This window comes from Athene noctua, chromosome 1 (genome assembly GCF_965140245.1).
Source record: "Athene noctua chromosome 1, bAthNoc1.hap1.1, whole genome shotgun sequence".
Classification (NCBI taxonomy): Eukaryota; Metazoa; Chordata; class Aves; order Strigiformes; family Strigidae; genus Athene; species Athene noctua.
The window spans coordinates 136,709,555-136,853,733 of NC_134037.1; the positions used below are offsets into that span (position 1 = coordinate 136,709,555).

The window sequence follows — 144,179 nt, forward strand, 5'->3', positions numbered from 1 at the left end:
AAATCAGAATTTAAAAATAATAATAATAATAATAATAATAATTAAAAAAAACCAACAACACAACAACAACAACAACACACAAAACAAAACGCGTTATACAGGAGACAGAGCGAAGAGAGGGGAGAGAGAAAAAAGAGAGGGGGGGGAGAGAGAGAGAGAGGACTGTTTCTTTCACAACTTTTGTGTGTTCAGGAGTGAAGAGGGGGGAGAGGAAAAATTACAGCAAAGAAGACTCAGCAACATTTAATCTGAAACCTGACAAGCCGCCTGTCAAGTCACCGACCGTCTAGGAGGCAACACAAAGTGAGGAAGAGAATGGGGCACCAGCAAGGATCGTGTCACTGGAGGATGCTGCAATGTAAACAATCCAACAAAACATGCAAAGCCAATCGAACAGAAGATCCCTTTTCTTTTCTCTCCTCCTTCCTCTTTTCCATACTCCCTCACCTTCCTTCCTTCCTCCTCTTTCTTTCTTTTGCAGAAAGAGGTCTTTGCTTCGATGTCTGTAGCCACTTAACTTTTTGGATGCCCTGGGTCATTTTTGTGAGCCAATGCTCAACCAGTTCATACTTTTGAAAGCAAAAAAAAAAAAAAGAAAAAAAAGAAAAAAAAGAAAAAAGCCACAAACCAGAGCAAGTCACCTGAAGCTCTCTGCACACTGGTGTCCTGTGAAGAACCCCTTCCTCTCTTCACTTCACCCTGTGCCCCTGTGCCCCCAGCCCTTGCTGAACACCTTATTTCCTGTCCCCTCCTTCATGCAACATCATGCTCGCTGGCCTGAACTAAAGCTGTGTCAACTCTACTGAAAACATACTTTCTTTTCTTTTAATCCTCTTCCTCTCCCCCCTCAATTCAGGTGTCACCCCTCAGACCAAGTGTTTTTCTCCCGTGTATGCCTGCGTGCGTGCGTGCATGCATGTATGTGCAGCTCTCGTCTCCGCCTTCTCTCTCTTTCTCTCTTTCTCTCAAAGCATGCAAAAGGAACAGTCCATGTGTACATATGCTCATCCTGCTGTAGATAATGTCCTGCCTTGTAAGTATGAGACAAGATGCTGAGAGATCACTCAGGCAGAGAAGAGGGGCGAGGAGAGAGGGGCAGATGCAACACAGGTTCCCATGGTGTCCCCTCTCCAGCGTCCTGGATTTTTGACTCCTGGCCACCTTGCTTGCAAGAGTCAGTCTGCACCCGTGTTTAGCCTTTTTTTCTCTCCCACCTGCAATCCGTCTCCGCCTTCAAGTACCGGCATAGCAGCCCTTGCTCTGCATGAGTGCTTGCACACACGCATGGGGGTGTGCACACGTGTGCATTTGTCCAAATAAGCAGAAGAAACTGGGACTGGCCTGCAGCACAACACAGTGGAGAATGCAGCTGCCCGCTCCTCCTGGGGAAAGGTGGAATGCAAGGGATGAGACCTTAAACATCACCGAGCAGCCATGCCTGTAGATATAGTGCTTGTGTAGGAACAGCGCCTCAGCGTGAAAAAAAAACACAGTCTGGTCATTCCTAACCATTTTGGTAGTCATGCAAAAAATAAGAGCCAATACCCTTTTTTGTTGTTGTTCTTACTGTCCTCCCTGTTACAAAAGGAAACATACGCTACGTAAGGGTGAGTGTAAGTGTGTGTGTGTGTGTGTGTGTGTATTCTAACACCACTGCTGCTGCAAAGCTCACTTTGCAGATTCCACATTTGAAACAAACTGGGTCAGAAAATGTCCAGGATCTGTGAACATAAGAAATAAAACAAATGTCAGGTCCAAAATCCTGGACTTGTAAAGAAGGAGGCTAAAGTGGTGCAGCAAAGAAGTAGGCAGCACAATTCCCCTTGCTCTTTTCTCATCTGAAAAGTGCTGATGTTGCTGGAGAGGGCGAGCGCTTGCCATCAGCCTTTCCATGGCAGAATCCCATGCAGAGGTGCCAACAGGAGACACTCCAGTGGCTCTGGAGTGAGGAGAAAGAGAGGGAGAGAACAGGCTGTGAGAAACCGGGTTAAGAAGATGCTGGGTGGTGGCTGGAAATTGCCACACCAGCAGGAGCCAGAGCAAGCAGTGGGGGAGGGGAAGCCAACGGTCCCATGCTTCAGTGGCCCCAGTGTGTGTGTGAGCAGGGGCAGCAGGGAGAAGACTCCTGTGTTTCCTGACCCATCACAAGCCCTAGCATCCACAGCAGCAAAGATGATAAAACACAGGGTTTATCAGGTAGCCACGTGGGTTTTTTAGGCGGGAGGGATGTGCAGGAAGGAACATGAGTTAGCCCACACAAGTCGAGTGACCATCCCATGACAGTACGGTGTGTTTTACAGGTGCTTCGCACCACTGAGCTTTCAAGAACCAGCAAGCTTGTGTTTCTGTCTTTGCCCTGTGAATTGGTGCGGTAGCAGCACCCTTGACAGCCGTGCTTGTGTGCTCTTGAAGGCAAGGGGGAAACAGCTTGGGCTTGCAGCCCTGCAGTGTGTGGGAGGGGATACCCACCCGGTGGTCCCCTGCTGGGAAGAAAAGTGGGAATTGCTGTCTGTGAGCCTGTCTGGCTGGGACATGCTCCACCAAGGCCTGTCGCTGCCGTTCAGCATGGCGCTTTCACCTTTCCCTGCAGCGCTGCTGGCGCCTGCCTCCTCTGCTCTTCACTGAGCTCAGCTCTTCCAGGCAGCAGCAGGCAGGGAAGGGCTGCCTGCAGGCAGCCGGAATGAGCAAGGAGATACTAGAGAGACAGAAGAGGCTGAAGTTTGGGTGATGGCAGACTTGCTATAGATCCGCAGTGGATTTGGATGGTGGTAAATTATGCTCTCCCTGCTCCCCCAGGCACAAAGCCATACTTGGGGGTGTTTGTCTAAGTGCAAGAGGGGACAGATGGGAAACTGATGCTTGAAATCCACCCAAGGCATGCAGGACAGCTCCCCATTTCCAGTTGTTGAAGGGACTTGTGTCTCTGCTTTGGAGACAGGTCTGCTGTGGCCCAGAAAAAAAATGCACTATATCCTTCAGGGCAGTCAGACACCCCCAGTCCTCATACCTACCTCTTGGGATGGTCATGTCATTCCGTGTCTTAGTAACAACTCCAGATTTTCTGCTGCAACAGAGCTTCTCACCCCCCTGGTACAGCTGCGAGCTGATGCTGGTCCCAGAAGCTGGGGCTGGGAGCTGCACCCTCTTCAGCACACTGGCACGAGGGAAAACACCTCATCTCTGGCATTTCTTGTTCTCAGGGCTGTCCCTACAACTGGGTTTATTGTCACAGTCTTGTCATGAGAAGGTGAGCAGCCTGCAGTGACTTGCTGTTACCGGCTGTTCCTAAGGGCTGGGTCAAGCCCACCATTTTCTTTAGATTGGGGCTTCTCTTTGATGTCAACCTGGCTGCTATTGTAAGGTCCGTCCCGTGTGTTGTCCTCTGCATGGGGTTTTGTCGCTGTGGGGTCAATCCTAGGCACTGGGTTCACACACATCAGAGCTCTATGGTGTGGTGGTGGTCACAAGTCCCAGCACCTCGTTGTCTCACATCTTTTTTTGCTTTGGAAGAGTTTTGAGGGGATATTTTTTAGATAAGTCACCAGAGGCTTATAGTTAAAGGGAAATATATTACTAAAAACAGGACACCTGTTTTTTTTTTAAGCCATCTGCCTATGAGCTGGAGGAAATGGCCACAACCCTGGTGCTGGGATCTGGTCTTGCCTGCACGACCTGGGCAGGTTTGTGCCTCTGTCACATGGCTGTGAAACGGGGTTAAAGCCAGTTATTTGCAGACCTTTCTGAGAAAAGCCACAAATACCAAGTAGGCCTTTTACCTGCAGGATAGCTGGCAGCCCCACTCCTGGCAATGTCTGGTCCTAGCAGGGCTGGGGGAGTCATGGGTAGGCTGGAGCTTGATTTACTCCAAGAAGTTAATCCTGCGAGCTGTCGTAGGATGCTGTGAACATCCCCCCCTGTTTCTCGTTAGCTTGAGCAGGCATCGCTCAAAGCCTCTGTCGAGAGGAGAGCCCAGGTGAACCCAGGAAACACAGGCAAGGTCAAACGCTTCTCCCCATTCTCTTTCTCCCCTCCGCCCTTTGACAGAGATGTTGCAAAGGGTGTTTTTCATGTCTCAGGCTCACTTTCTCTGAAACTGTTTCTCCTCCTCACCTCTCCTCCACATTCATGTTGCTGTCTTCCCCATCCCCTCCCGAAAAGCTGCGCTCTTGCTTCCTGCTGCCTCTCAGCTGGTTGGGGACTGAGGGAGATGGGAGTTTGGAATGGGACACCAGTTCCTTGAGCTTGTTAGTGTAATTGTGTTTGATTGATGGCAATTTAACATTTAGTGTTATAAAAAGAAACGAACAAAATGGAAAAAAAAAAAAGAAAAAGAAAAAAATTGTATTTCTTCTACTGGTTTGTAAATATTACAAGATGTCTGGTAATGTCCAAGCAGAGGAACAAAGACTTAGATTTAATATATGGCCCCATACTTGCTAGCAGATTTCTAACCCTTTTCAGATGACGGAGAGGAGGGGTGAAGGCAAGTCTTTCTGAAAGGAACTGGACAGGGGAAATGCGGCCACCCCGAGCCACATGAACTCCATGCGTGACTGTAGCATGTTGCTTGGAGCGTGTGTCTGGTCAGATGGAAAACAAAGCAGATGCCTGTCTCTGAACGGCTGGGAAGGGCGACGTGGGACGCTCCAGCCGACACCTGTATCTTGGCAGTTGTGTTCATTTTTGTTTGTTTGCAGCCCCGCAGCTTGCGGGTATGTTGCTCAGTGATGCACTCCCCTCCTCCCCTCTTCCCACTTTCTTCACCAGTGAAGTTGTGTCGCCCCATGCTAGCACCAAGTGCATGTTAACGTGCCATTCATGAAGATTTCATTGGTGACATACATTGTGTCGAGAGTTAGTCTTTGTCTGCACACCTTTCTCACGCCACTGACTGTTCACCACTTGGGCAGATCTTTCATGTACTGCTGCTTGCCCCACTTTTGGTCAAAGTATATCCAAGCCCCAACAGCTCTTCTTAGCTCCAGGTGCATCCAGACCATGCCCCCAAGCCACCTGTCTGAGCAACCCCCATTTTGAAAGTCCAAACTCACAGCATGGATAAAGTTGCCATCAATAGCCACATGGTCTCCAGGCTGAGTGGAGGCTGCACACCTGGAAGGAATTTGGGGGAGCAACAGCGAGTCCTGATGATTCAAGAGCATTTGGGGAAGAGGATCGGGAAGTTGGAAGAGCTACTTTAGAGTCCTTCACACCCCCGCCACCGGGTGATGTTTCAGCTCGATCTTTGTGCAGTGCTCTACCACTTCATCCCCTCCCCGATGGGGGAGTCTGTGGGCACAGGGAAACAGCTGTTTTCCTCCCAACCCCTCTCACACCTCTGCTTCCTCTCCTCCAAGCACACTGACCCACGGCCCAAATCATCATGGTGCTTGATGTGATGTAGCAACTGACACCAAGGACAGCTAACCAAGACAGTCCTACAGAGGAGATACTAGTGGGCTGAGCAGTTCTCTCTCTCTTTTCTGATGGTGAACAATCTTACTGCTACTCTGAATCAAGTACACAAAACTTCTTGAGTTAGGGATGCTGGGAGCAAACTGTCCCATGGAAGGAGCAGAACCTCAGGCAGGGAAGTGATGGAAAAAATGGATGGTGATTTCCAAGATGTGATGCCAGCGGAAAAGAGCTGTCCATCATCCATGCGCAGAACACCCAGATTCACCAGCGAGGAGACCATGGCCTCTCAACACTAATCTTAGAGTGGTTTCATTTCCAGTGGGATGCCCAGAGGATTTTTTTTTTTTTTTTTAAACTGCATGACTCCTGCTGACTAAAGAGCTGTGTCACACCATTAAAACCTCTTTCTCTTTTCCTTCTTGTAACTTGCTAGAACAATGTTCAGGCAGCTCCTACAGCCCCCCAAATTTTACTTGATGGTTGGCTTCCATTTGGGCAATATGTGGTGTTTGCTTGTTGATTAACTCACCGTAACAGGAAAGCAGAAGTCAGCTTGGTGAGGATATGTTGGTATGGTCCTCTGTATCTCCGTGACTTGGGATGATGTGTATGAGGCAAGGAAACCAGACAAGGAAGGGCTTGGGAAAGAGAAGCAGCTCTTCTAATTAGCCCAGGCCGGTGGCAAGCAAAGGGTCCTTCACTTGGTGCAGGCTCAGGTTAGTTGGTGCCACAGCAGCTCAGCGTCTGCCGCTAGCTTTGTAGAAGTGCCCAGGCAGCAGAGGAGGAAGGGGCAGTGCAAGTCAGGAGGAGATGACTGCAGCACGGGCAGGGGGGGCTGCATGCGCAGCAGGGCTTCTTGGGCAGCACGGCTGGGGAAGGGGCAGAAATCACATCCAAAAAGGGCCGTTCCCAGGTAGGGCAGGACCTTCTTCCCTGCCTGTGCTCCTGATACATCAGGCGCTCATCTCCTGGCCCCCCCAGGGCGTGCACACCCCACTGTGACAATGGTGAGGCACAGAGTGAGACCGCAGTGGCTCCGGCCCTGCCTTAGGAACAGGTGTGTGGATGTTTCTGTACATAACATGTGGGCCACGGGTGGACATGAGGAGCAAGACCACCCAGGAGCCAGCCAGTGAGGAGAGCACCTCCCAACTGGGTCTGTCCTTCTCCGAAATTCTGAATTTTTGCTCCTCATTTTGGCCACGCACAGGCACAGACGCACACCCCCCGCAACTGCTACCGCACACATGCTACAGTAGTCCTCGTGGCTACCAACCACACAGACGCCCTCCTTTCTCATGCACTCCCTCACACACTCAGCCAGATACGTGCTCCTCCGCTTGCTCCGGGGGATGGCTCTGCCTGCCTGCCCAGCGACATGGTGACCTTCCGAGGAGACCAGGAGAAAGCACGCGTGTGCAGGAGCACACATGTGTGCCAGGAAAGGGACGAAGGGGCAAAGAGCAGGAACCTGCCTCCGCGGTGCCACTGTCACCTCCCAAAATCTTTCAACTTTCCCAGCTGGAGCCAAGTTTCATCCTCTAGACCTTGAGAATGAAGGCCAGTCCCTTCTTCTTGCTACATGGTGGGGTGGTTAGAACTCTCCTCATTAACAGTGTTATATACATATAAATATATATATATATCTATATCTTTATATATATTTTTCCCCAGCACTGTAGACATGAGCTGAACTTCTCTTTAACGAAACGAGAAAACGGCCATTTTATTTTTGCCATTGGTTTGTTTTGGGAACTAGCTCTGTGAAAGAAAATTTTAAAAGCGCAAGTGTGTGTGTAAAACAACCGATCCAAAAAAACCAAAACAAAACAAAACAACAAATGAATGAACAAAACCCAGTGATGGAAAAAAAAAAAAAAAAAGACGCTTTTTATTTTTTCTTTTCTCAATGTATTTAACTTCTGTTATCTCGTTTCTGTTTCTTTACATGTATGAATGCTCTGCTCTTCTGTGATCTTAAAAAAATACAAAAAAATACAAAAATTAAATAAACGTGAAAAAGAGGTAATGTTTCTTCATTTCCCCTCCCATCCTTGCATGCCCTGGCTTGTCGCCTCTCTGATAGCGTCTAGTGCTGACTTCCCAGCCCACCCAGGGGACACTGGCCAGGCCGCCCCTTCCCTCCCCTCCTTTGGCGGGGCAAGGTGGTGCAAGGCTGCAAGCAGGGGAGGGGCAAGTGGCTTGGGGCTGAGGGAGCCGGGTCTCCCCTAACAGACTGGTCCCTGGGGTGCAGTGCGTGGCAGTGAAGGGAGCAGGCTGGCTGTAAATAGGTGTGAACTGGGGCTGCCATAAGGAGAGGAGGGGTGCAGAGGCTGTCCGCAGCTGGGTGGCACAGGTGAAGCTGCAGTGGCCAGCCCTGAAGCCAGAGCTTGCCTTCAGGTCTTGCAAATAATCACATTTTTTAAAAATTAAATAACATAACTGTGTGTGTGCACAGGTACAGGTTGGGATCAGGGTTGCAGTCCCAAGAAGGGAAGAGCAAGGAAGCAGATGGGCTGAGGCTGAGCAGCACAGGTAGGCACAGAAAAGGAGTACCAAAAGGCAGAGGACAATGGTGGAGAGAAGGAGAAGGAAGCCAGTGAGGAAGGCATCAGGAAATGCTGGCCAAGAAGATAGAGCAGGATGCAGCACTGGAGAAGCCATGGTTTATGTCAAGGAGGGAGAGGGGAGACAAGGGAATGGAGAGGTCCAGGGGCTTGGAGTAAAGGCAGCCAGGACAAGGTGGAGAGGGGCAGGACCCTTGTACCATGGGCACAAGCAGGCATGAAAAAGGTAGGTGAGAGGAAAGAGAGCAGAAGGGGGCAGCAGAGAAGCCAGGGCATGTTTTCAGGAAAACAGCTGAAGGGGTGAAGAAACAAACAAGTGGGATCCAGGGAGTCTGGTGAAAGGAGAAAGCAGCACCTGGGTTATCTCAGCATGGTAATTGAGGGGTATGGAGAGCCCAGGACATATACAGCCAAATCACTCCAGTGGAGGGATCAGTCCAGCACGTAAGTGCCATCTGGATGTCATGGCCTTGTGGCACCTTCCTTGTGCCGCTGGGAGAATCTGTATTTCCTGGTGGGCCCTGGGGACTCAGCTAAATGGGATGCAGACCCCGGCTGTGCAGCAGGGCTGGGGCAGCCCAGGGCTGCAGTTCCAGGGCATGATGGAGCAGCGTGTGCCTGTACCTGGGGAAAGGCAGCCCCAGTGCTGGCATGAGCCTGCACACAGCCTGGCTCAGCTTGCACCACAGAAGAGCCTGGCTGCAGCTCTAAGAGCAAGGTGGTCTCGTCCTCCCACATTGCTTGAACGTGAAAAAACAGGACTTCATTTTAGTCTGCCCAGCCATCTTCACTGGCTCTGTTTCACCTTCCACTTTCTTCTCTACTGCCTGTTTACAGTTCTCTGGGGCACAGACTTGAGATCTAGGTACAAAACAGAAGTATATTCTATGAAAGGTTTTATCTAATTTTGTTTCTGAAACATAACACATAGTACAAGGAAAACCTGGTTTTCTCTAGAGTACAGACTTGTTTCTTAAATTGCATGAAACTAAATAAAACCTGCTGTCAGAAGCTCAGCACAAGCAGCATGCTAGGCAAGCACTAGGCGTAAGCAGGACTGTGAACGCAACTGTGGCTAGTGCTTAACCACACCTTTGCTGTTCAACACCGAGAAGCAGCGATGGATTATGAACCCTCCTCCACCACTGTCATTCTCTTCCATGGCGCTGGGAGAGCCAGGGGGGTTGCAGGGTTGTGGGGGGCCACAGGCAGAGCTGGAGGAGGGAGCCCCAGGCTGGGGTATCATTGTGCTGTATGGGTACGGCGGTCGATACTGAGCTTTATCAGCCAATTGCTGAGATGGAAACAAGTCTCGTTCTCAGTGCTGTACATGGATGTTGCCAGTGCTACGGGGGTTCCACCTCCATGTCTGCTCTGAACACACCTGGGAAAGCTGTCTGTGCCTTTTCACCTCCACCACCTTAAAGCAGAGACTAAAAAGAAGGCAAGAAAAACCCGTAGCAAGAACAACCTCTCTTTTCATTAACATTTTAAATCGTTATTTTTAATGGTACATTTAACTAACACTAACTTATCCATGGGAAGAGAATTTGGCTGTTAACACTGGCATCTGCTTACTGAAGCTTTGTGTTTGGTGAGGCGTGAGCATAACACCAATAGTATTACTTGCTAACAGCAGACTCATTAGCATTAATTGCTGCATTTACTACCACAAAGAGCTGTCTGTATCTTTAACAGCAGCTATTACATGTACCCCATTCTCACTGGAAAAGGTACATAGGAAATTATTAGTGACAAGTCCTACCATAAATGAAGATCTAAATTCTTGGCACTTACCGTAACTCAAAACTTCCAGAAGAGTAAGGAAAGCGATGAGATGTTCCAGGTACTGTGATCTTCATCTTTCCTCACTGGAGAACTATGTTCAAACCCAGCTACATTGCAATTAGAAATGAGTTTAAGGGTTATGGTGCTCAAAGGCCACAGGAAAATGTGCGCCCATAAAAATACTTTGCAATTGGCTTTTGTTATCCAAAGCAGGCATTGTCAGAATGGGAGGAGAGCTGGGTTTAGAGAGATAAGCTGATGGATAAAACACCTGATTAGAATTGCAGCAACTGTGCACTGGTTGGCACTATTAAGACTAACAGGACTTGTCACTTGTGCCCATCAGCAGCTGGAAACCCATGGCAGCGTATTTGTCTTAGAGACACTGTATTTTGATGCTTGGGATGTGAAATAAGTTTTCTCAAAACGTGACACATCAGGCTGGGTTATAACTCAGGGTGCAAATGTCACAACTGATCACAAAATCCAGACCCAAGCATCCCAGAAGCATGGGGGTATCTTTGAGTGACTATGACATGGGATACCTGTGAGAGCTGGAAATTGCAGTTACTTGCTTCCAGAGAGATACCAGTACCCAACACCTTGTTACTGGTCTCTCCGTGTTACAAACCCTGAACAGACATGGCAGGTGTGGTATCTGTGAAAACTTGGGAACACGCTGGAGAGTATGAGCTTTACATGGTGCTTTCTGATGAGTAATATTTTCATAGCATACGCTTTGTAGAGGGGTACTACTTACTCTTCAGAAGTGCTGCCTTTCCAGTTTAACTTAAAAATGATGCAATGACCAGAAAGCTAGAAGTATGAACCATTTTTCACAAAGAGGAAGGTGCTAATTGAAAAGTAGAATAACCTTGGTAATAAATCTGATTTTAGGGGTTTTTTTTAAATATTACGACTAAAATGCAAAGCACTGAACAGGAGTAACACTTCTCTGCCACACAAGAGATGCTTCAAAATTATTACAAGGCTGGAGGGAAGCAAGGCACCCTTTAGCCTTGGTTTGGAAATCACACCTCTGCATTGATCTGCCATTGCCCCTTCCTTGTGTGCTGATTTTTTTATCCAACTCTGTGCCTGGGACTTGAGGGTTGCAGTTTCCTGATGCCTGTGGTGACAGGCTGCAGTACGAGCAATGGCAGAGTTTGTGGAAAGCGTTGGTAGAAATGGATGGTCCTACCTTCTCCTGACAGCTTACTGCATGGATCTGGGTATTTCACCTCCTGGAGCCCAGACTCCAAGACTGTTTCTTTAACTTTGCAACCCACTTTGCAACCCAGTCGTCCCAGCTGGAGAAATCACTCCAGGGCCTGAGCTCCTTGAGGATGCCACCCGGACAGAGGCTTGGTGGGGATGCACAAAGGCTCTTGACACAAGTGTAGGAACCCAGCAGAGCTTCAGGCCCTCACAGGACACCTGGCTTCCAGCCCCATGTGATCACATGTAGCTCTAATAGTCGTGCAGGCTTGTTTCCTGTAGCTACCTGAATTGAGTCAGGTTTTATTTTTCCCCTATCGATCTGTTGGGTTCCCCTCCCAACACTGAAGCCATGCACATCGACATTTTCACGGGGAATAATGGTCTAATCCCCACTGTAGGCAAGTGGCAAAGTCAGGATCAAATGAGGCATGCTGTTATGAGAGAAGTTATTTTGCTTTCAGATCGAGGGATATGGCAGTGCAGAAAGCAAGGATCTTGCACCAAAGAGGTACTTATACCAAGGGCTACTTCTTGCACCTCATCCCGCCCCATTCCCTGGGCAAGTGAACATGTGGCAAGTGAGCAAGCCGAAACAGCCACAGGGAGAAGCTCTGACTCCAGCACAGCTTCCCCCATGTCCTCCCACCCAGCCGTATGCCATCTCCAAACCCTTGTTCTCTCAGTGTCATGCAGAACAGAGGAATCACCAGGGATCCCAGCAGAGAGGCAGGAGGTTCTCTTCGAGGCTGATGGCGGGGGCCCTGCCTCCACCTGGCTGTTTGGCACTTCCACTGCCATCCAGCAGGCACGAAAAGCTCCTTGGGGTGCCAGAGCCCACAGCAGTTCACAACATAAACGAGGTCATACAAGGAGGCAGCTGGGTCTCTGGACATCAGGCTGGCACAACCATCATTACTGGATGAGCTCTGACTCAGAGACATACTGCTCACTTAAAGTGGCTTCACTTGGCACAAGTTGTGGAAAACACAGGCACTGTACACTCGGCCAGAGCACCCAGGAGCTGATGGCAAGCTTGAGGTAAGACTGCACCCTCCCTGCAATGTGGTTTGGGAAGCCTGGGCAAATAAAGGTTGCGGTGCCTGCCTGTGGGTCCATCACCTGTTTGCAGAGTGGCCTGAGAACTTCTCTGGGTGTGGATCATCTTCCAGATCACCTCATTGGCTGCTGACTTTACTAGTTTGCTTAGCAGAGTCACGACAACCCCCTTCCCGGCACCAGTGGTTTTGTGTTGGTTATCTGTCTTGAGAAGGAAGGGGTAAGCTCACATCTTTCCATGAATGTTCCTTTATCCAGCCTAAGCTCTTCCTTTCACCACAGAGACTTGCATGCCTTCAGCACAGCCCCCCTGCCACTAAGCAAAGCTCTTCTCCATGGCACAAAAACTAAGATGTCCAGAGATTCATTGCTGAAGGCAGCTGCTAGCGATAGCCCCAGCTGCAATTCACAGAATCACAGAATCGCCTAGGTTGTAAAAGACCTTGAAGCTCCTCCAGTCCAACCATGAACCTCACATTGACAGTTCCCAACTCCACCAGATCCCTCAGCGCTGGGTCAACCCAACTCTTCAACCCCTCCGGGGATGGGGGCTCCCCCCCTGCCCTGGGCAGCCCATTCCAACGCCCAACAACCCCTTCTGCAAAGAAATACTTCCTGACATCTAGTCTAAACCTTCCCTGGTGCAACTTGAGGCCATTGCCTCTTGGCCTGGCGCTGGTTCCTTGGCTCAAGAGACTCATCCCCCCTCTCTTTCAGGGAGCTGTATAGGGCCATGAGGTCTCCCCTCAGCCTCCTCCAGACTAAACCCCCTCCAGTTCCCTCAGCCACTCCTTGTACGACCTGTGCTCCAGACCCTGCACCAGCTCCGTTGCCCTTCTCTGGACACGCTCGAGTCATTCAATGGCCTTTTTGGGGTGAGGGGCCCAAAACTGAACCCAATCATCGAGGTGCAGCCTCACCAGTGCTGAGCACAGGGGTCAGATCCCTTCCCTGTCCCTGCTGGCCACGCTATTGCTGACACAAGCCAGGATGCCATTGGCCTTCTTGGCCACCTGGGCACACTGCTGGCTCCTGTTCAGCCAGCTGTCAATCAACCCCCCCAGGTCCCTCTCTGACTGGCAGGTACCCCAACACTGGCAATTCTGGTACCCCAACAACGGCATGAGGCCTCTCTCGCTGCAGCTGAGGTAGAGGAGGGGGCAGTGCTGCTGTTTCCATCCACAGCACATGGTGGCGATGAGCACAGTGCCCTGCTCTTGAAGCAGATTGCTCTTGCAGCAGTTCCTCTTGCTGGTAGTGATTCGTTGCTCTCCTGCAAGGTTTTTTTCTGGCGTGGCGGTTGGCACAGTAGAGCTGCTGACAGGCATCAGGGCAAACCTCCCACGCTGCAGGATGGGGATCCAACTGACATGGTCCCGGTACCCATCAGCATAAACCGTACTGTGTGCTCTGTTAGTGGGCCAGAAATGGGATCATACGCCTGAGCCCAGTCAGGCCTTTTTACTTCCAAGTGATCTGGCAGCAAGTGGCTGCAGGAGAGATGGGTGTGTAAGCGTGGCCTTGGGCTGCTGTCTCCTCGAGGATGATGTAGGGGAGCATCTCTCTAGGGAGCTGCACACCTTGGTGTGCTTGGGGACCCAAGGGCTGTTGAGAAGATGTGGGGATTTGTGCTGCTGGCTGCTAGATGCAGAGGTTTTACTTCCCTGGTGGGGCACAACTGAGCACCTCTTTGCAAAGAGCCAGTATCTGAGAGCCAGCTCCTAACTCCAAGCAAACCCTGAATCAGGGTGAGGACAAGGACCACAAGCTCAGAGAGCATTTGCAATGCTGTCCAAAGCTCTTCCTTCTCTGCTCTTGTTACCTCCGGTAGCTAATCGAAACGGAAATAATGAAAGAGACCAAACACCTCTGGGATGGGGTTGTAACACCTGCAAATAAAAGTTTGCAACTGCTCTAAAGCACCTCCCTGTCCCCCGACCCACGCAGCTACCCCAGGTAGGGATGTGTCCTCCAGCAGTGGAGGGATGAGGCATCCTGATGCAGCCAGATCAGACTAAGAGGAGCCGATAGCAACTGAGTGACAGCAGAGTTAACAAACAAAGGGGCACTAAGGAGAGTGACTGAAGAAAGAGGAAAAAAGACAATGGAGGCACTTTGTGCCTCTAATGATGGCTTTGATGTGGCAAATGAGGGAAAATTAGTACCAGACAGACAACTGAAAACTCATTTCAAGAGGCACTGCATGAGAAAAAATTTCAATGAGAAGCTCAGGAGATTAACTTGGTAGCAAAGAAACTTTATCTCCCAAGGAATCCAGTGCTCCTGCACACTTCTGTGCTCTCTGTCTGCACCCTCGGAGCTCTCCCTCCCTGCCCTTTAATGATTCCCCTTGCTCTTATATAAATACTAGAGCTGAGAAAACATTTGTTCAGAGCAGGAGGGTGAATTTCCTTTGATGCTATCCCCCCCTCCCACCTTTTTTCATTCCTGAAACAAGCAGTTTCTGTCTGCAGTGAAGGTGAACAGGAGTAGGAAGTCATCACTACCTGGGTGGGCAAAAGCTGATATGCTCAGCTTCACGCAACAGTCTGAAAAACTGGGATGGCCTGATCACAGTTAGGGTCAGGGAGGTTTGGGCTTGGGGCACAAGGACAGCAGCTGTATCTGTTTTTGCTTGTATACCAGAGGGAACAGTCCCCTTCTTCAGCCGGCTGGGCAATTTCACTTAATGAATTGCTGAACTCCAGCCCTGTCCATCTCCAAAACACTGGCAATGCTGCTGAGTTCTCCTGCTCTGCTTCTGTGACATGTAGTTGTTTTTCAGCTTTGTACCCTTTTTCCCTAAGAGATGTAAGCTTGTCGAGGGTGGGAAGAGGCACATGTCATGGGGAGGGAGCCCATGCAGCCTTTTGCACCTGATGCCCACACCAGGGTCACCCGTGACCCCAAGACTTGACAGCCGGGCCTGGGTCTGTGTGTTGAGTCTTTTAGGAGAAACAGTATGATGGCACAATTTGTGCTCCCCCAGAAGCTCTGTCACCTGAGAAGATCACTATGATTACTGTGCAATTTTGGTTCTAGGCACAGACACCTCCTTTAAGGGCCAGATACCCACATGGTGAAAACCAGCACTGATATACTGACACCCATGAGTCGGCTGTGCTGACTAGTGAGCTACTTCCTACTTCTATGTCTGAGTTATTAGATGCAGAACCTGACAAACAGGAGGGATTCACCCATGTCATGTACTGATGGGACTCTGTGCTTGACAGGTGCCACAGAGGCAAAGGACCGGTATAATGTGTGGCATCTACTCTGGAGCCTTGAAGTCATGCTGTCCTGTAATGGCAATCTTACCCTAGAAATGTAATTTACTGGACAGCCTGTCTAGCTGAGCTGCCCTTCGTACAGGACAGGCAGGTCTTGAGAAGGGCTATGATTGCTCTGTGTGCACCCTGTGCCTGCAGCAGGACCCCTGACACAGGTCTCTCTGATGCTGGTTTCACATCTACATCCCTCCAGTGACAGCAAATGACCGTAGGTAAAAACCATCAGGGGCATAGGCAGTGGGGCCCCGCTGAGCAGGGCAGAACGTCAGAGCCTGAGCCTCACCCAGGAGTTGGGGCATGCTGGATGGTACCAGGATGCTCTAATAATTTCCTTGTAATGAGCAAATTACCTGAAATCCAAGCCAGTCTCTAGACACTTCATGAACAGATAAAAGAAGTGTGGCTATATAGGAAAGTGTTCGATGGGTGCTCAGCTCCCTTGTTTTCTACTCTTATTCTCTTGTTTCTCTATTATTCGAATCTCCTTTCCACCTTTCCTGGTGTTAGGTAGTTAATCTCCTTGCACAGTTAGTGTTTGTCTCTTCCATTTCTGTGTCTAGTGCCTGATTTTGTTGAGGAAGCATGAGCCATTTGGCCCACATCGATTATTTATGAAGGTGGAAACCTTTTATCTCAGCTGCTTAGTAACTTAACGGCGATGTAGAAAGAGGCTGTCTAGAAGTAGCTTCACATCTTGCAGGAGCTGGGAGACAGGGAAGGAGGTTGAGGTGCTGCAGTGTCTGAGAGGAAGGGAGTACAGAAGGGAGACAAATCAGGCTGAACTCAGGGTAAAGGGTGATTTATCTGTTATGCCACCAGAAAGCACAGGTAAAATGATACCCTTGGGATTTGATAGCGCTTTGCATTCACCTTGCAGGTATTTGCTAGGAAAATATCTGTAAAGAGTGAGGCCCATTATTATAATTTCCAACAAAAAGGAAGGAAATTTTCAGGAATAAGCACAACGAGAACATTGCACCTTCGCTTGTGATGGGCTGGAAGCTCATCCCTCACCGTGCGCTGGCAGGTGCTCTGCAGTTGCCTGGGTGCCGGCTGTACAGCCTGACTCTGCGAGTGAGGGCAGAGCTGAAGAGAACAAAGGATTTCTGGTTCAAGCCAGGCTTAGTGGCAGAGGCATTGCAACCCTCTGGTGAGACTGCATACTGTGATTTCTGCAAAAACAGGCAAGTCACGCACTTGGAACGGGTCACTTGGACCTGGTCAGGTGGAAACAGAAAATTAAATTTCCCTCCCGAGCCTCAGCCCTTTCCTAGCCCAGCCTTTTGTCTTTTTTCTCTTTTTGTTACGTATCTGCTCACTTTGCCCTCTAACTAGTCCAGGTTGGCCAAAGAAACACAGCTGACCAAGTGTCCATAAAGAGATTTGGAGAGGGCCACCCACATGAGATATGCACTGTTGAGATGTGAATATATTCTCATGATCCAACACACAAATACAAAGCTGGTAGCCTGGAAAGATGTCCCTCTCGTATACACACAAGTACACAGGAAGGCAAATCCATTGCCTGTTGAGCAAGACAAATAGATCAACACTAAAGGACAGGAGCTGAACTGTTTTATGAATGGGGATGCTATTAGAGTGCACTGCAACAGGATAATGGAATATCAGCTCAAATTTCACTTTGCTGTTACTACTAAATGAGAATCCTACACAGAGTTTAATATAGTTCTCCTAAAAATTTCTTGTCGCTTCTGCTCTTCCCTTCATCCAGCAACAGCTGAACCTGTCAGATTCCAATCTGTCCCACGGCTTATGAAAAAATGGTTTATGGAAAAAATATTTTATGGGAACATAAATTTAAATGCTGCTCCAGCATCGGTGCCTTTCAGATAGAAAAATGTTACAGGAGCTGCCTTTGAGGTGACCAGCCAGAATACAGTAATGTTGATGTGAGGAAAGGAGGAGGGCAGTCTGCCCCCTTCTTTAGCTACATGTCATCAGGATGTGCAGTGACATTCTCCGGCGGGACAAAAATGGGACAAGGGCAGGGCATATCGGGGAGGGATCGACGGTCAGCCAAGGAAGTACAGGCATGAATCATGGCTTTTGAGCAAAGTATGGATCCCAAGGACCTCTACCATCATTTAAAAGTATGGCTTTCTCCACCACAAGCAGGGCAGTGGGAAAGCTGCCACGGGAGGCTGATGTCTCTGTGGCGGGGACGCAGTGTCTCTACCCCAGCATGAGCTGTCAGAGCCAGCTGAGAGAGGAGAAGGTAGAACTCTGGGGGTGCCTCACAACTGAGCCAATCCCCACTACCATCAGCTGGTTCTGCTTTTCAATCAGCTGAGGCTTGCTGAACAAAAGGCAAATCTAATTTTCCCCTCTAGCAGTCGCAAGTGCAGCAGAAAGCAGCGCTGATCTGTTCTGAGCAGCACAGGGACACTTTGCTGTGGCTGCCATGCAGGCTGCCTGGCTCTCTGGCTGCTCCATCTCCAAACCCTGCAGCAATACCAGGGTGCTGCCACCCTGACCCCTCTTCCCCGGCACAGTGCAAGGGGGGCACCCCAGTCACTGATTTGGGAGTGCTTTGCCTTCCTTACACCAAGGCCTCCTAAAAACCTTCATTCTCTTTCACACCACGTGGCAAAGGCTATCCAGTTCAGGTGGCCGTTGCTGGACTGCCAGTTGAATGAATGGCATTTAAACCTGGCCACTAACAAAAGGGTAAGGGGTGGCTGACTGCTTCTTCCCAAGTGCAGCGTTCTCATGTGCAGTGGCAAGGCTCTGTGTACAGCTCAGCTGGGACAGGGTGGTTACTGGTGAGCAGCCGAGTGAGCTAAAGAGGTGTTTCTAGTTTAACATTTGATCTTATGAGCTTAATAAAGATAAACTAAATTTGCAAGCAGTGGCTGAGGGAACTGGAGGGTTTAGTCTGGAGAAGAGGAGGCTGAGGGGAGACCTCATGGCCCTCTACAGCTCCCTGACAGGATGGTGCATAGAAGTGGGGGGTGAGTCTCTTGAGCCAAGGAACCAGTGCCAGGCCAAGAGGGAATGGCCTCAAGCTGCACCAGGGCAGGGTCAGACTGGCTCTTAGGAAGTATTTCTTTGCAGAAGGGGTTGTTGGGCGTTGGAATGGGCTGCCCAGGGCAGGGGGGAGTCCCCATCCCTGGAGGGGTTGAAGAGTCGGGCTGACCCAGCACTGAGGGATCTGGTGGAGTTGGGAACGGTCAGGGTGAGGTTAGTGGTTGGACTGGAAGAGCTTCAAGGGCTTTTCCAGTTGAGATGATTCTGTGATTCTCTGAAAACCTTAGTGTACATGTGCAGCCTTTTCTGTGACTATAGCAGGCTTATTTAGAGCCGTGAGGATGGGAAGTGCTATTTGGGGAAAGACAGAGGTAGGCAGTGCACTGCGTGGGTACGTGCTCTCCTGAGGCATTTCACTTAACAGAGCATTCACCTACAGTGACGGTCCCTAGAAGCCTGTTCCCTGTTGGGTGTTTTGCTTACAGAGGCATACCCCAGAGATCATCTCTGGAGACACTTGTACCGTTGGAAGACAGCTGTCTTCATGGCATGTATTTTTAACAAGGCTTAAAGGTATGTTTTATTCCCATCCTCCTCCCTGCAGAATAAATACTTTGGAACAGAGTAGTTATTGATCTGATCTGCACGAAATCCTGAGAGATGAGCTCAGCTGTGTACTCTGCCACAGCCTCTTCCCACGCCCCCGGGCAAGCCACAGAGCCCTGCTGCATAACCAGGGGGTAGGTATCACAAAATGTCTTGAGGGTCTAAGCCTTTACAGCCCTGTGTTGTAATAATCATCCTTCGCATGGCGCTCCAGGAGTTGCGAGGATAACGTTGTCAGAGTACTGACAACTCCTGGGTACAGCATGATAGAAATATTGTGACGCTAAGGCTGGCAGGCTTCTGAGGTCTGGAGGCATCACCAATGATGTGAGACAGCCTTGGCATTGCTAACACCGAATCTGAATGGCTAGAGCTGGCCAGCCATTTGGGCACCCAGATGCTGCTGGAGCATCTTGTTTACTTGTGATGGCAACCAACAGCCAAGTGCCTGTGTGAGCAACGGCCTGTTCATATGAAGGGTCTTAAATAGCTAATAAACTGGGGCATGGAAGATTTGGCAAAATGTTTTCTGGCCATTTTCGAATTTTTCTATATGAACAGAGAGGAAAAGTCACACGTCTTGTGTAAAGATGCGAAGAAGTGAACCCGTGTTTGTGAGCTTTCCCCTTGTTTCAGACCAAAATGCTGTTTTGATCATATCCCTGTTTCAGGGCACATCTGACACCAGGATTTGTATTTTAAGTGAACTGGACTTCTTGCCATGGTGATGGCAAGCACAGCAGAGACAGAAAGGGGTTCCCTGGTTCTGGCCTCTGTGGTCCCCAAGTGCCCCAAGAAAGCAGTAAACTAGAGAAGTGTGACCTTAATGGTCTTAAATGCTTCCAGACTCTGTGATATCGTGATAGGAACATCATGTGGGTTTTGCTACTGCAATGACACGGGGAAAAAAAAAATGACACAGGGAAGGAAATGAAGACAGATACATTTGTGTGAGGAGTGCAAACCTTGACAGGTTAACAGAGGCAGATGGCAACTACAGAGCGACAAGGGGTAGCCTGAATCTTTCTTGCACTTGTGCTTTGTACCCCTGTGAAATCACCTGAGAAGTTACACGTGGTATTGTTTGCTGTGGGGCATGGACAGAAAGTCAAGGCATGACTGTGATCTTTGAAGATGCCCACAGCCTCAGCCCAGCAGATCCTCCAGGATAGGTCTGATGAGCCACGAATGGTGCTTCTTCTTACAGGAGAAGCACTTTGTTAGCTCAGAGTGCTATTCTTTTCTTACCTCAGTGTTTTCTGAGAGTCTCAGCTAAACCAAGCCATTCTTTGGTTCTTGTGCCTACCTGCTGAGCACCTATATGTGTCAGAGAACATTGCCCATGGAAATCTAAATTCTATAGTTTCACAGTTCTTGGTACTTCGATTCTTGATTTGTACCTTTTCTACAGAGAGAATTAATTGCCAGATTGTGGACTTGGCATGTTTAAACCTCTGATCTAGCTTGTTTAAAACTGGGATCATTCATGTCTCTATCCTGCATGGAGAGATTGCTGAAAAAAGGTGCACAAAAATAGCCAAGTCTCACCCTGAGGTGCTTTCTGTGTCTACTCGTGCACTGCCACTGCTTTACAAACTTCTCTCTCCCTGTCTGGAAATAAATAAATAACCAGACAACTCAACAGCTCAGATGTAAGGGCTCAAGCTCTCGATCATGAGCAGTGTTTGGCAGCAGAGGAAAAAGAATGCAGACTCATTCACAGAGATGCTGTGTGGAGCTGCCATGGAAGAGCCTGTGGGTGTATGATGAATGCTTAGTAATTAAGCTGATTCTGGGCACGTTGATTACCATTTCAGGGAGACACGGAACATCCTGCAAATACTTACAGAAACATCTGATTGCCAGGGCACAGGCACGCACGCGTGCGTGTGTGTGTATGGGAGGGAAGGGAAAGCAGCCTGACAAGTGTTTGGAGAGCAAGAATAAATAGGTGCTGTTGCATCTGTGACTTGGTTCTGGGTTTTAATTCAGCAGGGAGGAACCACAGGAATCTGTATATTTATAATCCCACTTTCTGTCTCTGTCAGCCAGAATGAACATCTCATTAGGATGAAGATTTTGCTCTTTTGGTTCATCCAAGTACTAAAGCAGAGGGAAGTCTAGTGGACTTGGGAGCCCCTTGCTGAGCACCTTTTGTACTTTTTGCTATGATAGCACTGGCACAGGAACAATCTCCTTTCTTAGGGCACTATGCAGGTTCTACTGTAGTCTGTGGAGTCCTTGATACAAACTTACTTAGGACTTAAAGCTGCAAGTTTTAGGAGTGCGGCTGCTGCAAAAGAGGTTTGAATTTGGAGCAGAGAGTTGCACCTCTCCCCACCCCCAAAATTTCAGAGATATTTTTTTCTGGGGCTTTGGTGGGGACATATCAGTTACACTATTAGAGCCCCAGTTTAGTACCTAATGGGTTTAGAAAATGGCAAACTGGAAACTACTTGAGAGGGATCTATTTTATATCATGGTGAGATGTGCCACAAGTCCAGTTGCTCTTGTTTTGTGCAAGGTGGGGATGAAGCAGATGATGCAGAGGTCCCACCTGGCCCTGATCTTTTGGGACATTTCAGACAGCAGAGTGCAATGGCACTATTTATTACACCCTTCCTCCACACTTCCCATCAGGCTCCTTGCTGTGTCGGGTACTGCAGACAGGGTTCCCAAAATCCAACACGCTCCTGCGTGGTCTCATGGAAGCTCTGGACTTTCCCTGTATCCTAGCACAGCATTAGTGCTGAGGCAAGAAGGAAACTAATTGCCTCCAGGCATTTTTCGTCAGCCTGTGCAATTCTTACAAAGCTCCTGGCCTTGCAGATTATGAAAACGGGCAGAGAGACAGACGTGGGGTGTATGCGTGTGACAGGGGCCAGCAGCTCCAGGTAGCACTCTCTGCTTAATTGGTCTCCTTCCTTTCCCACTGTATTAATCACCTCCCATGCATGCTGCCCAGGGCTCATTTCCAGTCATTTTGAGGGCCTTGTGAGAGAGACTGGGAGCAGCCCGGGAGTGGGTCACTTCCCAGCAGCTTCTAGTCAGAGCCACAGGTCCCTTTATCTGTCTCCCCGGCTCCACGGCAGTGTACTTTCCACCTAGTCCCTCTTCGATGCTCTCTAATGGAGGAGGAGGTGAGCATGAAATGGACTGCTAAAACCTATGAATATTTCAGAGGAAAAAAGCCAAGGGACTCCATTAAATCCTCTTCAGTATCTGCAAATGGAGCTGGGGGGCGGGTGCACTGGTTAATGAGAAACTCCAGCAGCATTCAGGCAATGTCAGGAATGTACCTAGCAACTTCCAGGCTGGTTGTGACCACACGATGTTTTCCAAAGCCTCCCTTTTGCACTGTCCCCATAGAGCCACCCAGAACTACTGCCATCCTCTCCCTCCCCACAGAATCCCAAACAACTCTGCTGCCAGCCATGTCTTCTGCTGCCACAGACTGCTCCTACGTACCTACCCAATATTCACCACCCAGTTTACCCCAGTTGCCCTCAGAGTCCTCCCACCATCACACTCATAGCATGCCAGGCTCCCCCTGAGCTGCCCAGCAGCCCCTTGGCTGGCTTTTAACCCAACGTCCTCCTATAGCAGCCCATCACCTACCAGCATGCTGTTCACCAGCATCCCTCCCAGCTCAACTGCCATCTTCCCCCAGCCCCTTACCAAGCCCCCATCCTCATTGCAGTCTCCTCGAGATGGCTTTTACCCACCTACCCTCCGATCAGCAAAAAGAGCAGCAGCAGCTTTCAGAGTAACAGCCAGACAGAACCTGACAGCCCCATATGTTTTGGCAGAGACAGTTCCTCCCTCTAATGGGCCCAGAGGAGCACGGCTTTCAAAGGATTCAGCGTGGAAGTGACAGGCTGGAAAGCCTTATTAATGGGCTCTCCACTGGTGCAGGGCTGGGAGGCAGAGAGAGCTCGGCAGCACGGCTGTCCCACCATGCTGAGGCACAGCCCGCCCTCCCAGCCACCTCCCCTCGGACATGAGGTGGGGTGGCCAAACCCCCGGGGTCTTTGGCTTTTCCCAAGAGACCAGGCAATGTGCGACGCCTTTTAAGTCTCTGCACCCTGCATTGCACTTTGTTCTTCCAGCTCTGACTCCCAGACATGTCCTGTGGGGTGTCTGGCACCAGGCTTGGCTGTCGTGAATGGAGAGGAGCCTGGGGGCAGCAACCCATGGCTGTAGGTCTGTTCTGTCTTTGCTACAGAAGACAAAATGTCAGTGCTCAGAAACTGCTCACCCCTTTGCCGGGTGCTGGCATTCAACCAGGAATTCTTTTGGTCTTTAAGTGGCTTCTAGAGAAGGTGACCATCATCACTCACAGGGCTGCTCCTCATGGATTTTCTTCTCTGTGGCCTCCAGGAGCATTGGTCCTCCACATCCAAAGCCACCAGTGTCTCCCCTGTTAGAAACCAGCAGCCCCTTAGGCCACCATTAAATCTGGCAGTTTCTTAGCCTTTGCTATGTTGTCCTTAAATCACAGAATCATCTGGGTTGGAAAAGCCCTTGTACCTCCTCCAGTCCAGCCATGAACCTCACCCTGACCATTCCCAACTCTACCAGATCCCTCAGCGCTGGGTCAACCCGACTCTTCAACCCCTCCAGGGATGGGGACTCCCCCCTACCCTGGGCAGCCCATTCCAACACCCAACAACCCCTTCTGCAAAGAAATACTTCCTAAGAGCCAATCTGACCCCGCCCTGGCGCAGCCTGAGGCCTTTCCCTCTTGTCCTGGTGCTGGTTTCTTGGCTCAAGAGACTCATCCCCCCTCTCTGCACCCTCCTGTCAGGGAGCTGTAGAGGGCCAGGAAGTCTCCCCTCAGCCTCCTCTTCTCCAGACTAAACACCCCCAGTTCCCTCAGCTGCTCCCCATCAGACCTGTGGTCCAGACCCTGCACCAGCTCCGTTGCCCTTCTCTGGACACGCTCGAGTCATTCAGTGGCCTTTTTGGAGTGAGGGGCCCAAAACTGAACCCAATCATTGAGGTGCGGCCTCACCAGTGCTGAGCACAGGGGTCAGATCCCTTCCCTGTCCCTGCTGCCCACGCTGTTGCTGACACAAGCCAGGATGCCGTTGGCCTTCTTGGCCACCTGGGCACACTGCTGGCTCATCACTCACGTCTGCCTCAAAATGAAAGAGACCCAAGAAGAAAAGCCTTAGGTTCTGGGAAAACACAAGGAAGAAGACTCTGCCCCACAGCACCCACAGTGCAATCCTCCCTGCACTTAAACATGAGTTGCTGCCCAGACAGGAGTTGAATGAGGCTCATTGAAACTAAAACGCAGACTGACTGACTATGCATAGATAAATGGCCAGGGTGGGCACACCTGGTTGTAGTGCTAGGGCCTGAATAATAGGCCCTGAAACAAAGTTGACCTCTAGATGAACCTCAGAACTAAACATGATCTGTTATTAGTATCTGTTTATTAGTAAAATCTGTATTACCATTAGTGTTAATTATTAGTATCTGATTATTATTGAAATATGTGTTCTCACTAGTGAAAGATGTAGCTTAGAATATAATCAATAGTGAGGATGAAATGCTGTGAGAATGTATCCAACTGCCCTTGTTTAACCTTGTTCAAGGCTGAGAATCCAAGTCCTTGGCCCTGTTAGAAACTCCCTTGGTTCTCCCCCCCAAGCCCTGTCCAGGCTTTGGGTGGAATCTAACAGGAAGATGAAACTAGATGTTTCCACTCAAAACAAAGGTGCACGTTATTCTGGCTTGATGATTTTTGGTATATAAGGCTGCACTCGCTTGTCACAACTTTGAATGCCGCACCTTTGGATGGATGCATTGTGTAGGACTTGCTACTTGCTGAGACACGTTCTCCAAATCCTTACTGCTGCTGGGGCCCCCAGCAACTGCAGATTTGGATGTTGGTAACGAACGCAAGTGGTGATGCATCTTTCTTAACAGCTATTGTCCCCATTGTGTAGTAATGATTAGGTGCATCACCTTACTTAACTGTATGTAGTAATAAGTAAGTGTACTATTCTGTATTTTTCTTACTGCTTATTTTCTGTACTACTTAGTTATATCCTTTGATTATTAACGGTAAAATCAGCCTACTCTTTTCACTCTGGTGTCTGAGTTCAGTTGGCATCCTCGATCAGCAGAACACCAGTGTAGAGGGGGAAAACTGACAATGACAGAAACTGTTTTTGCCTCCCTGGGTCAGGGTCCTGAGGATAGTCACAAAACCCTTCAGAAGGTGACTGTCTCAAGGAAAAAAAAAGCATAATCATGGGCTCAGTAGAGACCTCACCAGCAGTTTTCAGTTCACCTCAATTAATCCTTCCTTGTTATCCAGCCGGTGGTGACCTCTACCACCCTTCCTCTCTCCCACCACAGATAATGAGTCTTAGCTCTCTCTTGGCTTAGCAGCCACACATTGTCCCTAAGTGCTAATTACATTTTACTCATAACTTGCTTAACCACCTACCATAATTAAATTAAGCATGAAGCAGTGTCTTTCTACCTGTACCCAGCTTGTAGTTTGGGTTGTAGGCTGGTGCATTTACAGAGACTGAAGTACCCCAAGCCTGTTTCTTCAGCTATGGCAGTCTGTCTCATAGAAGCTACCACCTCTTGGCAAATCCTGCCTTTCAGCTACAGAGTCAGTGGTGCTCCTCTGAGAGAAATGGGCTTTTACTTTCTTGCTTCTCATTATTCATGTTCACCATTCCATGCCAAGCTAAATGAAAATTATTTCTTTTTTAATAAACAGAAGTGGCCCTACACAGAGAAAAATAATTTCATTTTTAATAAACAAAAGTTATCTTAGGCAAAGAAGTGCATAATTTCCTTTGTCTGGCTTTTTCTGCTCATCTTCAGAGAGCAGCAGCCCCTGTCAGACTGCATGCCACCTCCACATATGGTGGTTAAACAGGGTAAAGCGCAGCTTATTAGGAGACTGTAAATGTCTATTACAGGGTGCTTCATGCTGCCTGATGGGTAAAGGAGACCAGACTTAGAAATTTGAGTGATAGTATGAGAAATGCTCGTCTTTTACTGGTGACCTCAGTAGAGCAATGAAGGTGGCAAGTCCACCGTGAAGCTGTTGGCGTTGTCAAAAGCCCAGAAAACCTGAAGCTCCTTTCATGGTTTCCCCAAGGAGAGAAGGACCTGCTCAGCCCAGTGTGGGCTAAGCTGGGGAACCACCGTGGGAATGGGAAACACATCCCTCACATCTCACAGAAGGTAGGGAAGGGCTGTCGAAGTGGCAATCTGAAGGGAGCTCACCTGGGCAGAGAGGAAGTAGTGGGGACGAACACCCACAGTGGGTCATGGGTTGTTTTGTACGATTCAGGCAGAAAGTTTATTTCCAGCTCATGGTGGCAAGATTTCCAGTGACACTGGAAATCACACACAACGAGCTTTGTGTGCCTGGTTAGAAAGTCTCTGGTGGAGATTTATGTTGGGCTGAGTGTTACAGCTGACACACGTGCCATGGGACAACCATTTAGCCTCCTATCCCCTGCCTCCTCTGTGTGTAGAAGATAAGAGTGCAAGGCAGCCTTGCTACCCCAAGACAACCATTGACTTGGAGGGAGGTCCTTGGCTGCCCCTTTACAGGTGTTTTGCCCCACTGAAGCAAAGCCAGTGTGCCAGGGTTGAGCCCTGCAATCTAGCGATGTGGCTAATTGAAACCACTTGATTTTGAATGCTAAATATTTGTTTGCACACAAGCTGGAGTCCACGCCTTTTTTGGAGAAGACACGGGGCAACTGATGATTACATGCAAGATTACAGACATCTAATTGTGTCATTTTCATTTGTAAATTGGCATTTTGTCCAGAACCCATGTGAGGTGCCGAGGTCTGCTCTGTTTCCCAGGCAGCTCCTTGGAGCCTCATCAGGAATTTTCCCGGGCCCTTGCTAAACCAGCTGCTACGTTTCAGAGATGAGTTGCAAGTGATTTCTAAATAGTAGTTGCAAAGCTTCCTGGGATGAATAGATGTGATAAAAAAATGCTTGATTTCAGCTCTGCTCTTGAGCTGCTGACAGATACAGCACAGCATTAAGTCAGCAGCCTAGCACAGCTTGGGCAGCAATTGCTGCTCTGTTCATATTTCATTGCACTTGGCACAAAGTTGATACTGAGGGAAATAGCTTGGTGAGATTTCTTAGGTGCTGAAATATATATTCCTATCTCAAAAACTTCTGGAGTTTCCCAGTCAACTACTGAAGATTTAAATCCAGTGACAAATTTGATACCTCTAGATAAATTTGCACAAGGTGGCCTAATGGTCTAAAAAAAAAGTATTCCATTTTATACTCATTTTTCTTTAAGCATGGGCCAAGTCCTTTACTGAATGGTGACCCACAACACCATTTCTACACCTGGGCAGATTCCTTTACTTGGAACATCTCTGGCCCGGCATTTTGCCGTGTACATTTTGCAGATAGGTGATGCCGAAGCACAGCTTTCCTGGGTTCAGCCTGGTCTTTCCTGGGTCAAGAGCATCAGCAGCAATGTCTGTTTATTAGATAAATACCTAGTACTTTTGCACAGGGAGACCACACCTTGCATCAGGCCTTTTACTTCTATCTCAATAGATATTTAACAACAGTAAGAACAGGTCAGGCCTTTTACTTCACCCTTTCATTTTAACATAGCTTTTTACCCAGTAAAAAGTATGTCTTACCACAGTAAAAGGACTTGACTGAGTAGGTCGAGGGAGAATGGAATGAGATTATTCGTAAAAGCACTGAAATCCTATACAAGGGAGAAACTTCTATTCCAGAAGCAAATAATTGCACACAACTACACATATCTATAAGTGAGAGACTTTATTTGAACCAATTTTTCAAATACAGACATCTGTATTATTCTCACTTCTTGGGAATGTTTTCTGCTCATTTTTGAAGCTTGCAACCTTAGGACAATATTCAGGACATATGTGTACATTAGATCTCTGCAGATGGACACATTCATAATGCACAAGTACAATGAGTGAGAGACTCTTTCCAGATCCTCACACAAGAGCATCGGAAATGGGCCGCTCTAATTGTCAAGTTCTGCTCTTATTAGCTTCCAGACACTTCACAGTTCTTGATACTCTCTAGGCTGTAGCCGCCTTCTTCAGGCCCTGATTTACTACTGTGTTACTTCAGCTGTATGCCAGTGTAACTCCACAAAATAGGGCTTAGGTGATGCACAGGGATGTGTTTCGTTCATTGGGAACAGGCATGAGCAGAAAAAACAAGCTATTGGATGAACGGTTCACCTAGGATTTTCTTTTGTGAGAGTAGTCTAGGTCTCAGGCTGGGATTTTTTTTTTTGGAAGTGACCAGTGGTTCTGGGTGTGTAATACATGAATCTCGATGTTCAGAGTACACAGGGGACCTGTGGATTGGGCCCCAGTGAGGTGTCTCTCAAGTTGGGCACTCCAGATGTGAGCCACTGGGGTCACTAGCCTGTTCTGCAAATCTCAACCTTCAACTCTTCTTCCAAGTATTGCTCAACAGAGGAATGTAGTAATAAAGCATTGTAGGTAAGAATGCAGGCTCGCACATGACCTGAGATCAACACCCTGAAAAATGGATAGAGGGTAGCGCTTTCAGGACCACCTAAATGACTCATGATCTTCAGTTCCATTCTGGAAAATGACAGGAGAACTTTAGGCCTGAGACCCCAAATTCGCTGCAGAGAGGAGTCTGGACATCCTTCAGCATCTGGGCCTTAGGAGCTTGCATCTCTCTGAAAGCCAGTGAAATGTGTGCTCTCAAGTGCCCACGTCACTTAGGTTATTCTGAAAACTGTACCCTATATACATATGGGTAGATAAGGGGCAGACTTTCACAGGCACAAGTGGCAGTTAGACATGTAACTCCCATTGATTTTTTTTTCCCCCTCGGGGACCTGGAAAATCCCCCCCCCGAGGAGTTGAATCCTCCTCTCGCATTATTTTCACACCAGATTAACACCACTGGTTCCAGTGGAGCGACTCCTGAGTTACCCCGGTGTGAGCGAGAGGAGAACCAGTCCTGAGGTGCTCTAAATATCCAGTGAAAGTGCTAATGTGGCAATGCGGATAAAGCAGGGAATCTGAGCACAGGCCTGGAAGAGGACCCCCACCACTATCCTCCCCCCCCCCCCCCCCCCCCCCGCATTGCTAAGCTGCAGGTGACCATCAAGAAGACTTCTTAGCCAAGAGGGGACACAAAAACATTCATTCAGACCCTTCCCTCTACCTCTGCAAACCACAGCCACTCTGTTTCCTTCCTATGACACCTAGGACAAACACCAGCTCTCCAGTACAAAAAGCCTCACGTGCTAGTTTGCCATTTAGAGACCACAGAAAAAAAAAAAAAAAAAAAAAAGAAGTAACTCCCGTGGGGAGTTTGGTAGGAAATCCCTCTTTCTTTTTTTCTTCTTTCCTTTCTTTCTAAGCCCCTTGCTTCCAGTCATGGCCATTTCTTTCATTTAGAGTAACATGTTCCCCAAGCGAGGGTGTTTATGTTGTCACCGTAGGTGAGTTCCTTCCAGCTAAGGCCTCTCACGGGGCTGTGTTAGGGTTTGGGATTGGAAAACACTGGGTCTGAAGGGATGTCAGCAGGATGCCCTTCCCCTCCCTTTGGAATGTGGCTCACAGTGGAGCTTCTTGGCTGATGCAACTATTGCAAGGGTTGTGGGTTCTTCTATGCTGTCATTGCAGTCGGTCTGTGGATGCCCCAAGGGTTGCAAAGCAGACCAAATTAATGCAAATGATCCACTGACAGGGGGTGTTAGGTTGAGATTTTTTTTTTTTTTATACTTCTGTTATGAGGTGAAATGTCAAGAGCTGGCCTACAGCTGGTATGAGCATGCAGTATAGATGTGGGTCACTAGCATATCTTACTACAGAGGCATGGAAAAAACCCCTCTTGGACTCTGAACTTCCACAGCACTGTAGGTGAGGGCAGGCATCATATTCCCAGTGTGAGTCATTCTGACATGCCCTTCCCTCTCTGTACATAAAGTAACAACCACAGACACCTCCAGGCACAGCTATATCCTCTTCAGGGAGATAGGATTAGATATATAATCCCTGGAGAATTCATGTCAGTTGTTGCATCAGGAATAGTAGAAAAGCTCCAACTACTCTGCTGGATAATCTGCGCTCCACTCTTTACTTCTGGGACCTCCTGCCTCTTGTTCTGCTCTCAGTTCACTTGATAACCTACTAGAAAAATCGTTCCTCAAATACCCTTGTTCTCTTTCCAGTTTTCATCCCATGATACATCCTTTATACCATTTCCTTTTAGCCTTTGAAAATCTGGTTGAAGAGGCAACTCAAGGAAATCCAAATGGTTTTCTCTGCTCTCTTCCTGTACCCTGAAGACAGCCCAGCTTCCTATACGATCTTGTGTACTGCACATTAAACCACTGCCTGCTCAAGGCAGGGTTTGTCTGTGTGCTCTCTCTCACGCTCTCTTTGCCCTGACTTTCTGGCAGGATCAGGACACGCTACGATAAGAAAGATAGGGGGGTGCTTGGTTACAGCTAGTAATTTTAAACTGGAACCAAGGGAGAGGAATTAGTATTTAAATTATTTAGGTTTGCAGTTGGTAACCACATACCCCGTTCTCTTTGTGGGGGGAAAAAAACAAAACACAAAACCCAACCCCTTGTTCTCTAAGCAACATGGCAAAGTATGTTCTTACAAATGGTGACAAAACACGCGTGATGCCCCAACCATCAGCCAAGGGGGAGGCAACATGCGAAATACAAAGATAAAACATCTCCGGGGAGAGAAAAATGTTTCTGGTTTTTGAGGAGGGAGGAAGGCCTATGTCCAGGAAGACATGAGAGGCAGTTTTCTTTTCCTTACAAAGTTAAAAACAGTAATAGTAAAGTGGAGGCAAGATGAAAAGTTTGGGGCCTGAAGTCAGAAGAGCAGGGACACCACGCAGCCTTTGCAGAAACAGGCAAGACAGTCCTTAAGAAAACTCTTGTAAATGGTCATGACAGGAGATGAGGCGAAACAAAAACTGTGCTCTCTCCTTCCTGCCTCCTCCCAAACACCTCTCCCACAAATCCTGAGAGCTGAACCTCAGTTCTCTCGACTCGGTGCTAGAGACACGGGGCGTCTGCAACGTCCGAGCTGGGCTGGGCACCACGTGTGCTACAAACAGCAAACATACTCTACGCCTCTCCTGCCTACGCCTCGGCCCCCTGTGTCCGTCAGAGCACTCTCCCTCCCCAAACACCATCCACCCCCCTGCCGCTTCCACGGTGGGAACAGGCAGGGTGGTGAGACCTGACATACGGTCCAAGCAATGCCTGATGTCCGCGCTACATTTGCTGAGTTGAGGTCAGGCTGGAAGGTGTCTCAGGGTTTACCACCCATCATGACATGGGAATATTAGCATATATATCGTTTATGAAGTATGACACAATACCTATCTGTCAGTCAGCCCATCTTTCTACCTATTTAGTCTGTCTAATCTACTTTAGCTAGCTACATTTCACTATCTCTATCAATCATCTATTGCTCCATATTATCTAATTTCTTCCTGTCTCTCTCTCATCTTTTTCACTCTAATCTTTCTTACTCTAGCTATACTCCCCTCTCTCTCCCTATCATCCATCTATCCACTCGAAAATCTTTTCCCCCCTCCTCTCTCTAATCCCTGTTTTTAAAAATCTCTGTCCAATCTCTCTCCCACTCTCTCTTTCCCTCTTTCTTTTCTTTTTAAATCCTCCCACTCTCTCTCTCTCTTATTTCTACACAACACCAGGAAGCACATGGAAATGAATCCTAATGCGTTTTGATGGCACCTCCAGTGAGTGGCCTACGTTCAAACTGATCATCTCTGAGGAGACACCGTTCATCTTTTCTCCCTATTTCCAACAAAGAGATGGAGGAGAACAAAGGAGTAGGACAGGGAGGGCCAGCCAGCCCTCTGAAGGCCGCGGGGCTGCCACTCCAAGCATCAGCCACCAAGGGATGTTAGGGCTGTCAGCAGACCCATCTTTTTGGTGTTATTGCTGTAAGGCCAATCTAATTGTGGCCCTGTAGCATCGTACGACAATCCTGCAGGGTACGCTGGCTGTCATTGCCAGCGTGGCCAGGAAACCATATACAAGCTGGTGGGAAAGCACATGACAGTGAAAAGAGCAATAACTGGTCTTTTATGAAAGCCCAGTTATTACCAAATACATGTTAACTGTTCACTCTCACGGCTCATAAACAGAACAGCAGACCCCAAAGGCTGTTCAGGCTCAGGGCTGGATGTCTGTCAGTCCTCCACCAGGACAGGCTGGGTCTAGCGGGCACCAGGGAACATCCCGTGCCCCGTGAAAAGCAGCAGTGGAGGTTGATAAGGTGGTGCTCTGCCCGTGGCACCAAGCCTGCACCACACTTTTAGCTGGCTGCGGGGGAAGGCCATAAACCACCGCTAAAAGCCTTGGCCCTTGTGAGAGCTGAGTGAACCATCCCTGGTTTCTCCAAGGAGCAGGAATGAGGTATTTCTCAAAGTGCTGTTGACTGGCTCTTACACCACCAGACCTTGTCCTGCCCACATGCCTATTCATTCAATGCATTGGCCCTATTTATTTTGCCAAACAGAAAATTTTTGGAGGGCCACACTATGCTGCTCGACAACTTCTCCAACTCCAGCCCGATGGGGTGAGCATCACCCTGTTGCCAGGGGGAGCTCAGACCCCAGGACCTTGTCCCCTCATAGCACATCCCTCGGCAGGGCTTGGACCTTCATCATGGATCAAAGCTGGTCCCTCTGCTGCCTCATCCCTCCAAGGTCACCATACTTCTCCAAATCAGGGCCTAGAGGTCTTGTAGAGGGCCGCTTATTTTGTTCTTTCCTAAACCTGATTTTGCTACTTTTCATTATTTATGTTAGTCGGTGCTAATGCCTCACTCAAAATCCAAGCCTGCTTCCCTTAAAAATCCCCTCAGCAGTGCCAGGGAAAGTGGTTGGTCACTGACTGGTGGCCGAGGAGCACAGTGGGGTCGAGCAAGAAGTGGCCCATCAAAGACTGCAGGCCAGCAGGATGTACGGCAGCATAGAAATGCGACACGGTGGTATTAATGATCATTATTCTCATTTATTATAATTATTGTTCAGTTTGAAAAAGGAGCCTGGAGCCAAGCATTACGCTAATTGGCACATTTTTTTTTTTCTGTTGTTTTACTTCTGAAAACAAACTGGGGTTTAGTATTATTTTTTTCATTCTGTTTTTTTGCTGTTGGGTTTGGTCTTTTTTTTTTCTTTCGTTCATTCCATCACATTGAAAAAGGAAGAAAAGGAATTTTTTTTTTTCCTCTTTTTGTTTTAACTCACTCGGTAAGTCTGGACTCCTCAGATGAACGTAACATTGCACACACACACACTTGGAGAAGAGAGAGGAGAGAGAGAGAGAGAGAGAGAGAGCGCTCGCGGTGGGCAGACAGACACACGCACGCGCCAGGTCAAAGAACTCTGATACAGTGCAAGAATTTTCCCAAAATGATTGGATCATCATTACCAAAAAACTCGCCATAACAACACCAAGAAACAAAGAAATGTTTAAGCCACACTGTTTGACTGGGATTTTTCCTGCTTTTTTTTTTTTTTCTTTAAATGTTTGCCACACAGAGAGAAAAAGGGTTTAAGTGGGAATGGGAGAGGGACGGACAGGCTCACAGATGTGAGCAGGAAGGGGGGAGATTGAGATTGGGGTGGGAAGGAAGGATAGAGGATAGGGGGAGGGAGGGAGGGGCAATGGGGAGTCATTTCTTAATGTTCAGGCATTTTCTTGGTCCGCCTTGCTCTCTTCTTCTTTCACCTCTTCCTGCTGGGCACTTTCAGTAGGTTTGGTTTCTTCTACAGCATCTAGTGGAGAAAGAGATGGTTCAGGGTTAGTCAGCCATGATCTAGAGCATCCTGCATGTTCACACAGCTGTCGCATGATGGACTGCACAGCTTCAGGCTTCTCTCTCCCCAAAGTGACCCAGGTCTCAAAGTTCATGGCATTCCTGCAGCATGGAAAGAATGTGCCAGGGTTCAGCCCAGCAGGCAAGTGTGTGGCTCTCACAGAACACCTCCAGCCCCACCAGAAAGGATGTGCAACTGGAAGGAGCTGCCTAGATCACTGCTGATGTGGCAGGCAATTACCATTCATTTCCCCCCACTGGTTAGGCTCTTGGCTTACCAGCTAGATAAACACCCTGACTGTGCCAACCACTGTTGAATTGTTGCCCCCTAATTACTGCTATGGATCCTCCCAGCCAAGACTGAAAGAGGTCATGAAGAGAAAACTCTACACGCACTTGAAGCTTGCAAGGCCTAGAGGGAAAAAATTTATAACCTGTAACTCAGTTCTCTTATACTGAACAGGGATTTAGAGAAATGTCTCTAGCCTTCAAGAACAGAAGCTTTCATCCGGGAAGTTGTCACATCTCTCCAGTCTTCCAGGCTCTCCTTTTGAAGGCAGAGCTGCCCCAGAGGGACACAATGAGTGTAACTGGAGGCTGGGTTTGTCTGTCAATCAGTCAGACACCTTATTCCTGCACACCATTCACATGAGAAGTTAAAATGAACTCTAGGAGCAATCCCACAACAATGAACTAGACAGCGGATCAGAACGGAGGGGAAGGCAGAGGCAGCCAGGAAGGACAAAGCAAATGAAAGGAGCATCCCTCAAACTGGAGTGATGTTACTGCTGGGTTCATCCAGCCGGAGACTTGGCTCCTTTCATTGCAGCAGGATGGAATTAATTGTCTCTGAGTGCCTGCTGACCAGCTTTTGTCATCTTTAGATGTACATGTTAGTACACTAACATGTTCCCAAGACTTTCAGAAACCCCGCTAAGGCCTATGGACCATGTGGATTGCTTTTTACAGGAGAAGGTGATGCAGGGCTGTAAGGTAGAATAATGCACAAGGGTCTTAGTGGCTGGTCTGCTCCATCGCCATCTCTCCCCATTCCTCACTGACGCCCCCTCCCACACACACACATACACACAGACCGTGGAGAGACAAAGCAAGCAACATCACTCCAGACTTGGGATAAAGAACAGGGGAAAAAAACAAGCACTGAAGGGTTGGGTGGGTGGTGTGGGTCAGGCCACAAGACTGGTATGTCACATACCTCAATGCTGGAAGTCGACATACCTCCGTAGCATCACTGTATCTCCAGTGGTCATTCCACAGAGAGAGACTGTGGGGTACTTGGACAGTTCCTGGCTTCTCTGATGGACTATCAGATTAGGTTACACCAGCAAACAAAATGAGCCAGGGACTGCTTTCTGGCCCCGAGGCCAGCTGGCACCACGCAGCTCATGTCCATATAGCAAAACTCTCTTAGAACAGGGTGGCTGTGTCTGGGAGCCGGCTGGGGCAAAGCAGGTTGTTGGCATATTCAAAAATCACACCATGGCCCATGCTGTCAGCTTAACAAAATACGGATGTTCATGCGACAATGTTTAGTTTGTGAGGATTAGCACCCTCACACCCATGTTTAGCACTAGTGAGAATTTTAATTGGGATGTGAATCGTTTCTTACTGACACCGTTTGTGCATTTTGGCCTGGTCCATTTGATGCCATCAGATGGCAGACTTGTATTTGCTTCCAACACTGGCAGTAGGTGCTGCATTCCTGCTTCCCTCTCCTCCTCAGCTCTTTAGCCTGGCTTTTAAGTATGTCCCTAAGCACCGTTTCCATATGGATCACCTTTAAGATGTGTGTAATTTCCCATCCTGAATCATCTTCATTAAAGGCTCTGCTTCTGGACTTTCAAATATTTTTTGTCTTAGTAAACTCACCTGTTGATTTTCCAAAAGGAAAAAATTCTGTGGGAACATCCCCATGGCCTGAGTCCCTGTACCTGCAAACCCCCTGTCAGCAAAAACATCTGTAAACTTTCCTTCCTTGAGACTGAACAGCTAAAGAGAATGCTACTTAAGGACTCCTTCCATATATGGTACAGTTACAACATAAACCAAAGACAAACCAGGCTACTGATTAAAATAGGATGCAGGTATCATTGCAAGACGAAGCAGGCCAACTTGTCCTAGTTTTGTTAATTTTCCTGAATGACTTGATCACACTCCACGGGGAAGGGAGGGGACTTCTTTTAATCCTGCTCTTCTCCAAGGCATTCATGGCAGGAGACACATTGAATTATGGAGCCAAGAGTAGAATCCCAATGCACAACCATCTACCCCTAAATTTGAGCCAGAAAACCATTGTTAGCCAGCAGCAAAGCATGCTTTGCTACAAGGCTCTGATAGATCCTATTAAGACAGTATTTCTGGTCTTTTCCTGCACATAAATGCAAGATGAATGAAAGAGTAACAAAGGATAGGCAGGCAATGCAGCTTCAGGAACACAAGACCTGACACTATATTGGATTATGTTTAAAACTTTCTGTGTCTTCCTAGCTGGCAGTCCCCACAGCCTCCTCAGGACAGCACAACAGAGAAGGGGCCATAATGCAGCAAGCACAAGGATAGACAGTGGGAAGTGCTGCAGACCTGCTGTCATACTGAGAGCCACGACCTACAAACCACTAAGTTGCACAGATGCCCTTCTTACATCAGCAGCTGTAAGTGGGGTCCAGCTCCTACAGCAGTAGGCTCTTGACAACTGTTCCTAGCGAGATGGGCAGCAAATTTGGCTGCACTCGAAGTGGAGGAGCTGGCAACCTCGGTGACATGGGGCAGCTCACAATGTTTCCCGTGCCATTCTTACTCTTAGGATAAGCAGGCAGGTGGAATCACAATTTTCTGCCATGTTTTGTTCCTTGTTGGCTCACCACAGCGGCGAGTCTAGTTCCCAGGGAGTGTCTACTGAGCCCAGAGATCCCTGGTTGGGACAGGAATTGCATGGGGGTGCCTTGTTGCCCCTGTTGCTCTTCTCTGGAGAGTGGTCAATGGTAGGCAAGTGACTCTCTGCTGAAGCAGCCCAGGGACTGCACTGATTTCTGCCATGGCTGAAATAGTCTGGACTGATTCCGAGGTCATGGAGCAGCAGAAAGGATTTAAAGTCACTTCACCACATATTCAAGTCAACAGAGGGGAATTGTACAAACCAAGTGCTGGACACATGGTGAACTGTGGATGTCCCAAGTATAAACAAGAGATCTTCCTTTTTGGACAGGAATTACCACAGTAAATTCAGCCAGCCACTCTCCCTCTTTTTTCTTGCATGATGTTGAAGTAATAAGGGGAAATACCCTATGCACTGCTACACCCTGCTAATATGTCATATTGTCATATGACATATATGTCATTTCCATGCTTTAGCAGCACTCATTGATGTTTGGGATGAAGGAAAAGAAGCAAACAAGTGCTATTACAATGTAATGAACTTTAGCAAGAAGTAATATCACAAAGGATAAAAATTCAGCAGAAAAAAATAAAGTTTGAGCTGTGGCACTGATAAACCACAGCAGTGAAAAGAAAAAATTCTCCCTGTGCAATGGGAGCAATATGGCACAACCCTACTGACATGAGGGCCAGTTAATAGCAGTATCTGATTCACGAGGTGAGGTGAGCTGGTTTATCTGACCCACCCTTAACCAGTTTGTTCGATGCAGGCTATTTCTGCTGTATGTTCTCTGGGGTTTTCTCAGCAAAGGAAGGCAAAGCATCCCTGGGGAGATTGGTAGATAGCTATCCTGGGGATTGCATACATCAGAGACACTATTTCTTACATTGCTTTTTACTCAATACTAGTCTTGATTTCTCACTTCATTGAACTCTGGGCTATTGTACCTGTTGGCTTGTAGTGGACAGATAGTTATACAGACAAAACTACACAGCCTTGGCATTTTACATTCACTTTGCACTTTGTTGGAATAGATGTAAAAAGTGACAAAAAAGTGGGTGAGAATTCAGGGCATTTAGGCAAAATGTCCCATCACCTGCTTGAGGAACAATAGCATTTCATCCTTAGATGCTTACTTGAGGACAAGACGAGCTGCAGCCTGGGAACACCAACACCTTTAGCAAGCCAAAGTGGAGACATCCACATTTGTTCTAGAGCATTCCAGCAACAGAGCAAAGAGAAGGGCCCAAACTCACAAAAATGAGAACACAACATGTGCGTGCAGGGAGGAAGCAGAACATGAGGGGAGGCTGAGCTGTAATATGAAGCAAAAGAAGCTTGAGGAGGGTCCAAAAAGAAAATCTGTCCTGAAGGATAAAGCAGGAATGGGTAGGTTAAAAAGCTAAAAAGAAACCACCAAACAAGACCAACAACAAAAGCTAGCTAGTTTGTGCTGGCAATCATCACCATCACAGTTAATGCACATCAGTCACTGCTTGCACTGTTCTAGTTATTTCAGTCCTGTGGATCCTCCCCAGAGACAACTTTCAGATTTGAGTTTGTTTTTCAGCTTTGCCTTTTGTTTCAGTCTTTTGAAATCTATGCTGCAGTCCAAATCGTCCTATAGCATCCGATAATTTTGCCAAAGAGACAGGCATCTGTGAGCTGAGCTGCCACCAATCTCACTCCAATCTAGCACCCTGACGAGGCAGCCAAATTGAGAAAATTTCTGGGCAGCCTCAGACAAACCTTAAGCTGTGACTGCATAATTGCTTAAGCTGAGGGAGAGGCTGAAGAGAGTTTGCTTCCCAGCTGCTGAAGGCCTGTGTCAGAGACATGCTTCAGACCTACAGCTCCAACTGGTACCTGCTGGGGAACTGCCTTGCCCACAGAAGAGAAACAATATGGAATCAAACTACAGATCCTTGCTGAAATAGGATCTTAGAGAGCTCCTTCCCCTCAGCACTCCATTTATTTCCTGGAAACGGTGAAAGTCATGTCTGTGAACCCTGCTGGGGAGCAAACGCCTCAAACATATGCAGCTCTGGTTGCTGTAAAGCTGAAGCAGGCACGCAAGCAGCAGTTCTGCTGGATGGTGGCACTTCCAGCTGCCTTTGCCTACGCTCTGCTCTAATGGCTGAGCACGCAGGCTCCTCTCCAAGTCCCTCCATTGCCCTACATTAGTGAAATTAGGTTGAGTGGATTTCCGGGTAAAACGCTGTCTCTTGGGACCTGCCCAGCTCCCGTCTGACTTGCCAGGATTAATTAAATCAGAGCAGGCATCAGCTTATGACCATAGTAGCAGCAACCTCTCTGCTGATCATTTCTTTTGTGGCTGGTGGCTTGGGTTTTGTTTTCCTTTTTGTCTCTGTTCCACTGCAGATCTTTAAATTACCACAGCCAATGCCAAGAGAAGAGAAATGGCACAAACACTCTGAGATTCTAATACAGATGCAGAGATTTTGCTTTCGCTGCTTTCTCACTGTTTTCATAAATATTGTTGATATTGATTGTGCAACTAGAACTCTCCCATGCCTTCACGCTAAAGTATTGCCCAGATCTACACAGTCACTGCTCTTTCTCTAGCATTTGTCATGCTCACTCCTTTCTTCCTCTGTCCTCTGCCAACTACAGCTTGGTCAGACATGGAACTGAAAACCTGTGCCTTGTCTGGTCTCCTCTATCCTACCAAATATTAATTTGGGTTTTCCTGCCCTGTTATAAGCAGACCTCATCTGCCCCAGAGATGACTCTGTTCAGTGACATTTTTTTTGGAGGTTAAGGAGTACTGGAAGGCCCCATTTTAAATCCCTGACCTGAGCCTCTCCTAATTTTAATGACATTTGGATCCAGATTTGAATCCAGGCTTCACAGCTTGATTCATCTGTCCCAATCCATCTGTCCTTCTAGGCAGCCAGAAGCCGATTCCAGGCAGACGATGGTAGGTCTGAGACTGCTGAAACGAGACTCACTTCAGGTTCAGAGCTGTTGCTTACACTGTTCCCTTCCTGATCCAAGTTAGCCCATTGCAGTCAGCCCTACCATGCATCATATGCAGCGCTAAAATCCTACACTCTCCCCACTCACTGCTTCTCACTGCGGGTCCAGCAAAACATTGAGAAATGAAGGAATTGGGTATTTCAGGTGAGTGGCTGTGTCTGGTCCAGGTGACTTGCATGATTTCTCCCAAACCCCTGGAGATTTCCTCACTTGCTACAGAGGGACCCAGGGTACCACCTGGTTCCTGTGATTTGATACCTGGGAGATCTGGCAAACCCTGCAACAACATGGTGGGATGTCCCCACTGCAAGCAGCAGGCAGGAGGTCCAGGGAAGTTGCCCAGTAACTACTGGAAAAAAACCAGGCTGAGATGCCTGTGAAGGTTCAACCAAAAAGGTGAACACAGCCACAACACATAGTAGTTTGGGGCCTCCTATTCCTGGACCAGCTCATCTTTGTTTCAGCATCATGTATGCCAACCTCAGTTCCTCTAGCAGAGAGAATAAAAAAACAACTTCTGCCAGTCCCATGGCTGATTACTTTGGTCCAAGCTTGGATGACTGCCTCTTTTTCTGATCCTGCTAAATCCTCAGAGGACAGCCAGGCCCAGTTCTGTCGCCCCAGCTGCCTTTGCGCTTTGTCAGGCCTGAGAGCCAGTGGCTTAGGGATTTCCTCTCCCGCTCCGCCCACCCAGTGCCTTTCTTCCCCCAGTGCCACCACGGAAACCCCACCCTGCGTCGGCATCCGAGTGTGCAGTAGATGAAAGGGAGGGAGCGCTGGAGAGTTGCTCAGGGTGCGCAGCGGTGGGGAGGGGGTGCCGAGGAGACTCAGGCTCACAGCTCCATTGCAAAGCATCTTTCACAGTGTCTAGACACCAGCTGCCGGGTTGCCATGGAAACTCCCCAACTTCGGCTGACAGGAGGGAGCAGAGAGGTCTCCAGAGAAATGGGAGTGGTGGAGGAAGAGGGTGGAGAGAGAAAAGGGAGGATGCTCCTTGTGAATGTGAGGTGTTAACCCTGTTACAGCTACATTTGCAAATATTTTTGCTTCCTGGAGAATGGGAAAGAAGCATCTCCTTCCTTCTTCCACTGCCATTTCCTTCCCATACCCATGGACACAGCCAGGCCTGAAAGCTGAGACAAATGACATGCCTACTGCTGGCTGGTGGTTTATTCCTGCCCGTTACAGCCCTTTTGGCCCAAACTTCTGTGTACAGTACCTATAACTGGGCAGTTGCAATCCAGCTAGGGTTGGAAGAAGCCTACGAGAATGGTGAGGTTTTCAGACAGTGAGATCTCCTTTAACAAGGTCACTGTCACTGCTACAAGCAAATGCAGCTCCAGGGAGGACAGGGTGTTCCCACCTGGCAGCAGCATGACCTGTCACAGTGCTTTGTTGCACCAGAAAGTGGTGGGCAAGTGGAAGGCTATGTAGTACAGTGGCCGAAGGGGAGGTAAAAAAGCCCTTTTGGGATGAAGGTGCCTTCAAGGCAGATGTTTTTCAATGATAGAGTGGCTTCCTGCCATACAGCATCAAAGGTGCTGCCCTCGACAGAATCTTACCAAGGCTCCATGGTCTTTACAGCCAGGGAGCCTGAAGTGGAGAAATGGGAAGTGACTTGCACAGGGTCTCCCCAGCCATCAGCTGAGGTCAGAACTGATCTGATTCCCAAACAGTTGCTCAGCTGCTCTGCCGGAGCAGAAAGGCTCCCTTCAGGAGAGGTTCCAAGCTATCGGCCTCTCCAGCTCCCCAGAAAGGGTGAGCCAGAGTCAAAGATGCCTCTGCAGACACTCAAACCACAGTTCTTCATTATCCACTGCATGACTTTCTAGCAAGGCAGTGTACTGGTCTTTTTAGGTACTATATCTAGATTGTACCAGATATACAAGGTAAAACAAGATATAATATCCAGATCGTACATTTATGATGAACCTGGACCTTTGTGAACATCAAGAGCGACCTTCTCAAATTGCTACAGGCGGCCAGCAATGTAAGTATTCATCTGGTCTTTGACACCACAACAATGGCCTGTCTCACGATTGTGGAGGTATTTTATCCTTGTGGCATCCCAGTGAAGAAAGCAGAGGCTTTTATCTGCATTTTACAGTAAGCAAAGTATGAAGAATTGGGCTGTGGTCACACAAAAGCCTGCGGTGTACCCAGGAGGCTGAGTCACGTTGGCTCTTCATTCCACCAGCCACTCTGCACACAGCAGCACTTTCATAGGTGTGATGCCTTGATCCATCATAGGTGTGATGCCTTGATCCTGTGATTTCAGAAATTCCACAAACCCCCAATTTTCAGGCCAAAGCTGGAGGTGCAGCAATCTCAGCAATACCTCACGTCCCCAGCCATCATAGGAAGGCAGGTAGAAGAAAAGCATTCATTACTTCATCCGAGGAAAACCTAAGAAGTAACCCATGAGTTGTTCTTTACTCTTCTCCTCCCCTGCCCCTATTGATTCCACATAGGTTCTGCAGATCAGAAAGGCTACTCTTTTTAATTCCTTAAATACCTTGTGATTCGAACAGCTTGACTACAGAGGGCTTTACTTGCTTCCAGCTGTGGAATGTAACAGTTGGCAGCTGCTCTTGGCATACACGTTGGAAAACGGGATGTCCGCATCTCATGCAACAGTATTGTTTTGTGTCACCCATCTCTTTCCCCTTGCTGGGTTAAGTTCTGGGAAGATGGTTTAGAAACAGAGGACATGGAAGGGGACAGAAGAACAAGATCTTTGTAAGACATACCCATTTATTCTTTAGTTTCTAGGGTGGCTGCCCTGTGAAATCACAGGGGAGAAATCAGAGGAAAGATAAGAAGAAATGGAAATACCCTAAGTAGGTCATGGCCAAGTGAGCAAAATACAGCCTTACAGAAGTGACTGATAGCGATTACTGTACAGACGGGACATTTCTAGCAAAGTAATCAATTCAGGGAATGAAGCTTACAGCACTTTGGGGATGGAGGTTTGGGTTTGGAGAGGCCTGGCAGATGCACAGAGAATAGCACAGCAAGTGACAGAAGTTTGATAAACAGATCAGATCCTCAGAGGTCTGCCCATCTTCCAGCTCTGCTGATCAGCCTGGCAATTGTGGTAAGATCAGTAAGAGGATAAAAATGAACCCAAAACCGTGGCAGACTGCTGGCATTCACACACTGCTGATCCTGAAATAAGAGCGTTAAGGAGAGGAAGGAAGCATGCAGAATGCTAGAGCCTTTGAGTTCTCCATCTACAGCTCCCACCTCATCACAAAGGACTGGCCATGAGGCTGCTCTCCTCCCCTGCCCCAGCAAAGTTGGCCAGGTAAAAGAGGCCAGAGGAGGAAATCTTCTGTAATTGCAGCAAAAAGGTCTAGAAATTCCTTCAGAGTGCATCCAGAATTAATGCACTGCTCCTCCCCTTATACTCCTCCCCCTTCAGCTGTCGGTGGCAGGAAAACAAATTGCTGCAGCTCTTACTACAAACCACGCTCTCCCGCCTCCCTTCCCCCAGACCAAAAGACATGTGCCATTCATAAGCTGCCTGACTGCTGGTCTCCATTATTAAAGCCTAGAAGGCTGATAAATTGGGGATTCATGGAGCCTGCAAGCCTCCAACAACCAGATTGCCATGGAAACCAGAGGCAGCCTCCATCTCCAGCAGAAATGATATTGATCTAGCTGAAGGCAGAGAATTACAATCAAGGAGGGGATATAAAATGACTCTTTTTCTTCCCTTTTCCATCCTCCCATATTGTGTTTATATGAAGGAGAAATTTCATTTAGAGATCATTAGTTTGTTTCTGTCCATCACCATACACCAAGGCTCCGCAAATTGGATGCTAAAATTAATTAAGTGCCTGTTGTCAGGCCTTCCACAGCCATCTTGTTGATAACCGTCCCCAGCAGTTGCAACATCAACACCAGCTCTTTGCATCAAAGATACGACTCATATTTCCCACCTGCACAGCTGGCATGCACACACGTAGGATCCCAACGTGTGTTGTGCAGAATGGGCACTGAAACACAACCTTCTCTAGGAGGCAGGTCAGGCTTAACACGGCACCCACTGAAGCTCCTGAAAGCCTTTGCTTTTCATTTCCACAGGAGGAGGTCATCACACACGGGCATAGGAAGAGGTATTTTGAACTATGAGCACTTGTGGGGAAATCCCCACTTTGAGAAAAGGTGGAGTGGCATTGCTGGTGCAAAGCAACCCCCTCCTCTTGCCCAAAATCCCCTGTCTGAGGCTACTGAATCACAGCCTTCCAGGGATGGAAAGATCAGGAATCACAGCACCATCCTGAAAAACTGGGTGGGCAGCTGGATGCTTTCCCCAGCTCATACTGCAAAGGCCAGATCCTCCTCTGTCTGTCGCCTCATCCCTTGGCTGTGCGTGAGAAAGTGGGGAGGTGAAAAGCCACAGCTTGACTTCAGGTGGGAGGTCAGACTGCATAGTCACCTCTTCCACCCCAAGAAGTCTCTGTGACCAAAGGTGTGTGATGCTTGTGCCCAGTTAGCACTCACCCCTAGGGGAAAGTAGGAAAGGAGGGCATAGGGCAGCTGTGTTTTCAGAGAGCCAAGCTGCACAGCAGCAAGGAGGAGGGAGATGCCTGGAAAACCTTTCACGAGCTCTCTCGTTGCCAGCAGCTTCCTTTTGAAGGTGGCAGAAGCTAGCATCAGTAATTCTGATTTTAATTCAAATCTGTGATTTTTATATATATATTTTTAAAAAAAAAAATAAAACACCCTTCCAACCTTATCCCAGTTTGGGAAGGACTTTCCAGCCTCTGAACTTTCTGGGCACTGCACCAAACTAAGTGGTGCGTTTGTCCCACAGTAGCCATGTCGGTTTAACTGGCTTTTCACAACAGCAATTCAATCAGGCAGATAATGAATTTGGCTTCCACATGAGGGCATGTGGCAAATGCTGGTGAGGCAGTCCCATGTCCCATGCACAGCCACCTGTGCTGTGGCAGGATGAGGCCAGGATGCATCACCTAACACCCCAGAGCAGCAAGTATGTCTGGGCTGTCAACGGCAAAGTCAAAGCTCCTCCTCGGTACTGTCCATTATGGTGGAAAAAAGCACTGTTAAGGGGTGCTAAGACAACCCTTTGCTGAGCTAGCCCACCATGACAAGGCTTCTCTTCCTCATCAAAGGACATTTCAGCACTGCTGTGGCTGTCCCCTTGCTAACACTGCCTGCCCAAGGTGGCCCTGCCTCAGCTGTGGGGCCAAACGGTAGCTGCTTCTCCGCTATCTCATGCATAGTTAAGTCTGCTCTGAAGCCCAGCTCAGGTCCACAGAGGCTGTGAGTTATCACAGCTCCCACTTGCAGAGTTTCTAAGTTTTTGGCCAAGGTGTGGCAGCCCATAATTTTGCTTTGGGCACCATCATGTTGACAACAGCTGCCACAGAAGAGGACCTTGTCCCAGGCATGAACCCACTAGGTCTACACTGCTCTGAAATTGCTCTGAAATAGCATCGAGGCATAGGAAGTGGCACCCCACCATTTCATTCTCATGTTGTCTCCCCTGGTCCTCTGGATGATTTTATTTGCTGTAAAGGTCCTTGGCTTGGGTCTTGCTGAGGTCACAGAGCAATGTTGTGAGATATCCATGTGAATGAACACGTCTCCCTTACTCTTCCTCTCCTGCTGGAGCTGTTCCACTTCCATAAATCATTAAATATTCATTGAGCCAGAGGAAAACACTGACTCTGTAGACTGGAGGTGAGGGCACTCATCTGGAATGGGGGACACCAAACTCCACATTCTGGCTCCAGCAAATAATAAATAAATTATACAAAGTGGAACAGCTCCAGCAGGAGGGATCAGGGGAAACTTTGTCCCGCAGCCCAATGGCTTGCTTGTAAAGCACACTGGATTTCAGCTTCTTAGGGTAAGGCATGGGGCCATCCTGTCTTCTGTCCCATTCAGGGAGTACCTGACCCTCATGTGCTAGCTACTCCAAAAGCTGGCAAAGGTTTCTCTTACTGCTTTAATCTACAAATCCCATAATTTCTGGTACGTTATGTTCAGTTTTGACAAACTAAAGGGTTCTTTAATGAAAAAAAGAGTTTCACAGAAAAATTCCAGCCCAGCAGGACTCAGAAGCCCTGCATGGAGGTGGCTTGAACTGCAACTAGGCTTGACTCCTCTGCTTGGTAGAAACACGTGTATGTGTTTTGCTAGAATTGAGTACAAAAAGTAGTTTCATGCTGCATCAGTTAAGAACAGCTGGAATTTTCTCCTTGTTCCCTGATGTAAAAATCAGTGACTCCATCCATCTTTTTCACAGTCATTTGGATTCAGCCATGAAGAATGTTTCTAGCTCAAGGCACAAGAAAATGTTTTCTTTCTCATTTTGTGTCTATTGAGTGCAGTGAACAGTGCTGGGTTAGTATCTCTTGAGACCAGACGGCTGCGCATCCAGAGAAGTGGTGCTGCCCAGCAGCAGTGCCGTGCGTTTCTTCCCCCTGCCCTCCTGCTGGGCCTCAGGTGTGTTTGAGAGGGGTTCTGTCGTGGACAAGAGGTCAAGTTCAGTCCTTGGGCCTGGCACCGTGTTTGGCCACATTGATAAGTCTCCCAACACAGGCTTGGCAGTAGTGCTGGGATGGGTTTGTGCTAGGTTAACAGTTGGACTAGATGATCTTCAAGGTCATTTCCAACCTAGGTGATTCTGTGATTCTGTGAATAATACCCTTATCCTCAAAGATAAGCTTAAATGCACATGCCAAAACTGTGTGGAAGGATATCTCAAACACCCAGCAGTCCCGCGGGGTTGCAAACCTGCAGCACCCTGAATGTCGGTGCAGAACACTAGGAGCTGTGCCATGGGACAGGCGCAGGGCTGAGCGGGTGTGCTAGAGGGTTAGGAGATCTAGGTGACAGTCTGTGGCAGGTGCATCTGCCCAATGAAAGCAGAGCTTGGCTGCTGAAGTGTAGCAGCTTTGGGCTGCCTTTGTTCTCAGGGCCTCGTGACAATTGGGCCTTTTGGCCAACGGGAGCCACTATTGACTACAGGTCAGATTCGGCCTGGGTATAAATGGAGTCCCCTGGGGGGGGCTACTTGGAGCTCGTCCCCTGGAGCAGCACGTTGCAGTCGAGGACTCTTCCCTTGGGTCAGGACGCTGCCCAAGGAAACTCCTCGAGGTGCCTTGGGTCATGACACTGCCCTGAGCAGGTCCTCGAAGTTGAGAGCCCTCACTTGTCAGGTGAGTGATACAGCATTTTGGGCTGTCTTTAAACCCTAGGTAGCAGGGCTTTGTAAAGTGTTTGGGGTTGTCGTTAAACCCCAGGGAGCAGGGCTTTGTCTGCATTTTGGGTTGCCGTTAAACCCTATAGAGTTCTTTGTTATGCGCTCTGGGTTGCCGTTAAACCCTAGAAAGCTGTTCTGTTCTCCTCTCACAGATATTCAAACCTGTAATTTACGGAGAGCTAGTTACCTGTGTTAATAATAACTTTTTATTATTTTTGGTGTTTGGCTGTTTAATTGAGAGCATCCGTAACACAGTTGTGCCTTCTCACCGTTTGGCAATAAAGAAGTTACTTCCTTGCGCTGTGCTTTCACCACCTGGATGCCAGTTGAACAACAGACGGTGAATGCAAAGGGCCAGACAGAATTGCTGCTTGTATAAATTGTAGCAGCCCTACTGATGATAACCTCACAGCAGCCCTCAGATCAGACCCTGAGAATGCAGGGGATTTCTGCCCCTCCTGTACACAAGGGAGAGCAGAAGACCAACATTGCACCGAGTCCCTCCCAGGGGAAGGAACATACAGACCATTTGTGATCAGATCTAAGATTGAGGGCAATGGAGCTGGTGCAGGGTCTGGAGCACAGGTCTGATGGGGAGCGACTGAGGGAACTGGGGAGGTTTCGTCTGGAGAAGAGGAGGCTGAGGGGAGACCTCATCGCCCTCTATGACTCCCTGAAAGGAGGGTGCAGGAAGCTGGGGTTGCGCCAGGGAAAGTTTAGACTAGATGTCAGGAAGTATTTCTTTGCAGAAGGGGTTGTTGGGCGTTGGAATGGGCTGCCCAGGGAGGTGGGGGAGTCCCCAACCCTGGAGGGGTTTAAGAATAGGGTCAACTTAGCGCTTAAGGATCTGGTGTTGTTGGGAACTGTCAGTGCTAGGTTACCGGTTGGACTAGATGATCTTCAAGGTCCTTTCCAACCTAGATAATTCTGTGTGATTCTGTGTCTTGCTGAAGCACAGTGGGGCAGGTTCCAGCCCAGAGCTTGGTCTCGTGGCACATCCCCTGTTGCAGCACTGATGACTGAAGGTAACTCTGAATTGATTATGGACTGATACTGAAATCACAGGTGAAATCCTAGCCTTACATAAGTTAGTGAGGCTTAGATTTCAGTCCTGTAGCTGCAGTTACAGCTGGTGAGCATTGCCTCCAAACAGGCTGTAAAAGATGAGAGGAAGGAGGGAGGAAGAATTGGAGCTTGTAAGAGAAATTTTAGGATAGATAACACAGGGTATCTAAACTGGAATATATAGTCTTGCATTTCTAAGTCCACACCCAGTGAGGGGATGGAGTCCTGTACTCATCTAAAAACTAGGCAGTTGTGGACTTAGTCCACACCAGCTTGCATTCACCCCTCCCTCTTAGAGACTTGTATTATCTCCAAATCAATGGGTGCCCAAAGCCTTTAAGAATAGCAAAGGGGTTTTTGAAAGTACTTTTCCACTACCCCAACTTTACTTTTACTTTATTCCATCTTCCATCTCTTCGAACGGTTATCCAAGAAGATATTTGAAACATTTTTCACAGCTGCTAAGACAGTTCTGCCAAAGTCAGCAGCACTGGGGAATGCTCCTGCAGACTGGTCACAGCTCTTGCTCCTGCCCTCCCATCCCTTTCCCTGTATGTGCAACACATTGCCAGCTACCGTCCTGCAGCACTGCACACTTCAGCATCGGGATTTGGATGGTCTTCCAAATGTCAGAGAGATTTTCTTCTTCATTAGGCCCTGTAGGTTACAGGTAATTTCCGGTTATTGTTACTAGCATTCCCAGTTATTGTGTTTTGCTGAAGGAAGATGGAGAGGTTCAATAGTGTCTTCCATCTTCTGCTTTCTTTCATAATGAAAAAAGGACTCATTTGCTATTGCCTCAAGGTACAGCTGGAAAGTGTGTGGTCCTTTGAACATTGGATAATTGGCACCTTATGACTTTTATCTAAGACTTATTTACATGAAACCTTGAGTCTCACTTTTCCTATCATTAGAAGAGCATTTTCCTTTACATCTCTGGACCTTGTCCAAGTTTCCATAGCTCCTTCCCTGACTACCCTGCAGCCCTGCAAAGGGCAGGTGTCCAACATGGTCTCCTGGCTGCCAGGACCTCAGCTGAGATTTTCAACTCTGTTCCAGTGTCCCATGCTGGCAGTGATGTAGCTAAGGACACAGAAAGAAAAAAAGAAACATTTCCGCAGATCACATTCACATTTGGTGAAGATAAAGCCAAGTCTCTTTATATGATACAGACCATTAGAGCTAAAGGATATGCAAAGGGAGCCTTTAGCAGGGAAGACAGAACTAGGAAGAAAGACACATTTCTAGTAATCTGCAAAACCAGCCCAGACTCCCTTTCAGAGAACAGCTAAGCACACAATAGCAGCACTTTCCATCATTCAGTTTTCCCCCCTACATTATCGGTAAGTGTCTGCTCTATTTTCTGCCTGAAAGATATTCAGCACCAACAGAGAGGAATGCTAGGGAATGAGGAAGCTCTCCGTTAAGTCAAGCTTGCAGCATGAATGCATTCTTGCAAAATACATTGTGGCTAGAGACCTGTTCAAATTGAGCTTGTGTAAGTTGGTCTTTCATAGGTCTACTGGAGGTCCAGAACTGGAGGTGGAACCTATCCCACCATGCTGATGCCAGTGGCTTGACTTGTCAGCCTCCTGTCACTGCCTACATTTTCCTTGGTTCTCTTGGTCACTGACCAATCTCACAGACCATCATATGGCTGAATAAAATATTTGTGCAATGCCTTTACAAAGAGGAGAACTCCCAGGTCTACAATGGAGCTGGATGTCATTGCAGTCATCAGTGTTGGTATCACTGGGTAGCTGTCTTCAAAAAGCAAAGATGTTGGTGTGCAGAAGGACTGGGATGAAGAGCAAAACAGAAGGAATACTGCCTTTCTGGAAACGTATACAAGTACAGCCTTTTCTGGACTAAAGTGTGTGCTCATCCTCCCATCTCATAAAGGGCATTTGCAGATTTAAAGGAGTGCAGAGAAAAGCAGCAAAGATGCTAAAAAGCATGGGAATCATTTAATATAAAAAGCAATTGAAAGCATTGCTTCTGTTTTCTTCAGGAAAGAGAAGAACAGTGAGGACTACGGTACTATGTCCCCTGTGCAAATATGCATGCTATATACAATAATCAATGGCATAAGGTAGGGCTATCAGAAGCTTTTGCTCTTTCTGTGACATAACACAAGTATGGAAAGATATTTAAGGCAATGGCAGTCAATTCATCGCTGAACTTTCCGGCCATTGTACACTTGTTTGGAGTTCGGAAAGCTGTTGACACTTAGTCAATCCGACGTTGTGCATTTATATATATGCCACATGAAACCACAGTTATAATTAGTGTCAAAAGAGATACTACATCATGCTTTAACCATTAAACCAAATCCTGTCAGTGCTAGGTTAACAGTTGGACTGGATGATCTTCAAGGTCCTTTCCAACCTAGTTGATTCTGTGATTCTAGGCAGCAGAGGACAGGGATGAGTCCTAGCAGCAGAGAGCCAGTTTACCCCAAATCTGCCTGTAGCAGTACTTGGTGCTAGACACTGCCAGAAGTACAATAAATGGATGTTAGGTCTGACCTGGCTTGGCAATTTCTATGTTTCTCTACTGGTTATTTGCAGGACCCTTGGGAGTACAACTTCACCTTGCCAGAGTCCATGGAGTTGCCACAGAGATTGGAAGTGATGACTGCACTTAATTAATCCAGTATTAATACACCTATTATACAGCTCTTGAGGAATGTCTAACTAATCTGATCGTGCTGACCAGGTGAACTTTCCTGATCCCTTTCCCCTGTACCAAAGGGTCAATGCTGCTACCTTTATAGTACTGCTCCTTGGAGCTCTAAATCACAGCTGCTACTCTGCAAGCTTATGTCTGCCTGAAAAGTTCAGCCTACTTGATCCTAGTGTAAAGAGGTGACACTGGTGGTGGTGCAGAGCACTGCAGGCAGCTACAGCAGACAGCTGCCAATTAAATGTCATTGTCTGTCTATTCTGTCCAGTAGTTTGCTAACTGAGCCCTTCCCAGCAGAAAATTTGCTTATCATTTACGGCAGAAAGCCTTCCTCCCATGTGGGGATTCTGGAGCATTTTCTGAAGATGATCTGAGTGCATTTGTAGTGGTCCACTGTGAAAACAAGTGCCTTGATACCACTTGTATGTATGTACTGCTTGTAAGAGCTCCTTCCTATTGAGATGTGTAAGAGCATAACACTGCCAGCGAGCCCTGTATACAATCTAGAAAGTTGAGTATTGTACAGGTTCGGGACCAATAGCTTTGTTCAGTTGGAAGAACACCATAAAGATGTGAAGAAGAGTGAGGCTGGTCAGCCTCCCTGTGAACAGGGACTCTGCACAATGTGCCATGATCAATGAGAGGGGCGCAGCCAATGCTGCAACAGCTGTGGTTCCCAACTTCAGAAGTGATGAAAGACTGCTGTCACCTTTCCTATTATTTCCATCCTTCACAAAATAAACCAGTTAACTAGCCTTGAGCATCCCTGCATTTCTTACTGAGGTCCCCAAAGAACTGGTACCTCTTTGGTGCAAAACAGTGGGTAACCTGCTCTCCTCAAGAGGCCATTTCCACAGTCAAGCCACACCTTGTCATCAGTAAATATGCCCAGTGCCACCTAAGATTTCATCAGAAGAGGTCTGGTTCTGCTTCACCACCAGCCCACTAGTGCAGCTCCCAGGGCAAGCTTCACCTCATTAAAAAATAGAAGATCTGAGGCACAAATGGGACCAGAGACAGTATTTCACTGCAACACAGGAGGAAATCCTGCACCTGTAGCAGGTAGCGTGTAAGTTTCCTGTTCTCTGGAAAACTGTGACATTCCACTTTCCTCATCCTGCCCCTCACTGGTGCTATTTGCACCAGTGCAAAGCAGGCTGTGAAACACACACACAATGTTTATACTCACGTAGACACCATGTGATTAAAAATTTCAGAGCAGCAGAGGACTAGGCACATACTTTGACACCTTTCAGCATGTTACAGGTAACCTAAATTGCATTTATAGTCTTATTGCTGGACTAGTACTACAGACAAGGAAACGCTGGCACGCTTGCATAGAGTTGTTCCCTCTGGGGCAGTCATAGGAAGACTACTGTATTTGCATCACTTTCCTCAGCTGCCAGGTGAAGCAGTAGAGATAAGCTCCCTTCAAACAGAAATGGCAGTGAGGGTGTTCAGCCTCATGCCAGCTACCCATAGGCCAAGACTAAAATTCCAGTTATACAACCGCAATTCTCTTGAGTAGCTCAGGCTGTACCTTCTAGTTGCGACATGACAATAGACAGTCTCCCTTTCCAAATCTTTATATAGCCAGTGTTCCCTAGGTGTAGCAAGCATTGTCCTTCCATCTATATGCTGATTGAACTGAAAACAAAGGACCGATTCAATTCTAAATGATGAAAAAGGATCCATAGGGACTTGCTCCCTCTGAGGAAGTGAAGAGAAGATGGTGCCTCCCAGTGCTCCTTGTTTGCAGGAAACAGGGCCCTGGGGGAACTGCTGGCCTGCTTACATGCAAAGCAATTGTCATCTGGCTGATTTTTCATTTCACATGTGAAACTGCTCCATTGTAAAGCTATTCCATCAAGTGGGAGAAAGCATTCTTCATGTCCCAACAAAAGAAGATCCATTTGTTTCCTTAGGCACAATTTACTCTTTCACATTTCTGAGCTTTGTTGTATTCTTACCTGACAATCTGAGAGAGCTTTTGATGTGAGAGCTAGTCAGATTTGGAGGTGAGACTCTAAAACCTTGGAAAGTACAAAGAGAATCTAACATTGTGTGAAATTCACCTCCTCTCCTCCCCGGAAGGCACACAGTAGCCCATCTTCTTCTATAGTCTGCTGTGCTGGATGCTGATCTCACTTCAAAGCTGTGCTAATGTAGACTCTTTCCAATAACTTTGATGGAGATTCTCTGGATTAAAGCCAATACAATCTAGATTAGAATAAGTGTCACCTCCTCATCCATATGTAATGCATAAATTCCCTCCTACCACTTTTGAATTTTGTCTTCTTGAGTAGGTTGGCATCTAAGGGAGCCTCTCTAAGCATAATACCAACACCAAAGAGACAAAAGTTGGATCATAGCAAGAAAGCCTATAAACATCAGTCTTAGCAAGGATGCTCAGATAAGAGAACACTTTCTTGGCGTGCAAGTCACCCATCAAAAGATGTGAAGAGAGCTAAGAGATGTCCTTCTTACATCAATCCTTCATTGCCGCTGAACAAAGCCCACTGACTCATTTCATGCCTTACCCAGGGTGGAATCCATCTACTTTTTGATACATTGAGGATTGCTTAGAAACTGCCCTACTGTACAACTGGGAATGCCTGGGATTCCAGATCCACTAATACTGGATACAGGACGGTTGTTTGAAGCCATTTCCCAAGCTATTACCAACAGACCGATAGAGTATGTGGAACTGAATAACAAGGAGAGCTGTGGGCTGTCAGGGGAATTAGTGACTGGCATGAAGAATCACCCAGCCTCTCACCCACTCCATAAATATTAAGCATTAAAAATTATGCACTTCTCTTTATCTGGTTAGTTATTCTTTTCCTCTCTTCTTATCTTTTTTTGTCCTGCCCTTAGGTGAAGGCAAAAATATCTTCTGGATATAAATGAAATGCCTTGCCTTTTGCTTGTGTTTGCACTGGGGAAGATACCCACAGATGACATGGTACAACCATTGTACTAAATTTTAAGGCAGATGAACATCACCACACAAAAGTAGCATGGTCATGCCTCACGGTAGTAGCAGCCAAGCCTGCCACGGCAACCAGCCAACCAATGACACTGGCTAGGAGTCAATTTGATTTATTTTTGGCAGCCTGACACCAGATACTACTGTGCCAGTCTTTGATCACAGAAAGGGTAAGAGATGACCTTTGAAAGCCAAGGGGATGACTTCTGGGAGAAGGGGACTGATGAAGCTGAAAGAGGATCTGTCCCCAGGCTGGAGGAGTACTGGAGTGGCAGATGTTTGGTAGCCCTCCCTCTTTTGTGGATGACCATCGTAGCCATGCCAACAACCACCAGTGCTGTGTTTGCTAGGGGATGACTGGGAGAAAGGTCGAGACATGGCAAATGTCTTTAAATCTATGGAAAAAGTACCGAGAAACAGAGAGGTTTAAAGAGATGAGAGGGAGTAATAGGATGAAGGTAGAATAAAGAAAACAGGCTTTCTGCCAGGAAATATTTCCTGTCCATGGGAACTTTTATACTGTGATAATGTTCTTTTGTGAAATATTCTTTAAGGAGAAAGCAGCTTCTTACTATTCTGGACATTGTGCTATAGATTGTATTGCAGAACACAATCCAGGATCCTCAGAGACATGGACAAGAAGGCCTATTTAATATTTTTTGCATTTCTTTCTTGGATGGCTCTGGGGGCATTTACCCAGCTGTTCAAGTTTGTGACTGGAAGGCTGATATACTGGAATAGGAATTGAGAAAAAAAAAAAATCTATATTCATTAACATTTTAACGACACTATCAGTTTGACTGTGGCCACATACCTTCCATGTTTGCTTTCTGCAAACATTGGTAAGCTTGAGTAGTACTCCATGCATACTGAGTAAGTATAAATAGATGCAGATACTGGTCTTGGACACTCAAGCAATCACTGAAAACTCATTTTTAAATGTATATTTGATTTTAGATTTTCCAACTTTGTTGGCTAGATATTTACATAAGTAATAGTATCATGTGCAAATGCATATTAAATCATGCATGTAAATGGCCACTTCAAATGATGTGGCCAGGAATGGTTGGCCAATTCAAATTATGATAAAGCCAGTAAGAGCATGGGGAAAATATCTACAAATAATTTAGAATAGTACACAGAAATAAACCATTATCTGATGAGTGGTGACTCAAAACAGGTACAATTTAGCAAGTGAAATAGCCTGCTACTATGAATATCCTACCTCTATCCATTAGAGCAGATTAACAGGAATAAAAATAGAATGTTAATTCAAAGCAGAATCACTATTCTTGTTTAGGAATAAGGCATCCCAAGTCTTAAACAAGAGTTAATTATCACTAGTTATCCCATGTACAGAGGACCCCAAAACGCTGATTCACTCTCCTATTTTTGCCATCGAAGTTTATTCCTTTGCCCAAGTATAGAAACAATGCAAGCACAGCAGGCAACAAATTAGATTTCACAAATCACATGACAATTATTTTGCCACTCATCACACAAGTAAGAACAACGGACTGGAGACCTGGACAACAAAAAGCCAACTTGGACAATGCAATTTCAAGGCTTGTCTCTAGAAATGTTTAAACCAAAGGAGGTAAATCCAGCAACCTTTTGTTGTTGTGTACATTCAGTTTAGCCTCACACTCTTGAAGGCCACACCCCTTATCCATACCTTAAATCATAAATGTTCTGCATGAACTCCTCTCCCAGTACTTATCTGTCCTTTTGGATGTCTGTTCTTTCTATCTGTCCACTTTGTTGAGCAGAAACACAGTCATCTGAAGCCCTGAGTTAGTTATGAAGCTTGGAAGTCTAATTAGAGAGTTGGAATTGTAATTTGTGGAAGAGAAGTAGTGGGCCAAATGAAACGACGAAGAAACATCAGTAATTGCAAGACTAGATGCTGAAGCTCTGTAACAACTACATCATGCTGCTTATGAATATCAAGGTGATATGACACATTTTTGCCTAAGAAGCTAATGACTGCAGAATGCCCTGTACAACTGAATGTCTCACGAATGTGGAGGGCAGTTATGCTTGGCCCTACCTCTTGATTGAATTTCATGTGGTGCCTACCTCTGATGTTACCTTGTTTTGTTTTGTTTTGTTTACATTCTCTTTCTTTGATAACGTAAGGAAGGTAAAGAACAAGAGCAAAAGTATCCTCTGGTCTTTGATGTATTTTCTACCCACCTCAGTATCGCAATTCAGAAACAGCTCTTTATGGTTTGTAAACACTAGGCCTTTGACAAAAATGCTACTTCTGCCTCTCAAAACTTTTCATTTCTTCCCAGGGGAACTAGTTAAGCAGAGCTGCACTCGGACAAGAGCAAAGAATTGAAAACACCTCCTAGCATGACTGTTTGTGTTCAACCCTCTCTTCTGTCCTCACTCACTAGGCTGTTAGGGCCTTTAATCTTTCCTTTCCCTACCTGATCCTCCTACCATGTGGGTCTGACCCTGCTGACACATCTAAAAGCTTCAAGTATGGCTGTCATGGGCTACTCCAATATAGAAGTATTGGTGTGGATGAAACTATGAGCAATACTGATAAGATGTTTCTGCCTGGGATGTGGTTGTACCAGAAATATCATCCATTCACAAGCAGATGGAAGAAAGACCCTTGTGACTCTTTCTTGACCATCCCACCAGCAAGGCTAAATGGCCTCCTGTGGTGTGAGAGTGCTTTTGTCTTGTGAGATTTTCAGCTCAAGCTGGCAGCCTCCAGTGAGCTGGTGTCAGCTCGGGCTGGTTTGTTACCCCACTGGAGCTGCCTGTGCTAGAGTGGCTGGGAAGGTTCATCACCTTTTTAGTATATGCTGAGCTTGGGGAGCTCTTCCAGGTTTCTCCAAGCCCCCAGCTGGCTGACACTCTCCTAACACCATGGATAAAAAGGATGGATAGCACTCTCCACCTAGAGGAACAGAAGCCTCGAGAGGAGATGCAGTATTTGCAAAAAGCTGCCAGGAAGCAGGGAAGAGGGTGTTAAGCAAGAACATACAACTGCCCCCACCCCTAAAACCCAGCAAGGAGATTCCATTATTAACCATCAGTCTAACCCCTGCACCAGCTCTTGCTGGACCACCTCAGATGCATCCCCCAGAGACCAAGGGAGGTATCCATTTCTGGAGACACCCATTCCCTAGCGAGGCATTCACTCACCTGTCTTCTCTTCGGTTTGGCTGCTCTCCACTGTCTCCATTTGGGGTTGCACTGTTGCCTTGGCAGTAGCATCCTCTGCGGCAGGGGTGGTGGTGGCAGTGGTGTCAGCAGCAGGCACGTCGGCTTGTTTAGGCTCCTCTTTGTCTTGGGCTTCATCAGCCTTCAAGGACGGCGAGTTATCAGTGGAAGCTTTAGTGGCACTTTCCGTTTCGGCGGCAGCAGCGGGCTTTTCCTCCGAGGAGGCAGCAGGAGTGGCAGCCTGTGGGGCTGGCTGCTCTGAGCCCGTGTCGGCGGCTCCATCTCCTTTTTTCTCCTCCGCTGGCGCGCTGCTGTCCTTGCTGCCCTCCTCCAGCTGGGCACTGTCAGTGGCGGCTGCTTCTGTGGCAGTGGGAGCCTCGCTCTCTTTGTTCTCGGCCGCTCCGCCAGCAGGGCCTTCCTCCTTCTTGTCAGCGGCATCAGTCTCAGATGCCGGGGCATCCCCCTTCTTCTCCCCCTTGAGCTTTTTCCTTGTTATGTGTCCACGGAAGCTGGCTTGGATTTTGGTGGCTGCCTTATGAGCTTTATCTTCTGGTTTGATACCATCTTGCTCGATCTTTTGGTCCCCGTCCTCATTTTTTTCAACCTTTGAAGAAGAACAAGGGAGGAAGGCAGAGGAGAAAACAGGGAGATAAGTTAAGATTTCTCCAGGTGCAGCCCAGGCTCTGGTTTTATTGGAAATGTCCCACCTTCCACTTCTGCTAACCAGTGGCAAGTTTCAAAGCAGCCTTGCCATTTGGTATGGGTCTGAAGCCAGGCGCCTCTAATTTCATCCTACGGCTGGGCAGACACATGTGGGGGTTTGTAAAAGGAATTTAAAGCACCTCATCATCTCCATCAGCAATGCTGAGAGCACCTTGGCTATGTGGAAAGGCATGCACCAGCTGGGTTGTCTCTATTCCCATGATTTATTTTCCCATCCGTTTTGAAATACACCATTTTGTCCTCCTAACTCATTTCCAAAACACTCTCCTGAGGGGGATTTTCACAGTCCTTCCAAATCCACCTTTGCCTTCAAGTCTTTGTTTCTTTTTAATGATACCTTGTTTCACAGGTGTGTGACTCTAATGATACCAAGTGTTTTGTCCTTTATAGCTTTTTGGCTCGGGATGGCCAACAGAGAATAGGATCACTGCCCACCCCACTGCAGATGCATGCTGTTAGACATACACAGGTATTCACAGGATACACTCCTCACAAATGCCCTGCCTGCAAGCACTCCAAGCCTCTGCTCCCCACTCATGATTTCAATGAAGGAATCATAGGCAGATAGATATCAGTCTTTCCAATTTCAGCAGATTATTATTATTATTATTATTCCTCAGACTGTTGGGGGGGGATTCAGCCTTGCAACAAAGAGCAGGCATTCCCCGTGTTTTTAGACTTAGGCCATGCATTAGGGTCTTAAATGGGACTAAAACAGAGCCTGTGCCTCATGCTGGTCTGCTGCAGACAGATAATGCTCAGGGTGTAAACCCCCACTGAATCTGCAGGACATACCATGCTTCACCCCAATAATTTAGCAGCCCTTGGGCAAGTAACAGCTCAGCTGCATATTGATGAAAGGACACTGTTGTATTAATATTCCCATTGGGAAGCATTCAAAAGAGCTACTCGGAAGCAGAGCCACTGGCCTCTTTGCTGTCTGCACCTGTTTTCCAACACTGGCTCAGGTCACAAAAGAGAGAAAATGAGCTGGCTGAGAAAGCTATAGCAAGCATTTATTCCTGGGTGGGAGGAGGAAACCACTCCTTAGGCCACTGCAACTGAGAGGTGCCATCTGGGCAAAGGCCCAGGACCATAAGAGCAGAGAGGGGACAGCCTCATGCATTCAAAAAGAGTGCAGCAGGAAAAGAGGAGAAGAAGCTGCTGCAGCTTGCACACGTGGCACTGGAAACACTATGCCTGTGAAGAAGGGGAGAGAACTGGCCACACTGCCAGCGATCAACTGGGAAACGGACTGACAGTGATCACTGCCACAGCGTAAGACAGGGTCAGGCACACACGTGTAAGCATGAACGTGCCACTGAACCAAACGTTTGGCCACTGGCATGCCAGAGGTGGTACCCATGACCTCCCCCTGGCTCCCCAGTGAGCACAGGATCCCCCACCTGAGCACTGGTGCCCACCTGGAATTGTTCTCCAGGTAAAGAGGTGTGAGCTGGAGTGGGTGTGGTGGCCAAGGAATGAGCAGCCCCCAAATCACCAAGGAAAAGAGCCTCTCTATACAGCTATGGAGAGGTGAGGATGGGTCTGTATACAGCAGGAAATAACTCTGGGAGTGAGGCTACGCACCAGGATGGTTATGTTGGGGGGTGAGTGAAAAAGCCTGTGAATGAATACGCAACTGATATAATACACCAAATTCAGCACAAGGAGTTTTCATGCTCCTGACCATGCCCAGGGACAAAACAGTCGTCGTACCTACCACAGGGGCACAGCTGAGTAGTTACATTTACACCTCTCCACATGCATGAAGTGACGTGGTACAGAAAGTGGGCTTGCGTGTTCATCTCATCTTCTCAGATGATGGTTATGTGTAGAGTCAATGCAGACGTTATCAATGCAATCATTCATGTATGTCTTTTGCTTGCACAGCTAACTCTGCACTGTGTTATTTAGCATCAGGGCTTAAGCTTTTCAGCCTATTTCAGCACAAGGGGATGGAAACAAATCAGAAGTACCTTTAAACCAACTTGTTCACAGAACAGCTGTGATCCAGCCAGGGTAGTGCAGAGCTCTGCACAGGCTCATCCATCCTGCTCCTTAGGCAAGTTTTGCAGCTTGCAGTAAGTCCTGTGTTGCTGTGGCAACGTAACTACTAATACCTGGACTAGCTGGTTTAAGAAGAGCTTGGGTATGCCTGCATTACACTGTAGCCACAGCAACGTGAAGACAGACTAGGTACTCCTTTATAGCACTGTATAACAATTAGATGCTTTAGCTTTGACTCTCTCTCCCTGACTGTGGCCAATCTCAAACAGCAGCAGGACTGGGAGATTGGAAAGACAATTTAGACCCAACTACAAGACCCTAAAAGTCCAGTCCTGTATGCCTGATTCCTGCAAAACCATTAGTGAAAGTGACAAAATTGTTAATCCTTGGACAAAGATGAAAACCATTGACTGAAGGGAGATGTGTCTTGGCTTGCTGGCCTCACATCCCACGCACCTCCTGCGCCAACCAGGTCAGCTAGCGTGAAGTTAACGGTTGGACTAGATGATCTTCAAGGTCCTTTCCAACCTAGTTGATTCTGTGATTCTGTGAGGTGTTCCCCGCTACGTGCACACCTCTCTGACTCCAGACGATTTACCCTGTTACCTGGGCCATGCAGCCCTGCAAAGGCTTATCCCCTTCCCACTGCTAGCAGGAGGCCAGAGCGCAGCCAGCCGCAGGGTTGGCTCTCCGGCTATTCTGACAGATGAATTTGTGGAAAGCTGTGACTGCCAGCCAGCCCTTTACCTGGCAGGCAAGGGGAGAGCACTTTTTCTCTCCAGGGAGGTCACACTGAAACCTCTGGCCCGCACCTACCACATTACAGAGCTAAAAGGCTCCTTTCCTATTCCAATGACATCACTGTCCTCTTATCCCAGTTGAGATGACATCAGTTTGAGTCGCTGCCAGATTGCGAGGTTTGCAACTGGAAAATGTATTTCCAACAGGGTGCTTTCAGGATCATTTCAGATATAAAAGATAAGAAACAGGAGGCTGGGGCAGAGGTGGAGTTTAAGGTCACAGATGAAAGCAATGTACTAATAGTTTGTCTGTGCCAACTGTGGACCTCAGGAATCCCATTTCTATTCAGTCCTTCCCCACTGAAGCATCTCAGGCATTTGAAATGGCTTTTTTTTTCTGGCTATTGGCCTGCAGCTACTTCTGGGGCCAGAAGACACAGTATCCATAGAGTATGTGTGTCATGTTGTATAACAATGGGTTGGGTGAGAAACAGATTGTTCAGAGGGAAACTTCTGTTCACACAAAAAAAGACAAGGGCTCTTCATCTGCAGTTTATGCACACAGCAGATAAACCTTAATTAAGGAAGCTGCTCAGAAATAACCTGTATACAGTGAAGCTCCTGAAAAGCAATTTTTCTTCCTTGGAAAGCTAAAAGGGTGAGTCAGCCCTGCCAGGATGTATTCAAAAGCATCTCAGTGGAAAACAAGAAATCTGTCCGTCTTATCTATCTGCCACGCATGTATGACATCTTGGTTGTAGTATTGTGGCTGGAATAAAGTGACTATTATTACTATTGTTTGTACAGAATCTAGAGCTCACAGCCAGGAATCAGGTCTGGTAAGGACAGCTTTCATATATTAACATTCCATCATGTACACCCTTCATTTACACATTTATGTGTAAAGTAAACTCATACTAGTACTTAATATTGACATATTTATGATATTGTGCATGCAACGTACTGTCATTTTACACAGAGCAAATGTTTCATTTAGTGTGAAACAAATCTACAATGGCAGAAGGACTTGAAATCACTGAGGCTGGTGGACACATATATATATGGATGTATAAAGGGACATAGATAGTCAAACATGTCAAATTTTTTTATTCAGAACATCCCCACATACCCACTGAAGCCAGTGCGCAAAGCTTTGCCTTTATGAAACACAGTTAAGCTTTTATGTCTCTATCTACACAGGCCACAACATCTTTCCAATCCTAGAGGGATGATCCTCTCACCACCTCCATCTGCTTGTCTGCCACACCTCCAGGTTTCTAGGACATCCCTTCCCAGACAGACTGTTCCTGTAAGTGAGATTTTCTTTGCTGTCACATAGCTGAGAGAGCAGGAGATAAGAAATAAAGGTTTAAGACATAGGTAGGGCAGAGGTTAGTCCTTAGGTACCAGGAATGTGGAAACTGCATGGAGACATGACCCCAAGAAGATTTCTAATCCCTGGCCGCCTTTCAACCTTTCATCTCCAAACCCACAGCTTACAGAGCGGTTAAAATACGGCAAAGAATGAAGAAAGTGTAACTGTAACCTCCAGGCCCTTCTAAATGTCCTACATGCTGGTACATCAGGGAAGGAGTAATGGAGAAACTCTATGTTTTCCAGATGTTCCATGTGTTTGCAGCCACACATAGGCAAAGAGCAAGAAAGGAGAGGACTGCATGCTTTGGTCCTTGTTTGCTGTTTGTCCACTCTCGTCGTGTATTTCATTGCCTGGCCTTGGAAGAATAATCACGTAGTTTTGTATTTCGGGTGCTGGGATGAAGAGATCAAGACAGAACTTACTGTTCCATCGAAAGGTCTTTCAATATTATATGGTCTCCTCTGCCCGCCTCTATAGCTGTCTCTTTCCTGGTGTTTCTCTGCCCACCAATATATAGCATGTGTCAGCCTCCTTAATGTCCATCCTAGGACCAGGCTACTATACATTCAGTCATCACTCTGGTATCGTGCTCCTTTCTGTCCTTAGATAGGAGCTCCTTTTTCATGTGACAGCAAATCCCAGAGCCCTTCGATTCATGTTGCCATCTCCTGGGATTCTGAAACCCATATGCCACGGGTCCAGATTTAGGATTTACACAGCTTTCACCAGAGAAGGCATCAATGCTGGCTAGAGCCTGGACATCCATAGGACCAGTGACAGTTGTTGATAACCCACTTCACAACCCAAGGGAAATATGATACCTGATTATTAAGAAAAAAACAAAAAACAAAAAACAAACAAAAAACCCATGTTCTCCATGCAAAAATATAGGGATCCCAAGTCATTCCTTTCTCACGACACCTGTGCTAATGCACGTGGGGAAATCTTTCCTTCAGTTAGATAGGTGAAGTAGTGCTGAATCAACTAATCACCCGTGTTACTTGTGGGGTTAAGGGCATCTCAGCCCATGCTCTAATCTTGACTAGAGCACAATGTATGTTCCTACTGATGTGATTCAAGGTCGCTTGGGTCCAGACTCACAAAGAAATTTAGGCACCTGACTCCCATTGATTTAATAGTATTGAGTCATCTCAATGCTTTTGCGGGCCTAGCTCTACATGACCTGATTTGTCTCAGAGACAGCATTTAAGGAGCAGAATGCATTAAAAAAAAAAAAAAAAAGACCAGGTGTCTCCCCAGAAGGAGTGAAGCATGGACACATGAGAGAGAGAAAAGGCTTTCATTGTCTTGTGAAGTGAGGAAGCAATTTAGCACAGAGAACAGCTTTTTTTTTAACCCAGTTAAACGGTGTGAAGACACCTGGCTGGAGGATGGCACTTCTCAGCACAACCTGTCTGCAAGGTGAGGAAACAAACAAAGTTCCTTTTTTTCCCAGCATGACTATGGTGATGGCAGGTAAAACACCCTTGAGAGAGAAAAGATTAATTCATAGCTCTGAAGGCTTATTCAGGATGGTTCCCCAGGGTATAACTAGCAGGGTTTCAGCTTTCCAGTTTCAAATCCTCTAACAATGGAGTTTTCATCCTTTCCTCTACAAGATCCTCTCACATGTAGGAAATTTCCTCTCTATTTTGTGGTGCCTGGAATAGAATAAGCAAATGATAGTGAGGCAGATGGATGGATAGTATTCACTTGTGTATTCAGAAGAGAGGTAGAAAATAATCTAAGTTAGACAGATTTAGGTATTTTTAGTGCATCTTCTCAATAAATACATTATACTCTCCTCACCTGTTTTGTGACTCTGCCTTCTTGTAAGCCTGTTTCTCTTAAGCTGCTGGTCAACCATGGTGTCGTCTACTACCTTGAAGCTCCTATAGCTCCAGTGGTTAAACGGAGAAAGGCACTTAGTATTGCCTTTACAGGCTGGGTGAAAGAAAGAAGAGCCTTGCCCCTGAAACTGATGCAAAGTGACTGATGCCCAGGACTCATGGTTTCTGGAGCAGAGTGGCTCAGGGATGTCACTGGGGAAGAGCACTTGCCTTGGGGCTGATCTGAGCTCTGTGGAGCACTTACAGTGGTTGTGGGGCAGAGGATGCATTCAGTCTTTCAATTCAAACCACCCAAAGTCTCAGAGACAGGACTGGGTTGCAGCTTGTTTGGGCAGTGCTTTTGTAGTTAATGCCTAGAGCATGTGTGTATCCTGGGGCATGGCCTAAGTGTGTGAGGGCACTTGAGGGAACAAGGTCTGTGTGGCCTGTGTTGAAGGCCTTGGGTGTTTGGCACAATCAACATCTATACTTTTGCTTCAGGTTGGATCCTGGCACATCCTGTGCTGCCCTTTTTGGAGGGAAATACTTGTGTCACTCCAGAAGGAGCCAGCCAGCAGGCATTCAGATCAAGGGGCCAAAGCCTGGAAATGAAGCAGGAAGTTATCCAAGCTGACAGTGTAAATTCATTCCCAAAATAGACTGTATTAGAGAAATTCAGCAAAAGGACCAAGGGAAAAATTTCCCTTGAACTATGCTTTGATTTGAAAAGTCCATTCAAAGAATATGTGGTTTCTACTGCAGATGGGCTTAGACAGAAACACAAGCTTGGATGTCGTTGGACTAAAGAGAAATTTTATCTAGGCTCAAACTATGTAGTTTGTGTGATCCTGTTCAGGGCAGTTCAGGCAAGGATGGTTGCTGCTATGGGAATTATTTTAAAGTTACACCTTTAGACTCTGAATCCCATGGTCTCCTGACCATGAGCAGCTAATGAAACCATGAATTACTGATCTTTCCCTCCCTACCTTGTGCCTGCCCCCACGAGGGCTGGACACATTTGCTTCTGCTTCTAGCTGCAGCCAAGAGCCAGAGGCTAATTTACAGCTCAGACTTGCTTCCCTGAGATCTGGTGCTGGCAGCTGCTGAGCCTCCCCAGAGCCCAGGGTTGTGCAAGGTCTTTAGGGCCATTTCCACATCAGCTTGTGTCCTACAGTTCCTGCCCCATTCCCTCCATGGGAACACAGGGCTGCACCCAGCTCTGGTGATGGGAAGTTCCTTACTTCTCCCCAACCTAATTAAACTCTAGACAGGGATACTACAAGCCTGTCCACTGCTGGTCTCTGAGGTTACGCTGACCTTTCCTAGTTGCACCTAGAAATTGTGAGGAATTTTTTGCTGGGACCATCAGTCCATGGGCAACTAGACTGAGGCGCTGTCACTAGCTCAGCACCTGCTTGCACTCCTTGCTGGTTTGCCCAGGGTTTTTCATCCAGCAGAAGAACAATGAAAGGCTCAAGCCACAAATCCAGTCTATGAACCTTCTTTTTAACCTGCCTGTTAACTTTGAATCTCCTCTGATACCTTCTTCTGGCAGTGACCGCCAACACCATGAAATCTCTCAACCTAGTGATGAGACAGCACTAAGCATCAAGTAGTTCCCTCCCTGCTTGATGGTAAGCTCAGGGCTGTATTTGTTCTATTATTATTATTACTATTACTATTATTATTATTATTTTAGTTTATGTCACTGGAAATGGGGGCAATTATCTTCTGAGAAAGCATTTGCAAGTTCATTAAAGTCAAGCATCCCCAGCAATTAGGGAAAGCAAGGCACAGTCTAATTCCCAGAGGCTTGGGAAGCTGCTTAGAGGGTGGGCTCTGCTATTGCAGCCGCGACCTTCCTCCCCAGGACAGCCCCAGGCTTTGCCACTGTAGCAGTGAGCAGGGCAGGGGAGATTGGGGTTGAAACCTGGGGTGGGCAGAAGGGGCACTGCGAGGAGCTGGTGTGGTAAGGTGGAAGGGTGGGGGACAAGACAGGTCTTGAGGCAGAAAAGGAAAGGAATGAGAGTAGATGAGAGGGAAGAACAAAGGAACCAAATGGAGAGGAGAAAAGGAAAGGTGGGGAGAGAGGTAAAACCAGTCCAAGCCAAGCCACTGATGGAAGAAAGGCAAATAAACAAGAGGTACAATGACAGAGATATGATGCAGAGGAAGGGAGAGTTCAAGGGAGAGAGAGAATATCACTGATCCACATCCAAAGGGTGTGACAGTGGGAAATACCAAGAAAAATAGGCAGCTAAAAAGCCAAGCAGGGTCTCCTGGAGCAGAACTGCATGACTGTGCCACAGCTGAAAGGTGTTGGCAGTGCTCTCTGGCCCACGACACCTCGCTGCACAACCCTGGCTGTCATTTCCACGAGCACTGGGCTAGCAGTGGTCCCAAGGACCCTGCCATCAGCCTCCTGACTGTGGCCTGCTGGGGAGCTGGCCCTGTCAGTAAGTAGGCTGATGTGGATGTGAGTGAGTTAAGGTGTGACAGCTCCTGGGCTTGAGCTTTTCCTGCTCCTTCCCCATCCTGGACAGTGGAGGGGGAAAGTGAGATGGAGCAGCTTCTCTGAGGCAGCAGGGAGATACGAGAGAGGAAGCACAGGCGGGCAGTGAAGGTTCTTCAGTCCTTCGCTCGTAGCTGTGTCACCCTACTTATAAAATGTAAAGGACGATGCTTACTTTGCCCTTGAGGTTTTGCTGTGGTGCTGCAGGGACCACATGCTCTCATGAACATCCTATTCAATTATCACAGACCATCCCATCGGCCATGCTCATCTCAACTAAGGTTTCAATGAGGAAAATGCTTTGGCTGTGCACCAGCCTGCCTTCCCACACTGCTCTACAATGAACTTCTGCTCCACAGAGCATCTGGACAGTGCTGTTTCTACAGGCCTTTTCACCCCTCACTGCTTTTACACCTGGCACCTGCACAAAGAAGAAAAGGTCTCTCTCCTCCTGAACTGCAGCTACTGCTGAGGTGAAACCCTGTAGCTGCTGCCTGTGCCCACAGTCACGTACAGCGGTTGGACCTCAGGGGGGACAGGGCTGTGCATCCCACCTGAAATGACAGGGTGACCTGAAGAAGACAGCAACCAGGATTCTTCACCAGAATCTACAAGGACAGCAAAGTCACTACTGCCTTTCTTAGTGTCCATTTTCCTTCTGGTCAGAACTTTGTCTTTTGTTTTTCTAATCTCCTGAAAGAGAGCCTAACCCACAGCACCACCTTTAGCCAACAGCTTCCCCATTCCCCAAGGAGCAGAGTCGAGTTTTCCAAATCACCAGAACTGCCCCCAGCAAAACCCAAGTAACCAAAGTTGCAGGTCTATGTAGTTTGATAAACTGGCTCTAGAACAGCTCCGCCTAAGATATCCTCTCTCGTAACCTCTTCGGCTTTTGTTCCAGATAGATCAATCAATCCCACATCCCCACGGCAGAACTGAAGTGTGTGTGCACCAGGATCTTGTATCTCCAAAGAGCAGAAATCCATAGCAAAGGCTCCTACTTATGAGTACCGACTCCACCTCCTTACTGAGGCAGCTGGTTTTTTCTCAGCTTCTGGTTCTGATGGGTTCAACAGGTCTCAGTGGCATGGCCTCTCCTTAGAGCCATGGGTCTGTGGGCTCTGCTTCTTGCTCTCTGGGATTGCCTGACCCCACTAACACCAGCCCCAGCCCCACTAGGAGAGGGTGTCAGCCTCGCTGCTGGAGGCAGAGAATGATGGGGTTGAGTCCTGCCTCTGATCTTCACAGAAGCTCAGATTATTGATTTGTTGATCCATATTGATATGGATCTTCATGCTCATCTGCACTTGACTAACCCAGAGATTGCCCTCATGTGCCCACTTTTACTTTTTCCTCTGGCTTGCCCTGGCCATTCTCTCCACCCACCTTTACTTCAGCAGTACCACTGGTGCTGATGTTCGCTTCACAGATTTTCTGCGAGGTGGCTGACAGGGCTGTCACGTCAGCATGTGTATGAACTCACCACAAGCAGTGGGTGACATGGATCCCTCTTATGGATCTGAATTCTTCACAGCAATAACACGTCTTGGATGCCAGAGACCTTACAGAAAACCTGTGAAATGACTCCTGGTCTACATCTTTTTCTCATTCTTTTAATGTGGTTATAGTACAAGCAGAGAAAGAAGGAGAGAGATCCCGTATCTCCTCCCTCCTTAGTCACTAGTTCAGGTGAGAATGGGAAGAGTTAAAGCTACTCTTAAGATATCAAATATAGGAGACAGGTCACTGGTCCCACTATGAGCTCTTAGATACTGCTGACTTACAGCAAAGTCTTAGAAGACCTAGACCATCTCTATTCCTCCTATCCAAAGTCAGTACAGCTTAATAACAAACAGTTGTACTGAGATCTTATTGGAAGTTCAATGCCAAATACAATGTCAGGTGGTGAAAGTGGAGTGTAATTTCATTGATTTCAATTACATTTTCACTAGGGACAACTTTTACAAGACCTTTATGGTCTGCTGCTCCAAACAACGAGAGAAGACATTGTTATGTTCCAAAAGGACTCTGAACCTAATAGAATTAGTATTTGTACTGTTGCAAGACCTTCAAATGCATGGAGGTGTAGCAAGGTAAAGCATTGTGCAATATTTAAGCTGTGCTCTTATCTATTCCCTCCTGTTCAGTGCAGGATGAGAACATCCTGAAAGGAGGCATAAGTGTCTGTCAGAACCTGAAAAGGTCTCCAGAGGGGACCTTGTATGACAGAGTTTCGTTCACCCAAGTCCTGGCCTTGACCACCTGAGACCATGCCCAGTTTGTGTAATTTCAGTGCTTTCCAAGGTCCATAAAACTGATGAATTGGACCTGTGATTGCAGCTGTCACTCCTGCGTGGCACAGCACTGAAGGCATAGTGTTGTGCCATACCCCTCTCCCCACCCTTCAGGTAGGGTTGTCAGCAGAGCATAGACATGGCTTTGATTGGAAAGATCCTTTGGGGCCACAGGCAGCTGAACACGAGACCCAGTAGCCTCAGGGCTTAATCACTTATTCTAGAGACTGGCACTGAGCTATGGGAAATGCACATGTGGCTTCGAGCCATTTTGTTTCCTACTTTGCTCTTCTACTGTATACAGCCCTATTGAAAAAGGGAGGCAAGCCTGCGGAGCATGCTGTGATAGACCCTTTGTGGACGCTGTTAAGTTAGTGCTATAAAGAACTCCAGCCAAAAGGAACGTGTTGAATAGATGTCCTAGGGAAAAAAAGCCACAAGTGTTTGGATTCACCACTTACAAGGGCTAGTATCTCACAGCCGCATTTAAGCAGAGCTTCTCCTAAGCTTCCTGCTGTAGGAGAGCTGTTCTTTCCTTCCATTTTTTCACTCCCTGGGCTTCCCATCCTTAAGTAGCTTTTTAAAAAGGGCTTTAAATATCTCGGTCCTAAAGTCTTCTGGCTTTTTCCCATTTATCAGTCAGGAAGCATGGCAGCAGCCTCAAAGCACTGCACACTGTAATGTGTTTTCCCCAGGCACACAATTTTGATCACCCTGTATGTGGTGCAGCTGTAGCACAACCATACTGTACATCCAGGCACCCCTGGAGCCCTCTCTGTGGAGGGCTTTACTCAGTGGCCCCCTGGCAGAGAAGTCGAGGGAAAAGGGACTCTCAGTGAGGAGGAGGGGGTGGCTGGGCAGTCAGGGTGCACAAAGCTCCTTCCACTTCTTTCTGCTCTGCTACAGATGTGATACAGAAAGAGTTTTCCCCATGAGAAGGATTTGTGAGTTTCTGGAATGGGAACCTTCTTCCCTCAGGATCCCAGGCAAAGCTGGACAGAATGCACTGGAAAGTTATGCACAGACAATCTAACACCAGAAAATGTGCAGTGTTTCCTCTTCTGTTAGTAAGGGTCAGTTCACACAGCACAGCTTTGTCACACATTGAAGAGCAAATAATTAGAAATCTCCAGGGCCCTCTAGGCCCTCCCTGTACACTGCAGCAGGGCTTACTTTCTTCATCTTTAACCCACCCTGCAAGAACAGTGTTTTTTATCAGTCTTTGGACATTTCCCCCAAAGATGGTTCTCTGGGTTTCTCTGGCAGTTTATTCCTTTGGTGAACTGAAGGGTTCCTCCCAGAGTTTTGTCTAGTCCCTTGCACCTTCTCCATGTTGAGAATATCTTGTTTCTGCTTTTTTAATAGCACTCCTTTATATATCGATAGCTCTCACCTGTCAAACCATCCTTCTTTGCCAGATCACTCTTCCTACCCCTATTAAGCCCTACTTCGAGATCGTACTTTGGTTACTGAATCCACATTTGTTCTACTAAAATGTCTCCCCAGCTTTACTGAATAATGAAACACTATATGCACAAAAATAATAATTAGCAATATAGCTAAAAACAAATCAATGTGTGGATCAGACTCCCAAAGACAGTAGGAAAAGCTGCAGCCGTAGATGGTGCTGAAAATAGCTAAGCACTTAGGGGAAAAAAAAAAAAAAAAGAAGAAATAAAAAGCTTAGAGGAACTTATGAATGACTGAGTGTCCTATAGCAATCCCTACGGATTGTTAGAGTCCTGAGTCTGACTGCTCCAATTCCTGTCAGCCTCCCCCAAATCCTATCCAGCGCGTTTATGAGTTTTCTGAGGATGTCAAGAAGTTGAGTAGCTGGAGCAGGATGGGACAAGTAAGATGGAGCAGAAGGATGTCAAACACATTTCAGAGGTTCTCCAGGTTTCCATCCATGCTCCTATTGTATTAATGGTGAGCTTCCAGATGAGGGAAGAAGTGCCCACTGCAAGAAGAGCTGAATGTATGAGGATTTATGATGATGACAACCATTATTAATTCTACATTCTTGGGATATATCTCCCTCGTGATGCTGGGAAAGGAAGCAATGAAATAAGCAACATGAGTCAAGATAATGGGAGTGTGCTGCACACAAGAAAGGACACAGGCAGCACACTGGTGTACAGAGGAAACCCAGTTTAGATTCTATAGGAAACAGTTTGCTTTCTCCTAGCACCATTTAAAATAGACAGCCCTTTCTTTGTAGAAAGACATAATTCCTGCTTCTTCCAGAAGTCACAGGACAAGGCTGGTTCTTGCCAGTCTGATTTTTTTGACCCGTTAACAATAACAATACTAAGTCCTTCATAAGACACATCATTGGAGTTAAGGAAATTGTAGGTCTGCTCAAATGAAGGAAAGATTATGGTATGCAAATATCTACGCTGTGTGGCCAGGGTATGTCATTAGTTGTACTCTCCTTTTGAGATGAACCAGTCCTTCAGTCATGAAAACAGACAGAAATCATGCAAATTCCATTATAGTAAATGATTACCTATCTAAAAATTTAGCCCAGGAGTATGGCTTTTTTTTCCATTTTTCTTTTTTTTTTTCCATTTTTTTTTCTTTCTTTTTCCTCCTTCCCAGTCAGAGGAAAGAATTCATATTGTGTAACTATCACAACCTGCATGTTACAAACACACCGACACACACACATATAAACACAGTGGAGTGAGTAATTTGCAAGAAATCCACCAGCTAAAGTCTGTCTGCATAACCAGTTCACTAAATTCTGCTGAAATGGAGCCTAAATAGAGAATATTTTCAAACACATTAAATTAAAGAGCCATTTTATCCCTTTCAGAAAGAATAAGTTACAAATGCACAAATACTTTTTGTACTTTTTTAAACGAGTCACTAACTCAAGGGTTTGGGATCTGCCTAATCATTAGTAACACCTGAGAGTACTCAGTGTAGAATTAGCACCTATTGGGGCTTTCACACAACTAACATTGTGATCTCAGTGCAGAGGAAAAAAGTTTCCACCTGTATTTTGCTTTGTTTGCAGAAGCAATTATTTTGAAGCCTGAAGAAAATATAACACATCCCCCCAAGATGCCTCCTTTCCAGATTTTACTCACACAGCACTTTACAAACACTCATGAATTATTAACATTTTAGTACACATTCCTATGCTTTAACACTAGTGGGTCAACATAAACTTGATTGAAAGAAGAATTAAAGGGCCAGGTTTTAGGGAGTGAATGGCAGGATCTTGACAAATGCCTGCTTGCCTTAATCCTATTGAAACCAGTGGAATTGGGCACTGAGGCTTTTTCAAAACCCTGCTACGGTTCTGCCTATATAAACCTTATTTGTTAGGACAGTTCTGTAAATTACCAGATAGCACTTTGCCACTGGTTGGAACTAGGCTAGTAAATACCTGCTGAAAGATTGCAAAGTAAACCAGAGGAGCTTAAAGAAGACTTAAAGTGTTAGTCAGAAATCTAGACATTTGAAGCTTAGGAAACTCAGGGGTATAAAGGGATTACACTAAAATCTTGGTCGTATTTTTTGCACTGGGAAGTTGGAAAGTTAAAATGCAGGAGGCAGAGGTTTGGCAAAGGAGAACAGAGGAGCTCAGGGTTAGGGCAGCCAACAGATGGCTGTCCTACAACACTGCCCTACCTTTGCTGCCGAATTCATGTGTTATTCCAGCCCATACTTTTTCACGAGGTAATTTCTAGTGGCACATCCTGCATCTCAGAGTAGCTGGCTTCAGACACCTTGAGTCTGATTTGGAGCAGTGCTGAGCACTCGGAGCTGCAGCTGACAGTAATAGGAGATGTCTACAGATACACGCAATTGAAAATAAAAACTACTAGTAAAAATTAGGTCCTGTTTCTCAAATTCACCACATAAAATTAGGGAGTCCTGCTGACCAAACTCTTATCTTTGTGCCTCAGTGGCCCATCTGTAAAAACAGAGTATAAATACTCAGTTATCTCGCATGGGTGTTGCAAAGATTTACTAGGTAATGTTAGGGATGCGCTCAGAATAAGAAGACAGCCCAGGAGAATATTAGTATTTCTGATTTCAGAGTGGAGTTTGAATAGTATTTATTGAGCAAAGCTGTGGGGTCACACGCTGACTTATTATGAGAGAACAAAATATTGAATAACTGCTCATTAAGTGAGCACTGTCCATTTTGGGACCTGAATGCGGTAGGAATCCCTGGAAAGAAAAATAAGATGTGTTCCTATTAGCAGAAATGTACTGAAATACATTCACAAGCAGAGACCATGCTGAGTTTGCACAGGCAGCTGCATTTCCAGTGTTGGGTAATTTGTAAATACTTGACTTAGCAGCCTTAATAACTTTCTTCTAACAGTTTCTCTGTGGTCTTTCCCACACATATACTACCTCATGTTGCAGCTGAAGCCTAAATCTATTTCCACTCCTAGTAATGTGGGATAATTCAACTTTGACGCAGATTTTACTTTCTAAAATGCAATTAACTAAATCATGGGAAATCAAACCTCTTGTCCTTGTGAGCATCTTTTAAAAAAAAAACGTTCCAGTGTCCAAGAGGTGTCAAACCCCTACCCAGTACCTTATGCAAGGTGAGAGATTTTCCAACAAGTAGCTCCTAGGCAGGTACCAGCACCCAGTGTGGGATGGGGTGAGGCTGGGTGCCCAGCTGAGTCCCAGAGCTTGTAGGGAGCCTCAGAAGCCCCCTGAGAGCTTCCTCCTACATGGAGATACTGATTAAAAAATAGTCCTAACATCAGCAGTGCGCTGTCAGTAACATGACATATCTCCACTGAGGGAGTCATACTTCAATCTCTCAGTATCTGCCTGTGGCTTAAAAGCCACAAGCTGGCCATCTTGAATTAGGTGAAGCAGGATTATCAGTGGAAAACGAAACGTTTTCTTAGCAAAAAAAATAAATTAATAGAAAGTAAGTCTTATCTGGCAATTTAATGAGCGCACAATTACTGCATCAGGGAAAAGTCCCCTAAAGATTTAATCATTTAATATGTACAAAAAGCTACTGAACAGAGAATTACTTTGCTGAAAGGATCAGTCACATCCTTGCCGCCTAGTTTTCAGCAACTCACTGGCTACCCTGAAACATCAGAGCTGGAATAGCAGGGGTGCTGCAGGGCAGAAGCACAGGGTGTTGATAAAAGTGGAGCAAAGGAATGACAAAAATCCTGTTCAGCATTTTCCTGTACTCTGTATAACCAAGTGCTATTTCACTACCACTGCCAGCAAACCAACCTCCCGTTTACATCGCAGGACTTGAAACTTGTGTTTTTTGAAAATTGTGCCCATCTCCAATCCTGATTAACTTCTCCAGGCATTTCTGTGCTGCTCACAATTTTCACCAACAAATTTCCGAAGAGCAGAATCGCTCTGTACGGAACCTCTCAGAAGTACTCAGAGTACCGTCATCTGCTGCGCCTGACAGCAGGAAAAGCTTCGAGGCAAGTACCCAAGAAAGAATTTGAAAAATTACAGGTTGGGGATATCAGCATCGATGATACCATACTGTGTGAAGCTGAGATGCAATGAATCATATGTGAAAGATGGAACTGAATGCGGCTGGATATGAGGAGGCAGAGAGACGAGGAGCACATTTTGTTGTCTGCAGGGTCAGGTCAGAACCATAGAAGCAAAAGAAAAGAAAGCAAACCCTGCCAGTGGGGCCACTCAGTGAGGCTGGAAGGGCCTGGTAACGCCCCTTCAGTTCTGGAGTGGGTGCTTACAAGTTGCAGTTTTATCTGCTGTGGTCAGTGCTTCTCCTTCTATGGGGAGAAGATGAGAGTGGAATCACACGATTGCAGATCCTTCCAACAAAATTATCTCCTGACCCAGTCCAAGTGCCATTTCTGCTTCCTCCTTAATTTCTGTGCACAGTTCTGTGACAAAGCCAGAAGCAGGGGTTGCCCCAGGGGTAGGCTGAAGCGCCATATGATTTGGGAGGAGTAAGGACTAAAAATCCCCACCACCTTGCACATGCTAACAGAAGACCTCCATTTCCACGACCTTCTTGGCAAACAGGCATCAGCTTTGGCCCAGAGAGAGAATCACATTTTGCAACGAGGTCTTTCTTCCCCCCACTGAGAGCCTCTCCATTTCCATTCTTAACTGGTCACAGGACAGTGTTCTTCCTCCAGACCTGACAACAGGACCTTCTATTTCAGCCACCCACACTAACTCCATGAAGTATCTCTGTGGATCACCCTGCCTTGACCATCAACACTGCATCAGTTCTGACAGCCAGCGGTTTAACTCCAGGGGAGCAGGAGGAGGGTCTCTTAAACTGCCATGGAGGGCAATCTCAGCAGAAGGTCCTCAAAATAGGAGACAGGGTATCCTTATAAGCCATAAGCTTCAAGCCATACCCAACAATCAGATTTGGTGGGTTTACAGTGTCATACCATGCTGGCATGTCTCAGGACAACAGACAAAGGTACGATTCTTCCATGCTTAAAGGAGTGTCAATTAATTATTTTTTTTCCCCAAGACTTCTGAATTTCTATACTGAGATTTCTGTATTTCCATGTCAGTCTCCGCCAAGAAAAGTTCTCCATTGAGCATGTTAGGCTGCTTTGTGTCACCCTGGGAGAAGTAAACTTTCTTCTAGAGATAATTCATGGACACAGAGGCCTAGGAGGCAACGTATCAGTTCATCAGCAGCCAGCATACGTAGCAATGGTGAGAAAAATTCCCACTTGTGCCAGGGCAGAAAATTGTATCCTGTCTTATGCACCAGAGATTTGAGGAAGACAATACAGACATTCATAGACACAATGACAACAGCATGTTCAGACTAGGGAGAAAACCCAGGCAGGCTCTCATTAATAAAAGTGTATGACCATGTATTACTGAGGTTCTTGCCTCTTCTCAGGCTCCCCATTGAGCCCAGATTGAAGGCTCTGACCTCTTTCTTAAGCCCATCCTGGTCTGGAGTTTACATTCTGGACAGGCTGCATCTCCTGGTGTGAGCACAACCTCTCCCACCTGGAGATCCTCCAGGTCAGCAGCCGAGAGCCTGGACTTCACCAGAATATCTCCAACAGGACATAGGACGTGTGATACCACAGATTTGCTTCCTCAACTGCCCAGCTCAGCCCTTCCTCAGGAGATCCTCCCATGGAGTCCTGCAGGCAGATACACACCCCACTCCCACAGACAAAAATATAAAGAGACTGTCAAATCAAGCAAACAAACCATTTGCATTACTCAAGCTATTTCTTCCAGGTGAGGAGAAGGGAGGGGAAGAGCGGAACCGACCCATACTTTTTCTGTCATTCCTAGATTAATTCATGCAAGGCATGTGAATAGTAGTTTAAAAACTATTGGTTGTATATAGAGAAAACAGGCAGAATGACTTCAGCAAATAATTCCACTTTCTTCTGTGCCTCACATACAAAGGGAGTAATAACAGGAGTGCTCCAGGCTTGATTTGCTAAGGATCTAAGATGACATCTTCTGACACCAGTGAAAAGTGTAGTACTAGTTTCAGTGATAACATATTTGGCTCATTTTTGCCCAATTGTTTTGCAACCCATCATTCACAGACACAAGTACAAAGTAGCATGACTCAGATATTACATAAAAAGCCCATCTTACAAGCACCTTTCTGGGCACATGGTAAAGGCTGAAGTAGAAAATGTAAAATGGAGACTAGCTCTTGTGCATATGCTGTATAGTAGTCTTTATCATACCTTTTGTTTTCTTACAAGCCTTCCCCACCCCAGCTACTACAAAGGATACACAGAGCTCACTGAGTGTGTAGCAAGTCAGTATTTTCCCGTTATCCAAATTTCATACAAAGCGCCTTATTTGTCACACATCATTCAAACCCATCGCTGAATGCACAATACTGATTCCCTCATAGCCTTTTTCTGTGGTGCTATTTTGCCATAATATCTCAGTGTTTCATGAGCCTTAATGGATGTTCTCCCAGGGAGGCAGGTGGGGTTGTTATCTCTATTTTACAGATGGTGAAATCGGACACAAAGAGGCTAAGGTCAAAATGGCCAGACCATTCACGACTTTTGGATCCCTAATTTATGATGCCTTGGATTAGCATTTCCCCAGCTCTGTGTGTGTTGAGAGCAGAACTCCATACAATACCAGCTCTGCACTTCTGCAAGTCAGACCCCAGGTGTCTCAGACTGCGAACCCAGAAAATGAGAACACACCAATTAGCGGCCACCCACGGAAAACCTCATTTATATGGCTTTTTCATATCACACAGGAACTCATGGCAAAAGGCAGGAAAAAGCCTAATTCTTCAGGGCAGTATTCAACTGCCAAAACATGAGACCATTCTTCTGTTTTTGAACAGCCCCCCGCCCAATTCAATACATAACCTTCATCACTGGCAATAAATTAACAGGAGACCTATAGAAAACACCTTCGTTTATGGCAAAACTCATTCAGCCTCTAAGTATATTCCATTCCGTGCACTGAATGAGACAGGGATCCTATTGAAAAAAATACATACCAGTATTTGATCTTATAATTAAGGACCACATCATTATGCCAATATGTGAGAGAAGACAAATTAAAATAGGCAACCCTTTTAATTAATTCTCTATATTCTAAGTGTTTGACTTTGAAACTCAATGTATGCTTAACAGAAGTGTTTAATCTCTTATTTCAAGAGTGTAAACTTAAAAGGGAGAAAATACGAAATTTTGTAATTTGAAATCATAATGGCATTCTCTTTCTTTGTAGTACAAAAGCACAACTGTTACTTATTAAACGGTTGCAAAACTCTTTACACTTTCAAAGCTTTCTTCCTTTAATCTCAACAGATACAGGGAAATAACAAATTAAAAATCCACAGTGTCTATTTGAAGAAGACCCCTACCAAGAAACTTCTTATCCAAACAGGGAAAGGTCAGCAAAATTTGCTGCGGTTGAAAAGATTGTCTTTGGCTATTACAATTTATCTCATCCCCCCAAAGTTGGGTAATCCTGACTATAGACAGGGTGCCTTGTTCCCCCTCTTGTGTTGTGTAAAGGCTTTGGAATAACCAAAGAAAGGATATCTTCCCCAGGGTTGTATGGACTCAGCACGTGATAATGGAAGATACCACAGGTCAGCTTTAGTTCTATATTCTCATGCATAAGAATACATCCAGTGAAGGTGAATATTATATCTCAGCATGTTTTATTCAGCATTCCCAGCCACTGCTGGGACACATCATAATGGGAGCAGAGGGGATTAAACACTGAAGGTGAATGCTAGTAGGGGTACAGCACTCCAGTTGGGAATTTCTGAGTGACTGCTCTATAAATGCTTTGAGACAATTCATGTCAGGCAGGTAGAAGAAGCCACCAACTGATAAATTCCTTGTAATAATAATTCTCTCCTGAGGATAATGAAAGTGAACCTCAGTGTGGAGTTCCAGCAGATGTCCATGTTCAGAAGACAGATGTTGGAGCTAAGTCTAGGAAGAAGGCCAGATGCCTTGCAGAAACTGTACTCTTAAATCCACTAGGAAATATGAGGAGAACTAGGCACCTCAGTACCACAATACAGCAAATAAATGTCTTTTGAACCGGCCTATAGCAAATGCCAACATCTAAACTCTCTGGGTTGAAGGCATCTTGCTCTGGTTATCAGGGAGGTATCTTCAGTTTTGGATTCCAAGCCCTGAAAGAGACAATAACTACGGTTTGTCTCTGATAGCATGCAGTTGATAGGTATCTATGTAGTACATCAGTGAAGAGACTAGCTTCCCTAAATTATGGGAGATGTTGATTCAACTCTCTACTGTACCTAAAAAGAGCTCAAGTCTTACCATCCTCCCACAGAAGTCTGTTTGGAGTAAGCTGCTCCTAGCTTTTCGTGCTTAAACTCTTGGCTTTTTTTCATGGAAGAATTAAATAAGCATGAGGCCAGAGACAGAGAGAGCACAGAAGTGAATACAGCTTTAGAGCCTACTTGTTAAGCACTCTTCTGGAAGAGGACAGATTGGGTCCAGTTCCTGCTTCAGTGAATATCTGATACTAATCACACAAAATAGTGTTGAGTGAGCATAAGAGACCACTTAGTCCCTCCTCTGGTCCAGAAGTACCTCCTATAGCCCTTTAGTGATGGGAGCTACCACGGTTTTCTCAGACAATCTATTCCAGTGCAGCACAATCCTTTTGACTCTTGCTAAAGTCTAGTCTGAATCACCCTGCCGGCCCATTATAAAGACCATTACTCCTTGTTTTATCCACCCTGGACAGGAAGAACAGATTATTCCCATTTTCTTGCACTTGCTAGACTATCATCCTGACTCCTTATACCTTTTAGGTTAAACAGCCTTAATTATTTCAGTCTTCTTTCCTCACAAATTATATTTCCATTGGCCTCCAGCAATTCTCACCACCCCAGTCTGCACTCTCTCTCATTGAATCACACTTTCTTAGAGTGCAGTACAGGACTAAGGAATGACATTTCAGCTGTGACTTACATGTGCTCATCAGAGCTGAAGGCTTATTAGATGTGTCTTACAGCCTGTATTCCCATTTGCACAACCTGGTAAGATGCTGTTGTCCTTTTTGACAATAAATGACAATCAAGACTAACATTGAACCTGTGGTCCTCTAGAGACCCTGGCTCCCCTCCTGAAGGATAGCTAGCTGGCCCGTTGGTTCCCATGGACAGCTGGCTGCAATTTATTAATCATTCCCATGGAGAGCACTTTCATTGGCTCTGATGCTGTTCAAACCAGGTCCTTGGTTTGACAAGCTTGTCTTGAATTCCAGTGATTTCCACCAGCCTATACTTGGTTCGTGCCATCTGCAGATTTTAAAAAATACTTTCTCTAGACAGTCATCCAGGTTGAAATTAGAATATAAAGTACAAAGTATTTAATGAATATGAAGCACTTAGCAGGCCACAGCTCAAGCCTCTGGCAACCCGTGTGATTGTCTTCTGTTTCAGCAGGAAATCAGTGAGAACTGCTCATTGAGTAGGATTATCTACACCTGTTCTGCATCCTTGCTGTAATGTTTTCCTTTGGACCATGTTTCTTTGCTTCACTTATGATAAAAGCCTGTGAGATAATGTCAAAATCCTTACGTATGACAAGGTATGACAACTACTTCCCCCTGTATCCACAAGGCTTGTTATAGAAGGAAGCTAAATTAGTTTGACATGATCTATTCTTGACAGATCTGTGCTGGCTCCTAATAATCTCCTTTACTTGATTATTTCCACCATTTTTTTTTTCTCAGAATGAAGTTAAACTGAGTAGTCTGTAATTTCTTATCTTCCCATTCTTTTTCAGCCTTCTGACACCTCATCTAGCCCTCACGAGTCTTCAAAGAATTCAAAGCTCATGGTTCAGAGACTGCTTCCATCAGCTTTGTAAATAAGCTAGGACGATTGTAAACAACCATCTTACATGAGTACATCCTGATTTGTTCTGCCCTTTGCCTAGATCCTGAGCTTCCTCCTTTGTGGGTCCTATTAATTGTTTTAGTCATCAACTTGCAGTTGACCATGTTACTGGAAACACACAAAATGGGCATAAAATGCTTTGGCCTTATTGACAATTTATGACATAAAGCTTTAATCAAAGCTTTTCCCTCCCTTCTGTGAGTATCATAATCACTAAGGTAGAGAGTCAGCATAATATTCCTTCACTCTCTTTCTCTGGCACAATTAATATTTTATTTGTCTGTGCAAAACAGACCAGCTTCTCCAGGAAACACTAGTCCCATTATATTCTATAGCCTAACAGAACATTCTCCTGGTAGGTGGGAGTATTCTACTCAGGCAGAGATGGTAAATTTACCACATCACTTGGAAAATATCTGAATCAAAATGTTTCTAGATAAAAGGAAGGTAGAGTACATGCCCTTCCTCTTGGATACGTTCTGTGGGGACACTTGACCCGTGTGCTGTGCAAACTCATCCATTTTGGCTGTGCAGGGAAAGCAACTGGAAGAATACTTGGTTTGTAGATCCCACGGTAGCTTAGCTGATAAGTAGGTATTGAGCTGATTATTGCTTATAAAACTAAGGATCATCTAGGCATGTCAGTAAGCAGCCTTTAAATGTTCAGGGGACTTTACGGGTGTAAGTGTAATTATCTTAGAACTTTAGGCATCTCCACAGTTAGAAAGGAGGCTCTAAAGTTCTACCAGCCTACAACAGACACCTCTAAGAAGGCAGTTCAACTTAAAACAATCCCTTATTACTCAGTTCAGAACAATGGTAAAACACTGTGATGCGTTTCAGACTCCTCTTGTCAGCCACACCCTAATTAAAAAGTAATGAAATTCTACAATATAAGGCATTGTCTTACGGTATCTCAGCCTGAATTGTGGAATCATACGACTCAAAGGAAGAAAACAAAGAACATAAAGAAGAATTAACTGAACTTTAAAGGAAGATTTCAGAAAAGTTCCTATAAGCCATTAGGGCTTGTTTTTCACTAGTTTGTTAATTCTTTTGTCTTCCACAGAGTCCTGTACACTGGCATCATAATGGAGGGTTCTTTTTGCTGCGTATCCAGTTTTACCATGTAAGAGGGAGCTTGAAGTACTAATTCACATACTAACTTTGCTACCTATCCTCTGGAAGTTATCCAACTTCTGTTTACTTCACGGAGGTTTCAGTTAGCTTCAGTTCTTCAGTTATTCTGGAGGGAGATCTTATTTTCTTGCACCACCGGTCCTTTTCTTAGGATTTAATCTCTTCTAGCTGGTATTCTAACTGGAATTTAGGATAAAAGGGAAAGGCTGTGTGCTAGAGCTTGTGCTTTAGGTGGAACGGGTTTCATCCTTATCATGCTTTTGACTGCAATTTTAACAGTCAACATTAAACATCAATTTTCTGTTGCATGTGTCTTTCCTCAAAACTCTGTGTAGGGCTTGAAGCTCCTCTGGGTCTTCCAATGGAAATGCAAACAGCAGGAGGGGTTAAAACCACTGTTTTTCATCTTTGATCAAGCAAGTCTCTATTCTGACAGACTCCCAACTCAGCCTGTGCAATCTTTGCAAGCTGCCAGCCTGACTACTCTAACATAACAAGCTAAGAATTAAAATCTTGACCCTAAGAAAGGTGCCCCCAGTTCCGAGAAACACAAGTGCCATTTCAGCACAGGTCTCCAATCTACAGTGTAGTGTCCCTGCTGAGGATTAACTTTTAGTCCAGCTTCCAAAAGCCCCTTTGCCTCAGTCCCCCATCATTCCAGTTCCCCATTGTTGCTGTGCCATCCCCCAGCTGCACCACACTTCTCAGGCACTGTTGAGCATGTGGTGCCCTCCTCACATTTTCTCAGCAGGTGATTTCCAGCAGTGGACTTCACTCTTACACAAACCAAATGGCTGTGATTTTTACTGTCAGCAAATCAGCAAGTGATACTTGTTTCTTTATGTCTACCCTTCCAAACCTAGATGATTTTTGTTGAATTATTTATAAATCCACCACTAAATACCTTACTCCTAAAGCTATGGGCAGACAGAAGAAGGAATGAAACAAGGAGAACAATGGTCAGTTCAAAACATCCTGCTGGTTTCAGCTGGAACAAATGCAAATGACTGGCATCTTGTGCAAAAGAGCACAAGACCACGCTGCCCCAACCTGCCCACCCTTGAGTACTTGACATCGCAGATTTATAAGGTCATTGGATACTATTAATAAAATAAAATGGATTAGACTCCATTCAATAGTCTGCTGAACTGGATGCCAATTGATAATAATCTTAACAATTATAAGAGTAATTGAAACGGTAAATTATTCTGTACATCACCAATTATTAGAAATCATCCCAATTCATAAAAAACCTGAAGTTCCTGAAACCACAGTTTCACTCCTAGGCAATTATGAGAAGAGTGGAATAAAATTAGCTTCAGAGCTAGGTTCAGACCCAAACACACTCCCCTGCACCCCTAAAATTTAGGGGCATTCAGACGAAGTAAGTAGGAGTCTTTTAGAGCCTATTAGCTTTACTAATTACCAACCCTTACTGAAAGGTGTCTCCTACAGAGAGAATGTTTAAATACTGTGAGATGTCCCAGCTTTCTATAAATATAGTGTGATTGTGGCTGGAATTAATTCAAGAAACTTCAGAAGTAAGATGAGTAATGAATGGAACTGACATTTGTTGGTTATAATTTAAAAGAATTTAAGCACATTCTGGCTTCCCTTTCGAGGCATCAAAGCCAACCAAGCCTGGCAGGGGGAAGGCAGGCTCCGGACATCCTGTCTGGGGCCAACAAGACAGCTGGAGCACAGCCTGCCATTAGTAGCCAAGGGAAAAACCCAGAAGTATCAACCCTCAGCAAAGCAGGAATGGGGATACCAGTTTGTACAGCATCCTATGGCAGTCATACCCCTCCCCAGCTGCCTGCTGGAGGTGGGCAACCTTTTACCTACGCTAACAGCAACGTGATAGGTGAGGATGCACCATTTTCCTGCCTCTTTGGCAGTAGCTGCCATAGCTGCCCCAGTGGAGGAGTTGCTGCAAAAGAAACACAAAGGAAGAACCCATGTAGTTTCCCTTCCTAATAGCTTCCCTTCTGATGCCAGTGCCAGGAAGGGTGAAGGGAATAAGACCCTGGTGGTTGTGGCTGATGGTGCCAGCAGGAGTGCCCGGGGAAGCACAGCCTAACGGAGGGCTGGTACCCAGCTGGAGGGGAGAAGAAGCAGCAGGAGGACTGCATGGTCAAGGGAGCAGGAGGAAGGCAGGAGGAGCAGAACAGATGGGGAGAGAAGACAAAATGAATAACAGGCAGAGACAGCCGGATCAGTGTAACTCCAAAAGCACAAATTCCTTTTGTTGTATTACAAACAAATCACTATTTTCATTACACTTTTCCTCCACCCCATATACATATTGTAGGTTGCTACAGCCTGGATCATTATGATGGTAGGGGAAGAGCTAGAACACTGGTGAATAGCAGGGTGAAAACTAAGTTGTAGCCCTACTCTCAGGCTCTGGCCCATAGTAATAAAGCCTGGATCTGCGAAGAAAATCAGTGCTTTGTGTTAAAGGAACTCAAGTGGCTAATAAACATCCCAGCACTGCAGGAGTGACTGAGGATGGATAAGGCAATGCTTTGCCTGTCTAAAGCACCTCTCACCTGAGGGCATCTGAATCCTTATTTTTTTTTCCACACACTGATTATTTAGTTTCCAAATTAAAGAAGTATCTTGCAGAGATGGCCATGACAGGCAGAGAAACTGTGCTTAGATCAAGTCAAAAAGCAGGTTAATAGCACTGCTAGGAAGAGAAACCAGCTCTCCCGAAACCAATTCTGATATACTAACTTCTGGCCTGTGGTGCTTGCAACCACGAAAAGCCATGGAGTTTTACACACACACTCAGCAGGTGACAGAGAGAGCTCTGAGGAACTATAAACACCTTCTCCACATGAGGCCATCAGAGCTCTGAGGTTACATGTCACCTCCCGGCGTGCTCAGGAGGAACTTGGAATTATAGATGAAATGAATGTGGATGGATTCCAGACTTTGACTTTGGGCTTCAGATGTTGAAAGGTGTTTAACCCACATAACTGCTCAGGTATTCCCACAGCCAGGTGTTGGGGTATTTCCACCAGCAAGGCATGTGCACCTTCCAGTGGGTCTTTCTGGATGACTGACCTCCTCCTCCCAGCCTGGGACTCCCTGCGTAGAGCTACTGTGCTATGGCTGTTGCCTTACAGCTGGACACTGGGTCTTCAAAACTCAGATGCAGCCAGGTATGGACTGCTGCCAAATCTGTCCCTGAGACTTGTCAGACTCGCAGCAAACAGGGGAATCGCAGAGTGACTTCCAAAGGGTCACAACACAGAGCTGCCATCAAAGGGTTTCCCATTCTCAGGTGTCTTTAGCCTGTCATCAGAGCTCTCATTCATTCTCAAATCCAAATGAAGCCCTCCCTGTGTAGGGAAGAAGCCCAAAGCAACATAAAATATGCAAGTCATTTATGTGCAGGAGGAGGGGACAACAGGAGAGTTGTACAGAGGGAAGGATGCATGGGCCAGCAATGCATGGACTGAGCAAATGGTAGTCAGGAAGGTACCACCAGCCTACTGGGAGCATGCAGAGGTCTCAGGTTATAAATACTTGGTGTCATACTATCTCAGCCAAAAGCAGAGGCAATCTTCAGGCCATCCCTGTCATTTTACCTATTAATACACCAATCCTTCAGCACATACATGCCTGCTCAGGACAGACTAGGCAGAGCCCACTTATGCCCCGTGTCCCCTGCACGTGGAGCAGATGAGAGTCATTGGGGGGAGCACATGCCTCACAGCATGAGGCCAGCGGACCCAAACACGTGTATACATCTTTGATTTTTACGTCATGCAAGTTCACCTTCCCACTAGCACAAGCAGCTAGCCAGCAGTGGGCAATTCTTGCTCTCTGGGAAATGGGGAGAGAGAAATACAATAATATTTTAATTATTATAATATATAATAATAATATCTAGAATAATGTCTGTGCAGGGTGGCATCAAGAATCCATGACAGCTGTCCTGAAATGAGAGAGGACTTGATGTGAAAGCTCTTTACACTTTTTCCTTCTAGGCAGTCAAAGACACCTGACTGAAGGAGGGGTCCCTCTCATCCCCAGGCAACGACCACTCCATCAGCATGGCATGGGCAGAGTCTAGTGCTATACAGCCCATTTTCTTATCCTGAGGCAGGAGCAGCTGAGATCATTCAGACACCTTCAGCACTGGGCCAGGACAAGCCCTCAGACAATACATGTCATATCCTCAGGCTGCACATGTGTACCCGGCTTGGCACAGGGCAGATACAAGACTCAACGCAGCCCTCCCAGCAGGGATGCCTCTACCTACCAGTGGGTACTGCCTGACTGTTTTTTGCTGGGAGCTTCATTCAGGAGCAAGCGGCAATAGGCAATCTGAATCAACAGACTGGTTTCTCTCCCACTAAGCATTACCGCTGTCCTCCCCCTGGAAACTCTGACTGCAATTAGTTCCCTAGGAGGGGGCTTGTCTCTGCCATTAGGAATAGTTACATTACGTGATCTAGGAGAAATCAATGTCTCTAATAGTCAGCAAAGGCAGCAGAGGAGGACAGGGTGATGGGAGGGGTGCTTCTCTGGAGACACCCTTCTTGGGAGGAATCCCAGGGGTATCACCTCAGGAAGAGAAATAGTAAGGACCTGGAGTAATTAAACTTCCATGCAGCAATTGTTTACTGGAAGAAGCACAGAAACGGCTTGGCGTCGCTCAGAAAGGCAGAGGCAGCGCCTAGACTCTCCCCAGGTGCAGATGGAGTGTCTCTGCCCTGAAGTCAATGGTCTGTGGTGATTTACACCACGCTAGCAAGTGGAGGGAAGAGGGGCGTGGATGCACACCCTTCCTTTCAAACACCCCCTTTCCTCTCTCCACGTCAGTGTTTAAAGGTAAGACCAATGCCTTGCAAGTTTTGAAGCATCTGGATTGTGTGGCATAATTAAGTTATTTTTAATGAGGTCCGAGACATTTTAATATCCTGAGACAAGCTTAACTCTGTGTGCATCTTCCTCTGTCTCTCTTTCTCCATTTCCTCCTTCCTGCACACCTCTGCAGTTCCTGGAATGACAAGACACCTCACGGGCTGGCTGTAATTGCTAGAACGGTTCCCTAATGCTTTCTCCTTCTCCAATTGCATTAAACTGCATCTTTAGAGGTACAGCCCTGTTTATTCATGCTGCTCGTGTGGAAGGGGAAAGAAATGCAGACTGCCTCTTCCCCCCTCCCTCCTTTGATTTGATGGGTGTGGCAAGTTTAAACCTTTGCAGCCGCTGGCTCTCCAGCACTGGGGTGAGGAGGAGAGGACAGAATGGGAGGGAAGCCGCCGGAAATGGCTGGTGATGAATGAGACTCATCTCACCCACAAGTGGGAAACCTGCTTGCGGGTTATTGTTTAATCACTCATGCAATCCAATACTGAGCACATACCCCCATAACGTCCATCTGTTCCAGTATGTGGTGTATGCAACACTTGCATTTCTAGCCACCTATCTAACTATCCAGCTCTGCATATCACCGACTGCATCCCTTGCTGGCAGGTTAAGTTCAATTTTTCAGAAACCGCTTGACCCAGCCTTTCGGTTATGCCACCTTTTTAGCAGCATATTTTGTGGGCACAGATTCAGAGCTGCGATCAACTGTGGGCAGAAATGACAACACCAAGCGATCTACATCTCATGGGCGGGCACAGTCAGTCATATACTTCACTCTTCACACTGGCATCGCACCCACAAGAAAGAATAATCTGCAAGGTACAAGTGTGTGAACATATTTGTCTTTGAGGGGTGGGAGGACAGACACATAACAGGCACACCTAGACACAAATGTGAAGAGATTTCTTCCACGCCCAAGCCTGTAATTTCAACATTTTGCTCTTTAGCTGCCAGAAGGGCGGGACACCGGGGGCTTCCCCTGAAAAAATAATTTGAGGAGAGCTGTCTTTATATCGGGAAGGAAACTCCTGCCTGTGCTGAAGAACCCATTCCATCTTTTTCTCTCGGCAAAAGGTCTGGGTGGGGACAGAGGAAGAGCACAGGCTGACAACCGAGGTATTTTTCTTCTCCAGATTACAGCTTCCTCTGGTGTATCAACAGCTTTGCTGAGCAAACTGCTAGATTGCCAGGTTGGCAATTGTGGTGTGTATTCAGGTACAGGAGCAGGAGTTCGGCTCCGAGCCCAGGAACATCCACCGACTACGCACAGGCAGGCACATTTCAGGTTGTGTGGCTGCAGAAGCATCAGAAAGCATGTGCGAATGAGTGTGTGTGTGCTTGTGCATATATGTGTAGTACAGATGAGAGCGACCAGGGACTGGAGATGTGTGCTGCACATGCACGCGCAAAGGGGTGTGTACCATGCGGTGGATTAATGCATGGAGTGGGATGAGAGGACTATGTGCAAGATACCTGCATGCCAGGCATTTCTAAATATGTCAGAATACAAAACGACAGGAGTAAACGCACACAGAGGTAAAGAACAGATACATCAGAATATTATTCAGGAGCTTTAATGCCCAAACAGTGATGGTATGGGCAAAATTATCGCCTCCCCCAACAGCTCTCTTCTGACTCGAAGAATCCCAGAGCTACCTACTTTATTTTAAAATTTGTTGTGCACCTCTGCCCACTGCTCTGTCACTCTGCCTCCCTGTCTTCCTTCTCCTCCTCTGCTCTTTACATCCCCTATTTGCCAGCTGAACGTGCTCTGCTGGCTGGCTGCAACGTGTTCCCCCCCCTTCCCCAGCCACCACCACCTCTATCCAGATTTTAGTGAACATATCATTAATTGCAAAGCATTTGAAAAACCTGCATGGGAAAAAACAGAGGATGACGCAGGGTCTCTTTCCACCCTGTTCACCTGCCCCTCCCCGTTATTCTACAAAACTGCTCCTTCATTTGATAACACACACGTCTCCATTCAGAAACACACTTTAACCTGGATTTTCTTTCGACACTGTGCTATTCTACAGTAACTGGAGTTACTCATGTCACTGCTCCAGAATACTGCAGTGCTATAGTGTAAGAGAGATATAAATGTACGCATATATAAAGTAACCAGTATGATGCTGTACCTAAAACCGAGTTGAGTTTTGAGCTCAGAACAAGGACCACAGCTCCTTGTTGCGACCTATAAATCCAAAATTCGGGGAAGTTTCCAAAATGCCTTACAAAGATATCTGGGGCCAGTTCCTGCCTCAAAGTTCCAACTGCATAAATCCAGCAGCCTCCTGAGGAAGTCCAAGAGGTTCAGCCAAAATAGGCTCTCTTAATCACGAGCAGGTTTGGGCTTTCACACAAAATAAAAGGGGGAAGGGTGATGGGGGAATTGAGGGGGGAATGATCTAAGTAGCTTTTTTTTTTTTTTTTTTTTTTGGACATAAAATATTTGGCACTGAAAACTAGCCACCACCCAAACCTTCTCATCATCACAGTTCCCTTACAGGAAAAGCCAGGTGGTACCAGTAAAGAGAATGATCTGGTTTCCAACAGGTTCACACCGTGAGCTTCTCTTATCCCACCCGAGTTCCAAGCTAACAGAGGCGTGGTCCTCTGTCTCTCTACCAGCTGGTGCACAGTTGTCTAACTGGTTGTACTATGAAGGGTATCGCAAAGAGGGTGACTCTCCCCCTCCCCTGGCTAATGCTTTTGTTATTAATTAATTGCATTTTTCACTATAGCATAGGTTGGGGAAAAAAAAAAAAAAAAAAAAAAAAAAAAGCTTCAGGTTAATTCCTGCTCAGATTGTTGTAACACAGTAACACACAAAAAAAGAAAAGAATGCACCTGTCCTCCGAGCTACCTCACAGCACATGCACATAAAGCATCTCCCATTCATCGGAGCCAGGAGCAATAGAGAGCGTTCTGACCAGGGATCAAGGCTCACTGGTCATCCTTTCTTTTTTGGCATTAGATGAAGAATTGCTTCCTTTATCTCCAAGGTAAAGCCAGATCTCATCACGTTTCCTGCCAGCCGCACCCCCACTCCCCCAACATCCACATCCTCAGAACCACAGACAGAAAACCCTAGGCAATGCATCTGCCCACTACTGAAAAATAATAAGGAGAATAGAGGGGGGATTCTGGTAGCTCCCCAAATGTGGATGTAGGCCACCCCCCCACCCCCCCCCCCCCATCACCAGCCCCGGAAAGGCAAAACAGTCATGTTGCTGGGTGTGAAAAGAGCCTTCAGTCGCAAGATGCTAAAGAATTGCAAAAGAGGCGTTTGCTGAAAGCAGCTGAAATATCCTCCCCCCTACCCCAGCCCTACCCCAGCCCCTACCCCAGCCCCTCACACACTCAGGCAGACACGCACCCCACGGACAGCCAGCAGCCTGGGAGATTGCTGAACGGAAAGAATTATAAAAATCTTCAGCTCTACCTGTTTTGTTCTTCTCATACAGCACAGCATGATCGTATTGTCCCCTTCCTTCCTTCTTCTTCCTTCCTTCTCCTCTCTCCTTTTCCTCTTCTCTCTCTTATCTCTCCCCCCCACCCTCTCCACTCCCTCCCTCCCTCCCTCCCTCTCTCTCCCTCTCTCGCTCTCTCACACACACATACACACACACGCACACACACACACACACACACACACACACACCACAGGGCAGTTCGCAGCAACTGGAAGGTCCACAGCTATTGCTCACCGCACATGCACACGCTGCCTCTGCCTCCCTCCCTACCCTTCCCAGAATTGTTCACCAGCTCTCCCTGACTCGCCACCTCCCCACCCCACCCCCACCCCAGCAGCCCCCCCCCCCCCCCCCCCAAGTCCCTTGCCAGCCTCATGAATAATTAAAATCTTCAATCTGGACCCAATTACCCAACGACTTTCCCACTGTACAGAGGCGACAGGGGAGAGGGGACACTGCAGACTGCGGAGGGGTGGGGTGTGTCGGGGAGGCACTGGGTGAGGAGGGGGCCCGGGTGCGTGGGGAGCCCCCAACCCCCCTCCCACCCAAGCAGCCAAAGCCCCCAGCGCCTGTCCACAGCCAGGAGTGGGATTTATGCGTGAAGAAAGCGTGGGGTGGGGTGGGCATGGAGGGGAGAAGAGGGAGCGGGGGTATTACCATGGCAGGCAGTATATGCCATGCACAGGTGACGTGCCGTAGGTGGGAGCTGAGAGCTAAATGGGAATCAGAAAATATGTTAAAATGGCTGTTAAAAATCCCCCCCTCCCCCTCACCAGCACACTCGCAAACATATATGTACGTGCTGTCTTCTTCACATGTACAGGCATAGACCCTGCATGGTGACGTCCTGCAGCACCGAACGGGACAACTTTCTCCCTCGTTCCCTCAGCGCATCCTATAGACCTTCCATAGGCACAGAAAATGATACTCCCACAACAGATAACTGGTTGATTTTTTTTTTTTTTCCAGAATAGCTCCAAAACCTACAGAAATCATCCCTTTCCCTTCTGTGCAGATCTCAATTAATTTCAGCGCTTAAGTAATTTCTACATCTATCGATCTCTGACTGCAAATTGCCGTAAACTCTAATGAGGAAGATGTGCATGTTCACACACACATAGCCACCCCCCCCTGTGCACGTGTGGGAACAAAAATGTATGGGTTTGCATGCACAGAAGATCATGGCGATGCATGAGCCTCAGCAAACATTAATGCGCACACACACCCCCCCCCAAGCACACATCTTGAAAGTTATAACACTGTGTTTTCTCAGAATATATATGAGCAAGATAGCTATATCTGTTGTTGTAAAAAAAAATATTCCAAACAACAGCTAAACCAAAGTATGACAATGTTGAGCATGTTAAAAATATAAAAAGACTGCTGGATTTTTAGGATTTCATCTACCAACATTCAAATTTAGCTTATTTTATTTACTGTGTCTAGGAGGAACAGTCAGATGCTGTTCTCTTTTTTAGCACTAATGTCACTACATCAACTTCTCTGCCACACCATGGAGTTACTTCTAATTTATTTTTAATGTAAAACTGCCCACAAATGAGGAAAAAAAAATGTCCCAGGTTATTGTTATGAACTTTGCTCTTTAAATATATCTAAACCCATTATTGACACAAATATTCACACACACGTGCACACTTATACGAATAAACTAATACATATATAGCTACATTTTCTGGAATACCCCTCAGCACAGACTCCTACATAATCATATTCAGTTGCTATGACATCACTGCAGTTCCCAGTACCCCATATTTTTTTTACAGAAAGTAAACAGCATTTCAAAGATGATCTAGCTGGCTATCTACATCTGTATGTAATTTAAGGGAAGTGCCTTTGAGGGTCAAGCAGGTGTTAGTGTTAGTCCTGGTTTTAGAGTCTAGAAAAGGGAAATAATGATATGATAATGACGTTCAGAGAAGACACTAAACTGGGAAGAGTTGCAGACACCAGCTGACACAGAAGGAGACCAAAAGATTAGGTAACGAAAATCAGATTCAGCGTCAGAAAATGCGTGCAGAGAAAAAGACGGCAAACGATGCAATCAAAGAAGACGACAGGTAAGGAGTTGAGCATCAGAAAGCAATGGGCATCAAATTCGAGGAAGGGGTGTCTGGGACAGACATCACTGCTGGCAACACCATGCCAAGGCACTGAGGAGCAGTTCAATGGCATTTTAGAATATGCCCGTGGGACTTAGGAGCCTCTGCCGCAGCCCCAGGCGTTGCTGGGGGCTTGTCTCCACGATGAAGTTAGTGTGTCAGGAGCTTGTGGGCACTTTCTATCCCACACACATGCTCCCCGTGCCCCTGGGAAATTGGGACTCCTCTGGTCAAGCATCCATGTCCCCATCTGAGAGCGTCACCCTGGGCTCCCTTTGATGACAATGAAGAGAAACTTCGAGGGTGTGATTCAGACCGCCCTAAAGCAGAAGCACAAACTAGGTCAGACGAATCACTCTTCAGAAGTGTTTTAGAAGCTTGTTTTCTTCCCACTGACAAGGCCTTTTTAGGGAACCTCCCTGCTGGAGGGAGCCCTGCCGAGGAAAGCCTTCCCAGCCCCCATCTTTCTCAGACACCCACCCGGGGGGAGAGCAGGCTGGCAGCAGAAAGGCTGCGTTGGTGCAGCCAGATGGGGACAAACCACCTTCTCGTGCACACCCGGGGCAGCTGCTCACCACCTTAGTCTTGTAAGAGGCAAAGGCAAAGCCACCTCTCTTCATGCCCAGCCCCGTGGGCACTCTACGCTCTAGCTTATTGCAAACCACTTTTGCCAAATAGACAAAAAACCCTTAATAGGTTCCCCATGCATGTAGAGTTAATGGTGAGCAGCCAGTCCACTGCAGAGTCACATCTGAGTTTACTCTGAATTAATCTTCTTATGTAGAAGAGCCATAAGCTGAGACCCAAATTTTTAGGGCATGTCAGTTCCTAACACCCCTCTCTTTCAAATCAGGACCCTTTAAGTATATTTAAAAGCTGGACTTCAAACTCTTCAGCCAATTATACAGCTCTCAAAATCATATTCCAGCATCCCTTGCCCTGTCATTTTGGCTGTGTTATCACTTCTACCTCTAAGGCAAATTATCTGGTAACACAGAGGAAAAAAGCACAAGTCCACAGCAATGAAAAGGCCAAAGGGAATGGGAGCGAATTAAAGGCACAAACTTCAGCCTGGGAATTAATGAACATCAGAAGCAAAACTCAAGGGAAGAAGAGGAGGTGAGTCTCCATTTCTTGAAGTCACCAAGTCAAGATGGGATGCTTTCATCCAAATGACACTTTTGTCTCTGCACTGCACTGCCACGACTGGCTCATTCAGCACTCCTTCAGAGTTTATGGGTAACACTGCATCACAGTGTAGACATGCCCTGAAAGGCCCCTTTGACCTTGGCTTTTGAATCTACACAAATAAAAGGAAGAGAAGTTCCAAAGAATAGCATGAATGGGTGGCTAGGGAAAGGGGCTCGAAGGAGGGGGTAAACAGTGACCATAGCTTTTAAAAGCTTCATCTGTGAGACTTGACTAAATGACACCTAAGGAGGTGGAAAAGTTTGGTATCTTCAAAAGCCATAAGCATCAAGAATGGAAAGGAATAATTTGGAGTGACATATAACCCACTGTTTGGTGTATGCTGCATGTTCCTTCACTGTAAAGGAGGGTATGGTTCATACAAAGGAATTTTTAAGATGAGTCCTCTAATTCAAAACCATGTCTTCGATTTTAAAGGATACAGATCATTTCAAAATAATGAAACATAGGGGAAGTTGTTACAATATAGGATGGGTGGACGGAGAGACACAAATCAGGGCTTTTTCCCTGCTCAGCTCTGCTGCAAGTTTTAGCAGTGCCTGAAGTTACTCCAGCAGCTTGAGGTCTGTACTGATTCAAGGAAAAAGAATCTTTGGTCCTGCTGCCGATTTAGGTTCAATAATAACAGCTTAGATTCAGTTTTGCTTTGAAAAACCACCTAGTTTCGTCTGCTTCTGGGACTGTAATCAGGCTGATTCCCTGGCCAGAAGAAGGAAGGTAGTTTGCCTCTAAGAGCTGTCCCAGTGGTAAGTGTGTTAAACTGAAGAGGCGTCTCTTCGAGACAAGTACTGAGAAAGTCCCGTTACTAGGGATATTTAAAGCTTCAGTAAAAACAGCACTGAAGTGAGCGACTTGCTTTCATTGGGAGATAGACTGGGTTTTCTCTTTATTCATATGTTCTACATATAGTGGTAGCCTTGCCTTTTGTTAGCCAGCTTTCATGCTGGAAGGAAAAAAGCCAATTTTATAAAGATTTTTTAGGATCCTCATTTGAATAGGCATTCCTGAAAATCCCACTGTTGGCCCACTTGCATTTTTTATTCTCCTCAGTAGCTTTGCAGCTCTGGTTCATTTGGCCTCACTTTCAGTCATAGGTGGCTTAATGACACAAAATAATGCGCTGCAACACTATGACCAAACTCCTTTTCTAAATGATTTAGACATAGTCATGAATCTCCTTGGAGGAGTACCCATTTTTCAGTATAATGATCACTTATGTCAATTTACCTTGGATTTCATTTAATCCTGAATTATTAATAATGACAAATGAGAACCTAGTTTATTTTGACTTAAGACTGTCTGCATGCCACAGGCTGAAATAAGTTGCTTTAAACCTGTGATTTTCAAAAGCTTCTACTTATTATTGCAGAGAAGGCTTCAGAAGATGCCAGCCCAGGAATGCTCTAATTCATTCTGTGCTTTTAATAACTTTTGGGTTGCTCGTCCACCACAACACTGAACACACATGACATTAGCACCTGTTGCCATCCTGAGAGTCAAAGAGATATGCACAGGTGCTCTGCATTTATTCCTTGTGATTTCCATTTTTCTTCCCATGCCTGCACAGCTGGGCTCACAGCACTGAAGACACCGGACTTTACAATAGGAAACATCATAAGAAATGGCCTTAATAATTTCTTTGTTTTCACCATTCTTAGGAAAAAAATGTATTTTCTGTAAGTTGTGTGGCATATACAAACTGGAATATCTGGGAAGGAGCAAAGGTAGAAGGATCTTTTACATTCACAAAGCATGGTCTCTACAACTCCCAGGTCAATGCTAATTATTGTTGAGCTTCAGAAACATCAAAAATGCAAACACAACAGTTAAATCTCAGCACAGCTTAGTGCCGAAGACTGCAACTCTTCAATAAGATGAAATCTCATCTGCTTGTCTGTCAAAGAAGAAAAATGTCATCACAGAAAGCAGTCAGCTTATCAGCTATTATTCTCAGTGTAGTTATAGTTTGCCATGGGGGAATGTGATGCTTTACAAGCCAAACCAAATATGAGACAGGATAATCCAGGAAGCCCCTTCCTTCTTCTCCAGGGACCCTTGGATATGTGTGTTGGGTGTACTCAGCAGTCCCTTCTGCTGTAGCACAACACTGAACGAGAATCAGAGGCAACTAGGAGCTCAGCATGGGCCAGTTTACTCTGCTTCTCAGGCTGGCTCCATCATTTACTCTGAGTCCTGCAGTGCCACGACAAGTTGATGTCAGCACCCAGGCTCACCACCTTACAGTGTCATACAGGGGATGTCTATGCTGCTCCATGCTGTGATGGGACTCGGTGGAGACAAACGCTAAAGTGTGAGTCCTACGCACTAACTTCAGGGCATGATTGGAGAAGAGTCCATCTCAGTGCTGTTTCACTCCCCTCCTGGCTTCTTCAGTGATGTATTGCCATTCTTCTAACACTGCAGTGCCAAATTTGGGAGCTGCCCAGTGACATCGGTGACAGTATTATGGTGTGAGTCACAATTTCCTGAGCCTTCTTTGGACCAGATGGCCCTGCTCTGCACCTGCCTACAACACCCTTCATTCAAGCCAGAGGGGGCATGATGACCTGGCTGCTCCAGCACTGGGAAGGTGGGTGGGCAGGGACTGGTTCATACTCCTTCCTTCCTGTCCCTTAAGCTAATTGGACTCTTCCTTCTCTCCAGCAAAACAGTTGAGTTGAGCTGAACCAGTCTGCATGCAGGAAGGTACATGGGGTATCCTGGACCCAGACAGCAAATGGATGCAAGAGAAAAATGCTGAAGAAGACCTTCCTGTGCCCTTACTTGTCACTGCAGTGTCAGCTATGGGGTGAGGTTTCCAGGGATGAAGAGCACCCAACAGATCAGATCTGCCCTAGTCTTCAGCCCTTCAAGAAAAGGGCATTAAGAATTTCTAACCATCATCACACTTCACTCACAAGCATAAGGTGACCAGGCCATGCACTGATCAGGATCACAGCAGCAGACTCTGCAAACCACAGAGATGGATAAAGGACGTAGGAGGAATATTTGATTTGTAGAAGTGTGAGGTGGTAGAGTGAGCTGACAGGACCCTTTCACTTATCCAGAGCTGTACATGGGGGAGTTAGAACAGCAAAGACCTACCAGGAATTAAATGGGCAGGAAAACTGTCAACATCTACCTGCCTTAAGGCTCCAAAAACCATCTCTCCTTGCCTTGGCTTGATTTAGATGAGCAATGAGATACACACTGAAAGTCCTTATCCCTCAGTCTGTCAGGCAGGCATGGCCCATGCAGAAGGTTGTTCCCTTGCAGTGGGATCCTCAAGGAAAAACTCACTCCATCCAATTAAAGTGGAAGGGCTCCCCAGTCCAAAATGCAGAGCACAACACTTGGGCGAAAACCAGCTCTGTAGTTCGGTCTCACCATGGCCAAAATGTTACAATTCCCTCTAAGTAGAATCCTGCTAGAAGGGGGAAAGGAACCCACAGTGATTTTGGTGTAATCCAGTAACAAACCTGTATGAATTGCGGGCAGGGACTGTAACCCTCTTACAAGCTAAAAAGTTGGTTTTATACTCTATTTGGTCCATAAAATCATTGATACTGGAGAATGAAAATTCATAGTTAAGATCCTCATAGCTCTGATTATCATCACCTCACTACAGCAGCATAAGAGCTGTGCTTTGGTGGATATGTGCATTAAAAAAGAGTTCTACACTGCCACAGCCACACCATGCCCAGCCTTCATAATAGTGCCCTGATACAGCAATTATTATTTCTTTTCCAAGACCGCACTGTTAGCTAAAGGAATTCACCCTGGAGGGCAGGAAACACAGATGGAATTTTATTAAGAGTCCAGGACTGTGCAGGCGGGATCCAAACCTGCTGCCCCGTGCATGGAAATTGCGTTGCAACGAAAGACCCTGTTTTAGCTCAGCTCTGCAGGATACAGAGCTCTGTTTCTGGAGCATGTTTTTCTGGAGGTTTAGAAGCTGCTCCAAGCATAACGGTGAATTTTCTTACTGCGTAAATCTGGAGGATTAGCTCCTTCCCCAAGTGACTCTGGTGGCAAGGAGAAAGAGAAGCTTTCTGGAGAGAGGCAGCCTAATCTCTCTGGGCTGTTTTACAGCCCCCCCTCACTACCTGACAGAACTTTATCATACAACACAAGTGGCATATACCACACATGCCCGGCCCTGTGACATCCTAGAGAAGCCAGCCCTGTTTCATACCTGCTGTACACCTTTCTCTGCCCTACAACCTGCACGCACAATTCACCCAGATCGTCTCATCCTCCTGGTGTAGTTGCCACCCACAGCTGCCAGTTACCCTCTGTCTGGTAGGCAAGGCACAGTGTGACACAAGCAGAGGCCATAGAAAGTTTCCTAGCCTGAAGAAGGCAGTGGGAAGCAGCAAGGGAGGTGACAAGGACCTGCAGCCAAGTGCACAGGGAGCTTTATGCCTACTCAGGTAATGCACAAGAGATGCAGTGCTCAGTGGAGGTGGAAAGGTCTCCTTCAGCTCGAGGGAGAAAGGAGGAAAACAACATTCGTTTACTGCCTACATCAGAGAAGACAAATACGCTGATCTTGATGGTCTTCTTATGTGTGTTCATCTCAGTGGGGTCAAATTAGAATTTATTTTAATATTGTATGTATAAAATATGAAAGGTTCCTTGTTACCCTAATTTATTCAGCCAGAGAGGAGGAAAAAGAAGTTCATTCTCTGTTTGTTATGAAAGCTAAGCTCAAGTATGAACAGTGTTCCATAGTAAATGATGGAGAGTTTGACAATCTTATCTGTATCGTATGATCATATATTGAAAGGTTCTATTGTTAAGAATAGATACAAAAGAATACAATCTCAGCTGCTTTCAGAACCGTAATTCTGAGCTTCCTCATTTTAGAGTTCCTTTCAAGTCAGGGATCTGTGTTTTCTCAGCATAGCTTTTTGCATGCTATTTCCTTGGGTACTTTCTAAAATGGAGATAAGTCTTTGTAATGTTAGAAAAGCAAACTATATACGTCCAGCTTCCTCAAAGTTAGGTACAGTGCAAAGATAAGATTGGCATGGCCCTTCTGTTCAAGAACAGTGCTGAGTTCTGCCTAAAACTTTAAATGTCATTAATTCCCTTCTTAAGGATAAAACCTACAAAAAAAAGTTAAAAAAAAAAAAAAAAAAAAAAAGACTGGAGTAAACAAAACACTGAGTTCTCATCAGGCAGCACCAAGCACAAAGAGGTAACAACGCAACAGTGTCGGGCAATCTCCATATTACACATGATATATGCCAGATCCTCCCTGCTTAGCTGTTAGTCACTAACATTGAATAGTTGCCAAGCCATGGCTTGAGGCACTGTGACACCCTCAAGGTCTTCCAGCATTTCCTGCAACCACTGGGAATTAATTGGCTAAAACTGAGCCCAACAGGGAGAGGAAAGTTGCTGAAACACAGTGCTCATTTAGTATCATTGCTTGGAAGCCAGTGAAGGTTATTAATTCTTAGATCTTTGGTGAATACTGCCTCCTGTGTATGTTTAGTCATCCAAGAAGACAAAATGGTCTCCCAAGGGATGTTGAACTACTGTGTCTGACTTAATTTTGATCATACTGTGCCCACTGAAAATGAGACTTTGCAGCATCTGCCTTTTTACCATCTCGTCAAACTCCTGCAGGCTCCTATTAGATCTTCTTCACACGTGGTCCAACCTCAGTGGACCCCTCAGTGGTCTTGTTATTTCCCAGGACATCCAACGGGTCCTTTCTGTGCAAGTATGCTGGTGTCACATCCCAGGAAAATTTGAGGAGGATTTTGTACTTTGAAAACTTAAGCCATGCTCAGCATCAGAGTACAGCTCTATTCCTCTGCACACAAAAAATTTAGGAAGCATTTGTTTTGCCTTCATTGATCTTAACACTGATTTTAAATCCTAACACTTTCTCCAACTTTCTACTGTACAAGAGTTTCTGTCTGTCGTGTAGCAGTGAAGTCATCTACATATCAAAGTTGTTTGTGCTGGACATATAATTTCATTTAATCCTGAGAATCTCACAACAGTTTTTACAAACACATTATTAAAAGGTGTTAAGAGATGGTTTATCTTTCTGCCCTCTCCTGCAATGTTATTAAGTGGAACAGAAATTCGACACTGTAGTCACACTCTGCTTTTTAAACAACAAAAGCAAAATTGCCCTAACTTAATAACTTTACCGAAGATTTAAAATTCTTTCATTATATCCAGTGCAATCTTGTGGTTTTGTAAAATCTATTCAAGCATTCTAATTGTAATCTCATGTCTCTGTTTCTTTGATTTGCTCGTAAATTATTGGCTCTGCTGTGAATTCTGTCTTTCTAAGATCTTTATTCCTTCTTCCTAGGGGTTAAATCTATAGAAGGATCAAAGCTAGGATTCTTCAGACTACCAAAAAGGTGTCTTGACAAACTTTAGTTTACAAGTCTTTTTCAAATTTGGATGCAGTTTTTCAAATTTCTTTGCAACATCCTGTTGAACCTGATCCACTTATACTACGCTTGACTTTGAGCACATTTCTTTCTCTCCTCCATCACCAGTCAGGGACCTAATAGGCTCTGTTTTTTTCTTCTGGTCCCAGTGTTCAATTGCTCTTAAGTAAAGCTTGAAGTAAAGCAACACCACCTCCTGAAACAAATAGACGTTTTCATAGACTTTAGGAAAAAATTCTTTAAAAAGAACATGTATAAAGCTGAGCAATGAACAACCCTTTCTTTCAACCCAACTTATACCCTGGCAACAATTCTTTTAAGGCTCAGCCTAGAGTTCATATTATTTAAAAGCTATATACATTTGTTGCAGTGTTTAGAACGCACTCACTGCTTTCTTTTATAATTTCAAATAGTTCCATATCTGTTTTTCACTGCAGTGAGATATTTACTGTTCCCAACATGCTTTGGGACCTTGATAAATTTACTTAATTTTCTCAATTACCACATTCCTAAAGGAGAAAGAAAAAATCATCACCCATCTTTCTTTAAGTCCCTTTGAAATACATCATAGTTCATCTTTATTATTAGTCACTGCTGAACATATCCATGATTAAGGTAATTAACATTACTGTATGTGATGAAGACACTTTTTGAAATGTCTCAAATCTCATGCTTTTGAAGTCACATGAGGCAAAACTATTTTTCTTATTCTATGCACCATGGCACACAATATCCCCGAATCTACCTTATGTTCTTAAAATTTTCTCTCTACTATAGTTCCTGCGAACTCTTCCAGACACAGCCATCTCCTTGAATCTACATGGTCCCCTCATTTGATCCCTGTAACCCCTAATAAATTTTTCTGACCTAGTCATAAGTGAAGAAACAGAACTTTCCACAGCTCTTCTGGAACTAAGTGTCTGCTGATTAGTCAGACACTCTCTACCTCAGGAAGCATCAGACCTGCAAACTATTGGAGGCTGGAAGAGTGTCTGGGGGAGGCATCTTTGCTGTTTCTTTTATTGCTGCTCTCCATCCCTGGTTTTGGCTCCTGAATAAAGAGAGTGGACTAGATGAACCTTTGGTCTACCCAAGGATAGTTATTCTCAAGCTTCCAATGAGTAATGCCAGAGTTTCCCTGCCTCTCCTTCACTAATACAAATCTTTCTCTGTCCTCTACTAGAGGCAATATTCATGAAGCTCCTGGAGACTGAACTATCTTTGTGGCTACTGCCTCTTTGTCAAGCATGGGTGGGATGAGATAGCGAGTTGAAGTCTTCTCATGACAGGGACAGACCAACATTCTGACCCAGTGGAACCGCCAGCATATTGGGTAGGTTTCTCTGCTAATGTAGTGCACTTCTAATATAACTTGCTCCACAGGTGGGTTTCTAAATCAATGAATATGGCATTTCAGACCCATCAGAAGCTACTCCTACAGCAGCTGGCTGCAAGCATATTTCTTCCGCAATTTCTGAACTTCCCAACTGTTGTTGGGCAGCAATATTTAACCAAACACCGTGGTGTAGGGCTCATTTAGCCAATGACGTGTGTGATGCCTGTGGTGCCAAAGAACTGCTTTGAGCTGCAGCAGTGTTAGGGCTAACAACACTCTTCCAGGCTTTCCTGCTCAGCAGGAAGCAGCCGCACAGCCATGCGAGTAAATTACAGGCTTATCATTCCTCATTCAAGCATCAGCACAGTCATTCAGCAGAATCCCCATGTCCCTACAGCAAGACCATAGAAAAATAGTGGCTTGAACTGTTCTGTGTATTTGTGCTTCACCTTGTTTATTGCCGCTGCTCAGTAACTTTGCTGCATGGTTATTCAACAGGTGCACTTTGAAATAAGTAGCATGTGGCACAGAGATGACGGGAAGACAAGGCAGTAGAAAAGAGCAGCCTAGGAAGCAGTTGTGCAAGGCTTATTATAAAGGGCAGCTAACTGATTCATCAGTGCCCTCCCCAGAAAACCATGCCATATAAATGCTATTTTGAAATTAGCCTTGTGGAATAAGAAGGATTAGTTGGCAACAGCGTGCATGCTTGAAGTGTGAATATGTAATGTCTTCTCTCCCTGAAGGAAGATTTTTTTTTTTTTACCCTTCAACTGCATAGCGCATGGTCTCAACTCAATTTATGATGTGTGCCCCAAGGCCATTTTTGAATCCAATTCTAATTTAAGAGAATTAGCGGGATTTTCATTCTCTAGCATTGGACTGGTATTCTGGCTCTGACTCTCACCCAACACTGGAGAAAGAAGGCAAAAGAGTAATATTATAACCCAGCATAATAAGATACTGCAATGGGAAGAGATAGGATCCAGGGTTGCCCCCTTTTGTAGGTCTTGCAAGGAAAAACAGCAAATCTGCCAGGCTACAGATTGCTGTGTTAGCATGCAGTGAGGTTGAAAGAGCATATGGCAGAAATGACTGCCTGGCTGCAGTGCACCTATTGCCAGCCCCGTCATTCAGGGCTGTGGAGACAAGATAAAGGTTTATTTTAGTGCCCTGACAGCTGATGGGAACTTGTCATACTGCAGAAGCTGCTGAATCTCAGTCAGGGGAAGGAGGGGAAGGGAAGAGAAATCAAAAGCAATCACATACTCCGTGCATGCTTGTCTAATCTCCTGGGGGCAAGAGATAGCGTGAAGTCTCTCATGTATTCTGTGCATACAGCACCTAGCACACAGGGGTGCTAACAAATGCAAGAAGTAGACAGCAGCAGAAGGTGCCAGAAGAATCTGGACTGAACTTTAATTCATGTACCCACTTTTCAAATGACATGGCAAAACCTATTGCTGTTGGGTATAAGGAAAGCTGCTCTGGGATTTCTCTGTGACTACCCAAAATGAAGAAGAACCTGAGCTGGCAGGATCTTCCTTGTAGGGTTCCTGATAAGTGGAGGGTGCATCACACAGCTCCAGAGATGGAAGACAGGGAAGAGGGGGAGGAAGAAGGTGGTGTCTTCTTTAGGGAAAATTTTGACTCTTTCTTTAATATCAGTAACAATTCTTGGACTGGAAACATAAACACTGCAGTGTTTTAATTAAAATTTTCTACAGAGAGCAAATACCTCCTGTTAGTGCATCTAGGGAAAAAAAAAAAAAAAAACAATCCCATGGAATAGTTTTGCCTAAGGTTTTGAGTTCATCTTCCTCTATATTTAATTTTAGTTACATGATTTTAGACACAGTCCCTCTAACGAGTCTTCCAACAACAGCTTCCCCTACCTTTAATGTTGACTCCAGGTAATTAATCACATAATAGGTTTTAAACCGTGGGCACCGCGGTGTCACTTCCACTCCCAGTAAACATGCAGCCTTTTTCGCTACCAAAGTTAGTCAAAGTGTCTCTTGTATGGTGTTCTACACCTTAGCAAATCGCACCTAGTGCTGCTAATTCCTTTGAGGCGGGAGGTCTCCTTTAGACAACACTAGATACAATGCTAAGCACACTGCTGGAGCTAGGCAGATGTTTCAGCTCCTTTCATCTCTTAATACAACTGCAAATAAAAAGAAAAATCTGACCTGGATTTCAGTGACAGTCGGGAATAAACTCTGGATTCAGATCCAACAAATCAGGCATTTGAGTCAGATTTATGTGCCTGACTTGGAACATAACGTCCCTAAAAACAGAACCTGGATTCACTCCTTCTCATTGACATAATGTGTCAATGATACATCTTCTTAATGTGCCTTTGGTGTCTGATTGTTCCTCATGTTTCCTCTGGCTTCACACAATAAAACACCTTTTGAACAAGCACCTTGCCATCTTGGAAGCTCAATGAACTCAGTCTGTGCCTAAATCACTGAAGAAGTATAGGAAAGAAGGCAAAAGCAATCTGCCAGCATGGCTGGAAGAGAAGCTTATCTTGCCTTGGCTGGGTTCACTTTGGTTTCCCTCTCCAGGTTCTTTCTGTCAATCGCTGTACTAATGTATCCCAAGGGTGCTGATCCCAGAACAATATGCTGCAAAGATGATTACAGTCTAAAAAAGAAAAGAAAACCCTGTCACCATGGATGTTATGGGTTTCAGCTTTTCACATTTAATCCTTTAATTGGTCTTTCTGGCAAGAAGAATTTGATACTTGGCTTTATTGCTGCATGGATGAGCCCTATTGCAAATCCCATTGGGATGAAGTTACAGTCATTTGGCAGTAAGAAGATCCTTAGTAACCTCTCAAAAGCCTACCCGGAGGGTTCCTTGTTGACATCACAGTTTCTGTGTGATGTCATAGTCTTCTAGGAAAGAAAAAAAGCAGTAGGACCTCTGGATATTTACTGAGACTGTGGCTAGCACTTACTCTGCTATTGTATGTATCAAGAGCTACATCAAAGGAGAGTCTGGGTCTTGGCTTGCAGCCAAAACATTGATGAATGCAAAACACAGAATAAAAAGGTTGAACAGGCTGTATGCACAGTCAAAACAAATATTGACAAGATACTGAGTGTGCTGGACAAGAGGGAGAGAGAGCATTATACTGAGTCATTTGGGGAGGTCTAGTCTCAGATGTCTTCCAAACTTACATACTATTGCTTTATGAACAGTTCTATAGGCTACCTGTGTGCTCTTGGGCAGATCCAAACAAGGGCTAAGCAATCTGAGCAACAGAGTCTTTGGAGGAGACAGTTTTGTCTTATGGGAGTATACAAGTAAGTCGCCTTGGAACCTCCCAGTTAAACATCTCAATAAAGTTTAATCTCCCATGCCCCAGGCCAAGAGCAATAGCAGCTTCTTTGCATTCCAAATGAGAAGCCCTTGAGGTACGAAAAAGAGAAACGACTTCATTTAGGATAAAATGAAACATAGGAGCTCTGATTCACAGTTTTATTCATTAATGACTCGTAACTCTTTCTTCCCTAAGAGAAAGGGAAAGACTTATGTCATTGCAATGGCTGCCCCTCCAAGATAGGAGTGTACTTTCTTCTAAGTTAAGAAGTTCCTGAATACAAACCTGAAGATTTGGCCCTAAAAGCCCTCCTCAAGTCAGTCAATATGTGCTGATGTAACTAATGAGGCGTCTGGATCTTACCACCCATCGTCATGTTGTATGTGCAATGAAAAGAGAGCAGATTAACACCTATGAAGCTAAAAATAAAAGCGTCACCTCCGAGGTTGGGCCTATTGTGCTCATTGCAAGGGGTGGGGTAGGATTGGTAGAACTGTGCGTCCATCGTGGATGTCACCATGGCACACCCACGCCAACATCTCCACGGAGACACAGCACATTTCTAGCTCCTGCATCACCAACTTGTTGCCAAGGAAACAGGAGGATGCAAAAAAAAGAAGGAAAATATCTCAATGACATTCAATTTTCAGACAGTCAAGAAACCCCTGAAAGGGATTTTAAAAGTGCTTGAGAAGGAAATGGAAATTGGGCTTCTAATTACAGATTCTCAACCAACTCCTTTTATTCCCCAGTTATTCTGTCTGCTCACGTCACTGTCTTCCTGCCATTCTCTGTCTACAGAGGTACGAATGCCAGGCATCAGTGAAAAGAGAATCAGAAAGAGCTTTCCTGGAGTGAAGGAGAGGAGGGAGGGAGGGAGGGAGGGAGGGCGGGGGAGAAGGTTACTCGGTACAAGCAACAGTGGAGATTCCATAACTCAGAGAAAGGTGGTGGATAGAAGTTGCAGAAAGGGAAACATGTGGAAGAAAGGCAGAGTGGGAGTGAAGGTTTCTGTGAGAAGGGGATATGTGCAGTTGGCAGGTGTGGGTGTACACAGGCATATCTGCACCCAAACGCCTGTGTATTTTTATACATGCAGCTGAGAAGGCACATGTGTATACAAAGATATGTCTAAATTCACACTGGATAGTCAAAAATCTGACTTGTGCACCGCCCAAAAAATCATTAAGTTGACTTAGAAATCAAGCAATTAAACAAGAAAAAGTTTGGTCTTTTCATTTTGTTTCTTTTGATCCATTATAGCACTGAATTTACAAGCCTTCCCCACAACGAGAAAAGCTACAAATTTGCGTCCCTTTATAAATGAGAGCCAGCATTTTCATGCAACCACCTGATACTAGGAGCTGTGGCTTTGCAGAAAAGTAGCAAATATAAGGAGAATCACAAAAAGGGTTAGCAAGCCTGACAGTGCACATAAATGTGAGAGCACACAAGAGGACCAGGAGATGCACCTGCTATGAAGGGCATGAGTGAATAAAAAGGTGAGGATTTGTTGGGTGTTTCTGTGCAGAGACATGGCCATCAAGACAAGACGTACAGGTGTTGTCAAAGCACAGCAGAGCCAGATTCCACCAGCGTGGTCCAGAATTAGATGCACCAGCTATCTTGGGGAATGAGCATAGAGAAGATTAACTGTTTGAGTAAATGTCTGCATATCATTTTACTTGAGCACGGGAGACAGGGAAGCTTTCATCATACGACAGCACGGAGTGGTGCAGATGTTTAATGGCTGTCGTGAACGACTAGTGCTTGCATTTGGGTTAGTGCTGAAACAGATGAAAGACCTCCATCTTCACTTTCTTCTCTTCAGTATTCACAGAGTCTCACCCTTCAAGCTTGCAGCCAGAGGTGAGATGGCTGTAGGCCAAAAAGGCAGACTTACAAACGGAAGTTAACTATTGCTGAATTGCAATGACGGCCTTGTAGAATGACACTGGGGGATCCCCATTAATACCAAAGGAGTTCATCCAGGCTGAATACCCATGCAATTAATGATTTATGATAGCAAAAGGCTGCCAGCAGTAAGTTTTGGACTCCATCCGGGGTAGAGAAGAACCAGTGCTGGCCAAAGATGAATATCCCTTTGCGCTCCCTCCCACCATCTCCCTGCCCCTTGCACATGCTTTTGCAGGACTGAGGAGTCCCACTTTGAGGTGTATCTTCTTCCCTCTGCTAGAAGCAGGTGTGAATGAGGATGCCAAGTGCTTCTCTCCAAACCCGTGTGGTGACGGTCCTGGCAGTCCGACTGCTGTTCCTAAGATTGCCATGACATGGAAGTGATGGGCATATGAATCACGCTTGTGGAGAACGCCAGCCTACATGCAGATGCTGCGTTCAGATTAGCAGAAGTAAGTCCTGACCGTTCTTCACTGCTCACTGCATGAGGTAATTTGGAGGATCCAGCCACCTCAGGGACTGAAAGCAGGAGAGGACAGGGAGACCACCTCTCACATGTATGCAGCAATACAAAATCACAGGAACACAAGCAGCCCAAATCATCTCAGTGATGAAGCCAAGGTCAGATTAAAACTTTTTAAGCAATTGCCAGTGGTCCTACTTCAACTGTGTTCCTGCATAAGGTGACAATAGCTGGAGTGACTAAACTGAAGGCCTTGGAAAGTGGCCTCTGCTTTGTGTCTCCCAGTGCCATGACATCTTGCAGACTCAGTCCTCGTCCATGGAAGCAGAATGCAGTGTGGGCACATCTGAAGGTGCTACCTCACCCCAGTAGAGCTGTAAAGATGGGGGGTGCCTGCTGCTGAGAGCTGAATATGGGTAAGACATAGTGATTGGCACTGCTGTCAAGATGCAGGGGACGTCTGAGACAGGGAGAAGACAGTGGAAGCAATTTTTACTTCTTCACGTAAAAAGGAGTAATCTTAATTCTCCATCATACGGCTCAATCATACTTTAGCATATCCAAAATATTATCTTTTCTCAACACAGATAAAAACACCATTCAGGTGACTCTGAACAAAAAAGGAGTGCTTTTGGCAGGCAGTTGGGAGTCACAAATTACTCGTGAAAAAGGACATAATGCATTCTTTTTAAAAATGCATGTTTATATCACAGCTCCCAGCTTCTGAATCACCAGTATATGTTCATGTTTCCTGGAGGGAAAGATGGTTTTTTGGTAACTACTGTTTGGAATGAATTTATCATGAAACACCCAACAAGTGTCATTAAAATTTGCTTTGGGCAAAGTACAAGTTCTGATAATTTTTTATATTTTTCTGTTTGCTGCAACTGCTGTTCAACAGCGAAATGAAGACTTATTCCAACTGACTTTTTTTTTTTTCAGTGGGGAATTTTTAAAATCATATTTCCCTAGATATAGTTTTGCCTATTCAACAAATATTTTAATAGCATTTTTTAAAAGCCTGAGTGTTTTGAGTGGAAAAGTATGAAAAGCTCTACAAAATTCCAGAATTCTGGAAAAATGTTTCTAAGACACTGCCAGTGGTTTATTTTGTAAATAAAATTGAAAAGGAGTTTGCAAATTTTTTTAACATACATACTGACACATGCATACATATAAACATACATTCTTATACTACATTTTCTTTTTGTGAAATGGGCATACATTGAGACTTGATCTTTCTCCGAGGACACGTAGTATGACCTTCTTCTCTTTAACATACACAGTGTAAGCTCTCTCATTCATATGCATGCATACACATGAATACATACTACAATAGATTGCAACCCTAAAATGCATATACACCATAATCTCAGCCTCTAAACACACACAAGAAAATCTTCTCTTTAGCATAAGCACAGCTACACACACCTGCACAATGAAATCTTTCTAAGAGGCCCTGAAAACACAATTTTATCTCTCTCTAATATATACTGTCATTCCTTTTTCTAACACAATGTAATCTCTCTCTTGCTCACTTTCTTTCATACACACAGACACACAAACAGACACATACAGTGTAATCTTATCTCTCTCAGATTCAACTACAGTATCTACATTATTTTCAAAATTGCAAAAACACTTTCTGCCTGACATTTTCATTTATAGACTCCATCACTCACCACTACAAAAATGCTTGCAGAGAAGTGAGGATGTAGAGGGAAGTCCTTGATCACACAAATGCCTGTGTGTTCAAGTAAAGAGGCCTTTTCTGGTAAGACTTTGTTTTACAAGGGACAAGACGTTATAAGCAATGTTTTCACTTTGGATGCAGTATTAGTTTCATAGAGCTTCTTGTTATGATATTACACCATGACCAAATAGTAACAGACTTAAACAGCTTGATAAAAAAAATGTCTGCTAGATCGCAAAACCAGATTATTTCTGTATTGCTATCATTGTCAAACACTTCATTGATACGTTCCGTGATACGTGCTGCAAGAAAATTACAATATGCAGTTACACCGATATTTCCTGTGACATAAAATATGCTGTAGGCCCTGAGATTTCAAAAGAAAAAAAAAGATGTATAGAGAAGGTTCCACCTCCACTTAAGCTATTATTTCTACAATAAAAGTCTATGCTTAAATCACTTGTATTAGCAGGATTGTTCTAATGGGAATATTAGATGAATGTCTGCCTCTGCAAGCTTCTTTACACAATGGAGAGTGGTAACAGTGAGAATTAGAGGATGCAGCACAGAGCACTTCTCTTGCACATCATTGACTCGGAGCCAGGGTAGTTAGCTGATAGTTTTGGGGGGAGTGAAAAAAATGAGTTTCATATCCTCACTCTGATTTCCAGTCTCCAAATTACCTTGTAACAGAAACAAATATTAAAATGAAAATGCAGGGGAGGATCTGGAGTTGATTAGTGATATTAAAGAGCAGCTAAAGGGGAATTTTTTTGCAGGACCATGTTGGGCTACGAGGATTTTTACTACCTCCGTAGAGCAGGCTTTAAAGAAAAACCACAGAGGAAAAAGTTATTTTAAAAAATTATTGGTAAACCAGCTCCAAAGTTACTGTCTTAGCTCTAAATAAGTACCCTTGGCTAAACACAGGGACGGTCACTAACACGGGGTAGCTTGCTATAATCCCTCAGAAAATGCTACTTTTAGGAGGATTTTGCCTAAGAACTTTGACCAAAGCATCAATAGGGCTTTAAGAGCACCTCTTTGGAGACACGGGAAAGGGAATACCTTTGTGGAGCCCAAACTCACAAAAAGAAAAAGATCCACTGAGGGGCTGGAAAAGCAAAAGCAGCTGTCCTACTACCAGAAGGGACTAAAAGAAAGGTTTTCCTCTTACGGCCTACAATACTGCTCTGAGTAACGGTACCTTGCTTTGAGAATACTGTCTGATTACCTGTATCAGTCCAGGACCACACAGCTCCCAACAGAAAGACTGCTGAGCCAGGGCCAGCTAGGATCACAGGCAACTGGAGTGGAGGGACGAAGGCAAAGAGTAGGAGAGACACTGGATTCCATTGTAGGAGCGTGAAAGCCTGGAGCTTGAAGCTCTCAGAGGGTATGAGGGTGGAAGTGTGGTACCCCTGGCTCTGACCCCTGTTCACGGGAAACTCCCGTGCCCTTGTTAGGCTATAATCCTGTTGGGAGTCTAAAGTTTCCTGACACTGCCAGCACAGTCTTCATCCACCACACAAATACCTAAAGCCAAGCACATGACAAAACTTGACTACTTCTAACCACTTTTGACAAGACAGAAATTGACTCTAATCTACTGCAGGAAGCACATATCACCACAGACCCTGCAAAATCCATACCCTGAGTGTTAATGTCAGCCTCTTTCTATCCACAGAATTGATAGAGTGGGAGCAGATGCACTGCAAATTTCCCACACACACACCACATACCCTCCTGTGCCTCTTCCCCTCTTGCCCCCTGGAACAGATGCCAAGTGTCCACATTCCCATCTGTAAGGCCCTTCACAGCAGTGGCACTGTGTTGATTAGAAGAGAGAATTTCACAAGCAGGGCCCAATTTCGCTCTACCCCTGAGGTGGAAATCATCCCCACGTCCCTTTCTACAGTAAGAAAATCAGGGCAGTTGTGTGTAGCCTACTACAAGCCACAAGCCTAATACAACTCATTGGCTTCCCTGACCCTTTTCCTGAGGTATCTGATAGCCACCAGGTCATTTGCTGCAGGGAAAACATTCTCTAGAAAACAAATAGGGAGACTAGCTCAGCTGCCCTCAGCAGCTCCAGACTTTTTTCTTTCTCCTTGACAACTTCTCCCCAACATCAATACCCTGATGTTAGGGATCCTGATCATTTTGAGTGTTATTTAGACATCATTCCTGCTTGAGAAAATTTGGTAGGCCTCACATTGCCCTGCCCCATGAGGGCCACTGACCTTAAAACCCTACTTGCTGGTTGTGAGAAATTTTTTTCTTAGAATCACCTTCAACGCCCTTCAGCAAGTCTCTGAGGACCTGTAAGGAAATGTCACCTGTGGGTTAGACATCTCAGTTGGAAAATTGTCTGCTTAGCATCTACTTGTCATGGTGTCTTGGCCACTGGTTTGTCACTATGAACACACCCAGGTTTTTTGTTCCCTGCTGAACAAATGGTTTTCCACAGGTTGCTTGGTCAGAGGTGCCACTGTCACTCCCATCTCCATCTCAGTCACCTCCTGACCTTGCTGTTGTTCCTCCAAGCCTGAGCGGAGGCCCTGCCATCAAACTTCCTAGGTAAAGCTCAGTGTGGACTCCTGCGGCTCTTCCATTTTTATCTCCAATGAGATTGACCCCCAGAGGCCATTCCACTGAGGATTTAGGAGAAAGCCACTAATCAAGGTGACAGAGCTGTGTGACAAAGCTTCTTCCTCTCTCTCTCTCTCTTCCACACTTTCCCTCTTCTTTTCTTACTCTCTAATCAACCTAGTTATCTGTCTTTCTGTCACAATAGTAGTTAAGTAGCTCTTCAGTATTTCAGAAATAGAAACAACCAACATCCTCCTTTCTCCTTTTCCTTCCTAGGCTGTAGGAGGAATTGTTCAATTAGGTTTTTAGGTGGCATGATTTGTTTGCTTGTTTATACACATACATGTGAGTGGGTGTTTGATAGATGTAGATGTGAAGAGCTCAGTGGGGGAGGGCTAGGCTGAAGAGCCAAGCTGTGTATTTATTAATGAGAGTGGAGAGATGCATGACCTTCCATAGCTGATGTGGTTATGAACCTCGACAGCATAGCACAGCCCCTGTTAGCACTATGCCTCATGCTTTTAGCTCAGCCTCACCAGCAAATCTGGGCAATCGCCATGGAAGGAAGAGATTTAGTGAAGGAAGGAAGAAGGAAGAGCAGTAATTATTTCAGACTTGGCTACTTCAAGACTGCTTGTCCTGGATAAACAAGATAGCCCCCACTGCTGCGTAAATATCTAAACAGGCAAATGCTGTAGAGAGGGTCAGTATCTTTTATTAGGTCAACTGCTATGCACGGGAAGGAAAAGATGCACACTCTTTGGGTTTGAAGCAGCCAAACACTGTGCAGATCCCTGCAGAAACTTTGACGTTTTTAGTGCTCTGGGATATGACAGAAGCAATTTCCTGGACAGTGTACTTTTCAAAAAAAATTATTTTTACAAGACTTCTCAAAAAAACATTTGCGCCATAAAGTACAAATATCCTAAAATATTTTGCTCTCATCAATGACAGATACTCCACTGGCTCTTAACAGCCACATTTACTGGAACAGCTTTCATCCTTTTAACAGCTCTTCCTTTCTCCATGTACCATATGTTTTGTGTGGATCCTGTAAACAGAGAGAGCCAGAGGCTATACCAAGGGTCTCCTGCCATTTTGGAAGCTAACTACTACTCAAGGGATAAAATAGTATCACATATGATGTCAGGAGTTTCACAGTGAAAGGACATGGCAGAAGAATGTATTTAAGTTGGAAGAAGATATTTCCAGCGTTGGATTCACTGGAAGAGTGTTATCTCTATCCAGATTGCATGGCCATTTGGGGACTTCACGTAAGGCTGGGATGACTGTTTTCAGATTTTAGAGTAAGGGAAGGACAAAAAAGAAGTATCTTTGTTCAATCCAAGGCAGTCTCTGTCTAAGTTTGTCCAACTGAATACCAGTCTTTCAGCATTTATTTCAAACAGATTTGTCTGTTATGTTGCTAGTAGTAGAGTAGTGGAGTTATTGCTCTAAAGCCCTTCCTCACACATATGTGTACATGGGGATCTGGGACAGAGGAGAGAGGTGAAGGTGAGGTGCAAGGTACTGGGAGAAACCTGCAGCCTTCATTTTGCAAGAATCTGAAAAAAAAAGAATTGCTGACCCAGCTGGATTCCCATTCTAGGTACCTATGAGACAAAAAGACTTGCTCTTCAAAAGCAACAGCTGATGAGGAACTGGCTGGATGGTCACATCCAGAGGATAGTGGTCAACATTTCAATGTCCAGATGGAGATCAGTGACAAGTGGTGTCCCTCAAGGGTCTGTACTGGGACCAGTACTGTTTAGTATCTTCATGAATGACAGATGGTGGGATCAAATGCACCCTCAGCAAGTTTGCAGATGACACCAAGATGAGTGGTGCCATTAACACGCCCGAGGGATAGGATGCCATCCAAAAGGACCTGGACAAGCTCAAGAAGTGGTCCTGTGTGAACCTCATGATGTTCAGGAAGGCCAAGTGCAGGGTTCTTCACCTGGGTTGGGGCAACCCCTGGTATCAGCACAGGCTGGGGCATGAAGGGTTTGAGAAGAGCCCTGCAGGTGCATGAAAGGCTGGACATGATCTGGCAACATGCGTTCACAGCCCAGAAAGCCAACGGTATCCTGGGCTGTGTCAAAAGCAGTATGACCAGCAGGTTGAGGGAGGTGAATCTGCCCCTCTACTCCCTTCTGGTGAGAGACCTCCTGGAGTACTGTGTCCAGTCCTTAGCACAGGAAAGACATGGACCTGTTGGAGCCAGTCCAGAGAGGGCCACAAAAATGATCAGAGGGCTGGAACACTTCTCCTGTAGAGAAAGGCTGAGAGTTGGGGTTGTTCACCCCGGAGAAGTCTCTGCGTAGACCTCATTGCAGCCTTTCAGTACTTATAGGGGCCTTATAAGAAAGATGGGGACAAATTTTAGCAGGGCCTGTTGCAATAGGACAAGGGGCAATGGTTTTAAACTATAAGAGTTTTAGCCTAGATATAAGGAAGAAATTTTTTACAATGAGGGTGGTGAAACACTGGAACAAGTTGTCCAGAGAGGTGGTAGATGCTTCATCCCTGGAGATGTTCAAGGTCAGGCTGGACAGGGCTCTGAGCAACCTGATCTAGTTGAAGACATCCCTGTTCATTGTAGGGGATTGGACTAGATGACCTTTAAAGGTCCCTTCTAACCCAACTGATTCTATGATTCTATCATTCTATAATTCTATAATTCTACTGTGATTCTATGATTGTATCATTTAGGGAGTCCTGAACTTCAAAGAGCAGAAGGGAAGAAAACAGGCATTTCAGCTGTAGCATGAATGAACCATCCTAAATAGTCATTACAGGTCTCAGCACTAGGATGTCAATGGAAAGTCATTGCACCCCTGTGTGAGATTTGCTTAAAAATCATGCCATTCAGAAAAAAATAGGGTACTTTTTAATTTCCTCAGTGGGGTTTGAGTCCTCAGATTTCATCTGGTCCAGTTTTTCGGTATTGTCTGCATCTGTAAAGACCAGAAGCACACATTTACAAAAATGAAATCTTTTATTATCACGTATTTCCAGGGTCTGGGGTTTTTCAGAAACACCTGAAGTATCACTCAATGCACAGTGGTGACACTGCTGTTCCCAGCACAGGTCTGCTATGGTCTTTGTGCTAATGTGTGAGGACATTTTCCCTTCCACATGCCATGACCTTTCCTTAAAGCTATGGATTTCTGGAACTGCTGAGCTACTGCTCTGTGATGTGTACACATTAGAGCTGAAACCACCTCAAAAATCTTCCTCCTACAAGGTAGACCAGAAGTGATAGAAAAGCAGCAGGAGTTGCACCCAGCTTTTATTTCAAATATTGGCATTTATGCCAGCACTGGAGGGAATACATCCCAAATTACGCATGCCAGAGAGTTTCTACTAGCCCTTTCCAAGGAGAGTAACACTCCTCTGGGGAGAAGGCTCCCTCTCTCACTTTCTCTTTCTCCCCCGTCTACTTCACCAAGAGAAAAGGCTGCATCTTTCACCAAGCGGAGTCAAGCCTGAAAATCCCTTCACAGACAGCATACAGATTTCTGTTTGCTGGCCCTTATGTGACCAATTCACATAGTACAAACAAATGAAGACGCAGATGCTAAAGATGGCAAGACATTACAGTGTAAAGAAAGGCTCTGGTGGGATGACAGCTCCACCGCTTAGATCACTGCACACTGAAAGCAGGAATGAGATCAGAATCCCTCTGTCCTCATCCCACTTGGACTGCCAGGTAAGATGGTTTATGCGTACGTGAGATCTGTATGGCGCATCAAAGCCTTTCCGCTGAGTCTGAGTCTTTCCTCTGATCTGCGCTGGCAGACACCAAAAAGCTGGGAGAACTTGAAGGCTCTGCAGTCCCGGCAGCATCACCAATATTCACATGGAAATCTGAGCATCAATACCTGCAGCAAAAGCGAACAACGCTAGACCATGAGGCAGTAAGTCTCTTGAAGAGCACGTCTGTTCAGCTCCCTGCACATTCTCCAGAGCAGCCAATCAGAAACCGGATGATCAACAGCTCGGTGGAGCAGCTCATGCACCCCCCCCCCCACTCCCCTTCTCTTCCCCAGGTAGCAAGCAAAGGAGGGAGAGTGCTACGAAAAAGGCAGCCTGGCTCCGCGATGTGAGAGCCCTGCTCATAAAACTCAATTAAGTGGATTACAGATGAGCTCACTCCCAGTGGTGGGTCACATGCCATTAGAGGCAGGCTCGATGCCAGGTGGACTCAGCGCTGCTGGGATGGCAGCGTGGTCCACCCCACCGCTTACCGTCTCTGCCTCTGATCTCACCATCCCTTGCAGGATTTCCTGCCCCGTGCCCCGCCACTGCATGGCAGGCTCATCCCTGCTCACTCTCCCCGTGAGATAATCAGGGTCGGCATTAGGTTGTGGAGAGAGACAGGGATGGCCAAGCTCTCTGAAACACCGTGGTCTTGGGCAGCAATGTGGGAAAGGAAAAGCACAGAGAGAAAGAGTCAAGGGGAGCCAAGGGAAGAGGAGCAGAAAGGGAGGTTCTGTGGAAAACGATGGCAGAGTTCAGGCTGAGGCAGGGAAGGATGGAAACAGCCAGCCCCATAAACTAGATCAGTGGTATTTTGTGTCCAAGTGAGAGCAATCAGAGCTCTCAACTCACTAATCCCAAAGGCTTTTTCACAGCACAGGTATAAGATTACAGCATCGTCTGCTATACAAATGTATACATACCACCTACAGATGCTGCACTCAGCACTCACAAATGTGTGTGCGCTTGTGTATGGGGAACAAAGAGCGTGTCTGAGGTAGATTTGTGTGTGGGAATGACAGTGTTTGGAAGAGAAGGTGGGGAGGGAGAGGGGAAGGTGAATGAATCTGTGAAGGGTGCGCATGTGTGGGCGTGAGGGCAAGAGAAAGCCGGATGAATGAGTGTGTGGGTGTGTAATATACGGGCTAGAGTAAGTCAAATGTTATAAGCACCTGCAGGCATTTTGCCAGATCTGAGACCTATTTTGACTTGCTTTGTGCATCCCACTTCCCTTTTCACTGTTTGCAAACGTTCCTGGCAGCTCAGCTTAATTCGTACAAATAGCAACCAACCGAGAGCAAGCCAAATATGTTGTGAAATAGGTTGAGGAAGATGCAGTTTTTTGTGCAGATCCAAGCAGCAGGGGCTTTGTACCATCTGGAACTTGTGTACCAAGTCCCAGGCAAAGGCCTACAAGGGAGATCAATCTAGTTACCTCCCCACCATTTGCCATCCCACGTGAGGAGCAAATACTTCAGACCAGTTGCATAGTGAGACATGCTGTCTGGACAATGATCCTCACTGGGCATGGGACCCACACAGAGCAGGCATCTGCTATCCTGGCACAGGAGACCTCAGTATCCGCAACCTCAAAGAGAGCTTTCTGCTTTATCTCAGAAGGACTGAGAGGAAGACAGCAGCCTTATGTTTTATCCCCTTGTGCATGACAAGTGAACTCAGTTTGGCAGCGTGAGGCAGCAGGTTTCCTCTTTGTTTTACCACCACTTTACTGGGCAGTTTTGGACAACTCTGCTTGCCTTCTCCACATCTCTGTTCTTAAGACATAAAAAACTATCAGTAATGTCAGAGACATGGTGTCTCATGGCGAAAAGCACTAACACAGACTCAGATGATAATATTCTCCCGCACTAGCTGAGGGTGATTGCCCAATGTCCTTTGCCTTCATTGGCAGCAGTACCCAACCCTTAAGCTCTGAAGATACCCAAGCTCCAACTCTAGGCTCTCCAATTCGGCTGGTCCCTTCAGCAGATCATGCCCCAGGTTCTGGCTGTCAGTCTTAGGACCTCCAGCGTAATACATAGAGCCCATCCTAGGTGGCAAGGGATCTCTCAGTCCTTTTGGCATGTCCCAGATTGTGCTTGCTACTCTGTCCTTGGCAATGTCACCACCTGGCTGTATGCTGAGTGTACTGGAGTCCAGAAGAGCTGGGATGCAGAAGTACTGTGGCCACACCCTTTCTCTCCCCACCATGGTGCCAGAACCACTTCGGCTCATATATATCAAAAATCTGACCCCTTGTCTTTTATTTTGCCTTTCTCTCCCTTTCTGACTGGCTTTTCTTTATCAACATTACTCTTTATGCTACCCTGACCCAAAGGTTTGCTCCGGCAAGTGCAGCGTGTGCTGTGCCAAGCTGCCTCCGCCTGTCTTACCGACGGTTCCTGTAATGGCTGACAGTACAGTGCTACATCCTCCTGTCTGTGTGCATGAATTAGCTAGCCCTCTCATTTCACCTTCAACAGAAACAGTGACCTGTCTATGCAAATAGCCCCCTCTTCCTTTAACTAGGGGGAAGACAATATATTGCCTCTCTGGGGAACTCAGCAGAGAAAGAGTGAAAAAACAGAGATGCTATCAAGGTGCCAAAGCACTGTGTATAAAAAGCCTTTTTCACCCTAAGAGTATATCAGGTGCTGCCCCAAGTGCTGTTATTGAACCACAGCCAGAACTGGTGTGGTTCTAGCCAGCGTATTTTTCTCCCGTCCCCTCTCCCCCCTCTGGCACTCTTTGCTCCACGAGTGTATTTCTTTCAATGAAATGGTTTAAGGCACTGCCTGCAAGGAGGATCTTTTGTGAAATACCACGGTTCTGACTTCTAAACCTTCCAGCTGAATGAGAGTAACTGCTGCGGTTGCCACGGCACAGACTACACAAAAATGATGCTTAAGTTTAATTACACTGAGTGGTTGAGGCCGCTGCCTTACTTTGCTCTGGGATACGTTCTTCTGAAAAGCAGCCAGGTAATTCTGCTGCTGCTGCCATTCCCACAGTGTCCTGGGAAGGGAGAAGGGGTGACAGGGAGAGAGGGCTTTCTGCCAGGTTTAGCCATAGTGAACAGATCTGAGCTGGAGGGGTCTCAAAGGATGTGGCTGCACCAAGCAGAGATTCCCCAAGGCAGTGCCAGAGGTGGCTGCTGGATTCTCAGGAGTGGAGGTAAAATTCAGTTTTGACATGAGTATTTCAGCTAGACTATTCCCGTGCAAGGATAGAAAAAGAAAAAGGATTAGGAAGGGAAAGAAGGCAGAAAGGAACTGGAATGGGGATCCCCCAAAACTCCAGGAGGAAGAGAACAGAGGCAACAAGGATGTTTCTGAGAGGCCGGGTACCCTCAGCCATAAATGTTGCTTTACACAACTCAGCCTTTTTGTGAGTGATGTTGCCAGCCTGGCTTTGGCAGAGCTGACAGCAGGGTTGGAGGTGTTTCAGCTACTTGTAGCTACTGCCTACTTTTCCTGGCGTTGGTCATGGGTAGTTCTGCCCCATATAACTCCAGAGCTGGAAACAATATACCTATATGTGCTTCCAGACCTAACAAATTCTGCTCAGAAATGGAGCAGATTAACCTCAGCATCAGGCTATGCTAATACAGCTAATTTCCTTCCAGGGCTCATGTCTCTGCATGGATAAGCACAGATATACCAGCTCATCTGGTGCATGCTCAAGCACTCACAGTACAGCACTGCCTTACCCATCTGAACATACTTTGGGTAGATCATCCGTGAGTGTTGTTTTCACCTCCCTCACGGGCACTGTCTTCTGCGGTGCAAGCAGTTCTTGGACTTAAAGCCCCTCTCATCAACAAAATCCTCTCTGAAAGCTTCAGGAATCTGTCACTACTCTCATCAGCCAAGAGACATTCACAGTGACCCAAAGGAGACCTGAATAAGAGATAATCCACTTTCTTTTTTTTTTTTTTTGTCCTTGCTCTGGTTCAGAGTCTTTGAGTTCCCAGGTGTGAGAACCAGTGAATGACGTGTCCCTTAGACCGTGTTTAGAGCTACCTTCTTCTTAGCAAGACATGCAGTAATGGAGGAATTTGCCAGTGGACCAGGGAGGTTTGTTGTCACTCTTCTTGGGAGCCACCAATGACTAGGGGTTTTAGAGAGGTTTTTTCCCAGGGTGAATACTTAGGACTTCCTGAAGAGGACCAAAGTCTGTATGGAGCCGTATATGCTGCTGGTCAAAAATAGAACAAAAAACCCCTCAAAATACCAGGAAAGCTCTTGGCACACCTGGAGATGGATAAAAAGGAGTTTTATCTGAATGTGTCATAAACAAATAAAACCAAAGGAAGCTTCACCTGATCCTTTTGGGCTTAACATTCAACATATTTATGTTAGGTTTATATGTAAATATACACTGTTGTAACTACCTAAAACATAAATTCGAACATTTGATAGGCATCAAGCCCCTCAACTACAAGTTGGTGAATTGCAACCCCTACCCAATGACACCAACACATCTCAGCCTTCAAATAAAACTCAAGTTTACTTTTCAAAGCACCGGACAGACAATAGGTCTGCCACCTCCATCATCCCGCCCCACTGCAGTCCCTGCTGCTGCCTTTGTTTTTGCAAGGCTCTTTTTTGAAGATGCTGCTTGCGATGGACACCAGCATACACTCGTGGTGTCTTTTTTGTATGCGTACAGCTGTCAGGTGGGCACCGGGCTGATTCCAACCAATTCATTTCATGGGCATATATACAATTTAACACAGACTGTGATACCTGACTTCAAAAGGTAAAGCCAGCTGCATCTAACCCAGTGGTCTCACGCTGCAGATCCCTGGGACTGGCGCTTTCCACTCCCAGGAAGATGCGGCATTGCTCGGTCACCATGGTGACAAGCACTTTTCTACACGGTAACCACCACCCTGAACTCTGCAACTCACTCCTGTGCGAAGACCAAGCCTGTGTATTTACACACGCAGTTTGTTTTGCCTGTGCGGCCCAGCTGCAGCTTTGCCCGCCAGCCCAAGCTCCGCTCTTCACCGAGTACTTTCCCGCACCCTGTAACCCAACATGGAAGCACTTCTGAGATGACAACAGGCACTGTAATGCTCCCACCGGAGGATGTGGCTGGGCTGACCCGCTAAATATTTTACTGGGAGAATGGCTGGTGCCTTTCCAGTGCCTACTGCAAGAGAGCTCCTCGGAGGACGCAGCCGAGCGGTCACCAGGCCAGGCCTGTATGAAAGGGAGTGCCACCGATAGACTCCCACAGCGGCATCCCCATGCACTCTTCATCCTCCTCTTCCTCCCCTGCATGCCCTGTCACTGTCCTGCATTATGGCCGTGGACCAGTTTCCACGTGATCCCCAGTTGTGCCAGTCTGAGGGAGGCTAGTGTGTGGGGAAGGCCGGGCTCCACTCAGAGCAGGTGCCTCCCCTCAGGGTGGCAGCCCCTCAGCTGAGGGGAGCGGGGAGGGCCACAGCGGCCCCGGAGCCACCTCAGCGAGCCCGCGCTCCCTCCCGCCACCCCCGCGGGCCTGTGGGGAGGCCTCTTCCTCCCAAGCGAAGGGTTAACGCCACCGCCTTGGCGCCGCCTTCCCCTCCCGCCATCTCTCCCCGCCCCCACGTCCCTACAGACATTTCCCCTCCGCCACGGCCTCCCCCCTCCTCCCCGCCGGAATCGCCATGGAAACCGGCCCCGAGCAGCTGCCGGCTGCTCCCCGGTCGCCTCGGCGTCGCCGGGGAAGGCCATGGCGGGCAGCCACGGCTGCGCGGCCTGGCCCCAGAGGCCATTTTCTTTCCCGCGCGGGGTTGCTGCGTGGCTGCCGGGTGAGGAGGAGTGGCGGGGACAGGCAGGGCGGCTGGGCCTACCCTCACCCCTTACCTCTCGCCGAACGGGCCCAGCGGCCCTAAGCACCGGGGTGCCCACCTCCCACCATTTTCCACCCTTGGGCGGTTGCTCCGGGGCAAGCCCTGAAAATAGGTGAGATGGGTGCACCTGAGGCAGGCTGCATGCCGGCTGGCCCCGAAGTGGGCCCTCCTCTCTCTCCTCCTCCAAGAGGAAGACTTTGGGGTGAAAAAGCTCCCCAGAAGCGTCACACATTGCCACCAGTGGCCCCTCCAACAAACACACGGCCAACTCTTGTCGCTTCTCTACAGAGGTTTATGTTCTGGTGATGGCTTCCCTCCCCTGGGAAGGTAAACCAGGCTTTTCCTCAGGTGTGGCAATTCTCCTCCATCCCCAGTAAAAAATCCCTCTCACACACATTAATTCCTTTTTTTCCATCATGTGCAGTTGGCCTAATCTGAGATACCAAAACACAGAAACTGATTTTACATGGGGTTGTAACACACCCTCTCTGTGGCAAAAGCTATCACTAGCCCCCCCCAAGCCCCTTTGGAACCCAGGTCCCTTTGCACAGTTCCCCTGTGTGCCCACACAGACAAATTTGCTCACAGGTCCCTGGGGAAGAGTTGTGCTGTGCAGCACAAGTGGTAAATGACTCCAGAAGCCCTTGCAAAATGCAAAGGTGACAGCAGATCCTGTGGGAACAGGTCAGGCTTTGCTTTCATCTCCATACCAGCCTGGAGAGTGAACCTGGTGGTGGAAACATGCCAAAGGATGTCCTGAAAGTTGGTTGAAACAAAATAGGAAATTAAGCTTTGCTGTCTTAATATCCATAGCGAATTGTGTCTTTTTTACCACCCTTATCTCAAATGCACTTTCCTGGCTAGCAAACCATCGTCTCCAGTTTCAACTCTGAGAGACTTCTTACACCTATCCTGCCTGTAAGGTCAAAGTAAGGCCCCAGTTTTGGACTTGACCATAACTCTGGCATTTTGTCCTAGCCCCAAACGTGTCTTCTGCCCTCATAAACTCTCCCAGATCTCATCCTGTCCTCACTTAGGTCCCTCATTATATGGTTGCTGAGATCTTTCAGCCCAATTTCTCTGTAATATTTCATTGTGTCCCTAACCAGCAATTAAACGTCAGAGATGAAAAGGAGCATTTCTCCACACCCATTAGATGCTTCCGACACTAAACTTTTCCTGTGTATACAAGGCTATTCTATTGTCTCTGATCTTCTAAATCAAACTGATGCCTGTTGGCCTCCAGCTTTCCTTCCCTGTGTTTTCCCTCTAACAGTCTCTGCTTTTTAACCATCTCCTCCGTAGATTGAACAATTTTCAGCACAAGATCTTCTTTGACATTGTCCTCCCAAACCCTCACACTGGGGGGGGTCTCTCCCCGATATAATACAGCACAGACACTGCAGCTGCTGTTTGGCTTCACCCAGGGAATGTCTCTTCCCCACTGCTGATAGTTAATTATAAGATTTGATGTGGTCTAATAGGCATGGCTGTTAGACACAAACCCCCTCAGCTGCAAAACACTGGGTATAGTTGCTGGCAGTTCTCTATTTTCCGCTCCTCTCATATTTTCTTATTACGCTACGTAAATATGACTCTTCCCTCTTCCTTACTTGAACAACCTATTTACCAGACATTCAAATATAGTGAAGGCGATAGAAGTGCACACTAATGGAGCATCAAGGCTATAATTTGAATACACACAGAGCCTAAACTATTCAATCCTTGTTATGTGATATTAGGACAGTTCTCTAGCTCCTCAGTCCAGAGAAAAGGTATAGATCAGAGGGGGTGAGTGCTAAGTTACACTGGACTGAAGTCTGCTAGGCATAAAAATTGCTAATGAGGTATAGATCACTACTATCTGATTTTGTCTAATCACATGACTGCACCTTTTTCTTTAGAATGAGCTCTTTGACAAGACGTCCATGTTTTTATGGCTTGCAGCTGACCACAGTCATGAAATTGTAGTGGCCAGCAGAATCTCCAGTTGACTGATAGTGCAGAAGCCACCCAGCTGTGTAGCAGATAGCTGTGTAACTAGCTAAGCACCTCTGCTTCAAGACATTAGACCTCAGGTCTCATAATCACCCGAACCTACCATGAAATTCCATTGCTCTGCTGATCAACAAGCAGAACAAATGCAGAATGAAAAGGCAAGGAATTAGATTGCTAGAGGGTGTGTGTGGGATAAAACCAGATTTTGTTTGGAGCACAGAAACCATCAGGATGAAGATGATACAGGCAGAGAAAAATGCAGCTGATGTGAGATCTAGAATAAGAAAGTGTAAATGAAAGTTCTCCATTTCGGCATGCAGTTTTTGCAAGTGTGTATGCTAGACCATCTTAGTTCCTGATAGACCTGATGTGTGATGTACACCACTCCTAAACTTATACAGAATCACAGAATTGCCTAGGTTAGAAAAGACCTTGAAGATCATCCAGTCCAACCATCAACCCAACATTAACAGTTCTCAACTCCACCAGATCGCTCAGTGCTAATTCAACCCTACTCTTCAAGCCCTCCAGGAATGGGGACTCCACCACCTCCCTGGGCAGCCCATTCCAACACCTAACAACCCGTTCTGTAAAGAAATGCTTCCTAGTATCTAGTCTAAACCTTCCCTGGTGCAACTTGAGGCCATTACCTCTTGTCCTATCGCTTATTATATTTCCCAGGGTCTTTAACTGGCTCTCTGTGAATTCCAAATTCAGAGAAAACAGGGCTTGAAGGGATACCAGTACACCTTGTCATCTGCCTTTCCTGCCACAAGCCAAGACCAAATACCAATAAATGACGATTATTTTTTCCGTCATTACAAAGTTAGTGAAATAGTAGAATATTAAACAAGCCATCTGACAGTGTGGGTGATGGGATAAATACTTAGGACATGCTTTGTACATGTAATGATATACCTTCTTCAAGGTCTTGAAGCCTTGCCTATTTTCAGGCTTAGTTTGCCTTCAACTTTATGTAGGGAAGGGAAGTTACAGGGAAGGTTTTAGACCTCTGGATCCCCCTCAAAGATCTTACCTGTGAGCATGTCACTTATGAGATAGGAATCCTTCTTCATTTGTACCCCAAGATTAAATTTACCGTAAAACAAAATCCATTTTTGCTTTGTACAGACTAAATCTGAAGAAGTCCAGCCCAGAAAAGCAATACCTAAATTAAGCCACCTACAATAATGTTTGCCTGGCCTGCATGTATCCCAAATGGTAGAAAAGAATGAAGGCCTCCTTCCATTGCTACGCTTGGTGAGGTAAGCAGGTACAAGAGGAGGGAGGTCTTCCGGAAGCATGAAGATGACTTCCTGACATAGTTCAGAATCAGCGGGAACAGCAGTTAGCTTAAACCATCTTTAGTTAAAGTTGTACTGGATCCTCTCTTTTATAGCAAGCGCAGTCTCAGCCACAAACAGCTTTACACTGCAAACATAACACACAGGCACCAGGAACAGAATATACTACAGAGACCAAGTCTCACTTTCAGTGGTGATTCACGAGGGCAAATGAGGACAAAATTAATATATGTAGGGGAGAAAAACTGACATTGCTGTGGAAACCATTTCACTTCATGACATTTTAAGTCTAAACTGTAAATTCCTGACAATGAATCAATGTAGTTTTGTGTTATTCTACTCTTGCAGCCAGCCCAGAGTGGGCCATGCTGACGAATACCTTCCAGGCTATCTTCATGCAGCAGAAGCCCCTACTGTTTCAGCCAAAATGCCTGTAGTGACTGTATATGCTTTATGTGGTTCAGCTAGGACTGGGAAACTTGATCCCATAAACTTCATGAGCATGAATTATGTTTTATTATATTAAATTGTGTTCTGGCATTTGCCCATATACCACTTTACAACCTCAGCAAGCACATAGCACAAGCCCCTCTGCCAGACTGTGCAGGCATGGGGGCAAAGTTATGGTTGTTGCGAGGCCTCCCATCTCTGAGCCTGTCTAATTTGGTCATGATTGACACCTCAGCTGTCATGTTTTATCAGTTTAAGTTCCCCTACCCCTGCCTCGTTCTTCAGCTTTCAGAAGATAGGCTCTTGGTCTTCTGTCTGTTCCGAGGAAGCAGCATGACCTACACGTCTGCCCCTGACCTTTAGCCTGATCAATAAAACTACAAATTGGTCTTTTCTTATCCTCGGCACTTTAGTCATAAAATCCCTATTGAGATGGAATGAAACACTGAACTTTATGTCTAGGCGTCATGAACATATTTTGAGGCGGGGGAGAGAGACTGGCAGTATTTCAGCCATCAAATATACAACGCTCTTTCACTCACTCTCTGTGCAGCAAGCCTGTGTGTTATATTTGAAACCTGTAGAACATCCTTATTGGCTCTATATTCACATATTTTCCCAAATATTCCAGAACGAAAAGAATCTCAAGCGTCCTTTAATGATTTTTTTTTTTTCACTACACATTCTTCCCCCCTTTGGTGACTCTCCCTTTTTTATGTTGCTGTGGAGAGATGGCTGATGGCTGACTCCAGGTCTCTGGAAGGCCAGCGGCCAGATCCAGCTGCCTTCTGAACATCTTCTCTGGGCTATAATCAGAGGAAAAGCCACTGATTAAAACTCCTAGAAAAAGGATCTTTACCTTTGCACACCAGCAGCTGTGCATATGAGGCATGGAGAAGATGCTAATATACTCACGACTGTTTCTGTTAAGTGGGACTTAATACCCAGGCTGGTCTGGCACAATGGAAGATGCAGAAATTACCCAGCGCTCAATGCAGATGAGAGCTGTTTTTCATCCCAGCTTGCTGAAGGAGCTGTGGACAGCGTCTCGTGTGGCACGACAGTGTGTTCAGGGAAGAAACAGCTCACACTGTCATATTATTCTTGTAAGCTCACCCATAAGCCAGAGACAAGCCTTTCACCTGCCATGTCCAGCTTGTGCTAGCAGCAGGCAATGCAGCAGCAGACGTTAAACACCGGTAGTGCTGCACTTGTGCTGCCTCAATGATTTGTGGGCAGAGGACGTGTTAGTGAGGCACTAGAGGGAGAGAAAGAAGAAACTGGCTGTTCCTGCAATGGAAAGGGAGGACGGGAGACATGAGGGACGAGGCACAAGGACAGCCCTTCCTACTGTAGGATGGTGGCACCCCAAGAGGCAGAGAGGAGAGGCAGAAGCAATAGGGACAACTCCACTGCGTGGAGTGGCATGTTCAGGAGGAAGAAGCATAATTTTTCTGAGTGAGAAATAGAGAGCCTTTTGGGAGAGGACAGACAAAAACCAGTAAGAGTTTAACATTAAATGGATGTGCTGTTGTTGCTAGTATTTCTGCTACCAGGCGTTTTTTCGCCATCACTGCAGAGACCTGCCTGTACCGAGGCATGAGCAGACGTGGGAGGGCACAACCCAATGTGCTCGTCTTGTTAAGCCCTACAGCGGCGTTGGCAGACCTGCGCTTGCATTTGCACTTGTGCAATAAACAGTACTCAGGTCTGAAAAAGCATGTAAGGTTGTTTTTTGGGGTTTTTTTATGTATACCAACAGCCTTTATCAGAAAATGAGAATGGCCTTAACATGGCTATAAAGTGTGCTTAAAGTGCTTAATGTGTTACTTTCCACCCATTACAGAACCATGCAGAGGGAGGAAGGAGCCTGTACTGCACAGTTTTGTGCACAGCTTAGAAGATCTATTCCATCCTCTTTGCAGTGAAAAAGCTGGTGGAGCCACATGACTTCATGCTGGCAAGATAGCTGTGTATTTAGCGTGCTCAGCTGCTAGTAAGGTTGGAAACCATACTTTTTACTCGGCTGCACTGCCACGGAATGGCCTTGAATAACCTCCTGTGTCACTTCAGGGCTTTTAGCTGGTGAAATGAAACGTGACTGTGAATCAGAGGGAGGAAGAAAATCATAGCAGACTTTCTTCAAACTACTTTCTGATAGTCAGGCCACTCCTTATGCCAGGAAGGCTTGCCATCACGTCCATCCATCCATAAAATCCAGAAAGCCAGATCCAGTCAGTTAGGTGGACCAGAAGACTAAGAATCTTAAAAGCCCAAGAGGAGTGGTATGAAAATAACATCTCCTGTGTCTCTGTGACACTGCTGTATGCTGTGTAACTCTGCTGAGTCTGCAAACATGATTCCCTACACCTCAGCTTGGGGGAGAGGCCAGAAACATGATGTTGGGATCACAGCACAGCACATGTTTAAGGCAGGAAGGTGACAGGTTCAAAGTGGAGCAAAGAAACAGCTCCTTTATGTATTGTACAGTTAAGCTCTGGAGTACCTTTCCTCAGGATTTTGTGGATGCTGGAAATTCGTATGAGTTTCAAAAGTAATCAGATGCAATCCTGGAAAAAATCAACATCAGAAGCTACTCATGCAGCTCTGCTGCTGTATTATACAGAGAGCTCTTAAGCCAAAACTTGCTGGAGGCTGGAAAAGTATATGGGGCAAGGTTGCTATATGCTGGCCCTCCTCTATATTCTTAGCAGGGCACCACTGTTGGCCACTGTCAGAGACAGGACTCCAGACTACATAGAATGGTTTCATCTGCTGTAGCTGTTTTTATATATTCTTACATAACACAGACTGAGACTAGAGTCATCTGGGTTTACAGACTTGGCAGGAAAATCCCACCTTTGGGAAACAGGCTTTTTCTGAAGAGACTTTTAGTGACATCAGCTTTTAATGACACTGGATCTCTATATCTCATTGCAGAGATGGCACTTCCATCTTCGCCCTTTTATTAGTTTACCTTTTATTTCATTTGCCGTATGATCTTAGTGTCATAGCAGAGGTCAGGTCTTTATTATAAAGTGCATTGCAGTAACCTATAAGGAGAGAGGGGAGTCATTCTATGGAAGAACTAGATGCCAAAAAAATGAGAAAAATAAAAGAGGAGGTATGGAATAGAGAGGGAGCACAAGCTGGGAAGAAATTGGTCATGTTGGAACCGCTGGAAAACTGGTTCACATCTCCTGACTCCCCCACAAGCCTCACATGCCATGTCACCTAGTCCAGTCCCAGAGTCACTTTAAGTCCTACCCCAGAACACTTATTTTTTGCTGTTTTCTTCAGTGGTTCCTGATTTCATGGCTGAGTGCCCTCTCCTCTAGTGAAAAGCACCACTCTTGGATAATGGACAACAGCTCAGATTTTCGTGGTGGTTATAGCTCTGTATCACTGTGTTAATCTTCTTCCCTTTTGCAGTGCCATTAGGGACCAAAGAAGCCAAATAGAGCATAAGACACCCTTAGGGAGCAGTCCTAGCTGCACAGCACATTTCAAGCACACCAGTGCCCACCCACCAGTTTCATCTATAGTCCACGCCCTGCAAAAGGATCCCAGCACGGATATAACTGAGGCTTGCCTAGAGAAAAGTTCTATTGGAAGCAGTGGCAGGCACAGCTAGACCATAATTTCATACTCCAGCAGAACCAGGATTTCATACTCCAAGTTGCCATTATGTTGGCTGGTGTCATATTTGTGCATGTAACTTGAAGTACTCCATATGACATAAAATACGCTGAATACCAGCAGATTTGTGTTGGAATTGATCTAGTCATTCTGAGTTCTTTATTCATATGGCTGAGCTGTGCAACAAATAAATATTTCTGGTACCAAGTTTAGAAAGAGTGTATTTTATTGTGGAGGAGAAGATATTATCTGCTCTGATGGCAGTACTGGGGATTGATGGCAGTTTACAAAATGCAGAAACACACTGTGTGTGTGTTAATCTGATAGGCTTATCGCTGTCCTAAACTACTTCCATAAATTGTAGGCCTAATGCTGCCTTCAGTTACACCAACACACATGCAGTAACTCCCAGAGAACTTTAAGATATATAAATAACAGCAGAATTGGATCCCTTGTAGTGTCAGTATTTTTTAACGCTCATCTTTTCAATAGGTGGAACTTATAAACATTCCAGATATTGTTACTTACTTCACCAAGCTCAGTCTTGCTGGAAAGCAACTGATGATACCCACTGAGTATAGCCAGGAGGGGTAGAATCCGTAAACCCATTTATGTGGGGTGATTTATGTGGCATTCATTGTGATTGGGCTTGGGGTGTTTGTTTGTCTTCTTTTTAGAGTATACTGCTGGTCATCTCATAATGTATGTTATACTCAGACCTATGGATAAAATACCAAGTTCACAGAGGAAAAATAAGAACAAAATTTGCATTTCATTCATTTTTTGTTTGTTGCTGCTGTTCATACGCACTTGAATGTCAAAATGCATTTGTTGTATCCTAATCTACATCAAAGTGTCCTGCAGGAACATTCATTATTCTTTTATTGTCAGCAAAACACATTGAAACAGAGGTATTAAACATCTGCCCAACATACGTTTATGTGGCCCAAATGGCATATTCAAGTTTGAAGTATATAAGAATTCCTTTGAAAACAAAAGAAGTCTTGCCTCTGATTTGGGAGAGGACCTATCAAATACAAGCTGGTATAACTAAAGCAGTGGTTTCTGCCTGAGACAATGGATAGCTTAAAGCAATGCCTGAGAAGTGAAAACTCCTGCACTCTACCACTAATCTCATTTTAAGTCTAATGAGGGCACTTAGTCAGAATTAACAAGTTTGCTGCTAAGCCCCAGTGACTGACAAAGAGACAGTCTTAGGACTGGGTATAAGACATAAACTGAATATTGCCGAAAAGAAGGAAATGTGTAAAGAGCAAAAGGAGCAGAGACATACAGAAGAGCAGAGACCAGAAATAAAATGGAGGTTTGGAAAGGACACAAAAGGCAAAAATGTGTGGCCATAGGAGGTGAGCATGTTTTCACCTCGGTGGAGAGGTCCCTGGGGTGGGGGTAGGATGGAAAAAGGAGATGCTATTTGCAGCTCACAGAGGTGTGAGAGCAGGCACAGCTCGGCTCCTGTGAGGCTGGTGTGAGGCTGCCTGGGAGGTAAATTCCCAATCACCGGGTCACAGTCTCGGCAGCTCAAGGGTTTTCAGCCTCAGAGAATTTTCCTGCTGCCAGCATGTTTGGGGTAAGAAGAGTGAGTTTCTGCAACAGTGGAAAGGGGCAAGGAATGTGGTTCCAAAGGCTGAAAAGTGGGGAAGCATGAGAAGGATCAGTGATACTTTGGGTGGCATCAGTGTGATGGAAAGGATAGTAGGTTTCAGGAGTGTGGGCAAGAGAGGGTGGCGGTGGGATTTTCAGATTTATAAGACAGCACAGGTAGATGATTGGATCTGTCACCTTGCCTCCAGTTCTCTTGCCACTTCTCTCCTGATGCCCTTCATTCCTTCCTTACTCCCTGGAGTACATGGGCTCCATTTCCAACTTGTTCGCTTTCCTAAATCCCACAATGTCTCTACCCTCCCTACCCGAGCAGCCTTCTGCCCACATGTACTTCCTCCATCCCATCTGTCATCCATCCACATCCTATCCCACTCTGCACAACAGCTCCTCTGGACAGTGGAGATTGCTATCATCGGGATGGAGGCACGGGGGCAGAGCTGGGAAGGTGGAAATGGTAGAGGAAGGAGAAGGGGATACAAGTGCACATGAGGATTGCTGTTGATGTAGAGAACAGCAAAGGTAGGGTACAGATTGGGCCTCTTCAGGCTAGGACAGCCAAGGCACTTAGTTATCCATTATGAGGTTTCACCTAATATTACTGTCTACCTTACATCAGCCTTGAGGCACTGTAGGATGTCAAGTCAGGGGATTGTCAGGGGAAGGTCATCTGGTACCGAAAACATACATTCACGGGACACACATGAGTGTGGGATCCCCTTAGAAGACATACCCTGTAGCAGCTATGCAGGGCTGCAACCTCTCTCCTGCTGTGAGACCCCCAGCCCTGGGTGCAGCTGGCTGGCAGACATGCAGGGTGCCAGAGGGGACACTGCTAGGTAGGAGGTGCAGACACTGCACCAGGTGGTGAGAGGTGGGGTGAAAACAGTGGGTAACTGGTGTGTCTCGTGCGTTAGGTACACCAGCTGGCAAGGCTGCCAAGCCCCTGTCCCTACAGGGATGAGCAAAGCACAGACAAAACACCACTCTGGAAAGAGGCAAGACTGAGAATGAGGTCAGATTCAAAACTCATCCAGACATATAATTTCCACCACGCAAGACAGTGCTGCACCTTTATTCAACATGATAGTTAAGAAGCTTGGAAGTAAACAGGAGGAAAAAACCTATGATCAAGGCACTATCACAGAATTCAAACATCAGCAGCTGCCCGGTGAAAAACATTGGCCACTTGTTTGGTTGGATAATTGAGAAAATCTTGTCTTTTTTTCTTCTTCTGTTTTAAACTGGAGTAACTGTACCGCAGGGTCTTGTCAGATGCTTTGATCACTTGATTTACACAGGTTTATGTAAGTATGCCCACTTTACAAATTTAGCTTGTTTACTAGTCTGTTCTAGAGTCATTAAATTATTGCAGTGTGATGGCTTGGCGTCCAGTTTTCAAAAGCCTTACCAAATGGCTTAAAAACTTGCATCATGTTTTCCAGAGTAACTTCAGCACTTATGACAGGAGATATTTGTGGGTGGTGAGGGAATGTCTGCTATATAAAGTAACAAAGATTTGGTTTCTTTGGGGCAAATTAAAAGGGGAATATAAAAACAATAACAATAATAACGGTAACAGCATCATCAATAATAATGATACTTTAGCAGCCTTTTAGCTGAGCTCTGGTAACTCTACTGCAGCAATGCTGCTGCCCTCAGCTGCCCATCCTCCCCTCTGCCAAAGCTGCAGAAGAGGAGCAGGTGGAAGGGGATGTGTGCCTGGGTCCTTGGCTGTCCCCACACACAGCCCATGATGGCTTCAGCTAACATGTGCTGCTGTGAAGTGCAGCAGTTGAGGTGTGAGCACACATTTCCCAGTTCTGCTCCAGAGATAACAGCCTCCAGCAGCGAGGCAAGTTGGACAGCAAGTGTCAGGAGAGCATCCGACCCATAAAAATCAGAGCTCTTATTTTTCACCAGAGGAGTAGGGACCGTTGTGCCATGTCTGAATACCTGTGCTCCTACTGTAGGATTGCCACACTGATGGTGTCAGAGGTTTTTCTGTTGGGTGAAGCCAAGTGTTTGGTCAGGGGCAATAAGCATTTCCAGTGAAGCAGAATGAATAACCTTTTGTTAACCGCCAAGAAGAACAGTTGAAGCCTAAGAGTTAGGTGCAACCCCCCTGTCTCAGGGCGTAACCAGAGGTTGATGCAGAAATTGCTGCCCTGGACCTGCACAGTGTCCCACTCAATCCTGGGGTCAGCCAGCACTCCTGAGCTGAGGCTCAGCCCTGCCCACTGCTGTGCCTGCAAAATGTCCACGCTCTTTCTCTCAGCTGAAAACAGCTGTTGCTAGGGAACTGCTTAAAGTTCAAAAAGACAGCAAAGGATGAGAGGAGAGCAGCAACTAAAGGGCGGCAGGCTGGAGGCTGCCGAATGGGAAGGCAAAGGGGGGAGGGAGGTGAGAGGGTCAGGAGAAAGGAAAGACCGAAGAGTGTGAGGTGGGAATTGTTTCCCATCTTGCACAGAGGAAAGATTCCCTGTCCCTTTCAGGACTGCGTCTTCTTAAAATCCCTAAATGGTTTCCCTTGATTTGTTTTTTTAAACATGACTGGGGGAGAGATAGGATTGCTGTCTTTTCAATTAATGTGCTTTCACACAATACTTTTTATTATAACTAAAATATTATATATATTATATAATATATAATAATATAATGATATAATAATTATCACCCCTTCCTCCATCCCTTTCCCCTTGTAATAAAAAATACAACTCTTTTTTGCTTTCCCTTACTCTTGGGGACTGGTACTCTTTTCCACTGTAGCACTGAAATGGTGGATGCACCTCATTTTATAAATTCAGGTGACACTGAAACAACAGGTTTTTTGTCATTTTACTTGAAATTTTCCTTCTTTCTGGAGTTAATGGTGTGCTGACAGGTGATCTCTCTCTGGGAAACATCAGGGTTTTAAAGTTATTCACCATACAGAGCTACCAGAACTCCAGTCAAGATCTCCTTTGTTCTCTGAAAGACCTTTTCCAAAGCCAACTGAACCCAGCAGTGGGTTGTCCTCACATCAGACTAACTTTAGATCAGGTCAAAACACTATGAGTTGCTGTTAGCCCATAGCTCATACATAAGAGATGTGGCTTACATTTGCATCTGGTGGCATTTGACTGTCCACCAAAGTTGCTAGACACCACTAGAGTTGGTACAGCTCTCTACATGGGTCCAAATCACAGTTCAGATTCTGGTGTTAGGTTCTCTCAAAAGATGCTTTAATGTCTCTGCCACCAGACTGTCTGTTGTGTGGGTTGGAGTGTGGTAGGTGACAGGATTTGAATTAGAGTGAATACTAATTGTGGGCAGTATTAATGCTGTCTGAATAGTGAACAAATGCATCTAAATAAAGAACAACATTATATAGTTCATAGACAAACAGAAATTGAAGGAAACAAAATATTCTTTGCAATTAAAAAAAAAAAAAACATCATGTGGATAAAATGGTTGGTAACAAGATAGATATATATATATATAGATATATATATATATAGTCATTAAAGAAAATAAAATAAACCATGTGTGAAGTTTCCGAACTCAACTGTGGTTGCAATACCTTCCAAAGAAAACCATGGCATGTAATAAAAAGCTCTGTTTTATTGGTTTCAAATACTACAATGTATAATTGACTTATGGCAGGGGCGGGTGGTGGGATAGGTAGTATTTCACTTCCAAGCATCTGGTCCAAAATCAGCCTTGGTTAGCAGTGATTGAATGTTATTAGCATTTGATGGGTCTCTGGTGGAACCTATGAAATGCGTCGGAGGTTTCAGCGCACTTCCTAGTGGACAGGTGCCCACACCACTAAAACCACAGCTCTTTTGGAGCTGGTTGCATTCGCTCTCATTGGCAATCTCAGTGGAGAGGCTCACGGCTGAATGGAGCATGGAGCAGTCTCCATGCTGATATTTCTTCCTGCAGAGAAGCTCCACCAGTCCTGTGCTGAGGCACAGTAAGGAAAACACAGGGCTCAGCGGCTTGCTGTTCTGAGGCCAGAGCAAGAAAGTATCTTTCAGCTTTTGGACGAAGGAGGATAAAGGAAGATTACTGAACTTGCAAAAGCTCATTCTTCTAGGAAAGAAACCAGGGAGGATTTAAGCCCTACATTAGTGCTTGGTATCTTGTTCCCAAATTGTCAAGCTTCGGGACAGGAAATTCTGTTTGTTGTGATCTTCAGCAATCTCCTCTGCAGGATCAAAGGAGTTGTTATCTTCACTGGACTCTTCTGTAATGCTTGCAGTTCTCTGTGGCCAGAGATACGGTTGTCAAGAGGCATGAGTCACCCTAAGGATGCACAGAATAAAATGGCTAGATAGGAAACATGTCATTTTCTGGACTTGGAAAGCTCACTCCATACTCCCTACTCAGTGACAGGCATGAGGACTGACCTCTGGAAATAAAGGCTTGGTCTTTAGAGGCTATTCACAGAGCTCCATAGCTCATGTTTCTTACTGACATTTACATTTTACATATTGCTTTCACCACATTGCCCTCCTCATATTGCTTCTTGGCAGGCTAATAAATCCACCTGGCTTTTGATAGATGTCTGTCAGGCTGCTTCCCCCAACCATCTCCAGGCCCTGTTCATTTCCCTCAGCAAGCAGGCACATCTTCTGCTTTGCTCCTGTATTCATTTGCGCTTGGCCTTGCAGCATCTGCCAGGCAGTTCAACATCTAGTTGTTATCCTAGGCAGACTGTATGAGGTGGCTTTTTTCATTAACCTCTTTGCTGCTGTAGGAGAAAAACACTGCAGAAGGGCCTTGCAAAGACAGAGGGTGAGCCATGGTCGGCAAGGTTGAGAAGGAAGAATTGCCCAGCAGCTACTGTGTAAGAAGCTCAGGAATTCCCTTATTGCTGTGAAAATCCTTAGTAACTTATGCACTTAGTAGCTTATGACAACCATAAACCACTACTCTTTTGATGCTCAATAGGTTCTTAAAGCAGGAGAAGCATTTGCACAGAAAGCTAACTGCGTGCCAGACCTGTGACTACAGATGGGCCTTCTCGGTGCATTCTCCAGCCTCTTCCTGCATGCCAAAGCAGCAAAATATGGCTCTGAAAGGAGCCCTCCTGTTCTATTAATGACACAGGCCACATGGACAAACGAGCTTCCTAACCTAGGCAGCATTCATCTCATCCTAGGAGGTGTCACTAAGAGATGGAAGCAACATCATGTGTAGCCACTTGAGTCCCCCCACTGATTATAGAGGGAGCCTGAATTCATGCTTATATACCTGATTTTTAGATGGCTAAACTCAGCTGATACAAACCCCATTCTTAACAAGCTCAAGATGGCTTTAAACTCCAACAGAGGAGGTTCAGACTGGACATGAGGAAAAAATGTTTCCCAGAAAGAGTGGTCAGAGAGTGGAATAGGCTGCCCAGGGAGGGGGTGGAGTCCCCACCCCAGGGTGTGTTTAAGGGCTGTTTGGATGAGCTATGTGGGGTAGGGGACAACTTTGTAGAGTCGGGCTGAGGGTTGGACCCGATGATCCTAAGGGGCTTTTCCAACCTGAATGATTCTGTGATTCTGCGAAGATGACAACAACGTGTTTTAAATGGTGGAGGCATAAGTCATCTGAGTTACAGATACCTTCTTAAAACTTCAGTATTTCCTGAAGGTAATGAATATATCTCAGTATTATCCAGCAGGCCAAATTTGTCAAATAAGATAAAAGATGGGTTAAACCAGAGTATTACTTTTGTGTCTAGAAATGGTTCACTGGGACCACAGAATTTGAGGAAGCTTTCAACTGGAAGGAAATTGGGTTGATATTAATCGACTAGTTGCCTTTGGCCTGAAGAGATAGAAAAGTGCAACTGTAGTTGCTGTCAATAGGAGACAACAGCATGGTCAGTGAGGTATAAAGCAGTAAATGATGAAAGGTTTATTCATGCTACCTAATAGGCTGAATGACAAAAGGGTGATGGTTTGATCAGATGTGGCTGAGGGCAGAGTTCATGCCTCAAGAACATCATAGTCTCAGCCAGAGCAATGGGGGCTGGAGAAGGAAGGGGCCAGGCCCTGGAGAATGGCGGTGCTGACAAGGCAATATTTCATAACAGGGAGGATCAGTGAGGCAAAGCCTCAGCACTGAAGCCAAAACAATTGAGTATGAATTGCTGAGAGTAAAGTTCTCAGCTGCCTTTCATGTGCAGAGTCTGCTGTCAGAGGATACACAAAGAAACTGTAAGAAGGGCCTTACAAATTCCAAACAGAAATGCCAGTTATTGACACATGGAAAGAGAAACTTTGTGTGTCTGCAGAGTCCTCATCACCCCACACCATTTTTTTCTGTATCTTTTGAGGAATTCCCCTACGCACCCAGACATTTGCAGATCTCCTTTTCTTTTCCTCCTCTGTTGAGCTTTTCTTCCATTATCTGTTCCTCCTCACCTACCCCATCCAATATGGGTTCTTCTAACAAGCAGGTTCATGTCATTTAAACTGCAGTTTCCCTTCTGTGAGGAGGAGTTGGGCAGCTTAACATAATCAATATCAGAAGTGGCAATCTTTATTTCCTTGGAGCAAGTTAGACTCCAGCTCTGTGGGTTCTTGTTTGTGGAGGTCTCTCTTTCGCCATTCTTCGTGTTCTAGTATCAGTCAAAGCTCTTGGAAAGGAAAATCCTGGGAAGTACAGCCTGTGGGAATTTCAAACACAAAAATAATTATTTCAGTCATAAACATGAAAGGCATTTTTGTTTGGTTGGTTTTTAATACAGAAGCAGGACAGGAAAATGCAGTTAGTTAGGATGCAGTGGTGTCGAAAGCTGTGGTGATGCTGTGGCTTGACGCGTTAGCAAGCACTGCAGTGGAATAGGAATGGTGTTCTAAAGCAAACCAGGTGGCACTGAGGATCTGATGTTCATATTTACACGTTTTGGGGTGTTTAAGTTGTTCTAGCTGTAGTCTGGCTCCATGGGCTGAATGCCCATTAGTAGGTATATTTCTGAAACAACTGTTTCCATTTAAATGGGAAAACAGACTAAATGAGGACAACCAGGAGATTTACTGCAGAACTGCACCTTTGCGCCAGAATAAAATGCTATTTTAGACACATGATATTATGGCCCTAAGTGTGTGTCCCCTTTGATAAAATAGAAGAAATTATGTTCATTTGCTCCAAGAAAAAGGGTGTTATTAGCCACAGTCCATTTATCTGCTCCAGTGCAATGCACTAGCAATTGAGGATGAATACTGCATATTTAGAAACATTAACACTTGGAAAGCATATAGGAATGCCCTAAAAAGAAACATATCCTATGTTAACTATACTCTCTGTGCTTTAATGATTCCACCCACGTCCAGAATGTTGCCTCCCTCTTTTTTAATCCTTCTTTGGCCTCATGCCACATCAACTTGAAAAAAGTCACTTTTCCCTTTGGATTATGTGTGGTTGAGAGTCCCTTGCTAAATGCTGAGAACCCTCAACGCCTGCTGACTCTGGTGAAAACTGATGGCACTCAACACTCTGTGAAAGAGCACGCAGTCTCCTGCCTGTTAGCAAAGGATGTGGAGGGCAAATGGCTGTGTGGGTGTGAGGATGTCTACAGGGAAAAGAGGAAGCAGCTGTGTGTGAGAAAAAAAGGAATGACCAAGGAAAAGAGTTTTGTGTATGTGATAGGGGGAGACTAATACAGTTAAAATTGAAGTGATAAATCATACCTGAGATCCCTCTTGAGACCTATAAATAGGAAACTGAAAAGCATTTCCTTCTATTTATTTTATAAGTGCTATAAACTTTATCAGCTTTTAGTATTGGAGACTCGTGCAATATTTATGGGCTGTTTACTTTAGAAGTTATTCAGAGGTTAGCGTCGGGAGGCTAATGAAAAAGAAAATTGGGATGGGTAAAGGAAAAAGGGCTTTTCCTACAGCCCAGTAATAACAAGTGCATCACATCTGAGTTGCTTGGCCCTCTTCCCAATGTCCTTTGCTCCAGGGATGCCTGTATTTCTCAACAGGTACTTACCCTGAGCTTCATAGCTCCACAGGGGATCACAAAGAGCATCATTTATTGGGAAAAATGAAGAAAAACTTGTTCAGGAATTCCTATGAGGAGACTCGCAGATTGAAGAAGAAGATTGCACAACAGGACTTGCAAAGAAGAGGTGCCTTGGAGGCTGTTTCAGAGATCTGGACAGATTAAGTTATGTAAAGATTCTCTAAATGGGCCAGAATCCAAGATCAACCTCAAGTAGTCTTTGGTTGCAGTACAGAGGAAGCTTACTTCAGGAATGTCCTCTTACACTGGATAAGCCAATGGCATTGTTGTTGGCCTGATTAGTAGGTCTGAACAAAATAAGAACTGCCTCATCCCTCACAGAACCTCACACCAAGCACAGTCCAAATGTCTGATTTGTTTCTTAAAGTCTGGAAACATTATTTAAACTTTCCACACTTATGCAGTTTCATAGATGGCTTATCTATGCTCTTTTCTTTCAAATGGAGACAACAGCTGTTTTAAAAGTTTTTTCCAGATTAAGATAAAATCTCTTCAAATTTATAGCTGGGTGGAAGAGCTTTCCAGAACCTGCTGCTATGTAGAATCCTTCTCTCGGAAAAAACTGCAGATTGTTCACATAAGGAAATGTGAACATACAGAGACTGCTCGGCTTGGTTGTATGAAGGAATTTCCCCCAAGAAAAGCTGTGAATACAAGCCAAAATGAAACAACTCTAGAGAGCACATCTTATGGGTAGGACGGAAGGCTCAGTCCTAGCTGGGGAAGGCACAGACACGAAAGATGGCATTGGCAAAGCACAGGGACACTGTGCTGCCCTGATGTTTCAGTACACAGACACGGGATGAAAACGAGACTAAGAAGAGGACACCAGGCAGCTCAGACATATCAAAGGCGGGGAGACTAATGGCATCAATAACTCAGTCTCTTCACCATAGCAAAGAGGAGACCAAGACGTATCTAACTTACCACTTGTAAATACCTTGAGAAGTGCTCAGTGCTTATGGGGTCTTCAGTATGGGCAGAGGAAAACAGGCCAACAACTTGGAACATTAAGTCAGATGCAGAGAAATTCAAACAAGAAACAAGACCTGGGTTTTTTTTTTTAACAAATATAAGAACAAAGTACAAAAATATGCAGGCTTTGGCACATTTTTTAAATCCTCAAACCAAGATCAGATGCCTTACTGGATGATACATTATTTTAACTACACAAAGTTATTGGACTCATTACTGAAACAGCTGGATAAATGTCTCTGGCATGTGTCAGATTAGATGATAGTGTATTAGTCCCTTCTGTCCCTAAAACTGTAAATTTGTGAGCAAAGAAATCACTTACTCCTGTAGATGCAAACCAGTCTTTATTATTTGACTATAAAGACCTTATTTAAAAAACCCCAAACGCAAAACCAAACAACCCTTCCATGAAGTGATGTTGTAGGGAGAATGTTTTTTTTTTTGTTGCCTCTGGCCTGCCTGTATACCCCAGGTATAATTTTGGCCAATGGGAATTATGCCTTGAACTTCAATAAGGACGAAGTTTAAAATGTTGCCTCTGCCAGCAACTGTCCATTACCTTCTGAGGAATATTCAACTATTTTTCAAAGAAATTCAGCAGCGCACTGACTGCTTGTCACCCGGTGTCAGGTGGTCTAGCAGCAAGTTTTGTTCAAGTTCTTCAAAGAGCCCTGTAACAAACATTCAAGGATAATCTTACAGCGACCTGTTTCAAGTGTACTATGTTACAAGTTTCTGCTGCTGTTGACCCTGCAGAAAATTCTGACTACATTATTTTTAAGCTATCACTTTACAGATTAATTTTGATTTACTTGTAGCAGATTTATCAAAAGAGCTGGAATAAAAATTCTTTAGAGTAAATAAACCACAATACATGTCTCCTAGGATTTTATGTCTAGAGTAGAAAGTTAGTTATGGAATAACAAGAGGGAGAAAGAGGAGGAAAAGAAGGTGTTGTCAAAGGATATAAAGCCAGTGTTATACCTAGAAAAGGCTGAAAGAAAAATAATGACCTATGGTTCAGCTATTACAAGGCAAAGGTTCAGAGAAGGGGAAAAGGCCTGAATTACTGGGGGGGGGGAAAAAAAAAAATAAAAATTATTAAATGATTGTGCTCTTTACTGGCCTAAGGAAGATGTAAGTGAATATGTTACTGTTGAAGCCATATTCAGGGTAGAGATGAGGAACAGTCCTTTCTGGCAGACAGTTTTAGCCACAACATAAATACTGATCTGCCAGAAGATTAAATCAATAAAAGGCTGTGTTTTCATAAGTGTAGTATATGCATGATATTAACTGAAAAGATGAAGTAACTCTCTTGCATATTTAAATTCTTAGGAAACTTCTCACCTTTGATGCAAGGAGTGATATGAAGGAGGAGATATTTTTTTTTATTTCACATCCCATGTGAAGTAGGGCGATCTGTGCACCTCCAGATTTAGGAGTTGTTCTTCCCGTTTGTTTTCATATTCAGAAATAAGCCATCAGAAGAGAACATACAGGAGTTGTCCAGATGCAAACACGATACCAAAGAGGTCCAGCTGGCAGCCTGAAGACCAGAACCAGCCTTCCTTCCAGCCCACCCTGTCTCTTCTCAGGGGGTGGGAAACAGATGCCTGGGCAGCACAATTGAACCTAAGAATCAAACACCTTCCCCCATGGTTGTGAAAAATTTGACAGTTAGAGCTGCACATGCAGGAGGGGATAGTACTGGCATCAAGCCTTCTCCTTTGCTCATAGACTCCTACCAGCAACCTGGGAGTTCCTCTGAGAGATCATGAAAGATTTCTGTGATCTCACACTCCCAGCTGTGGAAGCAGGTGCCCAGTTATGCTAAGGGTTTTAACATCATTGACAAAATCCTGAAAGAAAAACCCAAAAACCTCCCCCCCCCCCCAAAAAAAAAAAACAAAAAAAAAACCAAAAACAAAAAGGAGAATGAAAGACACCAGAGACAACTGAGTGAAGACTAATTATTTATCTCTTCAATGATAGGCTGTATGGGTTGATTTTATCTTAAAAAAAAAAATAAAATAGTGCATGTCTGATCAAGACACATTATAAATGAATGTGTAGCTGTCAGTACACACAGAGCAGCCATGTACCTTGAGCATAAACTATTACTCTGGAATAAAGCAAGTAGCTCCATAAATACCAATACTACCAACACACAGTTTGCTATCCATCTGAATCCTGTAACGGAATGGAAATTGAGAAGGTTTCCACATCTGGGATACCTTCAAGTGCTGTCTCTAGTGTCAAGTTACTGATGGCTAATAAGGGTTGAGCTCACATCGCTGTCGCTTCTTTGTTGAGACACTGAGATGGTCTTTCTCATCTGCCCGGTCAGCGTACAAAGCTTGTCTTTGAGACCTTCACTCTCAAAAGCCAATGGGATCAAGAGCTATTTGGAAGAAAAAGCAGGCAAAAGACAGCAGTGAAAGAGAGTAAAAGTAAGTCACTAGAGAGCAGGGAGCATTTGGATCTTTTACAACATGCTTCAGCATTTAAGGAAACCAAATGGCGACTGTCCATGAACACAAGCTCCTCAAGTGTCCCTAGAAAAGTGCAGGTGCGGTTCACAGAAAACAACACCATAGAGGTCCACTCCGCTGCTGTCTTGAAGTTAATCTTTGCTGGCTCAAAGGGCAAGAAAATCCATCCAGGAAAGATTTGTCCATTTAAAAAGAAGATGACAATGACTTTCAAGTGCTAGAATGGGACCTGCTGTGATGGGAGAAGTGGCAGTGTGGAGGTGACGATGGCTTTCTCACCAGGTGACAAGACCATAAATGTCAATGAGTATTTCATGAGAGGGAAGGAAGGAATGAACAGACTAATAAAAAACACGATGCTGACAGCAGCTTCTCCTCAGCAAACATTTCCGGTCCACTCCTCTGTCATACAACCAAAGTTTACTGCCACTACGCAATGCATTAACCCTTAAAATATTTGCTACAGCTCAGCAAATAGACATTTCTATGTAAGTTATGTCCAGTGACAGAAAGACAAAACCTGGCTGCAGGGAGGCTAGTCACATCCTTCCCATTCTGCCAGAGATCCCTCTTTGCCTGCTCACCCAGCATGATCCATTCCTCCTCCCCGCACCTACTGTTGTATCCCGAAAGCCTAGAACCAGTTCTGCCCTCAGAAATCGTGGTCCTAGTCCTCATTGCAGACTGATAATATGCCTGCTCCCCCACCCCCACTCCCCTACTCTTCACCTCAGCCTGATGCTGGCTCAGGGTGGCCCTCGAGCAGTTTCTCAGGCACTGCACTGCAACTGAAGATGCCGAGTGAGGTAGTCAGTAGGTAGCCCACAGCAGACCTCATAGCCTGAAGGCAACCGCGCTTTAAGCACATGATAATCCACAGGCTTGGGAACTCTTGATATTTGGAACATGAAAATCTTTTCTCCACCAGCTTTTCTTCGCACTAATTGCAACCCCTCCTGGTTTTTTTCTGTGTTCTTCCAGAAGATCTCCAGGTGTGGGGTATCTGGGGTTGTAACAGGAACAGCTCCTTTAGAAAATCTATTCCAGTTTGTGTTCTTAGCTCCTCGTTTACAGCTTCCCCCTCCTCTCCAGGGGCTTCTTGTCTCCCCCTCTCCTGCTGCTCTGGGGAAATACTAAAGCTAGCTCCTAATTAAAGTGGTTTCAATTCCCCGCTGGATCAGTGGCGCCAGGGCCTGAAACCGTCCTGTGTCTGTGTTCCCTAGAGACAACCCGGCCATGCTCACACACCTTCCTGCTCACTCCTCCTGTCACAGACTTTCCCATATTGACTCCAGCAGGTTTCTTCTGTGTTTTCTCATCTGTGCTAATCTCTCCCCAGCACTGCAGGCAGGGGATAGGGAGGTCACTAGGCAAATGAAGTGAAGATCTCCCCATCCTGAAAACAATGAAAGGGAAAGAGCCATGGGGGGAACCGCAAAGGACTGAAGCAAATGTACAGCTCTGCCTTGTGCTGTGTTCACAGCGACTGCATTTTCATTTGACTTGCTATTGTCCTTTGCTGAGGCCCAACACACTGCACAGTGCCTGCCACCCAAATGACACCAAGCATGTAATCCTTTTACTGCCTGGATTAAGGCCTTGCAGGTGCCATGTCCGCGCTCATGCTGCCAGCAAGCACACAACCTATGGCCCACCCCACAAAGCAACACGAATAAAATGCTGGCCCATGCCTCTCCTCATGCATGTTCTGCCCACCATGTCCACACTCACAGCCCCCCAGCAGTGCAGGACAGAACCACGAGGGTTCTTTTGGGCAGCACCAAAAAGCTGCTGCTGAACTGCAACATCACTCGCTGCTCACTGGCACTGCACTGAATAGGGGTCTTGTGTAACTACACACATCTCTGCTGCGGCCACTGCCCACCATGTAGGTAGCACAAGTAACAATACTCTGGCTAGAAATATCTACCTCAAGTGTCTCTTGGAATAGGGAGACTCTTCATCTGGAGAAGACTCTGTAGCTGCCTTGTGTACCAACATCATCTTTACTAGGTCCAGCCCCAGCAATGCGCCTGAGGTACTGCAAAGTTTAACCACAGTGGGCCCCTCTTCATCTGTGATGCCTTACAGTCCCTGTTGGGAATTGGACCTGCTCCTCCATTCAGTGGGAGCAGGCAATACAGTGTGGGAACCAGAGACGCACATCCATTCTCTGAACTAAGCAAAACTCAGATACAGAGGGGCCTTTCCCAATACATTTCAGGCTATATATGCAGCATATATTTTTTAAACCTTCTATGTAAATCATGTCATCAGACATGATTAAATAAGCACAGACTTTGTCAAATCATGTTTGTGCACAAATGCAAATGGAAAACATATTCTTCCCGTCAGCCACACACATACAATGTAGACAGGGATCTAAGTGGAAAAAAAGTGCAGACAAATAAAAGTTTTCTGAAGGTACCAGGGTCATCCTCACAATGATTCAAGCCACATACATGTAGTTATAGAATATCCAGTGGTAGGAATACTCTTTCTGTAGTAATGTTTTCCAAATAATATGAGCAGCTGAAGAACTTATGTCTCATTTATAAAAATAAGGCAGACTTTACATGGCTGAACCTTCTGCAGAGCCAGTTCAAAGCCCTTTGTTGATGCAAATGAAGTTCAGTTTTGCCACCTCATGGACAAGCAACAAGGATGGGCACTCACCACCAGGGGATGGCCAGCAAAGGAGCTGGGAGAGATGCCATCCTCAGGTGTGCCCGATGATACCAAGGGAGTAGGAGGAGGATGGGCAACAATTACTGCTCCCAGGGAGACACAGCACACCCAGGCAGAGCCATGGGCTCACAGGCTTGGCAATAGCAGGCAGCTCAGTCTCCATGGCTCTGACACAGAAAAATAAGCAGAGGAACAGTGACTGTTCTGCTGCCACCAGCGGCCTGCTGCCCTAGGCAGCTGCCTGCTTTAGCTGTGCTTAAAGCTGGCACTAAGCATGCTGGCCTTGAATAAAGCTTAGGCTCAGGGGACTTGACTGCTTTGGAAATTGTTAGCCTGTGTTTTTCTTTCAGCTGTGACATACAAAGAGACAGTGGGGCAAGGGAGCAAGGAAAACCAATATAACTGAAGTTGCCCAAAAGTTTCAATTCAATATATGAGAAACTGCTGTGGGAAGGTAGAAACACCTGCTTAGAGATTCAGCCTAGCAACATCAGAAATTGGCTGTCAAGTGTTTTAATAGAAAATCTCAATGAGAAGAGAAAAATGAAAAAAAAATTCAATCAAAATTTTCAATGAAACAATCTGAGTTTATCAATTATTGCAAACCAAACTATTTTATCTCGGAATCAGAACGGTCTGGTTGACAATAAAATAAAAATTTTGAGTTTGAAGTGCCATTATGGTGTCTTATGGGAACAACAGTCTGAAATGTCTCACGCTCCTATTTCACATTACCTCCTGGAATCTTCAGGTGGCCTGCCTGTCCCGTGGGACACACTGGTGTCAATCAGAGAGATTCCATCACCGTTGCAGCTGTGTGCTGCAGCCGTCACAAGCAATGATGTCTGGCAGGGTGTGTGGCTCTTAAGGGAAATGAAACAGCCTCCTGCTTCCTCACAAAAAGGAATGTGAATGGAAAAGACAGGTGCAGAGATACACTGATACCAACAGGCATGTGAAGATCCTTCCAGTTAAGATCTTTAGAGATGGAAGCTTACACACTGTTTGTTCCACTGAGAAGTGATCTTGCAGCCAAATACTGACTCCACTAAACT

The 144,179-nt window shown here is 45.8% G+C and overlaps 2 protein-coding genes across 4 annotated transcripts in view; one reads left to right on the top strand and one right to left on the bottom strand.

Annotated features, from left to right (window-relative positions):
* The window catches only part of LSAMP (limbic system associated membrane protein), a 1,021,870-nt gene extending 1,014,505 nt beyond the window's left edge, over window positions 1–7,365 (top strand). For all 3 annotated transcript variants that reach the window (XM_074897459.1, XM_074897458.1, XM_074897460.1), the window contains one exon: window positions 1–7,365. This exon is cut by the window's left edge and continues 101 nt beyond it. The gene's annotated coding sequence lies outside the window, so the exon portion shown is untranslated.
* A 21,706-nt stretch (window positions 7,366–29,071) lies between these two features.
* On the bottom strand, window positions 29,072–89,316 carry GAP43 (growth associated protein 43). The gene is made up of 3 exons (XM_074897462.1): window positions 89,213–89,316; window positions 56,860–57,481; window positions 29,072–33,775 (listed from the first exon to the last, which is right to left on the bottom strand). The coding sequence occupies exons 1-3, from the start codon at window positions 89,240–89,242 to the stop codon at window positions 33,687–33,689; spliced, it is 741 nt and encodes a 246-aa protein (XP_074753563.1). The 5' UTR covers window positions 89,243–89,316; the 3' UTR covers window positions 29,072–33,686.
* Between the last annotated feature and the right edge of the window lie 54,863 nt (window positions 89,317–144,179).

What these genes read in the sequence shown, in the direction of transcription:
- GAP43 (XM_074897462.1), bottom strand. Translation starts at nt 89,242, where the DNA reads ATGCTGTGCTGTATGAGAAGAACAAAACAG. An exon ending in GTATGAGAAGAACAAAACAG is followed by an intron (nt 57,482 to 89,212) that starts GTAGAGCTGAAG and finishes TCTTCTTCAAAG; the next exon opens with GTTGAAAAAAATGAGGACGG. An exon ending in CCAAACCGAAGAGAAGACAG is followed by an intron (nt 33,776 to 56,859) that starts GTGAGTGAATGC and finishes TTTCTCCACTAG; the next exon opens with ATGCTGTAGAAGAAACCAAA.